The 126895-nt window shown below is 47.3% G+C and overlaps 7 protein-coding genes, 1 long non-coding RNA gene and 1 pseudogene across 11 annotated transcripts in view; 8 read left to right on the plus strand and 1 right to left on the minus strand.

The window, feature by feature from the left end:
- LOC142880987 (glutaminase kidney isoform, mitochondrial-like) overlaps nucleotides 1-1066 on the plus strand; it is a 16206-nt gene extending 15140 nt beyond the window's left edge. For both annotated transcript variants that reach the window (XM_076015008.1, XM_076015017.1), the window contains exon 18: nucleotides 1-1066. This exon is cut by the window's left edge and continues 852 nt beyond it. The gene's annotated coding sequence lies outside the window, so the exon portion shown is untranslated.
- A 421-nt stretch (nucleotides 1067-1487) lies between these two features.
- On the plus strand, nucleotides 1488-3782 carry LOC142880999 (tubulin alpha-1C chain-like). Its single transcript, XM_076015026.1, has 4 exons — nucleotides 1488-1592; nucleotides 2162-2384; nucleotides 2468-2616; nucleotides 2695-3782. The coding sequence occupies exons 1-4, from the start codon at nucleotides 1503-1505 to the stop codon at nucleotides 3670-3672; spliced, it is 1440 nt and encodes a 479-aa protein (XP_075871141.1). The 5' UTR covers nucleotides 1488-1502; the 3' UTR covers nucleotides 3673-3782.
- Nucleotides 3783-10815: 7033 nt separating this feature from the next.
- LOC142881047 (uncharacterized) lies at nucleotides 10816-50342 on the plus strand. The gene is made up of 11 exons (XM_076015084.1): nucleotides 10816-11387; nucleotides 18309-18496; nucleotides 41909-42063; nucleotides 42219-42308; nucleotides 42478-42604; nucleotides 42685-42824; nucleotides 43741-43943; nucleotides 44053-44162; nucleotides 44647-44788; nucleotides 45363-46863; nucleotides 47381-50342. Exons 1-11 carry the CDS (start codon nucleotides 11329-11331, stop codon nucleotides 47465-47467), a joined length of 2802 nt encoding a protein of 933 aa, XP_075871199.1. The 5' UTR covers nucleotides 10816-11328; the 3' UTR covers nucleotides 47468-50342.
- LOC142881068 (uncharacterized) lies at nucleotides 21998-24717 on the plus strand. Its single transcript, XR_012925506.1, has 2 exons — nucleotides 21998-24280; nucleotides 24332-24717. It is a non-coding gene; the product is annotated as an uncharacterized LOC142881068 (long non-coding RNA).
- Nucleotides 50343-51789: 1447 nt separating the features above from the next.
- Nucleotides 51790-71103, plus strand: LOC142881009 (aryl hydrocarbon receptor-like). Its single transcript, XM_076015038.1, has 11 exons — nucleotides 51790-51925; nucleotides 52927-53114; nucleotides 55529-55632; nucleotides 57003-57092; nucleotides 57562-57682; nucleotides 58471-58607; nucleotides 60092-60291; nucleotides 60389-60498; nucleotides 61554-61695; nucleotides 62292-63339; nucleotides 68314-71103. The coding sequence occupies exons 1-11, from the start codon at nucleotides 51885-51887 to the stop codon at nucleotides 68452-68454; spliced, it is 2322 nt and encodes a 773-aa protein (XP_075871153.1). The 5' UTR covers nucleotides 51790-51884; the 3' UTR covers nucleotides 68455-71103.
- A 7989-nt stretch (nucleotides 71104-79092) lies between these two features.
- On the plus strand, nucleotides 79093-82312 carry LOC142878908 (uncharacterized; annotated as a pseudogene).
- Nucleotides 82313-87072: 4760 nt separating this feature from the next.
- Nucleotides 87073-89498, minus strand: s100b (S100 calcium binding protein, beta (neural)). The gene is made up of 3 exons (XM_076015105.1): nucleotides 89367-89498; nucleotides 88861-89057; nucleotides 87073-88217 (listed from the first exon to the last, which is right to left on the minus strand). Exons 2-3 carry the CDS (start codon nucleotides 88996-88998, stop codon nucleotides 88071-88073), a joined length of 285 nt encoding a protein of 94 aa, XP_075871220.1. The 5' UTR covers nucleotides 88999-89057; nucleotides 89367-89498; the 3' UTR covers nucleotides 87073-88070.
- Nucleotides 89499-99400: 9902 nt separating this feature from the next.
- Nucleotides 99401-121649, plus strand: LOC142881017 (SH3 domain-binding protein 4-A-like). 2 transcript variants are annotated; one of them, XM_076015059.1, is made up of 5 exons: nucleotides 99401-100965; nucleotides 107028-107197; nucleotides 109033-111377; nucleotides 119382-119630; nucleotides 119842-119973. In XM_076015059.1, exons 2-4 carry the CDS (start codon nucleotides 107071-107073, stop codon nucleotides 119601-119603), a joined length of 2694 nt encoding a protein of 897 aa, XP_075871174.1. In that variant the 5' UTR covers nucleotides 99401-100965; nucleotides 107028-107070; the 3' UTR covers nucleotides 119604-119630; nucleotides 119842-119973. The 2 variants fall into 2 exon arrangements, with proteins under 2 accessions (XP_075871174.1, XP_075871166.1); XM_076015051.1 differs by having other exon boundaries at nucleotides 99403-100965; nucleotides 119382-119570; nucleotides 119842-121649.
- A 3365-nt stretch (nucleotides 121650-125014) lies between these two features.
- Nucleotides 125015-126895, plus strand: part of LOC142881029 (BCL-6 corepressor-like) — a 34008-nt gene continuing 32127 nt past the window's right edge. The window contains exon 1 of one of the 2 annotated variants that reach the window (XM_076015075.1): nucleotides 125015-125936. The gene's annotated coding sequence lies outside the window, so the exon portion shown is untranslated. The remainder of the gene's footprint in view (nucleotides 125937-126895) is intronic. The other variant, XM_076015071.1, reaches the window with a different exon arrangement.

Below are 126895 nucleotides of genomic sequence, written 5' to 3' on the forward strand. Positions count from 1 at the left end.
TTTTTTTAACCCCAAACAATTCTCTTTCTTAATATTTGTTTTAAATATTACAGCTCACCTTTGAAAAATCAGGCCTTTGCCGCAGACTTGATGTCAGAATGAACCTTTCAAGGCGCACAAAACGCACTCACAATCAACTCCATTGGACTTCCTAGCAGCAGCAGTGCTGTCTGGGAAACATAGTCGCCAACTTGACTCCATGGCTTCAGTCTGGACTCGACAATGATGTAAAAAAAAATCATGGAGTTTTTACCAGCTGATCGCGTCAATAGTTTTCCGTGAACAGTGTCCACTTTTGACACACACATTTGAAACTTGTTTTTTTTTCCTGATCTATTTATTTTTATTTACTTAAATATCAGATATTTAAGCATAGAGTGCGTTGTCACAGGTGTACCACATGATGGTATGTTTGTGTGCGCGTGAGGACACAAAGCAGAGCTGAAACTCTTATAACTGAATGAGCTTTTTGGAACGTGGTGAATTCTGGTTCTGTTTTCTGATTATTGTGCAGATAATCTTTCATACTTGAAAGTTTGTGCAGATTTTCAGTATCACCAGAGGGATTTTGTGTGTGCGTGTGTGTGCTTGTAGCAAAGTTTTCAATGTTGTGTCTGTACAAACTGAAGCAGGTGACCTCCATCTTGAACAAATTACCAAGCCAGAACCCAAAAGTAGTTTCATTGCTCAGGTCAGGGATCATTTCAGCCAGTTTGAGTGATTTGACAGTAACTGGGTGGAACAGCATCATCACTACAAAGCAAGCAGCAGAAGAGTTTCAACAATCATTCAGCAATAACGGGTGATTATTGATTGTCAAGTTTGTGTTTTCCCCGACCTGAAAATGATCCCGGCCTGCAGCTCCACTCGGCTGCGGTGCAGTGATGTCGTCGCTCTCGTCTGCAGCCGCCACACAAGTATTCTGAATGTATCGTGTTTGGTGTTGTTTTCTTCTTCATTTATATTTATGCTGCTTTCTGCTCACAGTGCTTGGTTGCTGAGTGTTGCAGGCAGTTCCAGATATTTATTCACAGATCAAACCTTTAATAAAAGCTCTAAAAGTGGATCTGGTGTCTGTGTTATTTTGTGTTAACAGAGAGAATATGGAAATGTCTAATTCACAAGATATCAGTGTACTTCAAGGAGACGTGTATTTTGGCCCAAATAATGTCGATAATCTCCCTAGTTTCAGTTATGCTGCTTTCAAAGACACCTTCACGACGTTCGGTTTTATCAACCGTTCAACTCGTTTAGTATTTGTTTATTTTTTTCAGTGCTTTAAAAAAAATACCCTCGGTCTCACAAACTGCTTCATGAACTTTCATCCGCACAAGCCGCCGTCAAAATGATAATCAAGCACACCATAAAACACGATTACGTCGGAGATAAGACATTTAAAATAGTTCGTATTGTCCCTAAACGCGTCGGCGGGCTAACGTTCACTCCCGCCTAAAATACGTTCAAATCGTCACCCAAGCCCCGCCTCTTCGGAAAACATATAAATGGGACCCGCCCCACTTCCGTCCCATCACTGTTCCTTCAGAAACCGAGTCGTAAAAGTCGGTGCAGAGGGGATAACTGTCGAAACCATGGTGAGTACGCAAGGGAAAATCTTCTATGTTGACGTTTTCGATTAGCGTCACCGACGTGACGCTTTTCCACCAACTTAGGTTTACCGAAGTGTTTTTTTCAGTTCATTTTTGCACGCTTGTTGGAACAATGACCTCGTGACGCAGTTTCTCATGGCGGTTAGTGAAAATGGCGTCTGAGCAGCGCGACCCGCCCAAGAGAGTTTTTTTTAAGCAGTATATTTCACGATGTAGCTATTACGTTTGTAGGGCGCAGTTACCGTGTGAAATATTTAAAAACATTGTTTAATGAATGAACTATCCGAAGTGTCAGAAAGTTGCATTTTCGAACTTGCGGTTGCCTCGTAGGTCCCCCCCCTCCCCTTCAGTGAACGCCATCATCTTTTAATAAAAATAAGTTATTTTGTTTGTTAAATTATTTGTCTTCATTTTATTTATTTTTAAAAGGGCCCTTTGCAAGCCCCCCCACCCCCACCCCCCCATAATCCCGTTATTTGGGCGGGACCGGAAGTCTGTTTCACGGTGCCCACCCCTCCCCCCGAATATGTGTAATTCCCGTTTCCTCTCCACAGCGTGAGTGCATCTCTATCCACGTTGGCCAAGCTGGCGCCCAGATGGGCAATGCATGCTGGGAGCTGTACTGCCTGGAGCACGGCATCCAGCCTGACGGCCAGATGCCCAGCGACAAGACCATCGGAGGAGGCGACGACTCCTTCAACACCTTCTTCAGTGAGACCGGAGCCGGGAAACACGTTCCCAGGGCCATTTTTGTGGACTTGGAACCAACAGTCATCGGTAAGAAATACATTTTCAGAGCAGGTGGAATGGAATAAATTGATGGCAACAGATGGTTTAATCTCTCCATCTTTGCTGTTCAGATGAGGTGCGTTCAGGAACCTACCGCCAGCTCTTCCATCCTGAGCAGCTGATCTCAGGCAAGGAGGACGCTGCCAACAACTACGCTCGTGGTCACTACACTATTGGCAAGGAGATAATCGATCTTGTGCTTGACAGGACTCGCAAACTGGTGAGTCCGACATCCTTAAGCGTGTAGAACGATTTTAATCTGTGAATGTCCTTGGCTAATTATGTGACTCTTGTGCAGGCTGACCAGTGCACGGGGCTCCAGGGCTTCCTCATCTTCCACTCCTTCGGAGGAGGAACTGGCTCTGGCTTCACCTCTCTGCTGATGGAGCGTCTCTCCGTGGACTACGGCAAGAAGTCCAAGCTGGAGTTTGCCGTCTATCCGGCTCCTCAGGTGTCCACGGCTGTGGTGGAGCCCTACAACTCCATCCTGACCACCCACACCACCCTGGAGCACTCTGACTGCGCCTTCATGGTGGACAACGAGGCCATCTACGACATCTGCCGCAGGAACCTGGACATCGAGCGTCCCACCTACACCAACCTCAACAGGCTGATCGGCCAGATCGTCTCCTCCATCACCGCCTCCCTGCGCTTCGACGGCGCCCTCAACGTGGACCTGACAGAGTTCCAGACCAACCTGGTGCCCTACCCCCGAATCCACTTCCCTCTGGCCACCTACGCCCCCGTCATCTCAGCGGAGAAGGCCTACCACGAGCAGCTGTCGGTGTCCGAGATCACCAACGCCTGCTTCGAGCCGGCCAATCAGATGGTCAAGTGCGACCCCCGTCACGGCAAGTACATGGCCTGCTGCCTCCTGTACCGCGGCGACGTGGTGCCCAAGGACGTCAACTCGGCCATCGCCACCATCAAGACCAAGCGCACCATCCAGTTTGTGGACTGGTGTCCCACAGGCTTCAAGGTGGGCATCAACTACCAGCCTCCCACCGTGGTTCCCGGAGGAGACCTGGCCAAGGTGCAGAGGGCCGTGTGCATGCTGAGCAACACCACAGCCATCGCCGAGGCCTGGGCCCGCCTGGACCACAAGTTCGACCTGATGTACGCCAAGAGGGCCTTCGTCCACTGGTACGTCGGAGAGGGGATGGAAGAAGGAGAGTTCTCTGAGGCCAGAGAAGACATGGCCGCCCTGGAGAAGGATTACGAGGAGGTGGGCACTGACAGCGCCGATAATGAGGATGACGAAGGAGAGGAGTACTGAAGCACCGGGCTTCATCGCCGTTCAGCGGCAGCTGGTTCAAGCTGATGCTCCCTTGTGGTTCACATGCAGTTGGGACAGTCAACATGGCTGAACGTTTTAAAAAAAATAAAAGAAAATGAAAAAAAGAAAAAAGACACACTTTGCACATTCCAGTGTTCTTCCTGGCTCTGAAAGTGGTAATAAATGCATTGAAAAAAAAGAAACGTTGTCACGTGTTTACTGAAATGACTCAAAAAAAAAGCTTTTATAAATAAATAAATAAAAATGTCCATTTAACACAAAACAAATGAGGGTTCAGATTACCAGTTATATAGTGAAATTCTGGTCTTTATTGAATGGACTCATTATGAAGAAATGCACTCTTGTATTTTAAGAGCAGATCCATCATTTATCCATAAAATGAGGTGGTGAATGTGTTCCAGACTGAAATGTGGTCATGGGTTCAAAGTTAAGTCAAAAAACCATAAAGATGTATAATCTTTGTAATGTGACCGCTACATAACGAACCTCCTGCCACAGCCTCGTTTCTAGAGGCAGAGACGTTGCGTCACTTTGAAACCAAACGACACCGATGAGTGGGCTATGTTGTCTCAGAAGAACTTTTATGGTGGCTTTTTTCAAGTTTGGACAGGCGGCAATGCTGGTGAGGTTGCTCTTTGAGAAACTAATGTTACGACGAAGCCGAAGGCGTTCGGAAACCGATTCATGGGCAGAAACGACAGACGGCAGTACCCAAACTTTACCACTGGAGGGCAACATAGTATCGCACCTGAGTGTGTGAAACCTTTGGCGCTCGATCAGGTGGAGGAGATGGAGAGACCTCACAGTCCTGGAAGACGCCCGGCTCTTCAGTCATGTGTTTTCCCAGTATTTAAAGTTGTGTATGATATCCAGATTTAAGTGGACTCACTCTCGATGTGACAATACTTGCTGGCCCCAAAATCAATCAATACAAATCAGCATTATTAGATTATTAGATTTCAACACATAAAAGGAATGGTATAGTTTCACAGAAGGATGCTATTTTCTTATTTTTTTAAATTTTGCAAATAAAACCTATACTGTTCAGCGCTTAACAAGAACCAAAGCGAAACTGGCCGGATACCTGCAGCTATTCACCACCCGGCGGTGATGTGACAGATGTTTTTAACAAAAAAAAAGCCGCAAAACCAACGGCACACACGAGAGAGAGAGAATAAGAAACTAATAATAATAATAATAAATCAGAGTCCTGGAAGAGTGTTGGTAAGGGAGGAGAACAAAGGAGGACCGTGAAGAGAAGAAGGAGGAAGAGGCAGAAGAACATCGTCCCAGTGGATTCTGTCTGCCAGGGGTAGCTGGGTTCATGGGAAGCCACCGTTACATCTAGTGTGTGTGTGTGTGTGTGTGTGTTTGTGTGTGTGTGTGTGTGTGTGTGTGTGTGTGTGTCTGTGTGTGTGTGTGTGTTGTTAATCAAACCCAGATGAACCAAAAGAAGGCCAAGGCGAGCTGAGTCACAGTGTGTGGAACGGCAGAAGGAATCTGAGGCTGGTGTGGTTCGTCCCAAGAGTTGTATAGAACACACACACACACACACACACACACACACATGCACACGCACGTACACACACTGTGAAGTCACCATCCAGAGAATGTGGGGACCTTTGCGTGCGAGTGCAACCTCACCCGGGTCGGGCGACTCTGGAAGGAACCTGAATCGCTGGAGTTTTTTGGTTAGAGTATTTGGACCACCGTCTCACTCTCAGTGTGTGTTTACAGCATTTGGAGGATGTTACACACCACAACACCGCCAGACCACTGGACCTGTTCTTCCGCTTTTGGACGAGAGCTGAATCATTTCTGTGGGCTTTGGGTGCTTGAGTGACCAGAACCTCACATTCTTTCGTTAGTTTCATCACTGTAAAGCAAAAAAAAAAACAAAAAAAAAACAAAAAACAAAATGAATAAACACTGGTTTTATTTTTCCAGACGGTGGTGAGTCATCAAAACTGGAGGGTCTGGACCAGGATCACTTCCCGGCACGCTCACCTAGTCACACTTTGGGTTGATGGATTGAAAAGACTGAGTTTTGAGTTCAACCCACTAATTGTTTTTCATCCATTTCACAAATTTTTATTTATTTTTTAATTTTTTTATTGCCACAAATCAATATTTCTCTTGCGCTCGAATAAGGAGTAAACTGTTATAAGGGCCACGTCCTGTAGGGAGCCACACCGAGTCCAAAATGAAACTTTGGACAATATTGAAACTCAACTCAATTTGAATTAAAAGTACTTCTATGTTTATCACTCCTGAATTGCTGCCATGCTGGTCACCCTTGGTATTGCAGCAGGCCTTAGTTCTGACACCGCTGCACCGTTTGGAGCGCAATTTATTTTTTTTTAAATTTTTTTTCAGCATTCAATCATCCCTTTTCAGGTCAACGCCTTCCAAAACGAGACGCGTCTCAAATTAGCGACGTAGATCAAGGTGGTGATTAAAAGATGGCAGCTGCTCCAAATTACAGCCCTGTCGCCTCTCCCGTCGGCTCCTTGCCACACCAGGCCTCGGACCTTCAGCGGCAAGGAGTCGTGGCAGACATGGCCGGCTGCCGCTCAGCGCCGGCTCATGGTGGCGTCTGGCCACCATGAGCGGGCTGGCCTGGTAAATTGGTGGCAGATGTAGCAGGCAGCTTTTCTCCTCTTTTTTTCTTCTTTTTCTCCTTCTTCTTCTTCAGAAGGGAAGAGTCTTTTCGTTTGGTTCCCGAGTTAAAGAGCGAGGATTAAAAATAGTTTTCCCTGCGGGAATCCGCCGGCTTCAAATGGTTTTGCCGTGCCTTAATCATATTTCTTTTGACCGCACGGGGCGGGAAAAAAATTTATATAACGAAGCTCTGATCAAATTAAAGGTTGCGCGAAAATTCACCAGCCCAATTGTTTCCTAATGTTTCCTCAGCTCGCCCTTTGATTGTGCTGCTTCTCCTTTCCACAAGGCCGGCGTTTGATTGCAGGCTCTCTGTGATGGCACCAAGGGTTCCGCTGAGGCACGCTAAGAAAAACAAATTCTTAAAAAAAGGTGGAATTATAAGAATACCACTCTTGCTGGTTATGGAATGTGCAGCATCTTGCGTGTCCCAGGTTCCGGTGACCCCAGACTGTGGAATTCTGGGAACATCTCTCTCGCTGTAATTGGCCTGTTGTTTTTTCTTCTTTCCCTTCATAGGAAATGATGCAACATTCTGGCACGTTTTTACGAGGCTTCCGTCGCCTTTATCGCCGCTGCCGTGTCTTTTTGCGGCTTCTTCTTCTCTTTTTTTTATAGCATCTTTACGGTTTTTATTTACTGCGGCGTTGTTGTGTTTTTATGGGGGACGGCCCACGCCACGTGTTTATCACTGGGAGCCGGCTCCAGCTGACTCCCACTTGGGATGGAAGCCACTTTAAGGGTGAGGAGCGGCTGACAAAGCGGACATGTGGTACCATGTCAGGGTTGAAAACGGCAAAAGGCAAAGAGCGGCAACATCTTGTTCAGGAGGACGTGCGGCCAGGCGTGGAAGAAGTGCGAGCCAGCAGGATGGTGGGAGTGGGACAGCAAGGAGCATGGACTAAATGGGCAACTGTTCTGCAAAGGAAGATCACCTGGTCAAACATCTGGAAAGCAGACTTCCATCGCATCAGGTTCTTACTCCAGGCTGTCTATGATGTCCTACCAAGTCCAGCCAACCTCCACGTCTGGGGCAAAATTGAAACACCAGCCTGTCCCCAATGTTCAGGACGGGGATCCTTGGAACACCTCCTTAGCAGCTGCTCGAAAGCCCTTGGGGAAGGGCGCTATCGCTGGCGCCACAACCAGGTGCTTAGGGCAGTTGCCAATAGCCTAGCCACTGCTATCAGCACCAACAAATGTCACCACAAGCCAAAGACCATCAAGTTCCTCAGAGCCGGAGAGAAACCCAACACTCCATCACGGGCAAAGTCTGGTCTCCTCACCTTCGCCACTGATTGACAGCTTGAAGTGGACCTTGGCAAACAGCTGAAGTTCCCAACCATGGTAACACCAACACGACTTCATCCAGACTTGATCATCCTGTCAGATTCCACCAAGCAGTTGATCATGCTGGAGCTCACAGTGCCCTGGGAAGAGCGCATAGATTAGGCCAATGAGAGAAAGTGTGCCAAGTACCAGGAGCTGGTGGAAGAGTGCAGGAGGCAGGGTTGGAGAACTCGCTGCAGGCCGCTAGAGCTGGGTTGCGCAGGATTTGCAGGGCGTTCACTCAGCAAAGTGTTCACTCTGCTGGGCCTCACCGGGGAGGCAAGAAGGAAGGCCATTAGATCCGCAACAGAAACCGCAGAGAAATCCACAAGGTGGCTATGGATCAAGAGGGCAGAGTCGTGGGGAAATGCTGCATGGACACAGGCTGTGGTCTGATCAATCCCCATCAGGTCGCCTGGGCGAGGGTGTCTGACGTTGAAAGACCCGAAACACCCAAATACCCCAGGGTACATCACTAATGATGTGTCCCAGCACATCCGCAGGATGTATCTTTCACCCACCTTTTGTCTCTCCAGTCACTTGGAACTGAATCCTCAGTTTTTGCGAGATGTGAACATTGATCCAATAAATCTGGGAAATTCTGCCCTGGATATTTTCTTTCTTTTTCTCTTTTAAATCATCAGGAATGGGAACCAATGGGAAACCTGGAACTCTTACCAAGTGGCTCCACTGGGACTGAAGAAATCTGATTGGCTGCATTGGAAAGCATTGAAAATGTTTTTTTTTGTGTTTTGTTTAATTAATATAATTTCCTTCTTTTGCACTGTATTGTTTCTGTAATTATGCACATTTGGGATTAGTAAAGGTGACCAAACGACACCTTCCTTTAAGGGCCAGCGAGAGTTCACCGAGTCGTGCCCTCCGAGTCGGTTTTTACTGCGGTGTTAAAACACCGCAATAAAAAGCCGCCGCCGCCTGCAGCCTTTGCAGTGACACGGCGGGATGCAGGCACAGCTCTTAGAACCGGCAGCGCTGCAGCGTTGGGCAACCCGCCACAGATTACAACCCACCTGGAGCTCGAAGTCTGACGTGTGGAGCACTCGTAGGAAGTGAGAAACGGCAGGCAATAACAAGGTATGAGCAAAGCGATCATCGTTTTATGGAGTTTTATGAGGTAAAAAAACCAAAAAAAAAACAAAGGGGTGGGGCAAAGTCCTGAAGACGGAGCTCCGCCATTGGGGGATTTTTCTGCACAGATGCTTGTTCCGAATCAGAATATTACTGGGCCAATCAGCAGCCTCGGATTTGAGAAAAAGGCGGGGAGTCCAGCTTCCAAACAGGAAGTAATCCTCACGAGTAGCCTCTGTCCATCCTGATTTACAAGATGTGGTCGTCCAATTGCTTCTCTGTCATAACTTAGTTTATGAAACTTTTCCTCCTATGAGGTGGGTCACCAAAACACTCCATCCATCTGCTCCTGCTTCGGCCCACTCTGGCAAATTTTAGAGCCCAGCTTGAGAAGATCTATCTTCTCAGCCGCAAAAGACTGACACAGTAAAACGCCACCATGCTAGTCATTGTTCCGGTCCAGAAGAATCCCACCGTGTGACGGCTCGTGTTTTACGACCCCGCAGCTGTTTTGGAAGCGAGCTGCGCCTTACGCAAGCTAAGCTGTCATGGTGAGACGTCGCAGGTGATAAACAGCTGGGTAGAAGGGAAAACACAACAATTTATCACGCTGACACCGCATTTATGGAAATATATATAATGCAGCCTGGAAAAATGGAGTGCGGAGGCGCTCCAGAAGAGTGTCGGTGGACCGTCCCGCTGCCAAAATGGCAAAAAATGGGAGAAAATATGTGACGCGCCGGCCATGTGGTGGCGTAACACACATGTTGTTTTCAATGTGGGCAGCGGCATGAGGTAACAAGCCAAAAAACAAAACAAAAACAAAAACCCAACAGATAGGCACAGAGCGTTTTAACTATTATTAAATAAATAAATCCAACAATGACGTCTGAGTTGTTTTGACCAGAATGGCCCTGGGAAAAATCTCTCAATCGACTGTGTTTTCTGTCACAGCGATTTTCGTGCTGCTATCTTAACAAAAGGCCGGTGCAGGCTGTCGTGCCAGCAGCGCAGCATCTGGGGCGTCGAAGTCGGGAGGGGGGGGGCCGTCACAATGCCTGGCATGACCTGTTTAGATGGCAGTTATGAGAGAGGACGGGGGAGGGACACAGAGGTTGTTGCAGGTGCTTTGGCTCAGGAGTTCACCGTGCTCCGTCCTAATTTAACCAGTTTAAAGCAACAATGGTCCTCCTGCCCCTGGTGTTTGTTGTGCATAGATCGATTGGACTTTATATTTTATTGTATATCTTGTAACTACTGTATAGTCTAACCACTGGTTAACCGTAAACTGTAACTGTAACTGACTGCTGCAACAGTGTAGTTTCCCAATTTGGGATCAATAAAGTTCAATCTAATCTAATCTAATCTAATCTAATCTAATCTAATCTAATCTAATACTCAGTGCAAACAGTTTTCCAAAAGTTGAAGTGACAAAAATGAATGACGTATCTGTTTATTTTGATATTTTGATAAATCCATGTTTGTATGTTATTTTCATTCAAAATCATATTCACATTTCAGATTCAGTAGTTCATTATTATTGTGATATAATGAATCAATGATACATTGTCTTTTACAGGAGTTTCAATCACTTTTGTTTCATATTTACTTAGTTACTTCGATTTTTACATAAAATTGCAGCAGAACGCAAAAATATTTACTTCATGTCCTGTCTGTGGAATATTTTCGACTCTATCACTTCAATTCTAGGACTTACAAGTACTCTTGTCTTATCGATCTCCAAAAAACAAACAAAAACAATTTTCCATGTAAATTGTGCAGTTATTAGCCTCTGAAGCGCCGATAGAAAGCTGCGACTGTCCATGTTAAGGTCGTCCGGGATGCGGCGCGTCCCCTCCACTGAGGCTCCCTCTTCAGTCTCCCCGTTGGCCTTCATCCGTTCCACCTTAAAAAAATAAATAAAAATAAAATAAATAAATAAATCCGCTCTTACAAAAAAACAAAAAAACAAAACAAAAAAGAACAACAATGCGCGCCGCCGCCGCCGCACTCACGTTCACACGACTACAGTGAGCGAAAGGGGGCGCTCGAGGCGGCAGCGTCTGCGAGTCTGCTGTCAGAGTCTCGTGGTGACGCGCGGCGCGCGGGACGGCTTACATAAAGTCAATGTCCTCCGACGGACTATTTTTTTTTCTTCGGAGCACCAAAGTCGTCGTAGTCGCGTCGACGTGCTCGCACTTCGCCGTTTTTTTTGTGGGATTTTGTGACGCGTTAGCAGCATTCGGTGGCTATTTGGACTAGCCTCTCAGCGACGAGGAAACTTTTTCTCCCTCCTCCCTCCGTCTTCGTCCCTTCTTCTCCGACAACGACTAAGTTCGACCAAGGACCACCGAAGCAGCAGAGGGGATTTTCTTCCTATTGTTTTATTTCCTTTCCTCCCTCTCCCTCCACGGGCTTTTATACATATAAACAAAAGAAGAAGAAGTCTATTTCCGGGTATGTAAGTCGCCACCAGCCCGTTCACGTGTTTCACACGACGCGGATATAGAAGCTCCGTGGTCGGCCCCCAAAGTCGCCCAGCTGCCCGACTCCGCCATGCTGACCAACCCGGCGCAGTACGCGGCGAAGAAGCGGAAGAAGCCGGTCCAGAAAATGTGAGTTTATAACACAGTAATATAGAAACAACACACAAAAAACACACAGCTTTGGCGAGCGTCCCGGTCCCTTTTCTGCTCTCCTCCCTATACAAGTCTGTGCGCCTGTGTCAGTGTGTTGCGCTGGATAGAGAATTGGCGTAACAATGATTTTTTTTTATTAGTCTCCGTGACCTTCTGATCTCACTGGTATGTCCCATATTCATATGATGTTCCTGAAGTCGATCCGTCTGCTGATCCTTTGTCCCACTGTTATACCACTAACCAACAAATATCCCAGTTATTTCTGCACGGAGCTCGCGCAATGCATCCCCACCACCACCAGCAGCAGCAGCCCACCACCCTCCCAGCTTGCATTGATTTATACCGAGAAACAAGTCATACTACTTTGCACCTCATTTGCAGCGAACTCGCCTGTTTTCATTTTTGCAGCATGCAGCTGTGCAAACACCTTCGTGCCCCCAACCCTCCTGCCGTCAATCAGAATCCTAGAGGCCAGAAAGTTTTAATTTTTTTGGTACAGTAAGGCACGAAAAGGCAAAGTTTAGACCAGAGCGTTGCATCATGGGCGAGCTGTTTCAGTTGTAATGACGGTGCTGTAACACGTTAACGAGTGTCGGTGATAAATCTGCACTATAGTAACCTTATCAACCTTTGACAGAGGATTTTTTTTTTTTTTTTTTTTTTTTTTGAATTTCTCCCGCTCGAGCGGAGCGTTGCGTCGTCTGAGCACCCGGCTGTGAAGTTGATTCAATGGATGTGGTAACAGGATTAGTCGATTCAGGCGTCAGAATGAAAAGGCTCCTCTGAAATGTGCTGTGCCGCCACTTCAAGAGGTTGTTCTACAGTCTCTTAATAGCTGATTACAGCCTTCTTGATGGCGCTGTGAAAAAAACATTGTTTGTGGTTCTTTGAAGCACTATTTTTCAACTCACAGACGAAAGATCCCCCCCCCCCATCGTCCTTCCATTTACGCTGCAAAGAAGGTGTGTGGGCGATGTAGGTAAAGTTGTGTTGAAATGTTTCTTTTCTGCACCTTTTCGCTGCCTTTCAAAGATTTCAAAGCAGCATCTCGACCGCACGCCTCTTTGGTGATTCGGTGATTCTTATTTGTCTTGCAGGCTTTCGAGGTCTCACTCTCAAAGTGTTTCACACTTTGCTGAGTGGGAACAGTTTTTCTGACGCATCAGGCTTTAAAGGATAACTTTCCCATGGTTTCTCTTCCCCCTGCGCTCCGCTGAACTTTTAGCTTTAGTCAGAACCTCAAACGCACCACAGGGGGACACTTTGGATCTGTGCAGAACCAAGAACCCTCTGAGAACGTCGTCGTCCTGGCTTCAACTTTTTTTTGTATCCGTTTTGTGATTTTTAACTTTCACAAGCCCAGACGGGGGACGTGTTAACGGCTCCGTCACAGAACCACAAGCCGGGCGGAGAACCACGAGTAGAACCCTGTCAGAACCGCGGTTTCAGCCCGTGTGTGTACGGCACTACCTGCATTAATCATAATCAGGATGTGGAGGGAGAGCGCTCTCACGCAATGTTTCCACGAGGGAGGAGGGAGGATGGCGTAATCTGAGACTCTGTTTTTTTTTCTCCTCCTCCTCCAACTGCTGCTGCTGCCGCCGCCGCTGCTGCCACAACATACTTTTTTCCCCGTCTTCTGTCTCTCGCTCTTTCTTTTTTGGCTGAAGGTTGTTTCTTTCCTCCCTCTACACAAATTAACATAGTTCCGTGTCACGCAAACGCTTACATAAGTTAGCCATGTTTCCCTCGGCTCAGTTTTTTTCCCCGGGAAAACAGTTTCTCTCGTGGAGTCCTTCTCTTTCTCTTTCTGTCCCTCACTTTTGTTTTCCTCTGATCGGAAACGCTGTCAGAGGGAGCGAGTTACGATGAGCGGACACTGCACCGCTGTGCCTTCTGGGACTGCAGAACATTTAAAATGGGGGCTGACAGACGCACAAAAAAACACAGAGGTTCTTATTTTTTTCTGCAGCTCTGCATGGTTCTGGTTGGTGATCCAAACAGAACCATGTGCATTAATCTTCTCTGCTCTCTGGTCATTTCGGCCCGTCACTGGAGGCCCATGGGTGGGGGTTTACTCCAGCCGAGCAGCAGCAGGACCTCGAGCTCATCGGCCAGCAAATCTGTTATCAGATCACTGAGAGGTGGAGGGGGCGGTGGGGGTGCAGGAGGAAGAGGAGGATGAGGAAGAGCAGCAGCAGCGCTGTGTTTAGTCTCTGTTCCCTTGGAACCAGACAAAAATATTTCTTTGCGTTCCTTTTCATGGTTCTGCATCTACCGTAGTCTGCGGGGGAGGGGGGCTGTCTTCGGCCCTCTGTGATGTCACAAAGTCGCAATGGCCGATGATGCCTCACTCCAGCGTTTGCTAGCACACCTGCAGCCAGCCAGGTGTTGGCTCCGCCCTCTCAGACGGCCTTGTTCTGTTATTTTTGCCCCCTTGTGGAAGGTCCAGCACTGCTTCATTTTTGTTGGGAGACTATAAACAGAGGGCTAAATATGAGATTATGTGAGAAATATGAGAGTTTTGGGAAGGTAAATAGTGGTGTGAGGCTGCTGCACTGGGGGTCCAGCATTGAAGATAAATGAGAGAAATTGCGCAGAAATGGGTCCTTCAAATTTAAACTTTGTATTTAAAATCACTTTAAACTCTCCCTGCAGCCAGCGTTCAGGTCACTTGTGTTGTCTTGTGTCTGGCTTTTTTCCCGCAGGTTAGGGCTGCATGATTAATCAATTCAGACGTACAGTGATCTCATTTCTAAATGGTGACGATTCTGGCACACTTTTTTCATCGGGACATCCGCTGCAAGAAAACAGGCGCTCCTAATTTTCCCTAAACATTTTCTTTCGGGACATCGACTTCACGAAAACAAGCGCTCCTATTTTCTGACTTTGCAAATGACAATGCAACTATGGTCCACGTGCTTTTGAACAGCGAATCCGGTGGCAGGTAGGAAAAACATCTAGAAGAGCTGTCTTACTGACAACGTGAACGCGGGAAATAGACAAGAAGTCTTGTATCGCCAACAAGGTGGATTGCGAAGAAGATGCATCAGCAACAAAGCCTATTGTGCATATACACGCAGTGGAATACTTTGATGCATGTGATGGAGCGTTGTCTTGCATAACATCAAAGTCTTCTTGAAAGATGCAGACGTTTTCCTGTACCACTGCTTGAAGAAAGTGTCTTCTAAAAATTGGCAGTAGGTGTGAGAGTTGATTTTGAGTCCATTTTCAACCCAAAAAGGTCCAACTAGCTCATCTTTAACAATACCTGCCCATACCAGTACCCCACCCCCACCTTGCTGGCATCTGAGTTGAAGTGGAGCTCTGTAGCCATTACTGATCCAAACACAGGCTAATCCATCTGGTCCATCAAGAGTCACTCTCATCTCATCAGTCCACAAAACCTTTGAAGAATCTGTCTTCAGATATTTCTTGGCCCATTCTTGACGTTTCAACTTGTGTGTCTTGTTCAGAGGTGGTTGAGTTTCAGCCTTTCTGACCTTGGCCGTGTCTCTGAGAACTAAATACCTTGTACTTCTTGACACTCCAGGTAGGTTGCATTGTGAAATATTGCAGAACTGGAGGATAATGGGTTCCTGGTGGCATCATGTTTGATTCTTCTCAATTTTTTGCGGTTAATTTGCATCTTTTCTTCTCTACACGTTTCTTGCCACCCTGTTGACTATTTGCAACAAAACGTTTGATTGTTCTGTGATCACGCCACCAATATCTTAGATATTTCAAGTGTGCTGCATCCCTCTGAAAGACCTTTTTACAACTTTTGACTTTTCAGAGTCAGTCAAATCTCTTTTCTGGCCCATTTTTCCTGAGGAGAAGAATCTGCCTAATAATTATGCACACCTTGATATAGGGCGTTGATCTCCTTAGGCCACACCCTCCCTCGTTACACAAATACACATCGTCTGATATGCATTATATCCTCTTAGCATTCAAGTTTATACAGCTTGGAGTTGGAAATTAAGGATAAAATGATGATATGGTCAAAATAGTCACTTGCCTAATAATTGTGCACACAGTGTACGTCGCTGCAGGCAATACCATTGCGCAACCCATTCACAACCTCTGCGTACTGGCTGCGTAGCTTGCATAAAGTAGGCTATAAATCAGGATCGCTTGTTCTTTTCAGCTTTATTTGTTTAATTCCTTTGTGTAAGCCATCCATCCTGCACTTTGATTGTTTCAAGATTTCAATCCAATTTAAACATTCATCTTATTTCTTATGTATGTTGGGAACAAAGCACTTCAAACTATATGAACCATACAGAATACTTTGTTGAAACTCTTTTTTTAAGTTATGATTTCCCACTACTGGCGAGCCACGAGCCTATGAAGGTCATGGTGCCGACCACTGTGGGAGGCCTCCTTTATTTTTCTAAATGAAAGTTGGCAAACACTGTATGGCTCCAGTCAACACTGTTCAAAGCAACGGATTAAGGAAACCGATAAACACACTAGACAAGTGCTACACAGTGCCTGTTGTAGCTTCTGTGCCTCTTTCAGTTTGGACCGACCCGGTCGGCCACAGTTCCACAGCTAGGCAGCGCTGATGAGAAGAAGCCAACCTCCAGCCCCCACTGCGATGCCCCTGCAAACGCTCGGCGTGCGTCTACTTGCGTTGTGATGGGTTTGGGAGCAGCGGCCAGCTTGTGTTGTCGCACTGGGCCTGAAATGATAAAGGAACAGCAGACTCGCCCGCCGTTTCTCAGAGATACTGAAGTTATGGTGCAAAAGACGGCGGATTGTGTGCACTGATAATCATTCACGGAAAACACATCTCAGTGGTTTAATAGGTAAAGATAATCATTGAAAATCACATTGGCTATTTTTTTTTAAGGACGTGTGTGTGTGTGTGTGTGTGTGTGTGTGTGTGTGTGAACACAGTTCTCTAAAAATAGAAAAAAATTTCCTTTAAAAAACTGCCATTAAAAAATGCAGGCAACATTGTTACGACCTGCAAAATCCCCAGGCATAAAAAATACAAAAAGAAAAGCATCCAGGAATCACAAGGGTGCAGCCTCACCGTGTTCTATCACCCTCCCCCCCCCAGTATCACAACTCCAGCAGCAAAGCGACGCCAACAGCTTATTCGGCTCCTTCTTGTTGTTGCTCAGGTGTCGCTGCCCGGCCGGCGCACACACAGCAGCTTTTGTGCGAAACGCAGGGGAGTGTTTCTTTCTTCAAACTCAGAAAAAACCCACTGGCATACACACACACGGGTACACATACACACGCATGCACACCCAGTTTCCAAGGCAGATCTGGTGGATTAGGCAGGAACTATCAGCGCTGGCTGCTGATTGTCATCTCGCCTCCATTCCAGACCAGGTCCTGTTTTTTCTGTGGCCTCATTGGAAGCAGATGTCTTGTTTAGGCTGGTGGGGGGGGGGGGTCGTCCTCACTTTGCATGTGACTCAGCTCACAACCTGGGCAGCTCGTTCCTCTTTAATTCGTCTTCCTTGCATCTGCCGAGTTAACAATCATGAACAATCAAGTTTTTGTGTTGTTTTTTTTTAAACCCCTGCAAGCAAGCAGGCAGTGCCCGACAACTTCCTCCTGGTATTTGGTACTTACAGCCTCGCTGCGAGTTAGCGAACTAGCTACTGTCTCCGTGGGTGGCGGCACGGCCGCGTCTGCTTGGCCCGAAGCTTTGACATACCTGGCACCTTTAAGTGGATGCCGCACAGACTGTTTTGCACGTGTGCAGGTTCACTCCACTGTCTTTTCTATCCCTGCCCTGTCCAGCCTGATGTGTGTGTGTGTGTGTGTGTGTGTGTGTGTGTGTGTGTGTGTGTGTGTGTGTGTGTGTGTGTGTGTGTGTGTGTGTGTGTGTGTGTGTCCAGAAGAGAAGGGCTCAGGTTCATTTCCGCCCAGACGGCAGACCTCAGAGATCAACAGCGGCTGATGTCACCCCCCCCCCCCCCCGACGGCTGCAGCCGCCGTGTGGAATTTGATTTTGATTGCGGCGATTAGAGGCTCTAATTTCAGAGATGCCTTGCACTGAATGTAGCAGGGCGCTGCAGAATCGTCTCCCTTTGCGCAAACAGCGTCGTTATCACTCATCCCGGTAACGACGTCCCACTGCATTGTTGTCATTGGTAAAGACGCAGCGATAAGAAACGATAATAAACATAAAGTTTGTAATTTCCTTTGTAGGAAGCAAAAGTTCAAAAATGTGATTTTAAACATTTTGCTTTCTAAGAAAATTCTCCCACCCGTATTTGCTCGTCCTTTCCTGCCAAATGTGCGTGTGATGTCACAAAGGGCATGATACCTTTCCCACGTCAGTGACCACGAACACCCGCCCCCACCACCACCACCACTAGGTGGCGCTCCTCTCCGAACACATGGAAGGATCCAAAGAAGCTTCATATTTTAGCTGGAAGCGAAAAACTCTGTTAACCACTGCTCCTCCTCCACCGCCCCACTCCCCCAAGGTGTCCCCCAGGGATCGGTGCTTGGTCCCCTACTTTTCACCCTCTACCTCCTCCCCCTGGGCCATATCATCCGACTACATGGACTCAACTTCCACTGTTACGCCGACGACATTAAACTATATATCTCCACCCACTCCATCTCCTCCAAAAAGCCTGTTGTGCAGCACACTTCTCCCTCTGCAAACAGAGGGCTAAGTGTGCTGCTTCCTGATTTGGACTTCATAAAACCTTGCTTATCCCTGCCTCTGCACAGTTTGACTGTCTTTTGCACATCGGCTTTGGTTGTTTGTTGTACATAGATTAATTTGAATGTTCTCGGAACAACTGCTGCAGTATAGTTGTTGTTGTTTTTTTTTTAACTCATTATAGTGCTGTAACAATGTAGTCCGTCTATCTATCTATCTATCTATTGTAACTCCTCCCTCTTGCTCCTCTGCAGCCCCAAGCAGCCACCCCCCGATGGCGCCAAGTCCAACCCGTCCAAGCGCCACCGCGACCGCCTCAACGGCGAGCTGGACAAGCTGACCAGCCTGCTGCCCTTCAGCGAGGAGGTGCGCTCGCGGCTGGACAAACTGTCGGTGCTGCGCCTCAGCGTCGGCTACCTTAAGGCCAAGAACTTCTTCAACGGTGAGTCCACAGGAAGTGACATCACCGGACAGTGGGAAATTTAATAAGAGTCACAGTTGACTCTTTGGGCTGCCGTCTTTATTCCTGATGCAGGAGCGCAAAACGGAAACGCAACAGTCGCAAACACGCACACACACGCACACACACACACACACACGCTGGCCGGGAAATACCAGTCTTTCCAGTCTGTTCAGCCTCCAACTGGAAACAGAAAGTGGTTTAAGGACAAGCGTCTAGACTGCAACCAACCTTGATGGTGCGCTGGCCCCTTCCCTTAAAACCAGTCAAAGGTCGCTAATTTATTGGCTGCCTGCACTGTTTGCACTGTTTAGTTTACTGCCAGATGTGATTGGTAGGCGTTTGTGTGGCCTCCAGTCGTCACAGAGCACGGCCGTAAATATATAATGAAAAAAATAACAATGAGTGAGCCAGGTGGCGGTGGGGGCGGAGTCAGGCCAGGGTGGCTACGCCCCTTCAGCTCCTCCTTCAACCTGCAGCCGCTTCCCCATGCGTGTTGCAACCAGGAGGCGGGCGAGGCCGAGGGCGAGGTGGACAGTGGACCAACAACCCCCCACCCCCGACACACACAACACACACACACACACACACACACACACACGCCCTCCTACTGGCAGCAGGTGTGAGACGCAGCATTGCCAGTTTCAGCTGCTCGTCAGTGACTCACTGCTCACTCACAAACGAGTCACGATCTATTTGTTCGGAATTGCTTTCTTCTTCTTCCTCTTCTTTTTTTGGACGCCATGAAGCTGCACAGCTGCGACTCCTTTTCCAAAGAAAAGCGTCCGTCCGTCTGTCCTTCCGTCCTTCCATCTTCTTATAGAGGCATCAGTTATTTGGCCGCCGCAAACGAACGAGTCCGGGGCCGGTGACTTGTGAGTTTGCTTTCTTTCAAACGACGCTTTGCTCCCAGTGCTCTTATTTTGAAAGGGCTTTGAGGCTTTTTGTTTTGGATGCTCTGCCGTGATGTTGCACAGAGAAGTAGAGTGAAAACACACATTCTCTCAATTAGCAGCTCAGAAACATTTTACATTTTTTCAGATGTCAGTCTGGAACTTTATTTTTCTGGGGTTTTCCGAGTCGAGTGTGTCAAAGTTGGGTGCAACAGCAAATGGCAATCTTGGAGAAAAAAGCAAATGAGTTGCGCTTTTTACTTCTTCTTTAGTTTAGAAAGTCCCTAAAACCCTGTAAGAACGAGCAGCCGGACCCTTATGTGAAGTGACGGCAGCAGCGAGAGAAGCGGCTCTGACAGGACGTGAGATATAATCTCTGTGAGTGTGTGTGTGCCTGTGCGTGTGTGCTGTCAGCCCTTTGTGACATCACGGAGGGCCTGCACGGAGAACAGAGGTGTCTGGATGGGCGACGTCGACGTGTCCTGACCGGGATCCCTGGATCCAATCCGGCAGTTTTGCAATGACGGAATGTTTTTTTTCTTTTTTTGCCTCTGAGCCTCTTGAGTTGCAACATCCTGTGTGCCGACTCTCCCTCCCCTCTCTCCTCCTCCTCTCTCCCCGCTGAGTCCCACCCATTTCCTGTGGCTGCCGCTGCAGCACCCCCGGGTGGTTGTGAGTGGGTGGGTGGATCGTGGGCCTTTTCCTGCTCCAGCCCCCCAGGAGTTCACGGCCCTGCAAGGAGTCAGACAGACAGTGTGTGTGTGTGTGTGTGTGTGTGTGTGTGTGTGTGTGTGTGTGTGTGTGTGTGTGTGTGTGTGTGTGTGTGTGTGTGTGTGCGCGCGCGCGACATGTGACACTCTACCTTCAGGTTCCTGTTCCCTGTTGCTATGAGAGGTTTGTTTATTTGTCTTTTGACGGCCAAAGCGATGTGTGTTTTTCTTTGGGTTGTATTTTCTTTCTCGCTGCACTCGACTCGGAGGCGCGAACTTCCTAAGTGCGAATGTGCTGCGAACTCTGTGGCGGCCGAGACTCGTTTCTGCATTTTGTGCACGTTCTTAAATGCGTTTTCATAAGCGGCTTTATTTATTTATTTATTTTCAAAGAGGGCCATTAACCGGCAGGTTTATTAAGCTCTCAAGCTCTCAAATAAACTCCAGCCTCAACAGGCGGGCGGTGATTGAACGCCCAGGGGGAGAGCCGCTCCAGATTAAAGGTCGGCGACTGGAGAAATTATAAGAGGTGAAACAATAAAAAAAAAAAAAAAAGACAAATACATTGTGTAGCGGCTCCATGAAATTAGATTTTTTACAAGGCGAAGCTCATTGTGAGGAGGAGTGTGAGACCTTTCTCCCATCCAGCCGTAGGTCCAGGAGGTCGTCCAGCTCCGTTCTCACATCAAGGAACGACGATTTTAAAAATGAACTTGAAAATCCCAAGAGAATTCAGAGGGCCTGGATCGCGTCTGGGATGGAAAACTATGCGTCTCGCATTGTTCCTCCCCCCCCCCCAAAAAAAGTTGGACATGAATCCGTCCTTTGTCTTCCTGCCGGGACCGGGCTGTGTGTGGCCCCATCTGTCTGTCCGTCCAGCCGCTGATGTCAGCAGGGGAAGAGCCCTAATTAGATTATTCTTTGTGAGGAATTTAGAAGGATCCACAAGACCTCCGGGGCTGTGCTGAGCCGCCGCCTCCTCCTCCTCCTCCTCCCTTTCTTTCTTCTCCTCCTCCTGCTCTTCTTCTTCCTCCTGCTATCGTTTTTTCCAACTGCTGTCCAACGGCCCCCGAGATTTACTAGACAGTCAGACAAGGGATGGACACCTGCCAGCATGGACTGTTGACAGAGAGTTTTCCTCAAAACTAAAAAAGTTCTGGATTTATTGCTATATAACTGGCGGTGTGGCAGAGTGCGAATAAGAAGCGGATGTAAACAGTAGTCATGCGGAGCTGTGAATGGAGTTATGGATGTGTGAAGTAAACAATGATTTTCCCGAGCTGTTGAGGTGGATGCCATCGCGGCTGTAATGTCCAGGGCTGTTCCAGAAAGGGCCGAAGTTGTCAATGAAGCGGATGTTGTGAGCGCAGCAGTGAGCCTGAGCCCAGCGGCTCAGCGTGAGGAGACGGGTGCGGCGCCCCTTGCGCGGAAGGACAGTGGGCAAAGGGTCCGCTGATGAAAATTGCCTCGCCACAGTCAGTGACGGACATTAAAATTTTTTTTAAATCTTGTTCGGTTTTGTTGGACTGATAGTGTGCGGTGTCGTTTGCGCCGACATGGAGGAGGATGCGGTGGACAGAGGAGGGGAGTGAGCGGAGAAGGGAGGGCATTTTTTTCTGCGATGTCGGCCAATGTGGCGGCCGGAAAAGGGAGAGTGATGGCATTAAAAAAGTGGATACCTCTGATCACGGAGTCACCGATGACGGCTGTGGTCGGCGGGAAGAGCGGTGCGTGCGGTGGGCCAGTTGGTGCGCTATCGGAGGGATGTTGAGTGGAGTCTGCGGTTGGGTTGTCGGGGATGTGTCGCCGGGCGACCTCCGGCTTTCAAGGAATTCAAGAACTAGAAATCAGCATTTTTAGCTAAAAGATCACATGTTCAAATTTGAACTTACTCCTAGACGATCATGATTGGTTTGCTTGATGCATTTTTTATTCATTCATTCATTCATTCATTCATTCATTTATTTATTTATTTATTTATTTATTTATTTATGTAAGTATTTCTTTTTTGCAGCCATTAGTATTGTACTGGCGTGCTGCAGAGGGACACAGCAACATGAATCGGGCTGTAAATCAAAGCCAACAAACTCAAAGTTGAACCTCCGTCCAGATCTCTTTCCTTCCTTCCTCTTTTTCTTTTTTTTCCCTTTCCCTTTTCGCCCCGACCGTATTGTCTTTGCGTAGGAGTGGATGTTTACTTAAGTGATGGCGTATTGTAAAAAAAACAAAACCCTGCGAGTCGTCGCTGATGACAGGTGTGAAGGTGTGGAGGCAGCGGATCAGGTCTGCAGAGCGCCGGCCCTCCTGTGCCTCCTCCCTCCGTTTGAGGTCTTTCATAAAGACTCACAAATCTTCTTGTTTTATGGGTAGCAATTTTGTTGTTCTTCCAAAATCCTATCTTCAGTTCTTTGCTGAGGCCTCGGCAGAGCTGCAGCCTGCTCTCTGGCTGCGCAGGGCCCTAAGTTGTGGTCTTATTATAGCTCCAGTCAACTTCCCTCCTTTGCCGGGGCCTCAGGAAACTCACACACACACACACACACACACACACACACACACACACACACACACACACACACACACACAGCCAGACATAGACTCACAGACATGTATACACACTTAAGACTAATTTTATCCCCCCCCTCCCCTCCCACTCTTTTGTTAGACAGTGTTTCTCTGCTCCTCCCCCTTCATGCGTTTCCCAGATGTGTGTCCAGTTTCGGCTCCGTCTTCCCGGCAGGTTGAAGACACACAAACACACACTGTGCCAGCGTGACCTCTGAATCATGTCCTAGGTCGGAGGTGGGTGGGTGGGGTGGGGGGGTCACAGGACAGTCAGCACAGCACCACACAGTGTAGATGAGATGTTTATACCATCTGAATAACCTCCATCAACATATTTTTAATTAAAAAAAATAAAACGGGAAGTTGTAGAAGAAGACGATGCGGCCACCACCTTATCAATACATCACCACTGCAGCGTGTTTGCTAATCGGAGGATCGACCGCTAACAAAAGTGCAAGTTGATGTTATTGTTGGCAGCTTCTTCTTCTTTTTTTTGGACGTGAGGTATCGACAGACACCTGAACATCGAAAGAAGTGATTGGGACCTGTCGAGCCGGCTGCTGAAACTATGAGCGCAGATGAAAAAAAAAAACACAACGAAAAAAAAACAACAAGCAAGAGCCCGGAACAGCCATCAGGAAACAGCTGGCGCTCGGCGATGACGGTTAGCCATGGCTTGGGCCAGGATTCATGGTGCTATTAGATTTCCTGAAATGTCGGTGGCTTTCACAGCGCCCGGCAGTTGCCAGGCCTCCTCAGGTCAGATCATGTCTTTTCCTTCTGCATTCTAATGAGTGCAAAACGGCAAGAAGTCATGATGAGCGTCACTTAAAGAACTGCGAGTCAACTGTTTCACCACTGGACCAAGTATCTCAACGCTAATTCTAATGCTAATGCTAGTGCTGATGCTAGAGCAAGGGTGGGCAAACATTTTGACTGGTGGGGTCACAATGGGTTCTAAAATTTGATAGAGGTTGCCGGAGCAGGAGCAGATGGATGTAGTGTTTTGGTGACTAGCTTCATAGGAGGAAAAAAATATATTGTGGGATATGTATAAACGTGCTTAAAGGTCAATTGAAAATGAGGAAAAGCAAAATCAGTGTCTTTGAAGCCCCACAGTGTTTAGCTCTTTATTGAAATGACTCTTAAAACGCAGAAAAAATGGATGAAATACAGCTATTTTAAGACTTACTTATTATTAATATAGTTTCTTCAAGTTCGGCATGCCGGATTAAAAAACTTAACAGGCCGCACATGGTTGCCGGGCCATAGTTTGCCCATGCCTAGCTGACCCGCATTCTTGAATGGAGATGAGGAGAGGAGAATGCGTTACGGAAAGTGAGAACTGGCTCACGTCCCTGCAATCTGAACATCAATATTTCTCCTGGCAGCGTTGACGGGAGTCTGACAAGCTGCCAGGACGTTTTTCTTTTTGTTGTTTTTAATGGCTGCAGCAAACCAGTTCTGTCGACCAGAGCAGGGGAGGAGCGAGAGAGTGATGAGGCAATTGGAGGAGGAATGTAGAAGTGTTGGAGGTCCTGGAGGAGAAGGTTATGGTGGTGGAGGTCCTGGAGGAGGAGATCCTATTGGAGGTACTGGAGGTCCTGGAGGAGGACCTGGAGGAGAAAGTTCAAGGGGTGGAGGTGCCGGAGGAGGAGATCCTATTGGAGGTCCTGGAGGAGGTTGTGGAAGAGGAAGTGGAGCAGGTTGTCTTGGAGGACAATGTCCTGGTAGAGGAGGTCCTGGTGGTGGAGGTTTTGGAGGAGGAGGTCTTGAAGGAGGTCGTGGAGGAGGTCCAGGCTCTGGGACGTCTCAGCTGTGTCCACTGTGATATGATCAGACCTCCAGACCCTCCCGCACAAAGGATCGCAGTCAAAACACAGCAGGCAGACACTCGTGTCAGAACCTGCCCAGGCATCTGGGGAACACCAGTGTGTATGTGTGTGTGTGTGTGTGTGTGTGTGTGTGTGTGTGTGTGTGTGTGTGTGTGTGTGTGTGTGTGTGTGTGTGTGTGTGTGTGTGTGTGTGAGAAAGACATGCTTCTCACCGCCATTAGATCTGCCTCTTCTTTCTATGCTCTTTATTTACGTAGTTTTTTTTTACGTAGTTCTACTTCTTCAACTGCTTTTTTGCACAAACGGTAATTGTGTCATCGGTGCACTGTGCCTCTGCAGAGGAGGGAAGAAAGAAAATGTCGAGGGAAGCTGTGCGCAGCTTCCACATGGTCCCCAGGGAAAATCGGAGGGGTTAAAAAAAAACCCTGTAAAACACGTCGACTAATCTCTACTCAGCCGTCTTCCAGGAAGTGGTGTTTGTCAGAGGAAGTCGGTGGGAGAAGATGCTTCAAGGTGATAAAAGGTGTCTGCTCACCTCTGATCCATCACACAGCTGCTGCTGCTGCTGCTTTGCGCTAACGTGCTCCTCTTCTATACATTCACCAGCCTACGGGATTCCACGGCTTCTTCTTCTTTTCTTTTCTTTTCTTCTTCTTCTCTTCTGAGAGAAGCTGATTGGAGGAAAGCAAAGTGATCGTTCAGTCACTCTCTGACTTCATCAAAAATGAATGAACCAAAGCAAACAACTGAGCCCAGTAATTTAGATTCACAAAAATAAAAAGGTCTCGGTTTAAACAGAATGTTTGAAGCAAGACTCTGTGCCTCTTCTGCTGCAGCGGGAGGATGGAAACGGATTAATCAGCCGAGATTGGGAGATGTTTTTCAAGGGCACTGTCACTGAAGTCCTTCCAGGCAGGAAATGACAGAGCTCTCCTACTTGTTTCCAGTTCTTATTATTTTTTTGGCTGCAATGCTGATGCGATGGAAGCGTGACTCAACCGGCATGACCTCTCCAAAGTAAATAGATTAACCTTTTTTCAAATGCTCTTGTATGAGTCAGACAAGGGGTCTGTTGTGGCGACGGTCGCCACTTTGGAAAGAGCCGCGACGCAAAACAAACTGTGGGCGACCCTCTGGTGTGTTCTTGTTTTTGATTCGCTGCTCTCGAAGTGAAATAGGTCAATCTATCAGCGCCATCACCTGTTGTTTCTGTTTAGAAAAAGGGTTAAAAATAGGTTTTGCAAAGAGTGTAAAAAAAGACTCTGTGCGCAGCCAGTCAGGATGCAACCGGACCAATCAGAGTTGCCAGAGGAGAAAGAGGCGGGGCCACAGAAGCCGAGGTGATGACGTGGGATTGGCCCGTTTTAATTTCAGCCTCCTCTTTATCTTTTCCATTAGAGCTCAGATTGAGGCCGAATAGATGCCCGGTGGCTTTTCTGCAGGCAGGCAGGCAGGCAGGCAGGCAGGCAGGCAGGCAGGCAGGCAGATTGGAAGGGAGACAGGGAGACAGACAGACAGACAGACAGACAGACAAGGAAACAGGGAGACAGACAGACAGACAGACAGACAGACAGACAGACAGGCAGACAGGCAGGCAGGCAGGGAGACAGACAGACAGACGGACAGACAGGGAAACAGGGAGACAGACAGTTAGACAGACAGACAGGCAAGCAGGGAGACAGACAGACAGACAGACAGACTGACAGACAAGGAAACAGGGAGACAGACAGACAGACGGACAGACAGGGAAACAGGGAGACAGACAGACAGACAGGTAGGCAGGTAGGCAGGGAGACAGACAGGCAGGCAGGCAGGGAGACAGACAGACAGACAGACAAGGAAACAGAGACAGACAGACAGACAGACAGACAGACAGACAGACAGACAGACAGATGGGGTGAACAGTCAGGATGGAAAATATAGGAAAATAGGTTTTGCAAAGAGTGTAAAAAAAGACTCTGTGCGCAGCCAGTCAGGATGCAACCGGACCAATCAGAGTTGCCAGAGGAGAAAGAGGCGGGGCCACAGCAGCCGAGGTGATGACGTGGGATTGGCCCGTTTTAATTTCAGCCTCCTCTTTATCTTTTCCATTAGAGCTCAGATTGAGGCCGAATAGATGCCCGGTGGCTTTTCTGCAGGCAGGCAGGCAGGCAGGTAGGCAGGTAGGCAGGCAGGCAGACAGGCAGGCAGGCAGGCAGACAGACAGACAGACAGACAGACAGGAAACAGGGAGACAGACAGACAGACAGACAGACAGACAGACGGGGTGCACAGTCAGGATGCAGCTCCAGGTCCGTTATGATCTCATCGTCTACGGAGGAACAAGCTGCTTCCTGACTCCCGCTTCCTCCGTTGCTCACTCGTTGGATCTCCTCCGTCGCCCAGATGATGCGGCGGCCCCTGATTTATGACCACCCCCGCCCCAGCACCCCCATCCTCTTTTTCGACCAATGTAATTCTTCTGTTCAACTTTTTTTCTTCCATCTTGAAGTCGTTCAGATGATCGATGCGACCGCTGCGTGAAGCTTCCGGCTTCGCACAGCGACACCGTCGGAACAGGCGTCGCTTTGAATTACCGGCCTGCTTTCACACACCCTCGCACACGCACGCACACACTCACACGCAGACACACACACTGGCAAAAGCTGTGGCCCATTACGGCTCTGATACTGTTAATGGTTTGAGCTAATTACACGCTGCACGCTGATAGCGTTGCCGTTTATTTGCGGGGCACTTTCCCTTAACGAGGCGATAATGGCTCTTTTTTGTTGCAGTTGTTTTTTCAAGCAGCGGCGCCTCAGTTAATGGCAGGATTTAAAAAAAAATAAGAAGAAAATGCCAGGGAGAACTTTCAAAATATTGTGCTTATTTTTAGATTTTTTTTTTTAAATGCATGGGCCCAGGTGACCTCACGTCTTGAGACCTTGCACAAAAAAAACGCAGCAGATGATTGGCTGACCGAGACGTTGAGGAGCGCTCATTGCATGTCTGGAGATCCAGCAGCTGCAGCAGCAGTAGCAGCAGCACCTGCAGCAGCAGTAGCAGCAGCAGCAGCAGCTGCAGCAACAGCAGCAGCAGCAGCTGCAGCAGCAGCCGCTCTTCCTAATGACAGGGAAAGGAGTTTGGTTGGATCTTTATGGTGGAAAATGATTCCCTCCCCCCGCCCCTCTCTCTCTCTCGCTCAGGTGATGAAGAGTTTACACAGGCGGCGAGGCGACTGTGTGTGGGTTATTAAGGCGTCGATGAGGCCGTGAAAAACTAATTGACTGCACGTCGAAAACCTAAACTAGTGACCAGTGATTGTCGTTTTCCCTCGTTCATCTGTCGAGTTGTGCCGTTGTCGTGATTTGTGGGATAATTCTAAACCGGGGATCCAAACTGAGGACCACGAGTCGCCCGCTGGCCTGTTTTGAACATAGTACAACTCGTTGAGCTGCGTCTAAAATTTTATCCAAGTCATTTGTTTTGTTGATTATTATTGAGAACTCATTCACGTGACCAGTCTTCACATAGATCAGTATCATTAATAATCATATATTATTGAAGGTAACTGAGAAAACGTGTTATTTCAGGACAGTGTAGCCAACTGGTTGCCCCTCATATGACTCAGTATCCATGAAGTGGCTCTCAGGTTCCAAAAGGTTGGTGACCCCTTGTCCTAAACTCTTCATTTTCATGCCATCAGATGGAGTAAAGTCGAAAATAAATAAAATCGAAATTCAGAATTTCATGTAGCTGCTTTCCCACTTGAGGAACCTCATTCTGTAAGTTGACACGGTTCTGCACGTCCTCCGAGCCGCTTTCTAATCCTCCTGCCTGCAGACCCCCACACAGAACAAAACAGCCAATTGTCTTTGTCCTGGAAATCTGCCCGCGGCGATCTAATTAATGTCTGAGCACTGCACGGTGCTCGCAGATGTCTGGAGATCACAGGATCTATGCGATCGCGCTGATGTCATTTTTTTCCGATTTGTTTCCTCGTCTGGAGACGATGGAGCCTGTCGGAGCAGATCGACCCCACAGTCCCTCCTCTTCCTGTCTTTGTCGGTCTCCGGCTGTTTCTGGGAAATATGTCTTCTAATCTCTGGCATCAAGAGTTGTGTAATTGTGTGATCGCGAGCCAGGAGGTTTTCTAATCTGGCAAGGAAAAATCCAAAAGAAAAGAAATGTGAAGAAATGAAGATTCAGCGCTTTTATCTCTGTTGATCTCCTCATCCTGACGTTTCCCGTGTCAGCCTCATTATGACTGAGGCCCTGTTTGCACTTGGTCATTTCATGCGTTTTTCGTATTCTGATCGGCAAAAAACACATGAAGTAACCAAGTGCAAACAGTCCAAATCCGTTTTAGTCGCATTGCATAAAAACGCATTTGTCAGGGACGTGCAAACAGAATGCGAGCTCAGTCCATATTAAGGACCGCCTACTCCACTCCCCTCTCCCGTGTACGTACTTGGTCGGCGCCCCACCTCCCTGCGTCGTCATTATAAAGTTACAAACAAGAAGCCAAAACAAATCATTTTTATTAGACTCGTTTATTAGGATGCTAATAAATTTCATTCCGCATTAGCATATTTTGTCAGCGGAGCAGCGGTCGCAGTTTCCCACATATGAGATTAAATGTGCGACGTTGCATCCGAAAATTTGCCAGCCACTGTTGTCGTCGCCACTCTGTCCCACCAGTCGTTACTCCTCGTTCGGATCCATACGAGCTGCAGTAGAATTAAAACCAGTGACTTGATATAGTCCGCAAACAGGAAGTCATGTAAAACACGCCGTGGTTTCAGTCAACCAACTCAGTCAGCCAATCAAGTCAGTCAGCGTTGGATTACAACTGGTGTGAGGTTAGGTTATGGCTACAATTGGTCGTTATCATCATCAGTATTATCATTGTTTCTGCTTCCTGGTTCCTTCTTTAGTTTGTGGCTAAAGCTAAAGGAAACCAGGCCGTCAGGTCTTGAGATTTGAGAAAAAAAAGCTCAACAAACGATGTTTCATCCTCAGACCAGATCAGGTTGTTCCATCTTCCACTAGAGGGAAAAATGAGCTCACGTCTCGTGCTGCTGCGATCAAATCCTTGCAGCAGTTAGCACCGAGCTCTGCTTGTTTACATATGAGCAGGCGGTGCAGATGAAAGGAGCCACCGCCTCCTTCTGTAGCTTGTTCAAACACGTCGGCGAACTGCCCCCTCCTGTTTTCCTTCTCCTTCTCCTCGTCGTCCTCGCCGCCACCGGGCCCGAACAGCAATAGAAAGGGCCGGGTTGCGTAATCTCTCCACACGGCCAGAGAAAACCGGTCGCAGGGTTTAAAATAAAGGCCGTGCGTTGTGGCGCAGATGTTCTAGAGATCACTCTTGAAGGAATTTGTGTGTGCTTTTGAGTGAGATAAATTTTAATCAAAAAGAAATCGGTTATCACGATCGGCCTTGCTATGCTCCGCGAGTTTATTTTCAGTGGTGCGGTGTGTGTGTGGAAAGTGTGTTTAGGCGGTGTGTGTGTGTGTGTTTGTGTGTGCGTGTGCGTGTATGTATTTAGGAGCCAAATAAAACCTGTCGCCCTGTGCGTCCGCCCTGGAAGGGAAGGTGAGAGATTCCCTTGTCACCAGATCCAGTGTCTTTCTCACCCCCCCACCAGGCTCCACCTGCACGTGAGCCACTGAACTGGTGTATCTCACACACACACACACACACACACACACACACACACACACACACACACACACACACACACTAAGAGGTTCTTCTTCTTATCATCATGATTATTTATGTATTCCGTGAATTAAACAAAAAACATTCAGAAGATAAAATTCCCCAACTGGGCCAATAAAATAAACCCATTCATTTATTCATCCACATCATCTGACTTGTGCAGAAATGAGCTCATGTCCTCGTTGATTCGAAATCCCCTCGGTCATTGGTCAGATTTGAAGGCGTCAATACGGGAGGAGAACTTTGCTCACTTTTCTGTCTTAATGCTCCTTTTTAACTAAACGATCACTGATGACATCAGCCGGAGATGTTCCAGACGACACCAAAGCCCCTCGCTGACACCCTGAGGCCCCTCCTCCCACTCCGGCCCGTCTGGACCAGGAGTTTACATTTGGAGGAGGCCTCACATTCTCCAAACACTGTAAATCTGAAGATGGAGGGGGGGGGGAGAAACTAGGTGTCGCTCAGGAAAACATAAGCCCCTTCTCCACTGGCCAGAAAACATAGTGTAGTCCTGCTATTAATCGCCATTTGGTGGCAGTGGAGCAGGCTCACCCAGAAAGGGACCCGGATTGAAATCGGCTCCGATTGGCACTGCAGCGATCGGCTTGCGGTGGAATTGGGACACCCGTGACATCATCACATTTTTTACCTGCCGCACGGGATGACGCTGAGCGTTACGTGCGCTAAGTCCTAATATCGCGGCAGTCGCGTCATATATCATGTACTGATGCAAAGGTGTTTGATTACGTTCCATCATTGCTCCATAATTGTTCATTGTCCTCTGAAAGCGGAGGGGGAGCAGCTTGCCGGCGGGGGTGAGACCCCGCTGGTTTAGGTCAGTGGAGAAGGGACTAAGTGCAGATCGATTGCCCTTTCAAAAAACACAGTGACAACACCCTAATTACGCAAAACCTAAATATCTCAACGAAAAACTGCCAATGGAAACGGCTAAACTTCGAAAAACCTCTTATTATCGCTAAAAGGTTTAGATGCTCTCATGAGGTGGTTTTTCAGACTTATTGATAAAAGTCTAATGGAAACACTTTTTTCCGCATTTCCACGTCACTGGACGTGAGGTACGAGGTCACATGACCAATTCACTTCAAGTGAAAATGGCGCTTTATGTTTGGACGGAGGAGGAGACGGAACATTTTTTTACAAGTCGTCAAAGAGAAAACTACAACCACTCTTGACAGAAAACAAACACAAGCAAATGTAATTCTCGTAAGTCTCGCGGGATGAGATTTTACGAAAATTATGGCTCATGCGCTTCTCACCATGGAAACCCTTGCAAATCCCAATTGTACTTTATTGAAAGTTTAGAAATATTGCTTTTATTTACCGGGCGACACGGTGACCTAGTGGTCAGCGCTGCCGCCTCACAGCAAGAAGGTCGTGGGTTCGATTCCGGGGCCCGGACCTGAGACCTTCCTATGTGGAGTTTGCATGTTCTCCCTGTGTCTGCGTGGGTTCTCTCCGGGTTCTCTGGCTTCCTCCCACACTCCAGAAACATGCATGTGAGGTCAATTGAACACTCTAAATTGTCCTTGGTGTGCATGTGAGTGTGAATGGTTGTCTGTGTCTATGTGGCCCTGCGATGAACTGGCGACTTGTCCAGGGTGTCACCCTGCCTTCGCCCTAAGACAGCTGGGATAGGCTCCAGCAGACCCCCGTGAGGCGTGAAGCGGGTATGGAAAATGGATGGATGGCTTTTATTTACCAAAAACTGTAATGGAAACGCAGTCAGTGTCTCCTCTGTTTACCTCCGCAAAATAAACGAATAAATGAAAAAAAATCTCAAATGTTTGGCGCCAGGTGATGGCCGAAGCTAAAGAACTGCAGGAAAGACTAAACTTTCCTGTCTTTCTGTTTCTCTTCCATGTCTGCTGACCCACTGACCCGCCGACCGCCTGCTCCCTCTTTGCCCTCCTGCTGCAGGTAAGTCTTTCTTTTCATCGCTCTGCCTCCTTAACCTTCTTGCCGCTGTGCATCGTGTGAACTCTGTGAGGTCAAAAATGGAAAAAAAAAAAAGAAGCTAAACCCACCTGGCCTGTCGGGCTGCATTCACCAGTCTCGGCACGCAAGTGATGCTCATTGTAGCTCGCTTGCAGGTCGCAGCGCGGGACAGGAAGTCGTGATTAGTTTGAGGTGACCGATTTGGCCGAATCCAGCGAAGGCTAATCGCAGTTAGCTCAGCTGTTAGCGGTGAGCGCCGTGGCCGCCTCCTCTCCCCGCAGGCTGTTTATGGTTCAAATTGATATGGAATGGAAGGCAAACGCCGGCGGCAGTGCCTCGTATCAGGTGTCAGTTGTCAGGTGCTGGCGTTGCAGGTGCTGCAGCGAGCGAAAAAGCAGCAGAAACACAATCTGTAATAATAATGATGACAATAACGACAATAATAACGATAAATAGTCGCTCTGTTGTTTCTGCCCCAGAGTGTCTGGATACACTTATCAGCTCACACACACACACACACACACACACGCACACACACACGCACACACACAGCGATTTTGCCGACACGGTGCCTGTACTGCCACCCACTGGTGAGTCCAGGGTAGTTTCCAACTCCATGAAAATGAGCTTATTTTTTGCATTTCTTTGGCTGTGCATATAATGATGAATAGAAATATCAATTGGAACCATGAGCCATTCATACAGCAGTGTGTTACTAGAGTGTGTGTGTGCATGTGTGTATGTGCATGCTGTGGTGACACACAGCGGCAGCCCCACTGCCACTGCCACCGCTTCCGCCCCGCGGCGGCCACAACACGTGGCGCCGTCCGCGAAAGAGAAAAAGTGGCACTTTGTCGTGACTCACGCAGCGAAAATAAATCTGTGAGCGAGAAGCAAGTTTGAATTCTCGAGGACGAGATGCGGCGCTTCCTCCACGGCGCCTTATTCCCATCGTAACAATATCACTTTTGAAGCTGCTGCGTGGCAGGTGGAAGCTCCTCTGTGGGTGGCAGCTCTCACCGGGACAGGAAGTGCTGATTCGGGTTTTCCTGTGAGCGTGTGTCAGGAAATCCTCCCCGTGGTGTCGCCCTCTCTGTGGTGCTCGACGTGGCTGCAACAATTTTGTGTTTGTTTTTTTTATGAACAAGTTGCCTCTGTTGAGGGTCCTTTATTTATTTATTTTTCCTTAATTTCAACAGAAGAGGGCGCTGTTCTTTCTAAGTGGACATCTGGTTGCAGTTCTTGTCATCTATTAAGAACTTCATGCAGTAAAAACAATCCCGGTGACTAAAGGACAACCGCTGGTGGTGGAGTTGCGTCGCGGTTTTCAGTTTTTTTCCTTCCTCCTGGACTGAAAAATTTTTTTTTTAACAAAACGGATGAAGAAAAACACGGCGCACATGACGGCAATGGCCATCTTGGATCTGCAGAGAATCTTTAATCACACACACACACACACACACACACACACTTCCAGGAACTGAGCGTATCAGTAATCTTTCTGGGTGTGTGCGTTTACATTCTTTTCCTCCTCTCCTGAGTGTGTGTGTGCGCGTGCACGCGGCAATCCGTGTGCTTTTGTGCTCCTTTTATATAAGTCGCTGCACAGTGGCGGTGGCCCTTCGTACCTGCGTGCACGTTGGCTTGCAGGACCGCAGCGGCGCGTGTGTATGCACGTGCACATCCGGCGGTGTCTTCTCGCTGCACTCGCCTTCCTCCCGTCATAAGTTTTTTCGTGCACGAGCGTGCACGTATCCCGGTCAGGGTCGGCCAGGTTCTCTCTGTTGGGTTCTCGGGTTTCGACAGCAGTGAGAGCCCCCCCGCAGACCCTCCTCCCCCCACACTGCACATCTCCCCCACCCCCACCTCGCCCCCCCGACACACACACACACACACACACACACACACACACACACACACACACACACACACCTCCTCCCCCGTCCTTCTCTTGTCTAAATAAACTCCATACACACAACTCCTTTGGCTGCTTGCCCGGCCCGCTGCTGAGTGCGCCTGTCAGTCAATGCTCTGGGTTAGAAAAACCAGAGATCCGATCCAATCCGAGCCGACCAATCAACAGCCAGGAGGGAGATGCCTAGCTGACTGGACGGCCAGCTGGGGGGATTCAGAAGTTTGCCAGCTGCCCGATTGAACGGCTCAGTGTGGTCTGGTTGGCAGCAGCTGTTGGGCTAATTAAATGTTGCTAACTGCTAGTTTGCTTTTTTTGAATCCCTGATTGGTCCACTCGTTCACCGTGTTTTACAGACCAGTTTGACGTCTGGTTTCACCTCCAGGTGCTGCGGGGGTTTATCTATGAGATCCTGCATCGACGAATCAGAAAAATATTCTCCAGTCAACCTCTTTTTTTCTTCTTCTTCTCCTCCTACTGAGAGTGGATGAGTCGCACTCATCAGCTGTTTTCATTTTCTTTTACGGGATTAAAAATCACAGCTGCCACCGGTGGCAACAGCAGGTACTGAACGACTTTAATGAACAAGAAATGAACTGAGGTCAGGTGGAATGTGGCCCCCCCTTCTGGGTATTCCTGGCACTCTGCTCACTGTGTGTGTGTGTGTGTGTGTGTGTGTGTGTGTGTGTGTGTGTGTGTGTGTGTGTGTGTGTGTGTGTGTGTGTGTGTGTGCGCGCACGCGCGCGCGTGTGCTTTCCTGTTCTCAATGGGCTCTCGGCACGATACTGATAAGAGCTGCTGCATGCCCCTCCCCCTCTCTCTTTCCTCCTCGGCCCCTCCCCCACCTCCCATTCCGCTCTTCACCTCCCTAAAGCCCCAACTCCACTGGCCAAAAAAACGTGGTGATGTCCCGCTTCTAATCGGCATTTGGTGGCAGTGGAATCTGCTCACCGAGCCGCGCTGTTGCGCGACAAAACGGTCCAAACAACCCGGCAAGCGACCCGGGTAATAATCGGCTCCGATCGGCACCGGGAAGCGGCCGCGGAGGTGCGCGCCGCTTCAAGTCTGGCGGCAACGACGTCGTCGTTCCACTACAGCCAAACGTGGCCAACAACTAAGAACACTGGCCACCGCCTCTTGAATTCTGTAGAACTTCATCATGCGATCTCAGCGCGATGACGTCAGCAGACACGCAGCGGTGAAAGCGGAGGGGGTGCAGCTTGCCAATGGGGGGGTGGGGGTGACACCCCGCTGGGTTTGGTGCGTGGAGACGGTGAGACTCAATGCCGATCGCTTCCGCAACGTCTCGCGTCCTAAAACATGGTGACATCCCGCCAATTTTAGTGGAACAGAGGCTAAAGTCCACTTTTTCACCTCCTCCTCGCATATTTTGAACTTTTCTCCTGTGTGTTTGACCCAGTTTTCCCTCCCTCTCCTCACCTCCCTGGCGCCTCCCCCTGCCTCATGTCTCACTCCTCTCACCGCTTGTCAACTTGCACCTCCTCCTCCCAGTCCAGGAAAATCCACTTTCTCTTCCTTTTTTACCCTCTCCTCTCCCAAGCGCCTCTTCTGTCACAAGCTCCTCCCCCTTTCCAAGGCTCCACCCCCTCCTCTTCCTTGTCATTGTCTACTGTATAATAATAACATTCAGCGTTTCCAAATCAGACAACATGCAATCACCCAGACCACTCAAGAGCAGGCCAAGGAATAATATCAGACTCTCTGACAGTGAGCCGTTGATCTGTGTGTGTGTGTGTGTGTGTGTGTGTGTGTGTGTGTGTGTGTGTGTGTGTGTGTGTGTGTGTGTGTGTGTGTGTGTGTGGTGTGTGTGTGTGTGTGTGTGTGTGTGTGTGTGTGTGTGTGTGAAATGTTTTCCCTCCCTCTTTTCCCGTCTTCTCCCTCTGCCGAACCTCCTTCCTCTCCTTTTTCAGCTCAGGATGCCGGGAATTGAAAGTTCGCACGCGAGGGTGTGTGTGTGTGTGTGTGTGTGTGTGTGTGTGTGTGTGTGTGTGTGTGTGTGTGTGTGTGTGTGTGTGCGCGCGCGCAGTTGAAAATGAGCAGCCACTACAGCAAATTAGCCGTGTTTCCATGGGTTTTGTTGGAGGGAAAATCAAATTTTTCTTTCTTTCTTTCTTTCTTTCTATACATCTTTCTTTCCATCTTTCTCTCACTCTTTTTTTCCCCTTCCTGCCTTTTGCCACGACTCCTCCAAACATCTTGCCTCGCTATTCTTTTGGAAAACATGCCAGTTCTCTTTTTTTGGCTTCTGTGAAAATCAAACGGCTTTCTGTTTAACCACCCAGCCTCTTTTATTTCTTTTTTTAGCAACTTTAAATGCCCCATGTTCCGTTCAATCTTCATTTTACACAACACAGCAGACTTAGCCCTGTGTCTTCAGCCTGAAGCTTTTTTTTTTTATCTTGATGTCACAACTTCACAATAGAAGGCTTTTTTTTTTAACATTCTGACGTCAGTGTTGTTTTAGGAAATGCTCTGCTCTCGCTCATCTCCTTCATTTCGTCCCTCTTGGCACCAAACTAATCTCCCGCTGTTTCCTCCGGAGCAGAAACGTGCAACCGGCCTGGCCGCCCGCTGCTGCCAGCAGCCCTGCGGTTCTCCAGCAGCAGCAGCAGCAGCAGCAGCAGCAGCAGCAGCAGCTCCAGTTGTCCCCATTCAGCCACCAGGTTTAAGTTCCTTTCCGGAGGACTAGGGAACATCTGCGTGTTGACGGAAAGCGGCTTTGTGTGCGGGTTTTGTCCAGTCGGCTGCCGCTTTTAGCCCGTCGCCGAGCTCTGAAATGTGTTTTTTTTTTCTTGAAGACGTGGAGTGATTTCTGCACAGCAAAAAAAACAAGCTTAAAAACAGGGTTTCTGGAGATTAGCTGCTGCGGTCTTTCTGCTCAGGCAGGTATGATATTGTGTGTGTGTGTGTGTGTGTGTGTGTGTGTGTGTGTGTGAGGGCGTGGCGGGTCATGTGCACTATCAGTAGGTGACCTGCTGCTGAGACGCAGGAATGTAAACGCTGAGACGTCTCCACCAGACTCTCAGAGTCAGAGGTCAACAGAGGTTTGCTGCTGGAGCAGAAAGAGAGCAGAAGTCGTCGACACTGGGGGCAATGTCATTGACGAAATCGCAGTGGTTGCCGCAGAGAAACTTCCTTCTCGGAAAACATGAAATTGGAAGAGGAACAGGAAGGTCAATTCTTCTTTTTTTTCAAGAAAAAAATTGTTCGCGTCGCTTTTGCGAAGAAGACAGGATGAGCAACAAGTCCAACAGGGTGACAAATTGAGTGTAGCTCGATTACATCTATTGTTCTTCTGCTTCCGTCAGTGTAATTATCGTGTACATGAGATCGCGACGGTTTGTATACACTGCAAAAAGCTTGAAGGACCTGATTAGCTTTGTGCGGCAGCGCCCTCTAATGGACGGCTGCCAAAGTTTTGTAGGAGCAGGAAGACAGTCGGCGATGATTGGATTTCAAGAAAAAAACACGCTAGTCCTTTTTTTTTATTGTTTGTTTCCCGCGCTTCCTCGACAAAGTCCTCAAGTGTTCGTGCCCGAACCTGCGCCAAGAAGATCAGAGAGGTAAAAGAGAGCTAAATCCAGAGTGGAAAAGAGAAAGAGAGAGAGTGAGTCAGTGAGTGTGTCAGTGATGCCGATCCGTCCCCTCCCCTGCCCTCCACTCCTCCGGCTCCGTAAGTCCAAAGCTGTGAGGAACAATGACTCCATTCAGCGCTTGGGTTTCAAAGTCGAAGCAAAACCACAAAAGTACCTCAGTGTTGGAGTGGGGGGGGAGGCTGAAGGGGGTGGACGGGGCCATGACGAGGCGGAGGTGGAATAGCACCGCAGTGTGTTCGCAAATATGATGAACGACGGGGCCTCCCAACAATTCCTCGGCATTGACAACAAACAGGGTGAGGGTGGTGGGGTGGAGGTCACCGAGTGCAAAGGGTGGGACTCAGGAGTGGAAAAAAGATCCTCTTTGTAAACACAGCAAATCTGCAGCGAACAGTTATTTACATTTTTCCTGCCAATCTGTTTCTCACTCACTCACTCAGTCACTCTGCTGGGCCTGTGGAACGTTAGACCATGTGAAGATACACGAGAGGGTATGATTTGTTCCGTCCAAACAAATGCATTCCATCCGTCGTGCCGCATGGCCTCCTCGCATGCAGCACGACCTCGCATGGCCTCTTCGAATGCGAGGACATTGCGATATGAAGTCCTCTTTGTGGGACTTTGCTTTGGGAGTTTTTCATTTTTAAAAGAATTTACTTTTGTTAATTTTTTTGAGATACAAGAGCCTCAGTCTAAGGCTGCACAATATATTATGAATTTATTGTTATCGTGATATCAACATGTGCGATAGACATATCGTATACACTACGATAAATAGTGTGTTCATCCATGCGCTACATGTAAAGAAATTTGACTTGTTGCGTTAGATGCCCGCCTCCAAGTAACTGCTTTTGGTTTAGGTCGCAAACCATGTGGGGTGAGTGAGTGTACGCATAGACAAACTAGAGCGCGATACAAAACCCGTGTTATGTCCGTACTGGTCTTCAATTTAACGTGTTTCCTCACCGAACAGCAGCAAATGGGCTTCGCCACCGTGGGCGGATTCGTCAGAAATTCACAAACATCCACGGCGAATATATGTGAGCTCTATGTACTAGTGACCTAAAAAAGAATATTGAATACGCAAATTTTCGTCGAGCTAGACTTCATTTCACCCGAATAAAAAACTCAGTAAAATATTTATCAGCTTTCCATCTCTGTGAGCTGCCAAGACTCACAGCAAGCACAGCTTTCTTTGGATATGAGTAAATGAAGCCTGCATCCAGTTAATATTTTGATTTGGGCTGCCTGATCCGAAAGGTTTCCCTCGGTTATCATATTTTCTTTACTTTCATTGAAATCGCCAGACAGGTGTTCTTCAGGGCATGTTCAGAGCATTCCACTTTTACTCACTAGCCATTGTAAAATCTTTGGCATTTAGGTTTTACTCAATCGCAAATGGTTGTTGCGTGTCCTGTTTATCAGATTGCTAGTTTTTAGACAGGAGTTCCTCAGGGTGCCTACTTTGGCCCTTTTCAGCTTCCATTTCCCTCCTTGGTTATAATAAAATTGTTTGCTGTTTTCTTTCGGTCTCATCATATCATATTTCCATTGCTTCAGACACGACTCCCCCTTCATCTTTAACTCCAACTCCGCTCCCCCCCTCACCCCTCAATTTTCTGTTTTTTGTCCAGGTATAAACAGCCGACGCGCTCCTCCACTTTCTTCCCTCCCTCTCCCGTCCTATCGTATCTCCCTCCCCCCATCTCACTCCCAGTTTCTCCCGACACTAAAATAGCTCATTGTTGCCCGCTGAGACTTTAAGCCACTAAATCAGATCGCCTGCAGCCATGAGTGTAAGTGTGTGTGTGTGTGTGTGTGTGTGTGAGTGTGTAGCAGGCGCTAAGTCTGAACATGTCCGGACAGCCCCCACCTACACATGCACACTTACGACCAAAAAGTAAGGCAGTGGTGAAATCAAAGACTCTTTTAGAAATGAAGGGCCTGTGTGTGTGTGTTTTAGTTTTGAGAAGCGCACATCTTTTCTTTTAATATCTGCAAGAAATCCACAACCCTCCCCCCAACACACACACTGTACACACACACACATACACACAACAGATGTAGCCTGTGTTGTGTTTCCTCGGCAGCTGTTCCACGCTGAAACTTTTTAGCCAAATTTAATGCTCCCAGAAGTTATTAGAAGCTTATTATTACGGTAAAAGCCGCCCGGTTAGAGCTGTAAACTGGGGGTTGTTATTTATTTATTTTTACAAGCATAAGACGAGCATTGCCCCATTACCCCGTCACGCTGTGGGACCATCGACGTGGGAGGTCAGGTTACTGACAGGGTTCCAAACTCGGAGATCAAGGGCGTCTCTGTTTTTTTTCCCCTCCTTTTAAGAAATGCGACGCGAGGTGATGTTGTCGAGGTGAGGCCTTTAAAAAAATCCAGCGGCGCTCTTTCGTGCCGCAACAATTCCAAGTTGACTTTGACTTTGTGAAATTGGCGAAATGTGAGAGTTCGTGAAATTGTTTTGGCACCGCCGGTGCCTTTCGCCATAAATCACGTTGAGAAGAGCGTGCGGAGACGAGCAGAGCGTGCAATAGGAGTGGCCTGGCGTTTGGCACGACACCGAGGAGGGGAAGAGTGAGAGAGAGAGAGAGAGAGAAAGCAGAGGAGTGCGTGATTGGAGCTGCATGATGGGAAATCACCGCCGCGTTTGGCAGAACAGCAGGTAGCCGTCGAGAAGAAAAAAACCCTGAAAAAATGTTTTGGAGAGAAATCTGAGCGAACCCAGAATGAACAGAGACCACAAATTAATGTGCAGAAAGTGTGTTGTTTGTTGAAAGTGATTCTGATCCTGATCCTGATCCTGATCCTGATCCTGATCCCGACCCTGAGCCCAAACCTGATCCTGGTCCTGATCCTGGTCCTGATCCTGAATCTGATCCTGATCCTGATTCTGATCCCGATCCTGATCCCGACCCTGATCCTGATCCTGATCCTGATCCTGATCCTGATCCTGATCCTTTTTCTGATCCTGATCCTGATCCTGATCCTGCTGGGTGGCTGTTCAAACAAGATGAAATGCTGCTTTGGGAACACGCTTGGCGCTCGGCACGGCTAATGACATAGCCTGAAACTCAGCGGCGCGGTAAATCCAGAAAGCGCTTTGAGTCATTTTCTTTTTGCTCTTCCAGAAGACGATTTAAGACTCTGACCCAAAAAAAATCAGCTTCTTCCATCCAGTCGATCTGTCTTTGAATGTATTCTTTTTCTTTCTTTCTTTTTTTGTGCTGCCACACACATGAAGTGCTTATTGTTCTGTTTTCACAGCTCAAGCTAACCTCTGCACAGAGGCCAAACATGTCTGGTGTGATCGGCGCGTGAGCATAATTTTTATATCAGCGTAAAAAAAAATCAAAAACTGCAAAAGAAAATTCCCCTAATGTGGAACAAATCGAGCTTGCTTCCGTGGGTGACAACAGAGGGCGAAAATGGGAGAAAATTGGAGTCTCGAGTGTGTTTGGCGATCACAGATCAAATCAGATGAGCAAAGTTCAGAGGAGGTTGAGGTTCTGAACAAACACGTGGAGCTGCAAATCAGCAAAAGCAGCGTTCAAATCTGAATGAACGACGTCGGTCTCCATCACTACCACGCGTGTTTGCTCACACAGTTAGTGTGCGCAAGCCACCCGCAGCACCTGCTTCCTGGTTCTCTTCTGTGTTTTTTCATCAGGACACAATTCCATTTGAAAATGTGTCTTAGTTTAAAAATGTTAAATTAGAAGTTAAAAGCAACTTAGAACTGTCACAGAAGAGCATCTCCAGTCTGTTGAGAGGAGGAAGAAGAGGGAGAAGAAGAAGAGTCTGGGCCGTCTGTGTTGCAAGACGACAGGAAACGTCAAAGCGTCTCCACCCCGATGGGCCATGACCTTCCTCTTTTGTTTCTATCGCTTCTGATCTCCGCTTCCGTCAGATGTTTCTCTCGAGTTGCCCAGTCGTGACCTGGTCAATGCTGTCTGTTTTTTGTTTTTTTTGTTGTTGGGTTTTTTTGGGACTCATGTGACGCAGTGGAGAGATTTCCACACTGGGTGGAGGAGGAAAGTGAAAGTTGCTTTCACTTCCTGTCTCTGGCTGCTTCTTCTTCGTCTTCTTCTTCTGTGTTTTTCCCACAGAACGAACCGAGAGGTGAAAAACAAATCATATCAATCAAAAGTGCTTTCTTCTTCCTCTTCATTGTATAATTTTCCCACAGCCACCTTAAAGAAAGGCCAGAATGGCTCCAGCTGGACCAGCCAGCAGAACTCCATGTCCCAGAATCCTCTGCCCCCCTCTGGCTCCTTGGCCCTTACCTCGCGGGTGACCTCCATCGACGGGGTCAGCTTCTCGGAGGGAGACCTGCTGCTAAAGGTTGGTCATCGCCCGCCAATCCCGAAGTTCTCGTTCATGTTTTTGGGGAGTTCACTGACTCTTCATCGTCGCCATCTTCATCATCTTCATCATCTTCATCATCTTCATCATAATCATCTTATCCCCCGCCCCCATCCCCGCTTTTTCTTTTTTAGGCTCTGAACGGGTTCGTAATGGTGGTGACGGCCGAGGGCTACGTCTTCTACACATCCCCGACCATCCAGGACTTCCTGGGCTTCCACCAGGTAGAACGCCATCAGGGTGGATGGCTAATCAGGGCAGGAAGCAGGTCTTGCCTCCAGACTGCTACAGCCGCTGCTCTGGCCCCCCCAAAGTTGAAGTTGAAGGTCTTGAAACTCTGAAAGATGATTTTCTCTCCTCCTCCTCCTCCTCCTCCTTCTCCTCCTCTCCCAGTCGGATGTCGTACACCAGAGTGTCTTCGAGCTGATCCACACGGATGACCGGGCCCTCTTCAGGCGGCAGCTCCACTTTGCTCTTAATCCAACTCAGGGCTCGCAGGACATCCCCGGGGGCGCCTCAGGTGAGGAGTGCGTTGTGGCAGCAGAAGCAGCAGCATCTGCAAGCAATGCTGAAAAATCCGTCTTCTCCATCATCCCACAGATGATCCGAGCTCGACGGAGATCAGCACCAACGTGATGACCTACGACCCCCAGGCCGTCCCACCGGAGAACTCGTCCTTCCTGGAGAGAAACTTCTGCTGCCGCTTCCGCTGCCTGCTGGACAACTCCTCCGGCTTCCTGGTACGAGATTCCTGGAGCCCCGCCCACCTGGAGACGCCGGCCAGCCTCTCTCTCTTTTCTTTATCTTTCCATTTTGTCCTGTCTGGCCATAATGACAAGCAGAAATGGTTCTGAATGGCTCGATGGTTACGTTTCCATTTCCCCTAGAATTTCACAAACCTAAACATGGCAATGAAAAACTGGTCACGGAAACACCTAAACTTTGAAAAAACCTCTCAAATTTCGCAAAAAGGTTTTTGCGCTCTGGTGAGGTGTTTTTTTAGACGTATTGATATAAAACACTTTTTTCGCATTTCCGCGTCACCAGACGTGAAACGAACGGGTCGCTTGACCAGTTCATTTCAAGTGACAATAGCACGTTACATGACGTAGGAAGAGACGGAATATTTTTTACAAGTCATCAAAGAGAAAAATTGAACAACCATTCTTGACAGCAAACAAACGTGAACAAACAAAAGCAAATGTAATTCTCGTAAATGTTGTGGGACGAGATTTTACGAGAATTATGGCGTATGTGCTTCACACCATTCAATGGAAACACATGCAAATTGCAATTGTACTTTGTCGAAATTTTAGAAATATCGCTTTTATTTATAAAAAAAACTGTAATGGAAATGCAGCTTATGATGGCTGACAGATTTATTCACACTTGTGACCAAAGAGTGTGAATCACTCAGGTCAGTTCTGGAACTACCTGTCGAGCGGTTTTATTATACCAAACAACAAGATACACTACTGTGTCATCACCAAAGCAGACATTAAAGCAGCATCTCATAATGAACAAAACGAATAATGAAGAGAAAGAGGCAGAAAAAACATAAATACACAAATAAATAAATATAACCATAAAAAACAAAATAATGAATTGTGTGTGAGGTGTCATCAAGGTGTTTCTTGCTTCTTCTCCTCCCCGCAGGCGCTGAACTTCCGTGGGCGGCTGAAGCTGGTGCACGGGCAGCATCGCGTGTCAGAGGACGGGACGCTGGTGCCACCGCAGCTGGCGTTCTTCTGCGTGGCCACGCCCATGCAGCCGCCGGCCATCCTGGAGATCCGCACTAAGACGCTCATCTTCCAGACCAAACACCGGCTGGACTTCAGCCCCATGGGCATCGACTCCAGGTATGTTCCCCCCCCTGCCCGCATCTCAGCTCCCAGCTGTCAGCTCTCAACTCTCAACTCCTGGATCTTGCTTCTCATGACTTGGCATGTTTTCTTCCTTTGGCATCAGAGGGAAGTTGGTCCTGGGCTTCTCCGAGGTGGAGCTGCGCATGAAGGGCTCCGGCTACAACTTCATCCACGCCGCAGACATGATGTACTGCGCCGACACGCACATTCGGAGTAAGTCTGACCCCCTCGCTGTCTGTCGAGATGCTGCGACACTTCTTTAAGATTTAAAGATTTTTATTTGTCACACGTTACGTTACGTGGCAGTAAGACATTGTTGTGGCAGAAGCCGATGTGATTGTGCCTCACATGGAAAAACGAAAGTGTAAAAAAGAATTAGAAAAGTAACGTAAGTTTTATAAAAGTAATAAAAAGTTACAATAAAAAGATTAAAAAGTGAAAGAGTACAGATATAAGGTGGTTTGACGTGTTAAGGCAATACAATATAATAGATTATAGAATTAGTTGCAAACAATGGAATGCAAAATATGAAACACTTCCATAGTAATATACAATAATAATAATAATAATAATAATAATAATAATAATAACAGCAGTAATGGTAATAATAATAATAACATTAGTAAATAATACTATTAAAGATACTGATAATAAAAACAACAATAATAATAATAATATATCTTGTCTTTGCCCACAGTGATGAAAACTGGCGAAAGCGGCTTCAGGGTCTTCCGGTTGCTCTCCAAGAGTGGCACCTGGGTCTGGGTGCAGGCCTCCTCCAGGATGGTGTTCAAGGCGGGCCAGCCGGACTTCATCATCGCCCGGCAGAAGGCTCTGACGTAAGTGGCCGAGCTTAAGTAAATATTACAAAGACACGTCCTGGATTGTTCCGGCGTTCGTCACACCACTATAAAAGATTAGAAAAACCAAAAAAACACTTGTGAGGTGTGTAACATTTGAAGATTTTGAAAAAGAAATGGCGACAATCAAGTGGTTACATCTTTGATTGCAGCACTCTTTCGCTCATCCTCCCTCTCCCGAGCTTGCCAGTGAGCTACGGTGGCCTTCACACACAAACTTGGATACCTCGTCCACCTTCTTCTTGGTTGGTTTCTTTGAGGACGCAGGTGTTCACCCTAAATATGAATATGAAACAGGCTGACAGGCAGCTGGATTGTCCACACCGGGCTTACAGTTAGCTGCCATCTTAGTGGTGCAAGATGGCAGCTAACTGTAGTAGTTCAGTTCAGCACGAGTAGTTCAAGTAGGTAATGAAGTAACAAAGCAAATATTTTTTAAATGCCCTTTTCCACTAAAGAACCTCATTTAAATGGTCACATCAGAGAAGCAGGAACCAGAAAGTATCTTGAATCAACCTGAAAACCCTTATTTTTTTCCCCCCTGCACCCGCAGGAACGAAGAGGGCGAGGAACAGCTGCGCGTGCGCCAGCTGGAGGTGCCGTTCGGCTTCGCCACGGGCGAGGGCATGCTCTATGACGTGACGCCCACAGTGGGCGGACCCAACCAGTGCTCCGCCCCTAAGCAGCAGAAGTTGGAGAACTACTCGGTCAGCACCAAGTCGCTGCTGGGCTGCCTGCTCAATCAGGACCAGTCCCTCTATTGCCCCAACAATGGCGGCAGCAGCAGCAGCAGCAGCAGCAGCAGCCTGGGCGTCCTCAACGACGTGGCCTTCAGTGACTCGCACGCCACCCTCAGCGTGCCCAGTAACGTGTGGCTGGACTCCGCCCCTAAGGTTGGCGGTGGCGGCGGCAGCGGCCTGTCGAGCCCCGACGACACGGTGCAGGACATGATGGAGACGCTGCAGCAAATCCTGGGCGAGGACGAGTTGGCCGACGCCCTGGACGTGGCGCCGGACGAGCTGAAGAGCTGGGAGAGCAAGCTGCTGTCCATGAGCTGCGGTGGCGGCGGCGAGCTGGGCGCCAGCGGAAGCGGGAGCAGCGACGATCTCGGCGACCTATTCAGCAGCGACATCTTCGCCTTCGTGGAGGAGCAGCTGCGGCAGGAGGGCGGGCTCAAGCTGGACGACGGCCCGCCCTGCTTCCCCCCGCTGGACCTCCAGGACTCGGCACCGGTAGCGCCAACGAAGGGGACAGTGAAGCTGACGCACATGGAGCTACCTTTGACCTCTGGCGACCTTGGCGGCCCCACGCTGCTGCAGATTGCTTCGGACATACTTCCCTTCGGCACCCCCGCCTCGGACTCCTGCGCTCAGAACCAGAGGAGAACCCTGCAGAGTAACACCAGCAGCAGCAGCAGCAGCCTCGGAGCATTCCCCAATCAGCTTCCAGCCAATCAGCTGCAGCTAGGTCCCGTGGCTCCGCCCCTACAGAGCCACCTCCCCCTGCCGGGTCAGAGCGCCAACCCCGCCTTTGGCTACCAGGGGGGCCAGTGGAACTCCGGCCCAGCTGCCGGAGCGGACTTGTACGGCCTGATGCACGGCCGCTTCGTCCCCCAGGCACAGAACAACGACCTCCAGAGGCCGACCTGGGAAGAGCAGCAGCAGCAGCAGCAACAGCACGTGTCCAGCGGCTGCTTCCAGAGGTCGCTGACCTCCACCGTCCACAACAACGTCCACAACCACAATGGCTTCAGGGCTCCACAGGCGCCCACAGTGGCGTTCCCCCTGCAGCAGGGGCCGCCGCCCACACCCATGGCCACCGCTGCGTGCATGTTTGCCAACTCCGCCCTGCCGAGACAGAAGCCGGTGCAGATTCCCTCCAAGCCCCCCTGCTTCTACCAGAGCCTACCGGGGATGGCAGCGCCGCCCAATCCAGAGGAGGTGCCGCGGCTTTCCTGCAAAGTGTCCACTGGCCTCGATCCGGACCAGCTGCTGGTGGCACAGCAGCAGAACCAGCAGCAGCAGTACCTGGACTTCAGCCAGCTGAATGCACAGGTGAGCACGACCGGCTGTCAGTGAGAGACTTGAACCGGAACCCTCGATATGTTTTTTTTTTTTGCAGCCTTTTTTCCTAAAATATTCTTCCAAAGTTGCTCATCTCTGCACGATTCTGTGCTTCCTGCATGCTGCCCCCTAGTGGTACCAACATGTCACTTCACAACATTTTAATATATAAAAATATCTGTGTGTGTGTGTGTGCGTGTATGTATAGATATATATTTCCAAACAGATTTTTTTTCTTTTTCCTTTTGGTATTTATTACACTGATTTATTTTATTTTAATTACTCTCTTATGCTTTACGCACTATTTTATGAACTGATTTGCTGATGAATGATTGTGCAGCTGAGAAACTGAATCTATCTATCCATCTATCTATCTATCTATCTATCTATCTATCTATCTATCTATCTTATCTACAGTATCCATCCATGCCGCTCAGAATGACACATAAAAAACATTGAATGTGGCTAATTTGCGATATTGATCCTGAAACTTGTTTTTGTCGCCCAGATGAACGGCTGTCCGGTCGACGGGAACGGAGACTTCGGCTTCCCCTCGCTGCCCACCGGGAGCGTCTACTACTCGGAGAAACAGTAGGAGCCGGGTGCCGGCGGTGGCTGTGGCGGTGGCAGCAGCAGAGGATCAACCGCATCGACTGAATAGCCAGTCTAAAGGAAGCTCAAAGACCTGACAAGGGGAACGTGAGGGGCTGACCGGACCCATCCCCCCACCCCCCCTCCTCTCCTTTGTTCTCCAAACGTTTAGTGAAAGTGTTCCAAGGAAGAACAAAGCAAGTCGGATGTGGACTGTTAGGAGGTTGTTTTTCTTTGTGGAGAGGAGAAATCCCCATTGGGGAGCCACTTTGGATTGAGGATTTTTCATGGAAAATCCGGATGATGCTACCAAGTCACAAAGTCCCTCCTCGCCCTCCAGCACCCAGTCCAACTCATCTAGTGTCAAAACAAACAAATAAATCAATAAATAATAGTAATAATGATAATGCTCTGACAGAAGCTGCAGCAACAGCTGCGCTCAATACTGCCCCCCTGTGGTACACAACGCCTACTGCAGCTTCAGGTGTTTATTTCTAGCAGAAAACATATAATTAAAAATAAAAGAAATGAGGGAGTGAAAGTGATGCCTGGTTGGAGCTGCAGTGAAGACAGAAAAGAAACCAGGATGGGTTTTTTTTCTGTTTCATGGAGGACGAAATCGTTTGGTGAAACTTTGGGGGGGAACTTCCTCTGCTGCCACCGCCGCTATCCACCAACCTGCTGCTCATGCCGAGAGCCGCTCAGAAGGATTAACCTGTCGTCTACCTTTTTTTTTGTTTCTGATTGTTTTTTCATTTTTATTTTTATGTTTTTTTACTTTTCTCTTTGGAGAATGTGTCTCGAGTTCATTTCAGCTCCTTTCACTGTTTCCCGCCGAGGGATGTCGGCTCTCGCCAGACAGGGTATGCAACTAATCACGCACAACAGTGGGGGGGGGGATCCCTCCTCGGCTCATCCCTCAGCTGATCCCTTCACACCCGCTGCTTCCTCGATGCCTCTGCTCCACAGCGCCAGAGCTTTTTCTTCCTGTCGCACAGCCGCTAGCTCAGATTGACTAATTGAGGATTTTAAAGGGGCCATCGATGGACTCTTTTGCGCGTTTCAAGAAAAGAAAAAAAAAATCTCTGACCCGTCAACCAAAGTGGAACCTGGCCTCTCCTTAGAAAGAGGTTTTTGCACTTGCCCATTTCCCAAAGTTGTTCGTCAAGAGAAAACCTCTCTGAGAAAACAAGCTGTTTCGGAAAAAAATACCAAATTTGCATCAGCCAAAGTGTTTTTTGTTTTGTTTGCCCTTTTTGATCAAACCCACTAATTCTTTTAAACATTTTACTGTTTTAACCGGCACTATTTTAGTTAGGGGTTTGTTGTTTTTTTTTTGTTTGTTTGTTTAAAAAAAGATTGAGTCGCAGCTGCTTCCTGAAGATTGAGGTTTTTTTGCACCTTGGCTAAGGTAAAAGTAAAACTGGTTCCTAAATGCTGGGATGTCAATCAGTCTCCCTGCAAGACGATTCCGTCTTCGTCCTCTTTTCTGTCTGTGTGCTCCATTTATGGGCAGTCTCGCTCGACAAACGTCTGGCAGCCAAACACAGAAGTCTAAAAAAAAAAGATTGTCTTTAAGGCAGCTATTGTGTACTTTAAATTAAGAGGTTTTTTTTTTCTTTTTACAAAAAGGACAACAGAAAACTTTCAGCTTGTTTTTAAAAAATAAATATGAATAGGAAACGACACCATTTAGCTTCTTAGGTTAAAGAGAAACATGCTTTATCCAGTACTGAGCCACTTTTCTAATGCTGCTTCTTAACAGCACTTCTGTATGTCTGCATTTAGGGAGAGAGAGAAAAAAACACCTTCAGAATAATAATCAATTCATGTTTGACTAAAAATACCAAATATCATGACGCCACCTGTGATGTTGGATACCAAAGGGACAAGGCTCATTGAAACAATCATGGTAAAGCAGGAAGTAGACGTGTTTCACAGACTGTGTGTTTATTAAATATCGCAAACAGGGTGGGGGGCGGAGGGGTCTCGTTTAAAGCCAAACATCAACACCCATGAAACTAACCATCCGTTTCTTATGCGAATCAGTTGCGTGGTCAGATTTCCTCGCACTTCCTGTCGGCAGATGGATTCCCGATTGTTTTGTTTTGTTCATCAAATGCAGCTTTGATTTTATGCACACGATTGTTGAGCCGAACACACGCGGAAATGTTTTTGGCGAAACAAAAACATTTTTTCTGTCCGTGCAGAACTGCCTTGTTAACACTTTTTCCTTTCCGACCTTGTGACGTTTGGGACAATCCGCGTTTGCCTTCAAGTACTTCGTAAAAAAAAAAAAATAATAATAATAATAATAATTATAGTTATAAATCACCACATGTGCCTTAACGGTCGTCACCAAAAAAAAAACTTAATTCTGCCCCCACACACAAAAATAAGGATTCATTGGGCTCAATACAAAGTCAAGCACCCCTTCTCTGAGGTGTGCTATATTTTTCATTTCTTTTTGTTTCACTGCACCTAACACCTTTTTGTTTTTAAAGCCAGTTGGCTGCTTGCTTCTTGATTAAAAACAAAGCTTTTGTACTTATTATAAATATATATTTCTGAAACCGCTGGAGGCCAGGTCTCCTAATTGCAGTATCTTTTTGTACTAGTGTATAAATATATACATTTGTGTTTGTTTGTTTGTTTGTTTTTTCCCCAAAATGAATATTGTCCAATATTGTGTATATTAATGCCGTATGCCACCAACAGAATAAGCATATTTAACCTCGCGTAATCATGTCTTCTACTTGTAACTCCTTAGCCTTTATTACATGGATTTGGCTCCTATGTTTTTTTTTGCCTCTCAGTTCATGAGTGTTTCTGTGAATCTTTTCATGCTGATCCTATTAAAAGTGATCTGATCACGCTAAGTTCCGACGTTTTCGTCTCATTCGGTAGACCAGAAGGGGTTGAACGGATGGGAACAGTTACTTGCAACTGCAATTCGCATCCACTGGATGGCACCGTTTCTTTGTTTTGGCTACTTTGGGAGGGGGCGTCGCTGCGGTACTTGGCTGGTGCATCTGCTCCGTTCGGTCGTCAATCTGGTCTACCAGTAAATCCTAATGGTTTTTCAAAAGGCATCGCTAAATTGGGCCAGACGAGATGAAACCATCTGTCTGACTCTGCAGATAATGTGAGCAGATAAAAGTGGCGGACAACTAACCCAGTTTAGAACAAAAGGCACCTACCTCCACACCAGCTGATTGTTGGTTGAGTCCTCACATTACGGGGTTGAACTAACCAGTACCATTTAATTAAAAAAAAAAAAAAAAAAAAAAAAAAAAAAAGATTTTTGAAGGAAATGGGTTTAAATAGTTGAAGCTAAGATATTAGCCACATGTTGTTTGCTGTTTTGCTCTCACCCACAAATACAAAGCAGAGCTACAAGCTAATTAAGGAGTTTCACAACTGGCCACTGTGTGTTTCAAACCAATTTGTACACTACTAGGCAGGTGTTTTTTTGTTATTATAATTATTGTTATTAGTAGTAGTGGTCGTAGTAGTGATAGTAGTCAATGTTCAGAAAGAAGCAGGTATTGACAATTTTTGTATGGATTTATTATTATTATTATTATTATTATTATTATTATTATTATTATTATTATTATTATTATTATTAGTAGTAGTAGTAGTAGTAGTATCGAAACGTCGATACATGTCTTTCACCTTTTAACTTTGACCCACCGCGCGCGCACACCCGGCGGCAAATCAGTGCCTCGAGGGGGGTACGCGCGCGTACTTGCGCCAGACTGTCAGTCTGAGCGCGAGGGTAGCAGGAGTGTGGAGGAGTCGGCGAGAAGCAGGAGGAAGGAGGGAGGGAGGGAAGGAAGGAAGGAAGGAAGCAGGACCTTGTGAACTGACGACGGGTTAATTTAAGGAAACAAAGAAAGAAAGAAGATAAAGAAAGGGGGAGTGGTGTATTTTTATTTTGTTGCCGGAATGTGAGGAGCCCACCGAGTTGTGTGTTATTTTTCTCCCCCCCCCCTGTGACGGAGCAGCAGGATGCAGCGACGGACTCGATGTTCACACTGTTACCGTCCCATATTTTGTTGCGTTTACTTGAGTTGTGTCGCCTGGTCTTGAAAGCCACTTTTTTCCAAACGACTTCGGTTCCCTTGCCTCTTTTGTTTTGGCCATGACGTCTGTTTCAGTGGCGGAAAACTAGAGCAAAAAAAAAAACAAAACTAGGCTGAGACCGTCGAGTGCCGCCTTGTTTTGCCGGTTTCTTGGGAGCTGCTTCCGGCGGGCGAATGAATGGAAGCGCTGCCGGTGTCTGTTTCCCCCCACCCCCCCACTCCGACTTGTGTCATCCCGCGGGACCAGTAACCGCAGAGAGTGAAGGTTGCGGGCTGACTTGCATGGGTCCCCCCCGGCTGCCGTGAATCCACGAGTTGTCCCGCCGCAGCGCCATGTACGCCGGACGCAAGCGCAGAAAACCGGTGCAGAAGGGGTGAGTGATTGACGCGAGTCTACGGCACGACAGCGCCGCAAAGTTTGCTGCTTTTACGACTGTTGACACTCGGTCCAGAATGTCTCAACACTCCACACTACTGACGCTAGCTTGTTTTGGGCCAGTCTATACAGCAGTTTTGGGAAAAATCTAAATTTAAATGAGGGAAGATGTGTTCATGTAAATGTGACTTTTGGTTAACGTGTATTTATATTTATTTATTTATTTACTTACTTATTTGTTTAGGACAATGCACATCAATTGACATGTCAGCTAATTTGGCAGATTTTTTTTTTTTTTTTTTTTTAGAATCATAGAAACAATAAATTATATATGCGCAATACAAATCTGACAAATAGATAAAACTTGCAAAGATCTGTCAAACAGAATTATTTCCCATTCACACAGAAAAGATGAGGAGACTCATGAGAGCAGGTCGGATTTGTTATGAACCGCTGCTTCAGGGTCTTTTTAAAGGTGGTGTGGTTGGGACAGCTTCTGACATGAGCTGGCAGTCAGTTCCAGGACTGTGTTGCTCTGATGATATTGATGGTATCTGATGATATTGGCCAAGATACTAGAAGCCCACAATTGCGTCACTCAAACTAAGTGATTTTTCCACACATTATTGATTCAAATCGAATTTCAGTCAGAAGAGAAATTAGCTTTTGCAACATTGGTTGTTGTAGCTGTTAAAAAGTGCCATTATTAAGGCGAAATGCTTGCAAGTTTTGTGCGTCTTTTGTAGAATGTGGAAAGTTGAATTCAGCCTCACAAGTCAGAGATAATAAAGATTTTTAGAAAAAAATTGAATTCATTTTGTGCTGAAATCGTATTACTTTTAAACAATTGCATAAAGGTTTCTAGTTCCTGAATACAAGAATTTAACAAGATGAATGCACGTGACTCAGTTGCAACTGTGTCTCTTTTTTGTACCTGCTGGAAGTGATATTGTAATTTTTGTTACATTCCATCATTATGTCTGCCGTCTTTGCGTGAAGGGTAAAACCGACCCCGACCGAGGGTGCCAAGTCCAACCCGTCCAAACGGCACCGTGACCGCCTGAACTCGGAGCTGGACCGCCTGGCCGGCCTGCTGCCCTTCCCCGAGGACGTGGTCTCCAGCCTGGACAAGCTTTCCATCCTGCGGCTCAGCGTCAGCTACCTCCGCACCAAGCACTTCTTCTCTGGTAGGGCCCTCAACCCCTAACACCCCCCCCCCCCCACACACACACACACACACACACACACACACACACACACACCCACCCCCCAGTGTAGCAAATCACGTCGAGATTCAAAACCCGAATGAAGAGCCGTCATCACGCTGGGCCTGAGTGACTTTGGCAGCGTCAGCGGTCGGTAAAAGAGGCGCTAATGAAATCACGGACGCGCGGCAGTGAAGCTGGAACCTGTCGCTGGTCCGTCTGGAAGCAGCTGCTCGCCGCCTGAAATAGCTTTTCGCACTTCACATGCTGGGTCCGCAGGGTACAGGGGCAGACAGACAGACAGACAGGCGGAAGGAAGGAAGGAAGGAGGGAAGGCTGATGAAACGCTCAGGGACAGACGGTTGTGAAAAGAGAGGCGTGCAAATGCGTGCAGGGACCGACGGAAAAGTGTAAAGTGAGACACAAATGCTGCGCATGTGGACGTCAGCGAGTGCAGGGACGGCGAGGACGGACCTGCAGGGGGACCAGACCAGGCTGCAGGTACAGGATCGGGCGGACGGACCAGAGACGGTTGGGTTCCAAACAGTGCCAAGCTGTCAGGTGACTCAGGTGTGAACCCACCTGTTGAGAAGTGCAGGTGTGCGGAGAGAGGAGAACCAATCTGACACCTGATCTGTCTAGCGCAGGCATGGGCAAGCTATGGCCCGGGCACCATATGCGGCCCGTTAAGCTTTTTAATCCAGCCTACTGGTCAATTATATTAGTACTATTAGTAAGTCATAAGATAGCTGTATTTCATCTACCTTTTTAGTGCTTTAAACAGACAAAGACAGATATTTTGTTTTAACACTTTTGCTCATTTTCAATTGACATTAAAGCACATGGTTTCTACATAGCCCATGATATATTTTTTCCTTCTATGAGGAGAGTCACCAAAGCACTCCATCCATCTGCTCCTGCTCCAGGCCCCGTCTGTCAGAATTTAGAAGCCGCAGTGCTCCTGTTCTGGCCCATAGAACCCATTGTGGCCCACAAGTGTGTGTGTGTGTGTGTGTGGGGGGGGGGGGGGGGGGGGGGTAACCGTTTGAGTGAACCTCAGGCAATAAATAGTCAAAGTGGAGAGTGTCAGTATGTATCAAAGTGTGTGTGTGTGTGTGTGTGTGTGTGTGTGTGTGTGTGTGTGTGTGTGTGTGTCTGGGCTGTCTGACAGAGAGGATCGGCTTTGTTGAGGGGTTAGCAGGCTTACAGGCACAGCAGATGGATTTTGGGGATGTAGGTGTGTTAGCTTGTGTGTGCGCGCGAGTGAGTGCGTGTGTGTGTTTGTGTTTGCCAGCTTTGCACGTGCTCTCCTATCAGCTGTTAACATCTGGAATGTGTGTGTTCTCCCGTAGCAGGCGGCTGGAGGCTGCACTCTGCCCTCTGTTTGCGATTGGAACAAAGTTCAAAACTGCTTCAGTGCCAGAACATCAACAGAATTTGTCGTGTTCCCAATGGGCGCCTGTTGTTATCAGATCATCTCACTTCACGTCTCCCGTGAAAAGTCCTGGCTTTCCCTTCTGAGCGTCGTCTTTCTTCTCTCTGTCAGTCCAGTTGGGGAGAAGCTCAAAACCGGACTGAACAGCCCGAGAGACGTCTCGCCGCTCGAACCGGCGACTTTAACCTCGGATTAAAAACACTTCTGACCTCGCCGTCACATCAACCCCTCCATCCCCCCGGCTGCCTTCGTCCCAGAGTGCTTGAACTGCCGGTGACCCCCCCCCCCACTTCATTGTTTGTCCCGACGACGGGGGCGAGCGTTGTAGGTCAGCCCCTCTGGCCCGTGGCCACGAGACGACCCTCGTCCCAACGTCTCAGCCCCCCCCCCCCCCCCAATCCGCTAATGTAGGTCTGTGGAGACGGCTGCTGCTGGCCGGCCCGACAGAGACGAGATGAAAGCCTCTCGGAATGAAAACACGGCAGGATAATCCACCCGGTGGCACTTTGCAGACCTTTAGCGGCAGGGCGGGGGAGGGGCCTGGTTGGGGCAGGTGCCCAATGTTCAACTTTTGACTCCGGCGCTCCTGTTATTTTTCCCTCAACTTCTCAGATTTTTCTTCTTTTTTTTCCCAACCTGCAGCTTCCTTTTCGGCCACAGTTGGACACATTTTTTTTGGAGCTGACGGGCAGATTTGGGATCAGTAGGAAACAAGGTCACGCACAGCATTGCTGTTCGTCCAACATCTGTCTGGGCCTTCACGTTTTCTTGCTGTTGTTGTCGCTGTTCAGCAGACGGTCTTCTTCGACTGGCAGGAGCATCATGACTGCTGCCAGCGAGGGAGGAGCCCCAGGGATCCGCGCTTAACTTGCACTGCAGTGTGTTTTGGAGGTTGCGTACGATACAATACGATATGATGATGATGACAACCCCCCCTCTCTCCTCTTCCGTCTGTCTGCAGTGGCGCTGAAGAACCAGCAGGGCGGCGTTGAGAAGGCGAACGGTGACGATGGAAAACCGTCGGGAGCGTCGGATCGGATACCAGAGGGGGAGCTGCTGCTGCAGGTCAGTCCCCCCCCCACACTGAAAACAAGAACAGATTTCTCGAAACTGGGCACAAGTTTGGGAATGCAGAGCGCCGGAATTTGGGTGGAGTCGCTAACGACCTCGGCTCCGCGTTGCACCGACAGACGGGTGATCGGAGGGAATTTATTGACCCCGGAGGATGAAGTGGGTCAGTGCAGTGGTGGAGAACATGTGGACGGAGCAGCGGCAGCAGCAGCAGCTTCCTGCCTTCAGCTGCTCTGTTCCATTACAGGCGACGAGCCATGAATTATACAGAGCCGGTGAAGGCATCAATTATTGAAGGGAGGGGCCGCTTGGACCGACCAGGGGTGTGTGTGTGTATGTGTGTGTGTGTGTGTTGGGGGGCATTGGCTGAAAACAGCTGAAGAATTCCTCCTTGTTTGATCGAATGTCACCACATCGCACCGTCAGCAGTCATTTGTAAAAATCAAAAAATTCTTCTTCTTCTTCTTCTTCTTCTTCTTCTTCTTCTTCCTCTTCTTCTGTGGTAATCGATTTAACTTGCTGACTGGATCGCACCTACTTTCTGCGAGTGTTTGTAGCGGCTGCATCATTTTCACAGAGGCAACAAACAAAACCACTGCGTCTCTCTCTCACTCTCTCTGTCTCTCTCTCTTTCTCTCTCTCTCACTTTCTCTTTGTCTCTCTCTCTCTCTCTGTCTCTCTCTTTCTCTCTCTCACTTTCTCTTTGTCTCTCTCTGTCTCTCTGTCTCTCTCTCTTTCTCTTTTTCTCTCTTTCTCTCTTTCTGTCTCTCTCTCACTTTCTCTTTCTCTCTCTCTCTTTCTCTCTCTCACTTTCTGTCTCTCTCTCACTTTCTCTTTCTCTTTCTCTTTTTCTCTCTCTCTCTTTCTGTCTCTCTCTCTCTGTCTCGCTCTCACTTTCTCTTTTTCTCTCTTTCTATCTCTCTCTCTCTCTCTCTCTCTCTCTCTCTCTATCTCTCTCTTTCTCTTTGCGCCTCATGTATGCACACACACACACACACACACACACACACACACACACACACATGCTCTGAGGAGACTGAGAGGTTGACCAAACATGAGAAGAGAGGGGAGATGTGTTTTCTGCAGACAGATGAAGCTACAGTAAATATTTATACGCAGCGCCTTTATGCCACTCTGCTCACTGTGTGTGTGTGTGTGTGTGTGTGTGTGTGTGTGTGTGTGTGTGTGTGTGTGTGTGTGTGTGTGGTCTGACATCATAACCATTTTATTTCACATTTTTTAAAGCAGCTGATTAAAATCCAATCTATCTAATGTCTAATTTTAAAGGTCCCCTTCTCTTTTTCTCGAGCAAGAATCCACAGCACCCTAACAAAATAACGCAGGTGTGTTTGTTTTGCTGGCAGGCTCTCAATGGCTTCGTGCTGGTGGTGACGGCCGAGGGGGCCATCTTCTTCTGCTCCCACACCATCCAGGACTACCTGGGCTTCCATCAGGTCAGACCCCTACACCTTGGACCGCTGTCTCCACTCATCTCGCACACACACTCACACACACACACACACACGGCGTCTGGCACCGCCAGAGGGGAGGGAGGGGGGTGTAAACGCCACCTCTCACCCTGTCACTTCCTCGTCCACCTGAGGCTCGTCTCCGTCCACCGGTGCTGAAGCCGCTTCCTCCTCCTCGACTCACGAGACGACAGTGTTTGGTAACAGCGGCTTGGCACCCGGCGCCGGGTGTCAACAGCTGCGCTGGCACCCATAAAGCCGGGGGGTGGGGGAGGGGCGGGGGGCTAATCAAGCGCACATCGACAAACACCTGCACCCGTCGGATTGGTGAAGTTCGAGCCGTTTGATTTCTCTCTCTCACTCTCTCTTTCGGGAAGGCAATGGGAAATCAAACGCACCTCGCCCGGAAAATCCTGGTGTAACTGTGTAACGATTCTGGCCGCTGTCTCCTCAGACCGACGTCATGCACCAGAGCGTGTTTGAGCTGATCCACACGGAGGACCAGCAGGAGTTCAGGAGCAACCTGCACTGGGCCCTCGACCCCCCTAACCCCACCGACCAGCCACCCACTGCAGGTTTGTCCCAGCCAATCGCAGCAGGGGTGGGCCGACTTTTTGACTGGTAGTCCACAGTGGGTTGTAAAATTTGACAGAGGGGGCCCGAGCAGCGGCAGATAGATGGAGTGTTTTGGTGACCCACCTCATAGGAAAATAAAAATATTTCATGGGATGTGTAGAAAACTCTGAATGAAAATGAACAGAGGCGTTGAAACAAACTGTCTTCGCTCTTCATCGAAATGAACGCTGAAAAAAGTGATGAAATACAGCTATTTTACGAATGACCTACTATGAATATAATTTCTTCAAGTTTTAGCGGGCCAGATTAAAAAGCTTAACTGGCCGCATATGGCCCCCGGGCCGTAGTTTGCCCACGCCTGGTCTGGTATCTCCTGGTATCTTGATGAGGTGAGTGTGGGTGGCGCTCAGGGTGCAGGAAGGTGCTATATGAGAGGCGTCGCTGTCAAAGTGATGCTTCACTCTGAGCTGAGGTCGGAGGTCAGAGGAGAGGTGAGAAAAGGTGACCTTTTCAGGGGGAGCCTCCTGAGAGGCGACCTAAATGTTGCAGTGTGCGCTCACGCACGTGCACAAACAGGACATAGCAACGTCTCAAAGTCACACGGAACAAAAACACACGCACACACACACACGCTTGTCATGTCACATTATGTCTGCTCATCAGTCAGTGTACACACACCTTCTCTGAACACACACACTCAGCTCAAGGGCAACTTACTCGCAGCGATCGTGATTAAACAGGTGTTTCTCATTCATTTGGTTCATGTATTTATTGGTCCCGCCCGCAGACGGCGAGGCCTCCACAGCGCCCTCTGACCTCGTGACCTTGGACCCCGAGCAGCTCCCCCCAGAGAACTCCTCCTTCCTGGAGAGGGGCTTCATCTGCCGCTTCCGCTGCCTGCTGGACAACTCCTCCGGCTTCCTGGTGAGTCTCATCGAGCTGCCGCTGCGAGACGTGGTTGCGTTCCTGTCTTTTCTTATTGCGCCGGTGAAATAACGAGAGCCGAGCTGGCGCTGGTGGTGTCGGCCGTGTTGTCGGCGCCGCGGGCAGCATGGCGTGCCACCTTTGGAGTCCCTCAGGGATCAGAAGCCACCGTTCGCTCCCGTAATCCGCCTTAGGAGAGCCCTCCGGGGTCGTGGGGAAAAAAACGGGCCGTAATCCCCAGTGGTCCCAGTCGGCCCCCAGAGTCAGACCCTCCGCCGCTGCTCCCACTAAGACAATTAGCCGCAGGTGGGGGAGGAGGAGGAGGCGGTGGGGAAACACACACACACAGGAGCTTAGTGGGCGGCGCAAATCCCCGCTGGGAAAAAAAAACAGCGGGCCGAGGGTCGCCCTTGAGCAAGGCACCTGAGGGGCCTCGAAAAAAAACAGGGGCGGGCGGCTTGCAGCACTGTAACGCTCTTACCGATACTAGATGTGCAATTGTCTGCCTGGTGTGTGTATTACTGCCTTTGATTGTATTTTACACGTTATTGTATTTAAAAAAGAAAATATATATGTATTTTAATTTTTTAATTTTCTATATTGTACTCTTTATAACTGATTGCACTTTATACTTCATACCTCTTCTTGAATTGAATTGAATCGAGTTGAATTGAATTGAATTGAATTGAATTGAATTCAATTCAATTTTACTGTAAGTCAAGTTTGACTCTAAATCAAAAGGCCGCTCTGGTTGGATTTCCAACAAAGCAACTTTGCTGTGAAGACCCAACTTGAAAATGTCGCTAAACGCTAAATGCTGAATGGCACCATGTGTCGCAGAATAAGCTCCGCCCACTTTAAACCAGCTAGTGACAGTGACGAGTGAGTTAGTCAGCCATGGAGAAACTGCTCCCGTGTTTGCAGCCTCCCCCGCTATAACCCAAACCTCGCCGGGCCCTCCGTGCGTTCGGAGGAGGGGAGGGAAGGGGAGGGCATCTGGGTGCCCCCCGCCAAACCCCTCCTCCACCACTTCTCCTCTATTCCTCCCCTTCCCAGCGCGTTTGCGTGAGCAGTAAGCCAGGTCTCTGCCCCCGTCCGCCGCTGTGGCTGTGGCTTTGTTTTTTTCCTAATCCCTCCTGCTATTCGGGGGCCAGATTCCTGACGTCCAACAACACCTTCCCTCCCCTGCCCTCCCTTCCCACCCTCCACCACCTCCACCGCCTCCCACAGGTCTGCTGTAGAGAACTGAGGACGGTGGAGGTGGGGGTCCTCCTCCCGCCTGCAGGGGAGAGGAGGGTGAGGCTTCAGGCTGGGAGATGATAAAACCTCCGTCTGTGAAGGTGGAGGAACATGTCGGGGAGTCATTGGTTAAAAACCATAAAAAAAAACAAAAACTTAAAAATCAATCTGAACTGTCATCGCACGGACAGAACATCTCCTTCATGTCTGAAGAAACATCTTTGTGTGTTCCTCCCCTCCCCCAGGCGCTGAACATCCAGGGCCGCCTCAAGTTCCTCCACGGTCAGAGCCACCAGCAGGGCGGCGACGGTGGCCCCTCGCAGCTCGCGCTGTTTGCCATCGCCATGCCCCTGCAGCCGCCAGCCATCCTGGAGATCAGGACGAGGAACATGATCTTCAGGACCAAACACAAGCTGGACTTCACCCCCATGGCCTGCGACGCCAAGTAGGCCTCAGCCGATAAAACCGCACCTCCACCTTGAGTTCACTGTTAGTCAGGTTTGTTCACCCCTGCGTGTGTGTTGTGTTTTTTTCCCCCCCAGGGGTAAAATCGTCCTGGGCTACACCGAGGCTGAGCTCAGGGTCCGAGGGTCGGGCTACCAGTTCATCCACGCCGCCGACATGCTGTACTGCGCCGAGAACCACGTTCGAAGTGAGTCCGCCGTCGTAATGGTGTGGCTGATAGGACACTTCACAACATCGTAAAAAAAACAAAACGTGACTGTGCACGTGCACGTGCTTCCCCACCCCCCCTCCTGCAGGGTGTGTCCACTGACCTCCCCGACCCCTGTATCATGATTTACCCAACGTTGCACTTGCGACACATGTGGACAACAAACAATGACACACATGCTGTCTATGCATGTGTGTGTGTGTGTGTGTGTGTGTGTACGTGTACGTGTACGTGTACGTGTGTTTGTTGAGCGCGCTGGGGCTGTTGATGCACTAAATCTCCGAGGCAGAGTCAAGTGTCCTACTTAGCTCGCGCACCGAATGACCCGGTTAGCTGCGGCTGCTGCGGTGGCGCACTGTACGCATTGCCGCCACCCCCCCCCCCCCCCCCCCCCCCCACACACACACACACACGGTGATACTGTACGCGTGCGCTGGTGCGTGCAGAAACACAAACGCGTGCGTACGCATTGGAAAAACACAAAGACGTACGCGCTCACAGACACAGAAACCGAAGCGCTAACACGAGAAGAGTTGTCGCTATTAGAGTGAGTTGTTGTCACCCACGGTGACACCCACACACTGTGCGTTGTGGTGGGGCTGGGGGGAGGGGTTGTTTGCACGGTCAGCAGAGATGATTGGCCCAGTTGGAGCGCACCGACATCAACTCCTGTAATCCCCCTCAGATTATGAGCAGAGTTAAAACAACCTCAAAAGCCCGTTTGGCTGCTACACACACTGCCTGCGCAGCCAAAGGCAAAGTCTGCGTGTGTGCTTGTGTGCGTGCGTGCGTACTTGCGTGTGTGTCATCTCTCTGGCAGACATGAACGCCCCGATTCCCCCCCAAAACTCAGGTGCTCAAATGTGCAGAAGTGACTTTGAAAAACACTTGTCAGGTTTTTCCAAAGCAATTTATTAAAGTCACCGAGTAAAAAATAATGCATAGTGTATCAATAAGCACACACACAGACACACACACACACTTGCATGCGGTGATGATGTTGCGTGTTGCGTGTCTTCGCCCACGACTTGCAGTGATGAAGACGGGCGAGAGCGGCCTGACCGTCTTCAGGCTCCTCACCAAGGACAACCGCTGGAAGTGGGTGCAGGCCAACGCCAGGCTGGTCTACAAGAACGGCAAGCCCGACTACATCATCGCCACCCAGAGGCCACTGGTGTAGGTGCAGCGTGTTTTTTTTTTGTTTTTTTTTCTGAAATTGTATCTTTATTTGGAACAGACAGGCAAATTGCACAGCACATTAAGGGTAATGGAGACAAAAATCCTTCCATTTTTTGGGGAAGCAGCAAACATCCTCCTCAAGCATGCACCAGTTAGATGTACTGGATACTCAGTTGTAGGGAACTTTGATACAACTTAAATTGTGAGTGGGTCAAACAGTTCTCAAGAACAGTGAACAAATGAATAGGAACCTGAGGGTCACCAGCTGTCACTACTGCAAAAAACATTCATTTTTACTTGCCACCAGAAGCCATTGCATTAAAAAAAAAAAAGTAACATGACTTAAATACAAGGCCTCAAAAGTCGGAGGAATTTAGGCATTAAAAACTGAGCTCCATGAAGCCTGAATACCCCTCCAGAATGCCTTCAGTTTGGGCAGTCCCAAAAGCTGTGGTCGTGGTTGGCCACCGTCGATCCACACTGCCTCCAGCATGGAATATTTGTGCCTTTGTATTTCTCTTGATGTGGAGTCTTGAAGGGATTTTTTAGTGTTTTTTTCTTTCCTTTTTAACATTTTGTGGCGTTCCGCGCAGGGACGAGGAAGGCGGCGAGCACCTGATGAAGAGGTCGATGCACCTGCCCTTCACCTTCGCCACCGGCGAGGCCCTGCTCTACCAGACCGGCTTCCCCCTGCACGGCTTCCCCGACGCCCTGCAGGCCAACGGCGGCAGAGGCGGCAGCAAGGCCAAGAAGGGCAAGGCGGACGACGGGACCGCGCCTCCTCCGAAGTCACTACTGGAGGCGCTGATGAGTCAGGACACGTCAGTGTACGTGTGCCAGCCGGACCCGGAGCCCCGGGCGCCGCCGACCTACGACCCCCTGCTGGCCACCCTGGACTCTCTGACGCTGGACGGCGAGGAGCCGTGCTCCAACAGCGAGCTGTTCAGCGCCCTGGAGAACCTGGGCCTCAACGCCGAGGACCTGGAGCTGCTGCTGCTGGACGAGAGGATGATCCAGGTGGAGCTGGACGACAACCGCGTGCCCTCGCTGGGCGACCTGCTCACCAACAATGAGATCCTCTCCTACCTGCACGGCGCCCTGGAGCACGAGCATGGGCCCGACGGCGGAGGTGGAGCACACCCCCAAGCTCCGCCCATCGTGCAGCTGTCGCAGCAGATGCAGCAGCACGCCGGCGCCGGAGGAGAGCCGCCGAGGGCCCAGCCCGGGATTCCCAATGGGCTCTGGGCCGCGACGGAGAGCCAGCGTCTGCTCGGCCGCCATCAGCACCACACCGTCCTCAAAGCCTCACCGCTGAACGATGAGCTGCTGCAGCCTGGTCCGCAGTGGCAGCTGCAGCTGCAGCAGCACCAGCCGCTCGGCGGCCATGGCTTCCACGGTCACCTGAACGGCGCCGCCAACGGATCGTACGTCCCCAATGGACACTCGGCCTTCCCTCTCAACGACGAGGCGGACTTCAGCGGCGCCCACCAGGGCTACCAGCAGCAGCAGCTGCAGCAGGTCCAGGGCTCGGAGCTGGAGCAGCTGCTGGGTCTGTCCCATCATCATCAGCAACAGCAGCAGCACGGTCTGCTGCCACTGGAGGCATACAGCGTTTTCCATGTAGACTCCGCCCACAGCAAGGTAAGGGAATCGTGGGTCAATCGGTGGTGTCAAACAATTATGCTAATTTATCATTTATTTGTTTATTTATATCGGTAATAAAAGTGTATACTCACAGTACAATAAAAGTAATTTTGTTTTCCTACCCATCGAACGGTTCTTATATTATAAAATACACATTGACTAGGACCCTGCGATGAACTGGCGACTTGTCCAGGGTGTCCCCTGCCTTCGCCCTAAGACGGCTGGGATAGGCTCCAGCAGACCCCCGTGACCCTGACCTCGGGACTAAGTGGGTATGGAAAATGGATGGATGGATGGACATTGACTAGGGTCTTGCTCCCAGTTAGCTGCCATTTTGCACCGCCATGTTTCTATGGAAGCCCTGTGTGGACAATCCAGCTGCTTCATAGCCCGTTTCATATTTAGAGTGCACGTTTGCGTCTTCAAATAAACCAACGAAGAAGAAGGTGGACGAGTTATCCAGGTTTGGGCTCGTAGACCACCGTAGTTCACTGGCAAGCTGGGGAGAGTCCCTCAGTGAAAGTGAAACCAAAAATGTTGATGTCGCTGTTTCTTTTTAAAAAATATTGCACACTTAACCACTAAAGGACTGGACTGCAGCAAAGGAGGACCCCATTCTATAGTTTAGCATCGGCATGCTTGTTCGTGTCCCTTGGCTGACAATGAGTCACAGCCCACTGACCTAATTAAGTGATGTCCTTGACTTAACATGGCGTCAGTCCCATGAGCGCTCCTGTGCAGGAGGAGGCGAGCAGCGCCTACAGAAGATGAATCCGAAGACGAAGCCGAGTCTCGGACCTCAAACCCTTCAGATCTCTTTGCTCTCCTCTTGAAGTGAGGGGTTGGCTTGGCCGCAGGCATTCACTGAGCGCAGCGTGCGCCATGTAAATAAGACGAGGGGGGGGGGGAGGCGACCTGAGGAGAGGGTCGACTGCGGAGTCTCTGCTGGGTTGGGCGGGGTTTGCTGTCTGTGTTTGTGGATTCACACTGGGAAGCTTCAAACGTTACACACAGCAGCCCTCACCCTCTCCTTCCAGTTTTTTGCAAGTCTTATTTTCGCCGAGCACCATGTAGGTCAATGCACAGCGATTCCACCATATTTCGCATAAACGCTGCAAGCTGCATGTTGTCTGCACGAGTTTACGTTGAACTGGATTTCTTTGCTTTTCTTTTGGGATGCTTTAGCGCGCCCGTCCATTTCGATTTAAAGGTAACGTCGCTTCCTGATAAAAATGAGTGCGGAAATGTTTTCCAAATCAATCGCCGCCGGCTCGTCTGTGTGAAACCTGCAGGGGGTCTGGAAGCTCCGCTGCTGCCCAGCCTGAACTCGCATCCCGCTCACATGGTCCAGGAAGCCTCATGAATGATGAACGACGCTCCGTTCAAAACACCGCTCCCGCTGCGCACACAATTAGCCCTGTGTATGTAGCCTCCTGCTGAAACTGAAGCTCTTTTGAGTTGGGCCTTGGGCGGGGACAGAAACAAGGTGGCTGGAGGTGTGGTCAGTCCCCTCTGTGACGTCACAGAGGGTGAAGTTAGGATCTGGGATTATTAGTAAAGTTTGCCTCTCATGGAGACCTTTTTAATTGCTGTTACAGCTGTAGAAGGATGTGTTTCATTCAATCAATCAACTTTCTTTTGAGCCTAAACGCTTTGCGCATTTGACTTATCATGTCACGTGACATCAACACATGAACAACATGTCACGTCGACGTCTATAGCGCGCAAACCCACAAACTGTAAGGCTATATAAAGATGCATCAGGCCGCTTGATTGAGTTTTTCCTCCAGCGCTGATCAAACTGCCGCTCCCTCTTCCACCCCTCCCCTCCCTGCATCTATTTTTCATTGTTGTTTGCGCGGCTGTTGCTGTTCCGTCAGGCGTGAAGAGCATCGCTGGCGTTCAGGGTGAGCAAACAAAAAACAGCAAACATAACGAAACACGAGAGGGACGGGGGACCCGGGCGAGAGAGAGAGAGAGAGAGAGAGAGCGAGAACGGAGGAGAAAACGCGGTCATTACGACGGGAATAAGGTCGGGGACGGGGGATGCAGGGGAGATGGGTCGACCCCCGGTAGGCATCAATTCATTGGCTCCACCCCCCCACAGCTCGGTCCCCGCTGTTATTCTTCAGGGTCAGTGGGCGTCGCTGAAAGAAAAATACTGGCAGGGAGCCGTCCAGTCGAGCATGAATCGCCCGCTGACCTACAATTTGACTGTCATCATTACCTAATATTGTGAGCGGGGCGGGGGGGTGGGGGGGTGGGGGGGGGGTCGGGGTGAGGAGGCCGTGGAGGGTTGGGGGAGGTGAGGCTATTCTCAGCGTCTCATTTCGCCGTCGTCCCACGCCGTGAGCCAATCAGGACGAGCCGCGGTGCAGCACGAGGACAAGTTGTCGTCTCGCAGGCCCGGAAACACAGCCAGTGCGTCTTCAGAGGAGACGTTCGAGGCGTTCGTCCGATCAGCTCGCGTTTACTATCCAGACAGAGAGAATGGGTTGGGAAACGAGAGAGAGGGCAGCTTGCCAAAAACTCCCGGAAATGTTTAAGAGAGGCAGTTAAATTAGCATGACGTTGTCGGCTGGAATGTTAGGTTTCTTCCACACGTCGATCCCTGTGAGAGTCATATTGTCATGATTTTATTTCTTATTGCGTTTGCATCGGTTTGTTTTCGTAGGGGTCTGTTCTGTTTGTATCCCATCCACCACTTGGGGGAGCAGTGTTGCCAGCTGGCTACAGGTTCTCAGGTCAAAAGGTTATTTGAATCAACGACGGTGGGATAGGAAGAAAACCACATCTTAAATTGTAAGAGGATTTTTTTCGTTGGTATAGCAGTAAATAGTAAGTTGGGAGAGTGGATGTAAATGAAAATAAATTGTTTTGGAACTGAGCCCTTGGATACGTCAGTTTTGACCTGTCAAAAAATGCCCAACGATATATATTGCCCCAGAAATGATTTTGATAAACAATATTATTGCCCCAGAAATGATTTTGATAAACAATATTATTGTTGGTGACCGGACAGACTAAGCTCAGTTCTAAAACTCCTATTAACAGCCACACAAGGGCCGTGACGTTGCCCGGTTTGGCGCAGCCGGGCCCCAACCCTGGAGCCAGGCCCAGGCTTGGGGCTGGTATGCAAGCGCCTGGTGGCCGGGCCTTTGCCCACGGGGCCCGGCCGGGCCCAGCCCGAAGGAAAGACGTGGGTCCTACCTCCTGTGGGCTCACCACCCGCAGAGGAAGCCGTAGGGGTCCGGCACAGTGTGGTTCGGGCGGCGGTCAAGGTCAAGGGCCTCGACAACCCGGGCCTCGGAGAACGCCTCTGGCTGTAGGGACATAGAATTTCACCTGGCGCTGGAAGAAGAAGCTCAAGCTGCTGCAAGAGGTTGAGAGGTACCGGCTGGATAGAGTTGGGCTCCCCTCCACGCACAGCATGGGCTCTGGAACCCAGCTCCTTGAGAGGGGCTGGACTCTCCATTTTTCTGATGTTGCCTGCGGTGAGTGGCAGCGGGCTGGTGTGAGCGTGCTTATTGCCCCACAGCTTAGCCGCCACGTGTTGGAGCTCACCCCTTTGAATGAGAGGGTCGCGACCCTGGGCCTTCGAGTTGGGGACTGGTCTCTCACTGTGATTTTGGCCTACGGCCCGAATAGCAGTGCACAGTACCGGGCCTTCGTGGAGTCGCTGGGGGCGGTGCTGGATGGTGCTACGACCGGGTACTCCGTCGTTCTGCTACAACTTCAACGCACATGTGGGCAGCGACAGTGAGACCTGAAGAGGCGTGATTGGGAGGAACGGCCTCCCTGATCTGAACCCGGGCGGTGTTCAGTTGCTGGACTTCTGTGCTAGTCACAGTTTGTCCATAACAATCCATCCAGAGTACCGCAAGTCTCTGGATGTGCAGGGACTGTCGTGGCTGACACGTCTCTGTAACATCGCTTGGTGGTCGGGGACAGTGCCTCTGGACTGGCAGACCAGGGTGGTGGTTCCTCTTTTTCAGAAGGGGGACCGGAGGGCGTGTTCTAATTATAGAGGGATCACACTCCTCATCCTCCCCGATAAAGTCTGCTCCAGGGTGCTGGAGAGGTCCATAAGGCCAATAGTCGAACCTCGGATGCAGGAGGAACAGTGAGGGTTCCGCCTTGTCGTGGAACAATGTACCAGCTCCATTCTCTCCATCGGGTGCTTGAGGGTTCACCCAGTCTATATTTGCTTTGTGGATTTGGAGAAGGTGATGCGGTCGCTGTACCCGTCTGTCGTGGTGAAGAAGGAGCTGAGCCGAAAGGCGAGGCTCTCGACTTACCAGTCGATCTACGTTCCCACCCTCACCTATGGTCACGAGCGTTGGGTAGTGACCGAAAGAACAAGATCGCGAATAGAAGCGGCTGAAATGAGTTTCCTCCGCAGGGTGGCTGGGCGCACCCTGAGGGACAGGGTGAGAAGCTCAGTCACCCGGGAGGAGCTCAGAGTCGAGCCGCTGCTCCTCCACATCGAGAGGGGCCAGCTGAGGTGGCTCGGGCATCTGTTTGGGACGCCTCCTGGACCCCTCCCTGGGGTGGTGTTCCCGGCCATGTCCCACCGGGAGGAGGCCTCGAGGAAGACTCAGGACACGCTGGAAGGACTGTGTCTCTCGGCTGGCCTGGGAACGCCTTGGGGTCCCTCCGTATGAGCTGGAGGAGGTGACTGGGACCAGGGAAGTCTTGGTGTCTCTGCTGAGGCTGCTGCCCCTGCTCCCCCAGAAGAAGAAGACAATATTATTGTCCCAGAAATTATCGTTTTAAACTATATTATTGTCAGCCTCGTTTCAAGGCCCTTTTCCACGAATATGATAATATAGCATAATAATGCAAGTACACCCATAAAACCAAAAAAACTAAATTGATAATGAAAATGGTCCTAATTAATTTCCCCTCTCTCTCTCTCTCTCGCCCTCTCTCTCTCTCTCTCTCTCTCTCCCCCTCTCTCTCTCTCTCCAGCTGGAGAACGGCCGGCTCCTGAGCGCCGCCGACGCCGCCTACCTGCGAACATGTCTGATGCCCAGCGGGACCGCCGTGTTGCCTGCCAGCGAGCCACTGACGGCGCTGCAGGAGCCGCACAAGTCTGGATTCCTGCTGTGACAAAGGCTAGAGCAGAGAGAGAGACAGACAGGCACACAGATAGAGATGCAGGCAGACAGGTAACACAACCTTTCAAAGTAAAATCCTAAGATTAGTGCAGGGATAATCTCAGTTTTTTTTTCTTCCTTTTTTTCTACCCTGAGCCAAAACTCTTGCTGTTTACTGTGACTCTCAGCTCTACTTTATGCCAACTGCTTACTGTGACAGCAAAGCAGCACTGTGGACTTGGAAAACTCCGACAATCAAACTTTTTCTGGGGAAGAAGAAAAAAAAAGGTTTTTGAGTCTTTATGACATTGGTCGTCTTAGCAGGAAGTAGTAACCAAACCAGCCACCAGCCGGAGCAGCACCACGTCTTAGCCACTCCGCAAAAGGAAATCTCTTAAAGCATCGACAAGTGTTTATTTATTGCTGCGGACGCAGAAAAAAAAAAAAAGGAACAGTACGTCTTGTTTTTATCGTGGCAGCTGCATCACTGTGTTGATCCCGATGCTGCTTTTCTTTTCCGTTTTTATATGAGGTTTACAATGATGTTGTGCACTTACAGTAACAAAGCGGAGCTGCTCTGACCAGTCTGTCTGTCAGCGGCGCTCCGATCGAACTTAAAAAGAAGCATTTTTATTTCTTTTTTTTTTTTTTTTTTTAAATTGCCGTCTCCCCTCGCAGAGGCGCCGTTACACTGCTCCCATTAAATGCCTTTGCCCGAGCTCTGCCGCTCTGGAACTTCCTGCCAGCCGTGTTGTGTTGGGAACACAGAGTGCTCTTACATGCATACTGGAGTCCATTAGGGACCCCACGATATAAATAATAGATTGCAAGTGAAGGCCAAGCAGAAGACGGCGAAGAAGAAAAAGAAAGAAGTGCACGTGAGCGTGAGCGTCTCTCAGGTTTGCTCCTGTGATTTTTTTATTGTGCAAAAAATTTATTTCGCTCTTTTCATATCAGGCTGTTGGCTTCACGTGCAGAGAAGAAGAAGAAGAAGAAGAAGAAGAGCTTAGAGAATCCGTCTCACAAAACCAAGCTAGCTCCGACTAGCCCGCAGCGCTAACGTGAAGCTATCTCAACACTTTTGCTTTCACGATTATTTTCGCTCCTACGTCCTCTACACTGAAGTTTGTCCGTCTTTGAACTCCCCCAGTAATAAGAAATGTCCATCCTTCACTACCTGGCCCTTTATGATGTCATGTCGGGCCTCAGTACATTCCTCGCCAAGGCTAGCGCCATCTGCAGCAAAGGTGTTGGCCCTCCCCTTCCCAGACTGCCCTGTTCCTGTCTCCCAATCATTCTCTGGAGCCAGCGAAGTCTCAGTTAAGTCTCTGTCAACAGAGGGCTCAATGTCAACACCCTGAATCGTTAGGAAGTCCTACATGAAAATATGCAGAATATAGGACCTTTGAGCTCCGTCTTTAAATGCAGAAGTATTTCTGAATGCGTCGACAGACTCAACATCCTGTGATTTGACATTTAATATCACAAACCTGTGTGTTTTTGTTTTGTTTTTGTTTTGTTTTTTTATGGAAAATTGAAGTCGGACTTCCTTCGTCCATCTGAGCGTTTAATGCTGCGTTTATGTCACAGCAGGTCAACTGCAACGTTTAATCCCAGACGTTCATCTATTGGAATTAGTCCCCGACCCCAGTTACGTAAAGTTGCTTTTAATGCACCGAAATCTGCAACATTGTGAAAAAGACGCAGTGCAGAGAGTTTTTGTGCACGATTAAAACGAGTAGTACGACCACCGATGTGCCATAAACGCATCATCGCTCTCATTTCAAAGTGAAGCCGACCGACTGATAGCATTTAGCACCCAAAAACCAAATGAGAAAGTTCTTGCGTGCGTGTGTGTGTGTAGTTGCTTCATTGCTGAATGTCTCTTGTGAACAACAACAACAACAAAAAAACCATAAAGCTTTTACTCCGAGGTGCTTCGAGGTGATTGGCCGTTCGGTAAATGAGACCCTAGCGGCCAAAAGTCCCGACAGTGAAATGCATTTAAAGTTTTTGATCTTTTTTTGTTATATGAACACAGAATATCTAAGTGACTTTGTGTGATCAAACACTTTGAAAGATGGAAAAATGGTGATTTTGAGATAAAGAAAAAAAAAAAAAAAGTGTACGTGTGTATATCTGTTTTTTTTTTCCTGAAAAAGTGTTGTGTGCATCCACAACTTTACGTTCACAAACTCTTCCTCCAGCACTGAAAGTAGCCTAGTCTTGTAGATAAAGAAGGAAAAAAAAAAGCATTTTACGAGTTTGACTTCATGTTGTTTGGATATCGTCGTGTTTTTACGTCTAACGTCATGTTTTGTCACTTTAGCTCCAAACTAAACCGTGCCATAATGGTAATCTAGGACAATTTATTATACATAAATATATAAATATATATTTTAAATCTCTTTAACTAAAAAAATCTTTTGTTGATTCCTTCTCTCTTTTTGTATCTTAAATTCCACAATTTTTAAATGACTTTTTTCACTTTCTTTTTTGCTTTTTCATCTTTCTGACAGATTTTGCAACTAAACTTGTTGTTGTTTTCTTTTCTGTGTTCTTTTTTTTTTTTTTTTTTTACAAAAAAAGTGCACAGTGAACAGAATTGTTTTTGTTTTTTTTCCTTAAAGATGCAGTCTTGTCTCCAAGCCGTGTTTTTATTTTTATTTTATTTTTTTATGTGCTCTCAGAATCCTGAAAAAAATTAAAATGACTTTGTGCAATCACAGCCGGCATTGGCTCCCATGTGTCTCTCTGTGTTCCACTGAGTCTGCAAGACGTCTTGTGTCTTTCCAGTTGGGACCTGAGGGGCCTCCGGCGCGGCCCTCAGCTGGAGTTGCAACAAACCTGCTGGCCAGCTCCCCCCAGTGGAGCCCTCTGCGTTGAGAGTAGCCAGATAAAAGTGATAGCCAGGAAATGTTAGGTAAGAAACTCCGATTGAAATTTGTTAAAGATGCACTGGTGTAAATCTTTGGGGAAATGGCGGCCTCTGTGGTGGAAATAGGTAATTGCACATCATAGGTGGAGGAGCACGTGTGGAGGGGAATGAATGACGCTTCAGGAAAAAAAAAAGATGGAAATCCCACATGTGAGAATTGTGTCGCCTAGTGAGACAGCGCTATGAAAGTGCACAAACGCTGAAATAAAAAACACAGCCTGGGCTGTGATGCATCGTGGGACAGAGGAGGCTTTTAGCTGCTTTCACGCAGCTGTTTAGCCGCACGCGCGCACACACACACACACACACACACATTCAGTTCCACACCTTGGCTCTCTGGCTTTTTGCACTGACACATGCGAATCGACAATCAGGCGGAAAGCAAACAAACACGCCGACACCAGAGGGGAGCTGCCGGAGCTGCTATATATAAGAGCTGAAGAAGAATTAAAAATGTCGCATATAATAATATAACATATAATATAAAAATGGGGCGACACGGTGGCGCAGTGGTCAGCGCTGCCGCCTCGCAGCAAGAAGGTCGTGGGTTGGATTCCGGGGGCCCGGACCTGGGACCTTTCTGTGTGGAGTTTGCATGTTCTCCCTGTGTCTGCGTGGGTTCTCTCCGGGTTCTCCAGCTTCCTCCCACAGTCCAAAAACATGCATGTGAGATCAATTGAAGACTCTAAATTGTCCATAGGTGTGCATGTGAGTGTGAATGGTTGTTTGGGTCTATGTGGTCTTGCGATGAACTGGCGACTTGTCCAGGGTGTCACCCTGCCTTCGCCCTAAGACAGCTGGGAGAGGCTCCAGCAGACCCCCGTGACCCTGAATAGGAATAAGCGGGTATTGAAGATGAATGAATAAATGAATTAATAATATAAAAATGTTCTAATGGCTCCCATCAGGAGGTAGTCCCTGTGTCACGAAACAAACCTCCCCTCTCAGAATATTCCCAGAGAAAATCACTGTTCTCTCCGCCTTTTGTGTTGTTTTTCAGCAAAAAATATCTAGAAAAACAAGGAGAGTGTGACCTCTACGAGTGGGAAAAAGGCCATAGTGGGCGTGGCCTGGTGCCTCCCTCCCCCGACCACCGCAGTCTGCCGCCGCCGTCTGCCGCCGCCGTTGCATCATTCATGACGCCGGTGGCCTCCCGAATCATTTATGAGAGTTTTTCTTCTCCCGCAGTCCTCGGCCGGTTCGCTCTGACCGCTTGTGACGTGATCGATCATCCGAGCGAGATGTTGTGTGTCCCACTTTAACTTCATCCCCCTCCCATCGCCGCACAGCTGCATGCCCGCCACCGGGGGGCTGCGATGGCAGCGGTGGCGTTTTGTGGCGACGTTTTGCCACAGAGATAATTCACAGCCGCAAAAACCCCCCACAGAAACCACTGAGGATGCGACGAGAGCTTCTCCTCCGCTGCGTTTTGCCCCGCAGCCCAGGCTCTGCTGACCCCTACCCGGGCCCGTTGGACCTTGCTTCGTCAAGTAAAGCAAAGGGACAAAAAAAAAGAAAGGAAGAAAAAAATTCAACTCTCTTTGGAGAAACTGTGACCCCATTACTGCAGATGAAGCGCTCACCTCACTGCTGTCCGTGGAGGGCGAGTGGGTGGGTGAGGGAGGAGGGGGGCCAGGGGGGGCGGCGTTCGGCCCTCCCCTCTCCCCCTGGGTCACATGACCGTCTGCTAAGGCAGCAGAGAATTTAACGCCTTCCAATAAAATAAAGGAGATTTTCTTTTTTTTTTTTTTAATAATTCACCAGCCGTCTCCGGGTAGAAGACAGAGAGCCGCTGACCTGCTTTCCCTGACAAGCTGGAAGCAACGGTTAGCCCTCTGTTTGCAGCCTGCTGCAAACACAGGAAAAAACAAAACAAAAACAAAAACAAGACAAGGCGTCGGTGCCGCTTGTAACATTGCAAAGGGTTCTGATTTCCAGGGAAAAAAGGATGGGCTGAGTCTCGCGTCCTTGCTGACAAGAAACAGCAGCGGCGCATTTTACAGACTTTCTGGACCTTTAAAGGTGAGGAATCAATATGAAATTGTCCTGAATTATTATTATTATTTTTCAATCTCCCTTCGACAGGAAAAGGCAACATTTTCCTTCCACTGCAATATTTTTTTTTTTTTATCTCCCTCCCTCCCTCCCTCCCTTCCTCCCCCTCTGTTGTCCCTCACCCCCTCTCTGCTGCAGCGCACACGCCCCGTCTCCACCCGCCGGGCTGTCGCTGCACATTAGCTGCAGCCTGCTGCACACGCACCTCCTCTGCTCATCTGGAAAGGTAAAACACACACACACACCCACACACACCCACTGACTAAAGTCAAATGTTAAAAACAGACACACAAAACAAACAAACACGCACTTTGTCGCCACCCTGCAGACAACACAATATGAATAAATGAGAGGGGGAAAAGAAAACAAAAGGGAATGCAACTCATCCGAGGAGACCCGGTGGAGAGAACAGGAAGGAGGAAAGTCCATCCGCTGTTGGGCGCTGACCTTATTATGGGTTAATTTATTAGCGCCGGGTGACACAGAGAGGCCCAGACGGCCGAACGGTGCGGCTGTCATAAAGGTTTAAACAGGGAGATAATGGGGCGCAGTTAACAGGGAGAGGGAGGCTTTTAGGGAGGGAACAAGCCACATGTGAGCTACGGCTCCCTGCAGGCACCGTGCACACACACACACACTCACACACACACACACACACACACACACACACACACACACACACACACACACACACACACACTTAAACTGCCCTATTTCACTTTAAAAACACACATATAGCTTCCTGTCACTGTTTTATGTCTGTGCTTTTTTTCATATATGATCCTGCAAAGGTTACAGCCAGACGGGATTGTGTCTTTAGGTAAAGGCCTTTTCCCAGCATGCAACTCTGACATATGCAGGAAGTTTGCATGAAAAAAATTGCTTAAAAAAAAAAAAGAAAAACTATATGAATATGGAGATTACCTGAGGAGGATTTCACTGCAGCATCCAGCATTGTTTGTGAGCAAGCAGCAACTTCCTGAAAAAGGCAATTTGCAAAAATTCAACTTCATATTCAATCATCAATCATCGGCTGAATGTTGGTTGATGGTGGCGCCGCAGGGCGGAGTTAGCGGAGGTAGGAGGGCTCAGAAGCCAGAGAGTGTGTCTGTGTGTGTTTGTGTGTGTGTGTGGGTTTGTGTGTGCCTGCAGGGCGCTGCCCGACCTTTAGCAGGTGTCAGTGTCGGCCCTCAGCGTGGCACTGAGCCTGGACACACTCTGGAACTCCCTGACAGTGCGTCAACCTGCAGACAAAGTTTGTGCGTCTCCCTCAGACGACTTTATGAGTCTGTGTTACCCAGCAGCTCAGCGGGTCTCCGCTCTGATTGTGTTTGACAGGAAGACGCTCCCCGTCTCCTGTTTCCTTTCATCCTGTTTGAGTGCGGCTTAACCGAGCATCTCTTTCTGTGCGGCGTGCGACCTCACTGTTGGCCAACAGCACGGTGGTCCAGCTGACCCCTGGCTGATGGGAAGGGTCTTCTTCTTCTTCTTCTTCTTCTTCTTCTTCTTCTTCTTCTTCTTCTTCTTCTTGACACTGAGCTGCCAGAAATACTGCAGGTGTGTCTGTGTGTGTAGAAACACAATCTTGACCTACATTTTGAAGTAGAGGACAAGGTAAAAAAGTGGGGACGGCATAGAGGTTTGAGATGAAGTATGGACGGATGGATGGAAAATTGATGCAGGGAGAAACAGGAAGTAGAGGAAGAAAATCAAGTGGGGGAGGATGGAGGGGAGGGAGTGGTGTTGGTTTAGAGGTCACAGCCTCCCCGCTGCTGCGCTGATGGATCCACACTGACAAGCAGACCACTGGAGACCTGTGTGTGTGTGTGTGTGTGTGTGTGTGTGTGTGTGTGTGTGTGTGTGTGTGTGTGTGTGTGTGTGTGTGTGTGTGTGTGTGTCGGAGCCCAGACTCGAAAATACACAGCAACACTTTCCAGTTTCCCCTGGAGGTGTTTACTTTATCGACCGTGGTCTCATCCAGAAAAAACACACACACACACACACACACACACACACACACATACACACGGTACATATATACATACATACGCAAAGGTCAAAGGTCAGACAGGAAGCGCTGCCCGTACGCCTGGTAGGTTTCACTTCCGCAACACCAGAAGCTGCGTTTGATGAGTTTCGCAGGATGTTGATAAAGAGTGATGGCGGTGATGAGGATGATGCCGAGGATGAAGGTGAGGAGTTTGGTGATGATGATGCTGAGTTTGCCGATGAAGATGATGCTGAGGATGATGATGATGATGATGATGATGTTGATGATGATGATGATGATGATGATGAAGACGAGGGTGAGGTCGGCTGTCAGGATGGCGGTGCTGACAGTGGCCGCGGTGGTGATGACGATCATTCGGAGGAATTGCCTCTTCCTCACTCAGAACTCTTCATCCACAAGTGGCAGTGATGGAACATCACTGTTTGACACCCCTCTCCCCGCTGCCCCCTACTGACGAGGTGGCGGCGGTGACCGTCTGTTCCGGCCCGGACCTTCCTTCTCACCCACACAGAGCTGCCACGTTGGATCTGGGGGCCGGTGTGAATGGGGTGGTCGTCTTTATTAGCACCTCACACACACACACACACACACACACACACACACACACACACACACCCTGATAGTGTCAAAGGCATTGCTGTTGAGAAGTTTAAATGAATTCATTGATCAGAGGTGATGGAGCAGGATGATTGACAGCTGATAATTGGGACCATCTATCATGTTATATTATTATTACTTTTATTATTATTATGGGATGGATTTAAATATATAACAGCCGCACTGGACGTGACTGTGTGTGTGTGTGTGTGTGTGTGTGTGTGTGTGTGTGTGCGAGTGAGAGAGAGAGAGAGAGAGAGAGACTTCAGATCGTCACTTGCCCCCTCCGCTTTCCTCTCTTCTCCTCACACAAGCCTTTTTCGCCCCCTGCTGGCTGCTCTCCATACTGCACCCATGTCACCCTTGCTGACCTATTGACCACCAACAGGTGAGACGCAACGCTGAACCTCAGTTGATCTTTGATGAACACGGTGACAAATTAGCATGTAGAAAGTGAAGTGGAAAAGAAGAGACCATTAAATAGCTGTAAAATTAAGGAATATCAGGCAATTAGGTTATAAGGCAAAGAAGGAGATTCCTAAACAGTGGCACTATGTTATAATGTTCGAACATTATAATAAGTAAATTATTATTTTTTTAACTGCATTAAAAATGTGTGGTTTTATAATGTGATATAATATGAAATAAGGGGATCAAAAACGTTATTAGAATTCTCTGGTGAAAATAAGTGAATACAAAGAAATACTTTTTGCTGCTATTTTGATTTTGATGTGCAACACAATTACACGGCAGTGGACATACAAAAACGAGATGCTGACGAGGAGATGAAAGTGAGCCAGATGAAGACGGAGTGCAAGTTTAATGTTCCAACGGCAGAAGGCGGAGCTAATCCTCTTCCCCGCGGATTAAGCGGGCCGCATCTTCATCGAGACCCAAGCAGCTTTCACGCGCTCCGTGGTAATCCCCCCCGACCTGCGCCCACCCCGCCCGCTGCCTCGCTATACTTCATATACCGCGTTTGTCCTGCGTTACTGTGTGCAACCACACCTGAGTGCCGAGCAAACAGTCGCCGTGTGTCGATTGTGTGCAAGTATATGTTTTTTCATTCAGTCACAATGCAACCAATCAGGTTCCTCTGAGAGGGGAAGGGGAGGAGCTACAGCCAGGGTTCAGTTCTCGTGCAAATAAAGCAAGACTATTACTGTGAGGGGCTATTCTCTGCTCCTAAGAGGGCCACTGGACACAGTTTTCCCCTCCACCTCTCAGTGCTGGGATCAGTCGAGTTCCTGGCACTGTTGCCGGCACCACTGATCAGTTGTTCTGTAACCAGAGGAGTTTCCTGCGGCAATTATTGTTCAGAGTAAACAGAGCATCATCCGGGTCAGAGTGGAACTGGATCCCCGGCCGACATCTGAGACCTGTGAGAGGAAACACAAAGTGTGCGGTCATCCGAGCCTGCAGGCAGCCAATCACACGAGAGCTCAGTCTTTGTTTTTTTTTTAATTTGCTGCTTTTGTAGGAGATTTATTCTCTGTCTGTCTGTTGTCTATCGGCCAATTGAAATCTTTGCTTCTTGCTTTTTGAGGTTGAAATGCAGGCTAGCAGTTCCCACCCACTCCCAGTTGCTGTGCTAAGCTAGGCTAACATCTGATGGCGCGAACAGTTCAACTTCTTTCTTATTTTAACACCTTGTTTGGGTGCAGAATGTTTTCTTTTCATTCTTAAAAACATTTAAGCATAGGTGGGAAAGTTGCAGTGCTGTTTCAGGTCAGACGATGACAACACAAGTCAGTTTCAGCTGCTCTGGTATCTCTCTCTCTCGGTCTCTCTCGCTCACTCACACACACACACACACACACACACACACACACACACACACACACACACACACACACACTGCGGCTCTCTTTAACATTCTGCATCCAGGCCGTTAGCCGAGCTGCTTGTCGTTAGGTAATGAAACATCTGTCAGGTCACATATGTTGCAACCTCTGTGACATTATATAAAACTTGTCATTTTTACAAAAGCTAAAGCTTACAGTTGTTAGAATTTCAAACTCAGCAGCATTCGAGCAGCAGAGTTTGAATGTATTCTTCAAGATTATTTTCGTCTCAAAAAGTTTCTGCTTGTGTTTCTGGTCTTTTGCTACATTGATATGTTTTTCAATTTAATATTTTCCGATTAATCCCCTGGTGGCTCCGACAGTCGCTCAGCACTTGGGGTCAGTGGAGCAGAACCTGCAAAGTGTGATCGCAGCCGTCACAACACGACTGCATCTCATATCTTGAACACTTTCCAGGGTTTTTTTTTTTTTTTTTTTTTGAGGGGATTACCGTGAGCCAGACATCAGCGTTCAAATCAGAATCCAGGTTAACTGAGCGGCCCTGACGCCTCCCTCATGCTGCGGATTGACGCTGCGTTATTTTTAATCTCCTGCTCCGCTGTCCGACAGGTCGGCTCGCTCATCCAGAGATGATGGCAGCAGCGGCAGCAGCAGCAGCAGCAACAGGCTGCTGGTTTCGGTCAAACATTAAACCACACACACAAGACATCAGTGGGGAAACAACACAGCGGGGTGTTGACAAATATGAAAACATGTCACGGTTTGAGGATAAATGAGTCCATTTAAATGTGTTTTTCTATTTCAAGACAGAATTGTAATCAAACAGAAAGAACCTCTTTCACCACCTGCAACTAAGGGAAAACTATTTCTTTCTTCTTTCTTTCTTTTAGCATTTTTCTTCTAGAACAGTCACATCATTATTTTACATCTGTGTTTGTATATATTTAGTGAAGACACAATGACTCCCATTTCATTTCATAGTTGTCTCATCAGTTGGATTCTTAATTTTAAAAACACCAAGGAGCATACAAATCAAAAAAAGGAAAGGAAATCATAAAAATACCACTAAGGCAACGCAAGCCTCATCAAATTAGACTTAAAAAACCCTGAAGCCGCAGAAAGTGCTGAAAGGTTTATTATCTACCAGACAGACAGCTAGGTGTCACAGCTGCAATAAAATAAAGTTGCTTCCTATTTTTTTTTTTTTTTTAATGCAACCTGTGAGATGAACCTGATGATGATAAAACGCTGCCGAAGCCTCACAAATCAATCAGAGCCGTCCGGACCTTTTAATTCTCGGCTGTGGCCTAGTTAGCCGTCAGTCTCTAAGCCCCGCCCACCAACACCACCACCACCACCACCGCCTCCTCGCTGCTGCTGCCTGGTGAATAATTGACCAGCAGCCCTCCTCCTCCTGCTCTCCCTCCCTCTCTTTTCCATCTCTGTGAGGCTGTATCCTCCGTCCATCCCCTCCTCCTTTCGCTCACCTCCGCCATGTCGTTCCACCACCTGCGGCCGGACGCCTGTTGACGCCTGTCAGCGTGGACAAAAAAAAAAAACCCACACACACACACGAGACGGGAAGGGAAGGAAGGTTGCAGCAGCTGCCGGTAAGAGCAGGATTTATCTTCCAGTTGTGGCTTTTTATCCGTCCCGTTTGCAGCAGGAAAAAACAAGTTGAAAACAGTTGTCTCCTTTAGGGGGGAAGCTGGAGTTGTGTTCTTCTTCTTTTTTTTTTTTTACTTTAATGGGCCCAACATTTTTTAAAATCTGTATCTGCAGTTCTATGTTTAACAAAAAATAACAACAAAATGGAATTAGATGAAAAAAATAATTTAAGAAGATGCTGAGGATGACCTGTTTTCTTTATTTTCTAAAGAGGTTTTATTGTCCAGGCAACTTGTCAAAATATCAAATTAAGAGCTGAATTTGTGCAGAGAAAAATATAAGTTATATGTTGAATGTCCAGTTTAATGAAGATTTGATTATTTTTGGGAGACATTTTATTTCTCCTTCGCATTTTTTTTTTTTTAATAGGGTCTGAATTCAGGAAATGTAATAATTGTAGTGATTAATCTCCCCATGCTCTGTGCCGTAATCCTTTAGTCTAACGGTTGACTGAACTGATTTGTATTGATCGGCATGTCTTTTATAAAACACAGAAATACAGAACTTCTAATGATAAAGATCTTCCTCTCTGATAAATTAAAGCATTTCTTGATTATCAATGGTAACTGGAGTCTTGTTGTTCTTGTTGCCGTCGTCCTGTGGAGGTTTGATTGGATTGAAAAGCATCTCTGTGTTCTTGCAGAGCGTTGAGGAGCCATGAAGGCGCTGCTCTTCCTCCTCCTGGTGGTGGCGCTGTCCCCCAGGTGCAGCAGCAGCAGCAGCGGCAGTAGGTGCACCCCGGGTTGCGACTGCCGAGGCGACCTGAAGTTCACCATCTGCTCCCAGGCGCTCTTCACCCAGCTGCCCAGCAGGGTGCCGCCCACCAGCGAGCTCCTGGACCTGTCCGACAACCGCATCTCGACCCTGGCGGCGCGCTCCTTTGCCAAGAATCGCAAGCTGCGTGTGCTGCTGCTGCAGAACAACAACATCAGTGCTGTGGCGGACGGCGCCTTCGCCCAGCTGGAGTTCTTGCAGAAGCTGGACCTGAGCTGGAACCGCATCTCGGTATTGGGCGAGGGCTTCTCGGCGGGCCTGGCCCTGCTGCGTGAGCTGCAGCTCTCACACAACCGGCTGACGGCGCTGGACAGCCGCTGCTTCCTGCACCTGGACGGCCTGCAGAGGCTCAACCTGAGTGACAACACCATCCACACCATCCAGGTGAGGATTCAGTGGACATTTGTTCGCAAACTCTTTCATGTTTTGGGCAAACGTGAAGTGAACGCACTGTTTCAGCTTGATGAACCTTCTTGTGGACGCGTTCATTCTGGTGTTTGTGAACGTTGCTCTCTCCCAGTTTTAACTTCTCTATTTAACTTGCTCCTCAATGGTCCAATATGCAATATTTGGCTTGACTAAAAATCATAAATCTGCCAAATATTACTCACTGGACCTTTAAGGACTGCTCTGGTTTTTGTTTTCATAATTCCTCATTAAAAAGAGTATTCAAGTTTTTCCTCCTGTTTTTGACAGTGAACAAGGGATGAAAGCTGAAGCTGGCTATTAGTGAATGGGCAGCAACAAAGTGTCAAGCTAACAATGGGGAAGTGCCAGTTTTCTGAGGGCTGTCCACTCAATGCTAATATAAACCCTGGTGGTGATGAGAAATTGATGAGGATTCAAAATTGGATATGAAGATGAAATCTGATTCATAGTTTGTTAACAGTGAACATAGTTAACGGTGTTTAACAGGTTTTTTTTTTAAACAGTGTTAAAACTGATAAAAGTGGGTTTTGGCAGTAATTAAAAAAAAAAAAAATGACAGCTCGTAACAACATATTGGAAAAAAATAAAGACACTGAACTAGTTCGTTTTTTGAACCATGCACTTAGTTCAAAAGGTTGAATTATGAGCTATGAACTGAATGAGTTCATTTTACATTTTGTGAACTGAACCATGAAGCAGGAGATGTAGAAAGTGAACTTTCTCCGAACGCTGCAGGTAAGGGCCTTCTCCTCCATGAGCACGCTGCGGCAGCTCCACCTGGAGGGCAACCGGCTGACAGTGCTGCGGAGCGGCATCTTCTCCATGTTGCGCTCGCTGGAGGTGCTCAACCTGGCCGGCAACCGCATCAGCGAGACGGACGCGGGCCTCTACAAGCCGCTCACCAGCGTGACCCTCCTCAACCTGGCCGGCAACCGGCTGACCTCCGTCTACTTCAAGACCTTCCTCAACATCCACACGTACAGCACGCACATCCTGCTCCAGGGCAACCCGTGGAACTGCGACTGCGACCTGCAGCGCGTCTTCCGGAAGCTGCGCAGCGTGCAGCGCCTCTTCCTGGACGACTACTACAACCTGACGTGCGCGGAGCCGCCCGTGCTGCGCGACTACCGCTTGATGGACGTGGACACGGAGCTGTGCATCGCTGAGACGGTCACCGTGCTCATCATCACCGTCACCGTGCTCATCACCGTGCTGGCCGCCATGCTCATGGGCGAAAGGAAGAGGAAGAAGAAGAAGAGGGGCAAGCACTGGACGCAGCAGGGCGAGCTGTCAGACGAGTCGGACTACTGAAGCTCGTCTTTTCAGTCCGCACATTAAAATGTGTTTTCAAGCTATATTCTGATCGGCCTCCACAACCCTACGCCCCCTACAGGCAGATCTGCACTCCTGGAAACTTTTGTTTTAGCAGGTTGTCCATCTGTTATGGTGCACACAAGAAAAGGCTTCCGGAGACCAACCTGACAAATATGTATTTTATTTAAAACAAACAAACAAACAAACAAATAATAATAATAATTATTATGTCTTGCTCTCAAAATCTGAAATAACTTTTTATGTGTGCGAATGTGGAATGTCCCTGATGTTTGAAAAATAAACAATAATTAAAAACAAAAGATGTTTAAATGTGGACTATCAATCCGCCTGCTACAGAGTGAAAAATTAGGAAAGTGCGCCCTCTGTGGGCAGAATGTGTATTTTGCAGCAGCTTGGATTTGACGTTCCCGAAGCATGAGTGAGGAGCTGTTTTCTCCTTTGGAATGACTGCAATGAACAAACCCGATGATGTTAACGTTTAAAAGACAGTATATTTGTGAGTGCGAGAGTGCAGTCAGAGTTGTTTTCTCGAAATTCAAGTATTTCCGGTGGGAGGGCGTGGCCGCGGCTGTGGTTAGCTAAACATTTTTTTTTTTTTTTTTTAATTGTGCTATTTAACAGTTACCACGGGTTCAACGGAAGCCTAAATAATAATAATAATAAGAATAAGAATAAGAATAAGAATAAGAATAAGAATAAACAATAATAATAATAATAATAAAAGATGTTTGTACAACACCTAGCGACCATTTGCCGTAGCAGGAAGCGAGGCAGGAAAGTAGAGCTGAAGCGGTGAATCAGCGCCATTGTTTTCAGGTGCCCGATTCGGTTCTGCCTCTGTCGCTAGCTAGCTTGGCGCCTATCCCACATATCTGGATTCTTTTATGCTTCATTCCCAGTAAGATTTCCCCTTATACTGTGTAATTCTACACGGTGTCTTGGCAAATCGTGTCGTTACATTTTTCTTTTTAAGCATGTATACTATTCCTGGCTTCGCGAGATGACGAAATTTACGGTGTTTTCTTTTTTTTCTTTTGTCGATATTTGGCTAATATTAAGTGTAATCGCAACATTTCAATGACGTATTAACACTAACTTATATTCTTCCCTTCGTTTTTTTTTTTTGTTTTTTTTTTAATTGTTGTTATTGTTATTACGGTGATCGGCCGGTCGGCTGTCAATAACTGTGGACGCGCCCCTGCTTGCGACCCTACACCATTTTCGTCGCTGCCAAGTGTCGGACCGCTACCGTGGAAACTTTTTGACCACCACGTCTGAGTCGTCTTCCATCACTGTCTGATGTTGGCAGCACAGAGCAGATGCCAGGAGAAGGACACTGGCTTCTCTAGGGTACTGCCAAAAATGTGCTGGGCTGGTGTTATAACGCGAAAAACTGCTAATGCATTGCATAAGTTAAATGTCAAATGACTCTTGAAAGGTTAAAGAGTTTTAAATGCCCGGCAAACCCCACAGTTCCTTTCCTAAAGAATTTGTGATTGCGTTCCAGGAAGTTCCCACTTGGTGAATTAAAGTACCATCCACACCCTGGGAGCCTGGGTGCAATCTTTTAAGGTAAACGAGCCATCAAATGTCTCTTAAACACCAACAACACCAACCAGGATAAACCATTTACCTAATGAGGAGAATAACAAAGCACGGAAGTGCTTAGAAAAATTAGAATTTGTTTAATATATATATATTTGGAAGTGCAGTATGTGTTTTCGTAAGCATGATGACTGCTTTCCACAGTGGCGTCCTTGAAACAAACCCAGAGAATTTGTGTCATCTTTATTATTCCTGTACATCGTGCAAGAGTAAAATACCAAAGGATTCTAAATTAATTCAGGCATCATTTTTGTTAAGTAAAAAAATGTATAAAAAAACAACAACAATACATGAAAACGATGAAATTATTTGAATCATCTACTGTGTATATTTTAATTTCTGGCAACTACTCCTTTTCTGCTTTTTACAAAATTTGAAAATGTATGATTTGATTGTTCTTTGCTGATGAAAAAAATGATAAGAAAAAAAAAAAAAATAGTGTTTTAAAAAAAGTACTGTATATTGATCAAAACATAACAAAGACAGAAAGATTTTTCTGACTTTGGTCAACAAATAAATGATCTATAAAAAAAATCCTTCCTTTTCATCTGAAGCCTTTTTTTTGGTCCGTGTCTTTTTTCCCCCACCCCCTCCCTCCTACTCCTCCTCTTTGACTTTCAGAGGCTCACTGCTTTGCAGCGCCGTGTCTGAAGTGACCGAAATCCCGTCTTCGACGTCAAAGTCGTCCTCATCGTCCATCTCGTTGGTGACGTAGGAGCCTTTCTGTCGGGACAGACACCACAGCAGCAAAAACACCAGGATGCAGATCAGCACCAGCAGGACCAAGCCCACAATTCCTGCAAGGTGGGAGACAAAAAAACAACTGTAACACGTTACAACAGCGAAATAACTAAAAAAAAAATTTAGTTCAATATACAGAGAAAAACAAAAGCTATCTTTCATTCAAGGCTTTGAGTCGTGTTAACTTGCATTCTGACATTTCACTTAAAATAACGGAAATCAAATGACGTATTTATTCTGCTATTACAATTTCTGAATAAAAATCGATCTTCTTTTTAATTTACCTCATGTTACAAACTTTGCCTACCTCCAATCAAAGCTGCCAAATCCCCATTGTCCATGCCGCCATCTGCAAAATAGAAAACTACATTAGCATAAAATGTTTTTTTGTTTTGTTTTGCTTGTGGGTAAAATCTAACAGTCTTCTTAGTGAGTTAGCCGCCATTAGCTTCATCTAGCGACAACATCAACTTGAGCTTGTTCAGCTTGAGCCGCAGTTGGTCACTCTAGCTTCAGTTAACTGGCATCACTTGCTGCTACACTGTAAATGTTACGGACTGGTCCTTTAAGTTTCCTGGCCCTGTGTGTGTGTGTGTATATGTGTGAGGTGGGAATTTGAATTTGACCCCAGAGTTGCACAAACACTGGTCGTTAAAAGGTTTTGTTTTATATATATATATTTTCAGGGTGTAACTCCCTGAGCTCCGCCTTCCGTTTTTTGGCTCTCTGAGTGCCCTCCGTTACCTCTGCTCCTTTCTTCCACCTCCCCCCAACCCGACGTGGCGACGAGGTGTGTCTGCCCTTATCTCCACGGCGACAGACCCTGGAGGCGTCACACGCGCTCCTTCCCATTCTCCTCTCTGACAGCGGGCTGATAAGACACTCAGCCGGCGGCAAAAGCACCGGTGTCACGATAAACTGTCCCCCCCCCGACAAAAAAAAAAAATTGAACGCGGAATGAATGTGACCCAGCAAACGCTTAAATCCCTTTTTCTTCTTTTTCTTTTTCTTCACCTTGGTTTCATGATGGTTGCAAAGTTGTTTGTGGGAGGAGAGCCCAGCATCGGAGTACGTGTTTGGTTTAGCAAATAAATTCCCAGAGGAGTGAGCAATGAAAGTGGAGACACTGTTTATCAGAACATATCCTTATTCATTTACTTATTACTTCACCCAAAATTCCAAGTTGGTTTAGAAATTTTTTTTTTTTTTTTTGCTAAATTTGTTGCCAAAGGTTGTTCAAACCAGCTGAGTTTGCAGGTGGTTTGGTGCAGATACATCAATATTTGCACACTCGTACCTTTTATTGCCGTTTCCGTCACTAGGACAGGAAGAGGAGGCGGGGTTTTGATTAGCGGGGCCAATCGCAAAGGAGTCCTGGCTTCCATGACAGCGTCAACCTAAGAGAGGGAAAAAAAAAAAGTAGATCCAGGCTGAACTTACTTCAAGAGATGACAAATTCTGCTCAGTCACTTCACCTTCCAGTCTGTGCAAATGTCATGAAGTCTTTGACATGTTGAACTTTCGTTTCTGTAAAAATTCTCCCCTCAAAACACTTCAACCTGCACACCTCTCTTATAAAACCTGCTGCAAATCATCCGGACAGATTGTCTTAAGGCCACAGTCTCATCTGGATTGTCATTATTCTTGCAGGAAAACTGCAGAGCACACAGAGAAATGCAACTTTTCCGAAAAGATGCATTCATTATTGGCTCCATCTGTGGGATTTATGACCGTTTACAGAGTTTAAAAGAACAGCGGCACTGAAGTTTCAACTTCTTTGGCCAAAAAATAAAACTAAGCAACAAAGCCTCTAAAATGCCAGCAGTAAGAAAAAAACAAAAAAAACAAAACTCACCAGTTGCAGGAATCCGATTGCAGCTCCTCATTCAAGATGAAGGAGATGTAATTCAACAGAACAAACAGTGGACAACAACACGTACATTCACATAAAACACATGCTCAGATGGGTGTGGTGTCCAATCCCCAGGGTCGCGTCTGTTCCCTCTCTGGCCAATGGTGAGCTAGGCTCCGCCCCCTCCCATGCTAAACGGCCTGCAGATGTCGAAGTGTTTGTGTGTGCGCGCAGCTGACGACGCCTCACTCTCTCTCACACACTCACAGAGCAGGGCGTGTAAGTTTTCTGTCATCTTGAGCCTCTTCAGAGACTTTCAGCTGTGTGATTTCCCAACATGCACCAGCACCCTTCTCTTCTGCTATGTGTTGGCAAGAATAATTATGGACTGTCTATAAAGTATAACATTCTTATTATTTTTAAAAGGTTTTTAAGATTCTGTTAGAAGCAAGTGGAAGAACTGCAGCATATGGTTGATGATCTGTGTCTGCGTGGGTTCTCTGCGTGGGTTCTCTCCGGGTTCTCCGTCTTCCTCCCACACTCCAAAAACATGCATGTGAGGTCAATTGAACATTCTAAATTGTCCGTAGGTGTGCATGTGAGTGTGAATGGTTGTCTGTGTTTATGTGGTCTTGCGATGATCTGGCGACTTGTCCAGGGTGTCACCCTGCCTTCGCCCTAAGACAGCTGGGAGGGGCTCCAGCAGACCCCCGTGACCCTGAATAGGAATAAGAGGGTATAGAGGATGAATGAATGAATGAATGAATGAATGATTGATCACCGTGGTTAATTAGCATCAGGCTAAGAAGAGCAACGATGGCAAGAGTTGTACAGTTTATTGAGTCCATGAAACACCACTGAACAAAAACCATTGAATCATGCTAGTTTGTTGCGTTAGACAAAGGTTATTGTTATCCCCTACAGACATTGTGCATTAGGCGTTAACTAAATCGTGCCAACGATTGCTAATAGATGCTAACATTTTCTTGATTATCTCTGGACATTTCAGGCAGCTGACACAGGACAAACACACATTCTTATGCGTTCCAATTTCCTGTATTGCGTGGTGATTCCAACTCTGCCTGTGGTTTCCTCCCAAACCAGCAACACATAGGAGCTATAACACCACAGTCCTGTTAATTGACAAACACGTATTCCACTAGTTGGCTTGCCCAAAGTGACCGCTGACAAGGTGAGTGCTGTTAGCCCCCTCTGTAGTCTGATGGTCTCACAAAGTTTGGACTAATGTGCAATCTAAACAAGCTGGCTACTAACTCGGACAAAAGTTGATTTGAAAGTCTGATAGAAAATGCTCAGTTTCTTTTTAACGTTGAAGACTATGATTTTAGAAAGTCCTCAAATAATACATTTTTAAAACGTTGCTAGAATCATTGTGTTGCTTCGCACTTTCCCCCAAATTTCTCCAAAAGAACGTACAAAATCATTGAATGTAATTTTCATAATAACTTGCATATTGTTTTTTCAAATTTTATTTTGAATAGGACTATTTTTATGTATTCAACGAAAGGCCAGATTTTGGCCTTTTAATCAGAGTTGCTAAAGAGAAATTTGCGTTTGATTGGAGCCAAATTAATTAAAGTGCTTTTCAGCCAGCAGCCTCAGTAATTCTCCTGGCTGGAGTCTGGGATTTTTTTCCCCCATAATGCTTTGCCTCGAAGGCACCAGCCGGTTGCGCGTTGCTAAGCGTCTTCTTTCTTCTTCCTCCTCCTCCTCTTCTTCTTTTATAATTTACTCCCTCCTCTGTCTCCAGGCCTCCCCCTCTTCCTCCGCTCGCCCCTCCTCTTCCTTCTCCTTCTCCTCACTCGTCCTCGTGCTGGAAGAACTCGTGGCAACAGACGGTTACCGCGGAGACCAACGTCATGAACTCTTGGAAGTCGCACTCGGAGTCGCCGTCGGCGTCCAGGCTCTCCATCACGCCGTCCAGTGTCGCCTGGTCTTTGACGTGCTGCAGCCGGGGGACAGAGGCGGAGGTCACGGGGGGTCACGTTCGGGAAAAGGTACGACATTTGGAAGCACGCGGAAAAGAGCCAATCGACGCAGCTTCCTGCTAAAGCTGATGCTTTGTTTGATTGGCAGTCTCAGTGGGTGGAGCCAACACTTACAGCCTGTCGTGCATTATTATTCGGGACTGAGCCTCAGCGAAGGCCTGCTCTCATTATTATTATTATTATTTATAATAATAATATACATTTTTTTTACAAGTTGCTTCTGATTGGGTTAGGAATAATGAGCAAGAAGTAATGGCCAATCAGAATCATCAACCTGATAATCTGTTGATTAATCTGTTAATCTGATTCATATGTTTTGCATTTGGTTTGATTAAATTAAAGCGATTCCTATCAGAAAATCTGAAATAAAACAAACTTATCTTTATAAATGTTTATGTATTTTATATATATGTGTGTGTCATGATTAAAACAGTATCTATTCTATAAAATCTTCCTACAAAATCCACAGCTGCTCTTTTCTGGCTCCTTCCAGCTCGCTGAATGAACAAAGTGTTTTGTTGCGATTGCAGCAGGGACGATATTTCCCCTCCTCCCCCAAAGCCGACCGGGCCCCGGTTCAGAAGCCCCTCGGCGTCTCACCCCCAGCAGGTCGGGCAGCTCGTCGTTCAGCAGGTCCCTCAGCTCACTCTTCTTCAGTTTGTGGGCGTCGCCCTCCCTCTTGGAGTACTTCTGGAACACGGCGATGATGGTCGCCATCGACGTCTCCAGGTCAGTCATTGTCGACGGTGTCAAGGTTGTTTATTTCGAACAAAGACGTGCCTGGAAATGTTGACTGGCTAAAAAAGTTAGTTCAGGTTAAAGTTTGAATCTTGCGTTATTCAAATAGATGATGAAAAACTATTCTTTTGACATTCAAATAAGCATTACGTACACAAACGACACTGAAAACCAACAATAATAAAAAAATAAGATCTCCGCCATTCAACGTTAAACCCATTTTTTTTCAGTGTCTAAACTGAGAGAACACAGTAAGAAAACCTTCCTTTAATTGTTCAGTGCGACGACGCGCTTAACAATTGGAAACTACCCAGCATGCACTCTGTTCTGGAGCAGAAGCCGAGTGGATTGATGCGTGATGAGCTCACCTCGGGTCGCCTCAGGCCACAGTCGCTGTCAGACGAGTCCCAGAGTTGTGAGCCTGCGGACGGGCGGCGGGGTTTTATTTTGCGGGTGGGTGTTTGTCGTGCCAGTGCGTGTGCACGTGTGCGTGCGCGTGCGTGCGAGTCAAATGTCCGACCAATCGCGGCCGCCGGCCCTCCCCCTCACTCCACGGCGCTGAGGGGCTGGACCGACTCTCCCTGACCGGCTGTTAACTGTTTCCAGCAGCCCCAGTAGAGGAGGTGAAAACATTCATGCCTGCTGTGAGAAACAAGTAACAAGCAACCAAAGTTCACGGATGCGGCCGGTAGATGGCGCAAGTGTTATGGCAAAGGAGCTGTTTTACATTTTCCAAAGCCAAAAAAGCTCCTATAGAAAACATTTGGAGAGCTGAAATAATACCTGGAGGACTCGTTGTTACTTGGAGTTCAGTAAGATGAAACTTTTTGTCGTCCAGTTGATGGAAAAACTGCTGCAGCCACGCTGACAAGTTGTTCTCAAACTAGCAGTAGCTAGTCCCGCCCCCACTTCCTCGCCAAGGGTGCTGATTGGTCCCCCAACCAAAAAGGTTTCTTCGTTTAAAACCTAGCAAGTCCCGCCCCTGCCTCAAGGGGGCGGAATTTGAGAACTTGACCATTTCACTCAGTTAGGAGCTTTTTAAAGTTAGGGCAAAAATTGCATTGGTTGGCTAACACATTCTGATAATAATCATAGTAATAATAATAAATAATAATAATGTTTACAACACAATGTGCTTTTGGCACGTTGCTCTGTTTTTTCACACTCTTTTTCACTCATCTAGACGTAAAGACGAGCGAACACGCCCCTCGTTCACGGCTCGGATCGTCTGCCCAACCGTCCGGCTTTCGGCCTCCGCTCCAGATTTTGGTCCTCCAGCCCTCGACAAAGCCCCCGTTTGAGAGGGAAAGCGTCTGGTCGCGAATCTTAATGAAGATTCTCTTTTCACGGGCCGGAGTTGGCCAGACGTGCGCCCTCCACGGCTCCGAAGGGAACAACTCACCCACTGGGTCGAGTGTGCTGGAGTGGTGGTGGTGGGTTGGGGTTGGCGGTGAGACCACCCGCAGGGAGAAAATACACCAATCGGGATGGATTATTAATCGAAATAGTGGAAATATTTTTTTACCTGTTGTTTTTCTCCAGCTGATTGGCCTGCTGTAACCTGTGACCCTGCCGTGTGTGTGTGTGTGTGTGTGTGTGTGTGTGTGTGTGTGTGTGTGTGTGTGTGTGTGTGTGTGTGTGTGTGTGTGCGCACCCGTCCAGAAGGAGAACAGAGCCGTTCATGCCTCCATCAGCTGCGTCTTTGTCCGACAATGAAGCGACTCCTCACGCGGGCGGCGGCTGACAGGACGCCTCATTGTTGCCGCTCAAACACTGAAACTTTGTGCACGGCAACGCCTCAAAAGCCCTCCCTTTTTTTCCCCTTCCTCTGGCAGTCAGCGCTGAAATATCTGGGAATAAAATCAGAAGTGAATAATCGCAATTATACATCAGTATGGCTTCAGTTTATCCTGATTCAAGGGTAATTGATTTAAATTTCAAGGCCCAGTGTGTGAGCTTGAAGTGGTGTGAAATAAAAATGTTTTTTAGTTTGATAAAGTCTAAAATGAAAGATTCTGATAACATAATTCAGCAGGTTGACATTGTTTGCAATCTGATTTCTGCCCCCTAGGTGTTGCTGAATCTCACAAGGCTGCCCTTTATTTTTCAACCCACGTTTTTCACAACCTATTGCAAACTTTGTCGTCGAAGCCTGTTGTTGTTGTTGGGGTTTTTTTTTGTGTTTTTTTTTTTTCTTTGCCCCCCGCAGTGCGACCTCTCTTCTCTCCAGGATGAATGCAAAATGTTTGGAAACGCCTGTCAGGATCTGGGCCTTTCAGCGTCGGCGACTCTTTTCTTCTCCGCTTGTTGTGTCTCTTTCAGGATTTGGTCTCGCGGGGAGACGGCGTCCTCGGAGCCAGCGAGGAGGAGGAGGAGGAGGAGGAGAAGGGGGCAGCTGAGTCACTGCCTGGCAGTGAGTGTTGGAGATTAACACACACACACACACACACACACACACACACACACACATGAACTCAAGTCTCTGTGGTCTTTATTTCTCCAGTTTTGTTTGCGTCTGCCTTGACGAGAGAGAACTCGCTCAGCTTCTCCATAATTCCAGACTCTCCTTCTCGTGACCTCTGATCTCTGCCCAAACCAGCACACTTGATCAACAAACGGCCTTTTCGTCCGAGGTCGAATTGCTTCTTGGTCAATCTCAATGCTGTAATTCACGTATTTCGCCACTTGGTGGCAGCAAATCGCTAATAACAAACCGCTGACACAATAACCTGAGGTTTCCAGTTGAATTTCCTCAACACTGTTTGAAAGGTATGACAACAATAATTCACGGTTGTCTTTTGTGCGGCCCTGTGATAGACTGGCGACTCTCCCAGGGTGTAGCCACACCTTCACCCCAGGACTGCTGGGGCTGGTTGCAGCGGGCCCAGTGACCCCGAGTGCAGGCGAAGGTGGATGGACGGATGTTTAGCAGCTGAGTGACAGACTTTGAAATGGAAATGACTTTATTTTATTATTATCATTATTATTATTATTATTATTATTAGAAATAATATAATCTAAATTAATCAAGTTAATTAACATTATTAGATTGAATAGCAATTCTGATATCGCTAAAATGTAATTAATAAAACATCTTTGGCTGATGCTCCTGCACTCCAGGTCAGCAGCCACAAGCCGTCAGCCACCTGTTGTCAGGGGTGAAAGTTCAAGCTCACCTGAGGGTGGCGCCACTGGACAGATTAAAGCTCATCATGTGGGCAGTACAAGCGAGCGTTTGCATGATTATTCCGAGGCATGGAACCAAATTCATCATTTTTTATTATTATTTGTCTGTTGCTCTGTCAAAGTGAGCTGAGTGTCATCACTTCCTGCCCAGCTGCAGGCAGGAAGTGATGAATGGCTCCTTGCCGGCATGTCTCCGGCGTCTTGGCTCCCAATCGCACCCTAATCTCGACATATCCTTAATCTGACACTTGTAAATTCCCATCCCATCTGGCTCACTGGGTCGTCGGCGCCCGAACCGCAGTGTCACCAGAAGAAAGGTGGATCAGCGGTGGTGACCTTTGAAGACCGCCCAGTCATCCACAGCCTGCCTCCTAAATAGGCAATTCAATTATAAACCAACCTGAAAAATTTAGAACCATTTTAACAAATCTGTGAGATTTATCCAACAAATCCAACTTTGGAAGGGGCTCACTGAAGGTGATCGGACCACTGACTGGGTGCTGAATTGGTCCCATACTCGCACGAGGCGAGGACGTTAGGAATCCCCGCAAGGCGTCGGCGCCCCCGGTGGCAATGCAGCTGCAGAGTGGCCATCTCATGTCGTATCTTCCCTCTCTCTAATCCCCGTAATCCTCTTCTGCTTCCACTCTCACCCCCCCGATGGGATTAGAGAGCCTCTTGGATCAGAGCGCCAGTTCGCCAACTCACACCGCCTACCCGTTGGCCTACATATCTTTCTTCCTGCTTCCAGTTCGGGCTAATTGGACTGACGGGAAGAAGGAACGACGAGGCAATGAGCAGGTGTAACATCTGAGCGGGACAGACGGGCGACGGAATAAGAAGCTGCTACAGCATCAGCGGTAGCAAACTCACAACTCTTAACGACATCAACAACAACACCAGCCTAATCTCACCGCCAGGCTCCAAATCTGACTCTTTTTTTTTCTCCCTTCCCCCGACTAAATCGGCTCATTTCGGTTGGATTTTCCTCGAGAGCTTGTTTTGATAGAACGCTTGTTTTTGCTCTTTAGACAAAGCGATTTGCAAGGAAGCAAAAACGACACGATACAACAACCAAATACACATACAACAAAATCAACCGAGGGGGGAAAAAAAGAGTCAAATTCCCCACAGTGTGTAGTTTTCCTCACAAAACCTTCTTTTTGTATGACCTGTTTCCCTCTGAAAGAGTCAGAGACAGATCGAGCTAAAGGACGGTTGACCACACACACACACACACACACACACACACACACACATACACACGCACATGCACACCTGTCCACGGCCTCTGAAGCGAGGCCAGTCGTCGCTCAGAGCTTCAAGACGGTTCGAGCTCGTTAGCCACCTAATGAGTGACTTGCGCGACGGATCACACGCTGTTGTGGTTGGAGGGAAAGAAAGGACCCCCACCCCCACTCAAAAAAAAGAAAAGAAAAAAACCCAGATGCTGTTTGCTCCACACAAGATCCCTGGTTCCCACACGATTCCTTGCAGCTCATGTGTTTGTGACCCACATGAAATACTTAAGTAGCCTAAAGTGCATCTTTTTTTGAATTGCACTTGCGCGGTTAGACATCAGAGTTCCCTTGTAAACCTCTTTCTCAGCAATTGCTGTTTGTGAATTGTAAAGCCGATGTGATCATGATCAGCCATTAGACAACCAATCATTGGTCAAGATGTGAACCATTAAAAACGTCATCAATCGGTCAGTAACAGTTTCTTTTTATTCTCCTCCTAATTCTTTGTTTTGGCATAAAGCAGTTACAAATATGTTAATTTAGTTGTTTTTTTTCAATGCACCCTATTTCCGGCGAATTGCTCGCTCAATTTTTTTTGGGATTCTTCACCTCTTAATTAGCTTTTGTCGTCGGGCAGTTTTGTCCTGACGTCTCCTTCCTCTTTCAGTCGTAGCTAATCTCACCTCCTCCCCACAGACGCAGAAAAAGAAAAACTCCCCGGCAAACCACAACAGCAACATATGGTCAAGGCTAAGCTGCCGCCAGGTCATGACAGCCGGCCTTCAAACTGGCCGGCAGCAGCGCCAACACATCGCCCTCCCCTCTGACCCGACGCCGCAGAAGGATTAGTGATGTGAAAGAAACCAGAAAAGGTCGGTGGCCAGTAATAGCTCTCCAGGTGATATGGTACCAGGCCATGACTGAAATGTTTGTTTCAAACACATTTTTGTAAAATTACAAAAACATCAGAAAGAAAGACAAGATTACCACCAATATACCACCAATATCACCAACAAAACCAGAAAGGAAAGCTGGCATTGTAATCAATCCATTCAAATACAAATACATTATTCATAAAAAAAAATTACAAATGCATCATGGGATAACTTGCCATGTGTATCAGTAATTTTTTAATGTAGCAGACGAATCACTGATAAACAGTAGGAAATGATGGTGTCACCTTAAGAAAGCCACATAACGCAGCCCGTTAATCTTTATAAATTAGGTATTAATCTTTTTGAAATATAAAAATGTGAATTTATTCTGACTGTGAGGTGAAAACAATTTTAACAATCCCCATTATTGCGCAAACCCTTCAATTCTTCTTTTATTGAAATTGAACTCCTGAGGCTTCACAAATGTCGCCCGCTAATCTTTGCACAGGGATCGGAGCTTGGCGATAATCGTATAAATACATTTTTATTTTAAACGCTGAAATGAAATTTTCGTGAATCAAATAAAAGCTTCAGAAAGACACATTTCGAGAATCCACGTCTCACTCAAGGTTGTGTTTCGCGTTGATGGATCCATTGTGCAACAGGAAGTGCCCTCTGTGTAAGTGTGACCAAGACGTGCAAACAGCGGTAGTAGTGAGGACTCGGAATGCAAAGGAGAGAGAGAGAGAGAGAGAGAGAGAGAGAGAGAGAGAGAGAGAGAGAGAGAGAGGCTCATTCTGATAATAGGACTCAGGCCAGGGAGCTTTTCAACGAGATTAAAAACCACTTGATTAACCTGACTGTCACTCACGCTGCGCCGCCACCACCACCCTGGAATGCTGGGGGTGAAGAGGAAAAAAGACTTTGGGACCGCGCAGAACTACTTTGCTTAGGTCGCACTTCTGTCGGCTAGTTTTTGTCAGTTTTAGTCGGATTGATGAACAAATTTTTTGTTGGAGTGATTAAAAATTGTCAGTTTAGTCAGTTAAATCCCACTCCTTCCTCCATAAAGTGTCCAACTTAAGTTCGCTTAACTTGAATTACAAGTATTTCAGCACTTTGTACCTCCCACTCATCAATTGTTTTTACGTGAAGTCTTTCCTCCTTAAATCAGTTAGAAAAGCAGCTTCTCCATTCTGAGAGACGGAAGGCAGCGGCTCATCTTTCCACCACAGAGAATATTTCACACGTCTCGCACTCATCTTTAATGTGCCGATAATTTAGTGGTGCTCAAAGCGACGCGGCGCTCCTTTTGCCCTCGCATGGCTCGCGCCCATCGCCGTTAATCTCGCCACCTGCTCTGCAAAGCGCCGGCTAAATGTTTTTCGGCCTTCATTTGCCCGGGCTCCTCCCCCATCGATCATAATTACTGCATGTGATTGATGAGGCCGGCGGTGAGACGGAGCACCCACTTCCAGAGGGCAGTTGCTCAATGTTACCGCCAGTCAATGAACTCCTCCTCTTCCGTTTTTTTTTTTCTTTTTTTAATTTTGGAGAGCAAATCATGGCTACATCCAGCGAAGGGGTTCAGAGTGTCCCCCTGGTGTCGTATAAATCTCATGGCTCCGGAGGATCGTCGGAACCTATTGGTTAAATCTCCATTAGAAGGTCGAAAGGCTGGTTCACCTTAGAACCAAACACTTGGGGCACCGTCATATACCGCTAGCTTCCAAGCAAGCAGGCTAATGACGATAGTAAGTCGAACTAGAAGTGAACAAAAATTGCATCGCTTTCTCGGAAAATGTGAAAATTTATGCTGATTGGTGTAAAGCCCTAATTAAATGGAACGCAATTATCGAAATAAAAGTCGTCGGAATTAGTCGCGCAACTCCGCCGTAGCCGGCCCTTTAGGTTATCTCCTCATTTTCCAGTTGAAAGTGATGGAACTCCGCCCCTCTATCCCCCATCCCTCCACCCCTGGCAGCCATAGACGTCCCCTCATTTTCATCCTCGGGACTTGGATTTGCAGCTCTCCCTTTTGAAGCTGCTGCCAGTGCGTCTCCTTTTGTGAAGGGAAGACATCATTACCCTCCGCTGATCAGCCCGTATCTCGTCTCGGTGTCCTTGAGCAAAAAAAAAGAAAAACGCTAACTCCCCCTCTGCCCCACTTACCCCTCCCTCCTCCTCTTGCAGCATGGACAGAGACGAGCGCCGTAGTTCTGCGGTCAGAGCGGAGAATCAGTGAAACCGTAATCGTTTCGGAAAGTAGCATCATTTGGGTTGTTGTCCAGGTTTGGAGGGGGTCTCTTTTTATTGCAAGCTGCGCAAAAATGCTAAAACTATGAGGAAATGACAGATTAAAAGCTGCAGATTTGCTGCTCTGACTCGTTTTGGTTTGCGCATGCAGAAATCCCTCAAATTAATGAGAAGAATAAGCGGCAAATCCTTAAAAAAAAGTGCCTCCTCAGGACAGAGGACGGCGGCAAACCTCAGGTGTTTCCCTCAAGATACGGCCGTTTAATCCGCCACTGCCACTGCAGGAAATGATGAATAAGTAATTTCCTGCAAACAGGTTGCATGGCCTCCAGAGGGGGCCGTCGTGGCAAAGCGGACAGATGGAGGCGAGAGAGGGAGGAAATGACGGGAGCAAAGGAAAAGCCAGATAATGCTGGTGAAGATGGAGAAGAAGAAAATGGCCTGAAACATTCCAGCCTTTTGCTGCAGAACCACAGTGCTACACTCTTTAAAATGTTTTGTTTTTTAAATATTCAATATTTTTCCCGTTTATAGAGGATGATTCTGCACCTCGTCCCACAAACTCAGCGCTCTATCGTCTGTGTAGTTAACAAAAAAAAACTTTTCTCAGGTTTACAATTCCCATCGCTCCTTTGCCAGGTTAACTGCCCCTTATCCCTCTGCTTTTATCTGCAGAGGAGGTGCAAGGCTTTTGCTTCGGCTTTTTTTTCTTTCCATCTTGGCTCAAATTCCCAGGAATTCCTGCATTTGCATTTAGGCCGTGTCTGAAAAAAAGAAGGAAAAAAACAGCAGAATTCCTGCTTGCTCAGCCCAGAACCGACCTGACTGACAAGTGAAGGCTGGCGTTATTCTGATGCAAAGCGAGGCGTGGTGATAGCGAAGACCCTCCCCGTCCGCTCACCCTCCTGATTAAAGGGCTGTGAATAGAAGCCTCCTTTTCAGATCCCACCACTTCCATTCATTCCCAGTTGAATAGACGAAGTCGATCCGGAATGAGCCACCGAAGGAGCGCTAAACTTCTGGGGGCAGCAACGGCCGTCGCACTCAACGGAAAACTTTTACCTAATCACTCTTCACGCAGATCCCCCAGCCCACCACCACCCACCCCTTAATGTCTTTTGTGCCAAGTTTCACACCAGACGTCTCGAACCGGGGAGGAGGGGTTTTTAAGAGTTTGTTTCACGTCATGTGACCGATGGGAAGGAGTTGGACGAATTTGCGTGGAAGTGATGTCGACACTTTACAACAATGATTTTTCTTTCTTTTTTTTTTAATTTTCTTTTGATGCTGCTGCTTATTCATACGGAGACATATTCGTTCTTCAATTTTTCGACCTTTAATAAGTATAGCATGCTTTCTATTGTCGAAGCACCCTGGAGTAACAGGAGTACAGAGCTTTACAAGAAGCTTTCAGGGTTCTTGACAGTGTGTGTGTGTGTGTGTGAGAGAAGGAAATCCAGTTTTTGGACAATTCAGACCCTGCTGCTACTGTACGGTTTCAACTCGGTCGGTTCCGGTACATCATTCCATTCATAAAGAGAAGGTGAAGGTGTTCCGTAAGTGCAAAGACGTGAAGGCTGGCGCCATGAACTTGCGCCACTCCTTAAAGGTCCCCAACGATACAGAAAATGAGGTGGTGAAAAAAAAAAGTAACTCTTTAAATTGCTGCTTCAACATCTCACGCCCCTTACCCGCCATCCCCTGTCTCTCACAGAGAGCAGTGCAGAATCCTGCAGTCTTCTAGGGGGGCCCGTGTGAGGCGTTGGAGCTCTACGCCAGTGCCTGGGCTAAATGGGATAAAGTCCTGTGAGTTAATGGCAATAAAGCTCGGCACGTTTGTTTGATGTCAATATTTTGCACGGAGACGCCGCCAGAGCCGCTGCTGTCACCTGATCCTCACCTGATTAAAGTAGGACAAGGCAGTTTAATTACGAGGACTTCCTGCGTTCTCCTCGTCATCTCTCTCTTTCTCTCTCTCTCTCTCTCTCTCTTACTCTCTCTCCAGATGTCGGTCTAATTACCGCCTTTGCTGGAAGTCTCTGCTGCTCCCTCCGGTTCGTCTGAGGGTGTGGGGGGGGAGAGAGAGCGGGAGGCGAGCAAACACGCACCAAGACGCCGCCGAGGTCTGGATCTTACGGAGCACATCAAAGCGGGCTCTGCCGGCTTTGGTCGCCGTTTGTCTGGGTTTTTTTTTTTCTTCTTCTTCACAGAGATGCAACGTTCTCATTTATTTATTTATTTCTCATAAAGGCTCTAATGAGTGGCAGAGCCATCGACAAGTGAAACTTGACCATTGCCGTTGCAGCAAGCGATGCAAATAGACCAGTGAGGTCACGGCGTCACGGCTGACAGCTGATCTTGAAAACGACAACAACTGCTCGGCCCACGCCGAGCCTCCGTCTTTAAGATAATGCTTATTTCAGAGTGCGTGCTGCGGCTTAGACAGATTTACAGAGGCGGGCGTGCAGAGGGAGAACCTGCCGCGGTGAAATTTAATTCCATCGACATCAGCATTTGTGTAATTCTTGGCAGCACTGACTGGCAAGGCGCTTGGAGTCCAGTGAGAAAGAAACACTGTTGTACAAAAGGGACAAGGATCAGTTGCGGACTGGCAGTGGGTGGTGCTTGTGTGTGCGTAAATTGGGTCACCCACTGACTCTAGTGACTCAAATCACCTCTCCACTCATCTCTTTGGTAAGGGCTAAACTCACCTCACTCACATTTTTTAATTCTTCTGTTTCATTTTGGAGGTCGTAATTTATTTTATCCTCTTTTAATTAGATTCTGGACAATCACGTAAACAACAATAGTCTTTTAAATTTGTATGGGCCTTTGTATTTTTGTGGTTTTAATGCATATTGATCTGTTGACCAGCATTCTTTCTAATTCAGGAGTATTTAGACTACACCTTGTATGTGCTGTTCATTAATACACACAGTCCCATCAAAATCAATCAAGCAAGCAATCAATCAATTTCTTTCTCCAAGATAAAAAAAAAGAAAAACAAACACAAAGTAATAAATGAAAAGTAAAAGCAAATGAACCACCTCACAGTGAAGGAAAGAAAAATAATAATTCCAAAACCAAATGAATTGAACAAAACTCAGGGGGGAAAGGGATACATCTCGGTGCTCTGGCTCGTTAATAAGTCCACACGCAGGGTGTAGACTCTGTTTCCAGGCGTTTTGTCTTCCCCGTCGTCGTCTTGTTCCTCCCCTCGGCGGCTGTGCCGCGGCGGTTTGAGTGGGTTTTTGTCAATGAGATGAAAGAGGAAAGGCCTCTCCACCAGATGAAAGCTGTTTTCTCCGCCGCACTGTCGCTGCCGGTGTAAATGATCCCAGTGTACTCCCACACATGCACCTCTTTGTGCGCTTTTCTCAAGTGCCTCCGCCGCCATTTATATCTGCACCAGGTACTGCACATCGACACAGGAGATGTTCCGCGACAGCGCCTCCCACTTTGTGTCGGAGCGCAGCGTTGCTAATGGTCCACGTCGGTCGCAGAGGGATTTTAGCTTGACAAAACCATTTATTTACCGACCAATGGTCCATGGCTCATTAGCCAAGAATATACTAGCAAACTACCCTTGAAGTTTCACTGCCTGCCTCATTTGAGAACAAAAAAAATTCAATCGATTTCAGTCATCTTGGCTGTGGAAACTGAAGCAGCAAGGTAAGAGAACATTTTAGACTTTTCCTTTCAAATGTATACGTTTTTAATCAATCCCAACTTTTGTGACATGAACTCGCTGAAGTCTTAAAAATATTATTAAAGTGTTTTACATAGGAAAGAGTAGATAATGAATCCACCTGCAGTATATAATTATGCTAGCAATTGTAGCTAGCTTGAAAATTGTATTACAGATTTCTGTAAACGTGAATAGATGATGACTACATTTACAATATTTAATTTTGCTGGCAATTGTTGCTCGCTTTAAAACTGTTACAAATTTCTACCGAGGTGAGTAGATAGACTCTGCCTGCAATGTTTAGTTAAATGTACCTTTAATTGCCTAAAAATAACGGCTTTGCATTTAAGATATATTAATTACGTGACTGAACACTGGATTTTAAGGCAGTCCCAATTAAAAATTCGCACTCAATGCCCCACCTCCTTCTGACGTCAGCGCTCCTCCTCCCGCTCAGCGGCTCCTCTCCAGTACTCCGGCAGACCGGAGCAACGACGGACAGCGATCCGCTGCGTTTGGGAACCGTGTCGCGGCTCAAACTTCTCTATCACGGGGGACAACATTACATTTCACCGCCGTCGCGTCGGCTCGTTCTTGCGCCGTCATTTCCCCTCTTCCTTGCAACCTGCAAGTCAAACGTGCCGCAGACGAGGCGAGGAGCAGGAGGGAGAAAAGACGGAGAGAATCTCCATCAGCTCCGCGCGGGGCTTCCGGCCGGCAGGTCAGTTCACTTTATCATCGCGTTTTAAATCGGATTTGCTCTCGCTTTTCGCGTGGACACGTTCTGTGCTTATACTTTATTTATTTATTTATTTCATTTATTTATTGCACTCATTCCCATGTGTGTGCACGCGGGGAGGGATTCGGCTTCCATCCGCATAAAGCGTCTCCACAGTGATGTCGGGTTCTAGACCCCTCTCGGGTTTTCCCACTGCTGGCGTGCGGTGGCCGGCGTGCCTGGCAAAACAGACCATTCGCTTCTCCTGTAGCTTTGTTGACCAGTCATATCTCTGTATTATAACGGTCACCTAATCATTCTGTAATGATCTTTTTTGGTGTTGTGTTGGTGATCTATCTATCTATCTATCTATCTATCTATCTATCTATCTATCTCAGGCTCTTATTATTTTATTGTTGTGTGTTGTTGTGATGTGACTCTGTGGGCCCAGTACAGTCAGCCTTGTTGCTATTTTTAGTCGGATCGGGATGCACTCAGGAATCTCCCCTTGAATGATTGAAATATGCTTGTCTGTGTTATATAGTTCAAATACCGCCCCCATCTCCCTCAAAAAAAAAAAAAAATCTACACACAGGCAGTATTTGTTGTCACGTGATGTTGGCCTTGAGTAACCCCCCACCCTCCTCCACCTCATCCTCTACCCCTCCGGCCAATAAGGTCATCTGATAAGCTGAAAATCCTTCCCTTAGTACCTCTATCAGGCTGGAGAACACACACACACGCGGCATGCCATACCCAGGAGTCATCAGACTATTTAATTAAATGGAGCCAGCTTTTGTGTGTGTGTGTTTTGGGGTTTTTCCGACCTCTTCCTTGTCGCTACCCTCTCATCACTTTCATTTCTCTCCTCCTCATTCTTTTCATCTCTCTCATCTTCATCTTTTTCTCTCCTCCTCCTCTTGGGGAGGAAGGGCAGCGTGAGTGGAAAGCCCCCCCCGCTCACACTGCCCTTCCTCCCAAGTTTTTGTTCTTTTTTTCCGCTCCCCCCTCCACACCAGAACTCCGTCCTCTCCGGTTTCCATTCTTTCTTGCCATCTTGCCATCTTTACATCTTCTTGTCTTCCTGCCCATATTTCCTCCCCTCTTTTTATTTCTCCTGTTTAAACTCTTAACCTCTTGTCTTCTTTTCTTGCTCACACACACACACACACACACACACACACACAGTCCACCTGTCAGCCTAACCTCACGGCTAAGCCTGCATCGCTTCTTCACACTGCAAAGGCATGCCCCATTTTGTAATTAATGACCCGTCAACGCGACACGTACACACACACACACACACGCGTGCACACACACTCACACACCTACACACACACACACACACACACACACACACACACACACACAAGTAATTGTTGCTGTATCACCAAAAAAAAGTACTGCAAGTTATTTTACAAAGTTCTAGTGTTGTATTTTTCGCTTTTTGCCTTAACCTTCCAATTCTCCACCAAAACGCTCATTTAGGACATTTATTCATCATAGTTAGCACTCATCACTTCTTAACTGGTGACACTAATGAATATGTAATAATAATTACGTAAAATTCCACCCCAACTGTCTGCAACTAGCGTCAGACTTTGACAGGCGAGGCAGCGCAATGATGTAAAACCCTCCCTGTCGACTCATTAGAACCCTGAAAATCTCGGAAAACCAAGTTGCATCAGTCGTAACGATGTAGAGATGCGCTGCCGTGTGGCCCTACATTAATCAGCGTTATTGCCTCATCGCTTTTAAAACCCTCTGTCGCAATTAGAAAACAGCAGATAATGTGCCGGTGAGTCGTAGAATTTATAGCGTTAATATGTTTTTTCCCGCAGCTCCAGAGGACGGCAGCCTCCATCTGTTGATTCCTCACAGCAGTCGGAGATGTCAGTGGGAAACGATGGTGCCCAAATGCGGCTAATGCCAGTTAGCCTGAGGTTGAACCCACTCGCCCCGTCCCCGGTGGCCTCATTCACCTGGACAATCCTACCATACGCAGTGAGGAGTGTGCGGCTTTTACAGCTGCCCTGTTATGCTCTTGACTTCGCTGCCAAGTTCCAGAAATTCTCCCTCAGATTCACTCTGCAGGTCTGCAGAGTACAAGATAAAAACTCCAAATGTGTACTAAAGCTGCAGCAGGACGTTAAGAATCCCCTCGCAGGGGTGAATTAACCTCTGTGCCTGCAGAAACATGACAGTCATCAGCTCCTCTCCCTCTACCTCCCAGCCCAGTGCTTTATGTCGGTGTGAGGCTTCAGGCCTTTTGTGCGCTTTGTGGCTTTAGTTTTTAGTTGTTGTTTTTTTTTTTTTTTTAGTTGACGGTAAAACACAATCCTGGAGGGTTGCGCAGTACTTAATTATTTTAAAGCACGTTTCCCTCCCTTTGGCAGCGTTTTAATGAGTCTTACTACTGGGAATTGATTTTCTTTCAGAGCACAAATAAAAGTGAAATTGATTTCGAAAACAACTTTTTTTAATAGCCAAACGCTGCATGTCTGTCATGACTGCAGGACTGGTAGAGCTGAAAGCACTCTAGCATTTATATCGGACCTGTGTATGATGTCTAACTTGTATGACTTAATCGAAACAAATGTTGCTCTGTACTGAGCTCGAGACCTTCACGCCCCAAATTCAATAAAATGCCAAAGCTAATTACTGAAATTAGGACAAACGTGAACATTTTCGTCTTTTCAGACAATCAATTGGACAATTCCGGTTGCAGAGAATTCCATAGAAACTTCTGTTCTAAAGATAACAGTAAACATTTCAATATTTCAGTCACGTCAACAGTGCTGAGGCTGCCTCACCATATTAGCACGTGTGGAACTGTCACACTAGTGATGTTTTAAACAAACTGTAAAGCAGCTCAACCTGTGCTGATTAAGCAGATCTCTCCACTTCATTTAATCCTGAGTTAAGAGATCTTTAGTCTCCCTTTAGCTTCCTTCTGGGGGATTAAGCCCTGTTTGGATTCCTTTGCAGGAAACTCAACAGCGGCTTGAATTTGAATATTGCATTCCTCGGGCTTTAAGGTCCGACAGTGTGTGTTTTGTCCGGACGGCCCATGCCACCATTGCCGCTGCCTCATTCGGACTAATCGGTTCATTTCCAGCAGCTGCGATGGAGAGAAACAATAGAAATCCCTCCACTAGCGCAGGGCCTCGGCACGCTGGTTATTACGGCAGCGTCCACGCGGGGATTTGAGGCGGTTGACTTTCTCTTGCTAATTAAACTCCCGATCTCCCCGGTGAGCTCACCACTCCTCGCCTCTGTCAGCCCCTGACTGGAATGACTTCATAACGCCCGGTTCACACTGGCCGCAGAAGCGCCGCACGCTTCCATTCGGCACCCATGTTAATCAATGTGGTGGTTCACACCAGACGCGAACAGGCGCGCGGCTCGCGCCATGCATTTGTCGTTTCGGCGTCTGCCCTGTTTTGTGCGCGAGCCGCGAGCGATCCTCGTCAATAGTACAGGAAGTCGCAAAAAAAAAACAAACGAATTTTCAAAATAAACTAATTTCAAAATAAAAACCGAATGACAAATTCGATCATATTTGTATGTTATATTTGTCAGTACATTGTATCAGAGTGTGAGAGAGATTAAACAAAAACACACGCACACACACGCACACACACACACACACATGATGAAGCCCTAAGCCCTGCAGCAGTTTCCTACCTGAAACTTTCTTTCTTAGCTTTTCCTACTATTTGTGCACTACACGACTTTCTCTGCTGAACCAGATGTAAAACTAGAGTTCAGTTCCCCAGATGCTGCTCTCTTTAAAATATCATGCACTCAGTCGAAAAAGAAATAGGGTGTCCTGCAGTTCAACGTGGACTTGTTTGACTTTTCCATTTTTTCAAAAATATTTTTCATGCTCGGTCTTGACCCTGCTGCAGCAAGGGTGCATCCTTTGGCCACTTTTATCCCCATCAGTACTGTCTGAGCGCCTCCTCCCATTGCATTTAGCCGACGACACCGTCTTTGTCTGTCAGTCAGTTATTGATCGCCACCCTCCAGCACTCGCACTGGAGCTGGAGGTTTTTTTTTTATCGACAGGGACATTAAGGGAGAGGGTGCAGGCAGGGGAGTGAGGGGGATGGATTGCCACCTCGAGGGAGCTGGACTGACTTTCAGCGTCGGCTCCCAGGTGAACAGATGCAGCTGTTAAACAAGCATCCGCTCCTCTATCCAACGCTCCATGCTTTGCATCCCAAAGTGCACCTCTGCTGCACAGCGGAAGTTCTCAGAGGAAACCAAAGACTATGCAAATCATTTATCTACATGCTTGTGTTCGATGGTTTCCTTCTTACTCGGCGTGGTGCAGCTGCAATATATCTATATACATTTAAAGCAACCAAGCTTTGCATTACTGTCAACAACACTGCCCAAACCTGTTTAAAAAGACAACTTTCACATTTCCCGGGTGGAGAATCTCCAGCAGGTTATGGCTGTTGCTTTTGTCAAGAGCTCCACATTTTATGAAGTAGATTGAATAAAAAGCATTGCAGCAGTTAGGCACGGAGCGCCCGTTGATGTTTCACTTTCCCAGGTTTCTGTATTTAACGCGCCCACGTCCTCGGGGGCGATGAGCGCTCCTCTTTATTTCCACGACTTTGTTTTCCCCTTTATTTCCTCGTACAGCTGGCGCCCTAACCCAATTTCTTCCTCTTCAGAACACTTTTTTTTACACGACGCACTTGATAAAAATAAAGTTGCAAGCCAGAGACAAACTCGTCAAGACTCTCTTTCCACCTCGGTTGGTTTCCAGAGATTTCTTGTCCCGCTTTGCACTCTTTAACAACCAGTCATTGTACCTTCTCGGCTTTATTGTCCACAATGAACATATCTGCTGTGTTTGACCTTAAGCTTGACTGTGTAAACGAAAAAAATGAAGTGCACGGAATTAAATGAAAACCGTCTGATAGGAAAAGGTACCAGCCTGTGGACATTGTCCATGTCAGAGTTCGGAAGGAATATAAGCCTAACTCAACCGCTGTTGCCCTGCAGTGGTTCTCTGTGATTTGGTGGTAATAGTCGTATGTCAAGAGTTGCACAAGGCAGCTTTCTTTCTGGGTTTAGTGATTTTGAGGTCACTTTCATGAAAAATAGAAAATGTTGGTCAGTAGAAATCAGTGTCTGTTACGGATTGTTAGCCTTCTTTTAGGAGGAAGTAACTCAGGAAGAAATGTTCACAGCCCACTGAAGCATTTGAATGTCTTTGCTGTTTTAGCACTGAGAATTTGTTTAGTGCAAGACCTGACTATAACTTTAACCTTAAAGATGTGGAGTGGATTGATGCTGCAGTGCAGTATTTATTTTATTTTATTTTAGGGAAAAACACCTGCGTTGGAACCAAACTCGTCAGTGTTGGTTCCGCAATCATTAAAACTCTAATGAAGATAATCAGAGAGAAGGCTTTAGCACGGCCGCTGTTACAGCTTGCGTTGCTTTAATCTGATTAGAATGGCGACACCAGTGTGTGAATGCAAAAGCTGCCGCCGGCTCGCCACATGTATCTGGTGACTACTGAATGGAAGGGCGGGGTAACTTGTGGCAAAATAATTTCTGGGTCCGTCCTTAATCAGATTGCCCCTGTCTGACGGCTGCATGTTTTGCACACAAATTGAGCTGTAGCTCAGATCCAACGTGGAAATATTTACATCTGTGCTGTAGATCAAGTGCTATGCAGTATTACTGCAGTAGTGTAACTTGTTTCAGATGATCTTTGCTTCCTGGTTGTTCTCTCTCCTCAAATGTAAATCTCTGGCTGGCCTTCTCTTGCAATTCAGTCCTCGTGGTCTTTGCATTGATTAGGAAAACTCCTACCTGGCCTAGTCATTTTTATCCACCAGCACATCCATTATCAATGCAGTGATATTTGTCCAACCTTATTTTCTGCTGCGGCGATGGCATTGAACTTTGCAACCCTGAAATAACTGGTGATCTAGAAAATTAAGCGTCAACTTCCATTTCCAGCACGCACAAGCTCGAGCGAAACAACTGCTGATGCTGGCTCCCAGGCTGAAATCTCTTCTTTCTTTCTCATCCAGATGGGAAGCTGCCAATGAGTGAATGCAAAGATAAGAACCGGCCATGGCTGCCCACCGAATCATACGAGTGACCAACAACAACCACATCCTGCCTCGCTGCAAGTCTGAGGGAACGCTCATTGACTTGAGCGAAGGAACGCTGCCTGGGGCCGGTCTGAGCGATGTCAAAGGTCAGGCCTCACCTTGTTTACATCGATTGAACAAAATTTGTTTTACGGAATTGACAAGACTCTGTTAAAGTGATCAAGTTCCCAAGTTGAAACAAAATCTCCACAGATCTGAGGTATTAGCTGTTTTTTATGTTGTGCTTTTTATCTTTTTGCACTTTAAATTATTCAGTCATGTTTAGGGTTGGGCATCGAGCATCGAGCATCGACTGGAACCGGTTCTATGGTTCTGATGCTCCCGGAATCGTTCAAATGTTTAAGTTTCGATTCCTGGGGGAGGGGCAAACGCAGAGCAGTGTGCAAGTAGGGAGCGATGGAAAGTGTGCGCCGGCGCTCCAAGGTTTGTCTTCACTTTACAAAAGAAAATGATAAAGCAGCTAAATGCACGACCTGCAAAATGGTTATTTCGTGCAAAGGAGAGTGCACGACTAACATGATCAAGCCCAGCGGGGTGTCACCCCCGTTCACCGCTGCGTGTCTGCTGACGTCATCGCACTGAGATCGCATGATGAAGTGCTACAGAATTCAAGAGTCCGGCGCTTTACTGCGTTGACTCCGCCCACGGTCTCGTGAACCAGGGGCCAATGAGGACACAATCGAACCGTGGCGAGGCGAGGCTATGAGAACACGCCCTTAGTTGTTGGCTACTTTTGGCTGTAGTGGAACGATGACGTCGTTCACGCCAGACTTGAAGCGGCGCGCACCTCCGCGGCCGTTTCCCGCCGAGCGATTGTTTCGGCGTCTGGTCCATTTTGTGCGCGAGCAGCGGGTGAAACAGCCAGAGGACAATGAACAATTATCGAGCGCTCATGGAACGTGATCGAAAACTTTTGCATCAGTGCTTGATATACGCCGCGACTGGCGCGATATTATGATTTAGCGCACGTGACGCGCAACGTCACCCCGTGCGGCAGGTAAAAAAGGTGGTGTTGTCCCGGGTGTCCCAATTCCATCGCAAGCCGATCGGTGCGGAGCCGATTATCACCCGGGTCGCTTGCCGGGTTGTTTGACCCGTTATGTCGCGCAACAGCGCGGCTCGGTGAGCAGATTCCACTGCCACCAAATGCTGATTAGTAACTGCGGTCAAGCCAGCCAACAGTTCGGCAAAAGAGTTAGCGGGACATCACCACGTTTTTTGGCCAGTGGAATTAGGGCGAGAAGAAGCTGTATAAGATTTAAATTAAAGTTCATAGACTTGATAAATCTAATGTGAGAAATTCAAAGTAAAGTTCATAAAAGTTTATAAATTTAAAATTAATCAAGAAAGAACTTTTTGACCCTGCCTCTTAAAAAGAATCGAATCGAGAATCGCTCAGAATCAGAATCAAAGAAGGAATCGAAACTGGAATCGGAATCGTTCAAATTCAAACGATGCCCAACCCTAGTCATGTTGCTTCAAAAAAAAAAAAAAAAAAAAAAAATCACCATTACTCTTTTGTGGCTTTTTCACTTGACTTGTTGCGCTTGATCTTAGCCATGTTTGCATGCTCCATATATTCTAATGAGGGGACCTAAAAATAGTAAATTATCTTGTAAATTATGCATTGCGTCTTCTCATACATTTACATACTTATTCATTCATTAATTTTCCATACCCGCTTTTTCCTGTTACATACTTATTGTTTTTCCCAGTCTGTTTAGCATCCATGACCGTTTTCAGGCAGTTTAAAAAAAAAGAAAACCCTATTGTCCCTCCAGTAGTGCCTTCATCTTATTAGTGGGACTCATCCTAAATAACTTGTTTGATTAGCCACAAGGCACCAGACGTTGCAGACTGCTGTAATGTTTTTCAGTCAAGCCAAAATGGCGATTTTGTCTAATATTTGTGTCCTTGGCAGTGCCTTCTCCGAGTGCCTTACGGTTGGACACTTCAGCCTCCTATGGAGCTGCCCAGGAAGTTGTTGCCATCAAGGATTATTGCCCCAGCAGCTTCACCACACTGAAGTTCTCCAAAGGCGATCGCCTCTATGTGCTGGACACGTCTGGTGGAGAATGGTGGTACGCCCACAACAACACAGAGATGGGCTACATTCCGGCTGCCTACGTCCAGCCTGTGAACTTTAGGAACTCTTCGCTCAGTGACAGTGGTATGATTGACAGTCTTGGAGATGCGTACGAGGAAGGGTCCAAGGAGTTTGGAGGCTTGGGAGAGTGGACAGGGGTGACCCTCAAGCCTGCCCCAATTGGCAACAGCAGCCCCATTTCTGCGAACCCTTTTACCGGTCAAAACTGCAATGACACAGGCGCAAAAACCTCAGCAGACCTTATTTTCTTTGATGCACTTGAATCTCCTTCATCTTACTCTGACTTTAACACTAGTACAGTCATGATGAATGGTTTCAGCAGCTGCCATGTTAACAGCATCAACCCCACCAGCCCAAGCCAAGAGGTTTTACCTAACCTTCATAGGGATAACCCATTTTTTAGGAGTAAGCGTTCCCACAGTCTTTCTGAACTGTCAGTCCTGCAGGCACAGTCAAATCCAACCCTGCCTTCTTCAGGATTCTTCACAGGTTTGAAAGCTCCACTGCCTGAGCACTTCCAGAGTAGGGAGGACTTCAGGACTGCCTGGTTGAACCACAGAAAGCTAGCAAGGTCCTGCCATGACCTTGACTCACTGGGCCAGAGTCCAGGATGGGGTCAGACGCAGCCGGTGGAGACAAACATTGTATGCCGATTGGACAGTAACGGTGGTGTTGTTCAGCTACCTGACACCAACATTAGCGCCCACATCCCTGACGGCCACATCAGTCATGGGGACCACCAGCAGATCTCAATGAAGGCTTTACTTGATCCTCCCCTGGAGCTCAACAACGACCGCTGCACTGCTGTCAGCCCTGTTGTGGAGATCAAGCTCAGCAACATGGAGACCAAGTCCTTCATCACATTGGAGATGAAGGTATCAGTATCCGTCAAGAAAGAGAGTCGTCACTGTGCAGAGGTGCTTTGCGTTCGAAGTGACTGCAAGGAAGGACCATACACGCCCATCCCCAATGCTTACATCTACAAGGACACAGTACAGGTGCAGTTGGATTGTCTAGAACCTTGCATGTATGTGGCTGTTGTTGTGCAGTCGCAGTACATTAACCACAACACAACTGTTTGGGACTGTGTGCACAGAAAAGTAACTTTGGGGGTCTATGGTCCAAAGCACATTCACCCCTCATTCAAGACAGTCGTGGCAATGTTTGGCCATGAGTGTGCACCCAAGACCTTGTTGGTGAGCGAGGTGGGCCGGCAAACCAGTTCCAATCCGCCTGTGGCCCTCCAGCTGTGGGGGAAGCACCAGTTCTTGTTGGGGTTCCCCCAGGACCTCCAGGTGGGCTTGTACTCTAACATGTCCAACTACCAGGTGAAGGCCAATGAGGGTGCCGGGGTCATTCGGGGCTTCCAGGTCAAGCTGGGTAAAGTCAGCAGGTTACTGTACATGATCACCTCGCACAACCCCAACAGCATCTCAGACTTCACTTTGAGGGTCCAGGTCAAAGACGCCCTGGACTGTATCCTCACCCAATTCTGTGTCCAGACCCCGCAGCCTCCGCCAAAAGCCGGAGCGAGGATAACGGGCCAGCGGAGGTTCCTAAAAAAGAAGGAAGTGGATAAGATTGTCCTCTCACCATTGGCTGTTACTTCCAAATACCCAAAGTTTCAGGACCGTTGCATTACCAACCTTAAATTTGGCAAGTTGATCAAAACAGTGATCAGGCAGCACAAGAGCACTTACCTGTTGGAGTACAAAAAGGGTGATGTCATAGCATTGCTCAGTGAGGAGAAGATCAAACTCCGAGGGCAACTGCGGACCAAGGAGTGGTACATTGGATACTATCAAGGGAAGATTGGACTCGTACATGCCAAGAATGTTTTAGTGCTAGGGAAGGTCAAGCCCATTTATTGGTGTGGGCCAGACTTAACAACAGTAATCCTACTGGAGCAGATCCTCAAGCCTTGCAAATTCCTAACATACATTTATGCCACAGTGAGGACAGTTTTGATGGAGAACGTTGGCAACTGGAGAGCGTTTGCCGACGCGCTGGGTTATGGGAACTTGCCGCTGACTTACTTTTGTCGGACTGAGCTGGACAACGAGCCAGAAAAGGTTGCATCTGTACTGGAGAAGCTGAAAGAAGAGTGTATCAACCTGGACAGCAAAGAGAGGAAGTCCTTTCAGAGGGAACTGATGATGGTAAGATCAAGACTTTAAAATATTTTATTCTGCTGCCTTAAAGGTAAAAAAAAAAAAAACTGCCTGTTTTTATTTCCATGGAACTCTGTGTATTGTTTTTTTTTTTTTTAAACCTAATTCTCACCCTGTGTCTCCTGAAATTTGAATGTCAGGAGAGATAAATAAGCTGCAGTAATTTTTCCTATGCAAAATTGCATTTGTGACCTTTGTAGAACACAAAGGCAGATGGGAATCTGGCTTCATTTCCTCATTATGGATTGACGGGCCCAAAAAAAGCAAATATAATGAATAAAATAAATAAATAGAATAGAATTTATCCCCCCCCCCCACCCCACCCCCACCCAAGCCCTTTGCCAGTCCTGCTTCACTTTTTAATATACTGACTGAGCATTTATTTTTATCAGCGTTCTCCAGGTTATTTTTCTGACACTGAAGCCAAAAGCAAAATAAATGAAATTACGTCCTAAACATTTGACCACCAACATAAATTCCATCACTGTGTGGGTCCATAAGCTTGGCCTGAATGTACCGTAAACAATCCGTCCCAAAGTCCAGAGGTGGGAACATTCATCACATAAAAAAGAGAAACAGTGGGTTAGGGGGAAAAAATATCAGCGTGGAAACAGCGTATTAATATTTGCGGCTCAAGCAAAAACAATTCTGTCGACTGGGGGAGCGTGCGGCGTCCTCGCCGTCTCCTTCATCTTTACGCCGGCTGCACCTGGGGGACTACAAAACTGTCCCAAGACGTTTCCCCTTCGCCATATGCCATTATTCAGAAAGTGCTTTAGCAAAGTACATTTTCCAGCCATTACGTGTCCCGGCAGAGTTGATGAAGCGTGCATGCGCTTTTTGTCACAGCTCAGAGCGGCTGGCGGCCCACCGGGGCAGCTGGGAGTTAAAAGCCCTCGCCAAATGGGACCAAGGGAAACTGTGGCTTCAGGTGAAGCCGTTACATTCACCTGAGAATACCTTCCCCTGCCACGTGACCCCACTTTCCGCTCTTATCATTGCCATGGCTAAAGCTGCGAAGGCATGCTTTTATGTTTAATAAAAAATAGGCTTTTATTCTGGCAGGCTACCTTTTAGAGGTATTAAAGTCACCGCGCAGGAAATAGCACCTTGGGTTCTTATCTTGGGACCGGGCTCCATTCGTGACTTTTTCAATGTTTACCCAGAATCAAAGGAGGACGCACTCGGATGTCCTCATTTTGAAGTTTTGAAGCAATTTTATTCCAGAGTTGGAAATGCTTTCATCACCCGGCACGACAGAAAAATACAGTCCAGTTGATCTCTGCGGGTAGATTGGTCTGCATGGATTTGTCGGAGCCTCCGAGAGGGGGAGGATAAAAAAAAAAGAAGGAAAAAAAACGGTTTGACAGCCAATCATAACGTTTCACCCCGAGTTAAAGGGGCCAGATGCCAAAACCTGATGTCTTTTCTGCCGCCTTCTAGCAAGACAGCCGGCCTCGGATTGCATGCCAGATCAAATTTATAGTTGGCTGTCGACACCTGCATCCGACAGCAGCTGTGTTTCTGAGGTAACCTTGTTTCTGTCATCTTCCAATCATGTTTACGGTCCAACAAGACATCAGTTTTAGTAGAGGTGTGTAAACAAAGGGTTAAAATGCTTCCTGGAAATTTACAGAGGGTTTTTCTTTTCTTTTTTTCTTTTCCATGAATCTTTAAGTTCTCGTTCCTCCTGCAGAGAAAGTCAGTTTCCTTTTCTGCTGTTCTTAATGAAATAGGCTCCAGACAGAAGCCCCCAGTCACTCAACCCTGGCCTCGGAGTGTTTTAATTCAATTGTTGCTTAATAAATCTTTGCCATTTTAAGAACCTCAATCCTTGATTAGCAAACCAGTCGTTTTTTTGCAACGTCATGGTAATTGTGAGACTTTTGTCCAGAACGCGGCGAAAACACCCTAATCCGTGCTAATCCTCCGCACGTTCCAAAAAGAGAAAGCCTATGTGGTTTCACAGTGTCAGGTTTGAGACGGTTGTGTTGTTGTGTAGCTTTCCTCGGGGGGACATGTTGAGGGTTAAACGCTGGGTCAGATTGTCCGAATGGGATCAGGCACAGGTGGCATTTATATGAAGAACGTTAGAGCAACATTTGACATTGTGAAGAGGATGTTGTTCACCATCCTCTCTCTGAGGTCCCCAGACTGGGAACAGGAAATTGGGTTTGTGGGAACCAATGGGTAGAATAGGATCTGGGTGCCATAATTTGCCTCAATTTCTTAAGATTAGTGGAATATTTTAATTGAATAATTCAGTCGAAATATCTCCATCCATAAATCTGACCCTCGTGACATTCATCAGTTCAGTATAAAAGATGCAAAAGCATAGATGGAGCAACAGCAGATCATATGTCTTTGAAATATTAAAAGCAGAAGGTAGACGCCGATGCCAGCCTTGCTTTCATGCTAAGCTAGGATAACTATCATCCTGCCTGGACAACCATCGAGCTTAACTGAAGAGGCCCCAAAAAACATTTTTAAATACACATATTTAAAAACATATTAAAATGGTTTCTTACTCAATAAGTCTATTTTGAGTATAAGCTTATTGAAAAGTGCACAAAGTGTAGTAGAAGTCTGGAAAATTGCAGCATAAAAGTCCAATCGGACAATTTTTGCAGATATTTTGCGTTTGGAAATCCACATTTTAAATGCATCTAAATCTGCACTGCTGCTTCAGGTTCGGCTCTCTGTTCCACATCAGCCAACAGGTGTTCTCATGTGTAATGTGAGCAGCCATTGGCAAGAAGGAGCCCACACCCTCTCCCCACCAGCAGCCCACCCCACCACACCACCCCGGGAGGCATCCGACACCGCCCCGGAGGATCTTTTAACTCCATGGCTCAAGTTTCGTGGGGACAAATGAGAGTGAGAGAGCCCGTTGTGTCCTTCGGGGAGGTTGCTCAATAATGGATCGGTGCGGTGAGGGTGGGGCCAACGACTCCTGTAATCGATCGCCATCTAGCAGATTCCCATCGGACGCCACATTAAAAGTGTATCCGAGATGGAAAATTAGAGCAATGGAGCAACGCAAGCTCCTCGGTGGGTGTTTGGATGAACTGCTTTCTGGAAAAAGTGATGTTTTTTTTTTCCTCAGGTTTGCAGAGGCAGAATTAAATTCCTGCCTCCTGCTGTGAAACCTGCGGCACAAAGGAAGCGACTGATCTGTTCCAAGAAAACAACAAAACAAAACAAAAAACGCTGGTATCAACAGCAAAGGCTGCAGTGAGAAATGCTGCGATCTTTTGTAGCAAGCAAATGTTTCTCGACACGGCGCATTTGTTCCCCCATGGCGTCTTAAGGGAAAACTTTTTTTTTTTTTTTTTTTTTCGCTGGCAGGGTTAAGAAAAGTGGCAGTCAAAATTAGGCAATTAGATGTGAAAAACCGAGGTCAAAGATTATAAAGAAATATGGAATTGTCAATTTGTTACCCTTTTTTTTTTTAATTAGCCAACTGGTACTTGCCATCATCCGTGAACTTTGTTAAAGGAAAGATCTGACAGCCCATTAGCATTTTATCCTTAGCTTTCAATGTTTGTCCTTGATAAAATAAAATAAAAATGGACACAAACCCCTTTGTTTGGTTTGCACCTTGTTGTGCCACTATTCAACACAAGGCAAAGCAACAACCAACAAGGACCTCCTGGATGACTGCTGTGGTGACCGCAGGTTAGCTTGTAAGTGTCGCTTCCTGCTTTCATCCCAGCTGAGAACCTGCCTATTGGTTCATGAAATGCTTTAGATGAGATCTTTTCAATCTTTCAGGCCTGAGAACTGGAACGCTTTCAGTTCCTAAGCTCGACTTTGTCTGTGTCTTGTTGCATTATTCATCAAGGTATGTCCGGGAAGGGTCAGTTTCTTGGACTTTCAGATTGTTGGACTTTGTGTTTTAGAAGTTATCTCTCATCTTTGCGGTAGAGGGCTGCAGCTTTTTCTCCGTCCTTTCACTTTTCTCTCTACCTGACAGCTGCTATTCCTCCTCCCTCCCTCCTTTCCTGTCACGGCTGACGGCCGCCACATCCAGCTGTCAGCGCCGTCTGTGCGCCCCGGCGCCAGGGGGCCTCCCCTTCCCCTTACTGCGGGACGCCCTCGTCTCTTGTCGTTTCCTCAACCAGATTTGGTCAGATTCCGAATTTTTGGAGTCATCCAGTTATTTAATTAGGCGGGAGAGGCGGATTAATATAGAAAACTGTGTCTGTGCAGCAACAAAAGCAGGAGAGACGTATGACTCGGAGCTGCTCCCTCCCATCCATATATTAGAAGCCAGGGACTCTATTGTGCATGTTAAAGAAGCGCTCCAGCTGGATGGTCAAACGCACGGCTGACATGGTGTCCTTGAGCAAGTCTGGGTCCCTCTGGCGTCCGCAGGTGTTCACAACCAGCCAGTTATTCCCTCCTGGACTCCCAGTGGAGCCGCCTTGCATTGTTATTAACGTATAACAAAACCTAGCCCAATATTTAGCCCTCTGTTTGAAGCCTACTGGTACAGCATGCCAAAGAATGACAAGCCTTGCTTTAGCTTCCTGCTAAACACTGATGCTTTGTTGGACCTTCAATGAAATGTGTTTTTGGAAGGTGACAAAAACAAAGCAGGTCAGCGGGGCGTAGCTATCAATGAAGCCTTCTCATCCTTACTTTAAAACTCAGACTGCTTCCTGTAGGGTCTACGTGCTGCGGTACATTAACCCCCCAGCCGTGGCAGTGATCACACAAGTTCCTGATTTGCATTTGAACACCTTCGATCCAGACAACAGGCTCCAGTGTTTGTGCGTGTGGGTGTTGTGTTGCGTTGAGTGTGTGTGGGTCTATATTTAGAGCGTTGCGAGGCCTGACTCAGCAGTCAGAGGACAATGCAGGAGGCCAAAGTGCCCGTCAGCCAGGTGGCCCTCGGAGCAGCAGGCGGCTGTTTGTTTTGGGAGAATTCACACCGTGAGACCCGCAGTCTACAGCCTGATTCCACCCTCAAGTCATGGCAGATTTGAAATGTGTTGCAATTTATCCTCCACCCCATCCCCTCAGTAATTAATCTCCAAGTAGAGATAAGTGCCCCCCCCTTTGCTGCCACGTTGTCAATAACTAATAAATGACCATTAAAGGCATTAAAGTTCTTCTGTCACATTGCACTTGATGTAAACTGATTTCGTTGATATATATATATATATATATACATATATGTATATATATATATATATATATATATATATATATATATATATATATATATATATATATACATATATATATATATATATATATATATATATACATATGTGTGTGTATATGTGTATATATGTATATGTGTGTATGTATGTATGTGTACTATATTGCCAAAAAGTATTCCCTCACCTGCCTTGACTCGCATATGAACTTAAGTGACATCCCATTCCTGATCCATAGGGTTCAATATGACGTTGGTCCACCCTTTGCAGCTATAACAGCTTCACCTCTTCTGGGAAGGCTGTCCACAAGGTTGAGGAATGTGTTTATGGGATTTTTTTTACCATTCTTCCAGAAGTGCTTTTGTGAGGTCACACACTGATGTTGGACGAGAAGGCCTGGCTCTCAGTCTCCGCTCTAATTCATCCCAAAGGTGTTCTGTTGGGTTCAGGTCAGGACTCTGTGCAGGCCAGTCAAGTTCATCCACACCAGATGCTGTCATCCATGTCTTTATGGACCTTGCTTTGTTGGAAGAGGAAGGGGCCCGCTCCAAACTGTGCCCACAAAGTCGGGAGCATGGAATTATGCAAAATGTCTTGGTATCCTGAAGCATTCAGAGTTCCTTTCACTGGAACGAAGGAGCCAAGCCCAGCACCTGAAAAACAACCCCACACCATAATCCCCCCTCCACCAAACTTTACACTCGGTACAATGCAGTACAATGTACCGTTCTCCTGGCAACCTCCAAACCCAGACTCGTCCATCAGATTGCCAGATGGAGAAGCGTGATTCGTCACTCCAGAGAACGCGTCTCCACTGCTCTAGAGTCCAGTGGCGGCGTACTTTACACCACTGCATCCGGCGCTTTGCATTGCACTTGGTGATGTATGGCTTGGATGCAGCTGCTCTGCCATGGAAACCCATTCCATGAAGCTCTCTGCGTACTATACTTGGGCTAATCTGAAGGCCACATGAAGTCTGGAGCTCTGCAGCGATCGACTGTGCAGAAAGTGGGCGACCTCTTCGCACTATGCGTCTGAACATCTGCTGACCCCTCTCTGTCAGTTTACGTGGCCTACCACTTCGTGGCTGAGTTGCTGTCGTTCCCAAACACTTCCATGTTCTTATAATACAGCTGACAGTTGACTGTGGAATATTTAGAAGCAAGGAAATTTCATGACTGGATTTGTTGCACGAGTGGCATCCTATGACAGTTCCATGCAGGAAGTCACTGAGCTCCTGAGAGCGACCCATTCTTTCACAAATGTTTGTAAAAGCATTCTGCATGCCTAGGTGCTTGATTTTATACACCTGTGGCCATTTAAGTGATTGGAACGCCTGATTCTGATTATTTGGATGGGTGAGCGAATACTTTTGGCGATACAAATATATACATATATATACACATATATATATATATATATATATATATATACATATATATATATATATATATATATATATATGTATATATAGTTGCTTATCATGCATTCACACGATTGTGACTGAGGGAGTGGATTTGTATGTGTGTGTGTGTGTGTGTGCGCGCGTGCCGTGCCTGTTTCTGCCTGTACGTGTTGCTTTGAATGCTTTGAAGTGGCAGTGACTGACAGGCTTGCGGACCCAAACCACTCCAGCTCCTCCAAATGAAGTCAGCTCTCTTCAGTCGAGAGATTTTTGCCTTTGCTTTAATTTATTCTTTACGCCAGAGAGTCGCTGAGATCTGTGATGTGGTTTTAATAAAAACCTCTCGACCCCTAAAAACGCACTTTTCCTGGGGCTTTGCTCTGGTGGGCGTGGCCTAAAGCCTCGCTCTTGCTTCCGCTGTTTGTCTTCAGCTGTGTTCCCGTGCAGCGCACGAGCGCTATTGGGATTAACTTGGTGCACATTGAAAAGGGTTTGGAATAATTTAAATAAAAACATTATTTAGAAAAGCATTATTTTCAAATACACAAACATTCAAAATACAATTTATTGCAAACATATTATAGAAATTCTGCAGAAATCAAAGTACAGAATTTAAGGAACATCTTGAAATGATAATCCAAGAGTAATTTTCTGCATTGATGTTCTGTTGCTGCTTTGAACGGCACATTTCAGTGACATCTCTGGCAGCTGACTGTGGGAACCAGTGTGTCCCGGCCCAGCTGCCATCTGTTTGATTGGCATCTGCTCTTATTTTGACGGACCTTTGAAACATCTTCCTGTCGGAACTTGCTAACTTTGCCCTCCGGTGTGGATTCCTGTCTGACCGCAGGACGGGACGGCACCTCCCTTTGATGTGGGTGTTTGTGTGGCGTTTGTTCCCATGCACATGCACACACACGTGCACACGCGTCACATTTTTGACAGGACTGGAAAAGGAAAAGAAAAGTACAATATGCTTTTTTTGTGAAGGAAAACACCATCTGGCCTGCTGTGTGTTTGTGTGCATGCCATTGGCTGCTGCTGCTGTTGAACCTCACAATTTTTTCTGCCTCATTTATCAACATCAGCAGCGGTCTGACAGTTTACAGTGTTCTATTAAGATCCTCATACTTAAAGATGCTGTTTTTCCCCACAGAAACAATTAAGAACCAGCGGCTGGAATAGTCGCACATATCTTTTTTTTTGTTTTGTTTTTTCTCAGTTTATTATAAGACTTTCAAACCTCAAAATGGTTTCAATTTTATTTTTTGGTTTTGTATTTATCAATAAATACCGTTTATCAAAATATTTTCTGAGGCAACGTATCGTATCAACAATCTGCTTCCAAAACATCAAAAACGTTTTAAGGTGTTAACAATTCCAGTCTAAATCTCCGATGTATGGTTCGTCCTTGTCCAGGCGCTGTTGAAGATGGACTGCCAGGGTCTGGTGGCCAGACTGGTGCTGGACTTTGTCCTGTTGACCACGGCGGTGGAGGTGGCGTCCCGCTGGAGGGAGCTGGCCGAGAAGCTGGCGCGGGTGTCCCGGCAGCAGATGGAGGCCTACGAAGCTCCGCACCGCGACAAGAACGGCCTCCTGGACAACGAGGTGACCAGAACGATGCCACCAGGGAGTTTTTGAATGGGTGACCCATCAGTGGTGTAGTTTGTGTGAGAAAATCCAGTTTTCATATACTATTCTGACAAGTTCAATTTAAATCAATTTTAATACTAATTCCATGACTTGGTATATGCACCCCACATGTTTACGACTAAAGGAGAGCAAATTTTGGGGGTCCTACCTTTGATTGACTTTGATGTCTTTCTATCTGTAAGTATCCTTCGTAACATCTTCCTTCCTGTCATACCGAACCCTCCAGTGCATGTGGAAGCCGGCCTATGACTTCCTCCTGACCTGGGCCGCCCACGTTGGTGACAGCTACCGTGATGTGATCCAGGAGCTCCACGTGGGCCTGGACAGGATGAGGAACCCCATCACCAAGAGGTGGAAGCACCTGACTGGCACACTCATCCTGGTCAACTGCTTGGACACCCTCCGCGGTGCTGCCTTCTGTCCCGTCGGCTATGGGGATTTTGCAGTATGAACACAATCGCACTCCTCCTGGAAGTGCAAGCACTGGTGTAACAATTATTGCTTTGGGTTTATTCCTTCGCCTTTGGGTCTTTCAAGTTTGACGCTACCGGATTGGTTCTCACGGGGTTTTTACTTTTTTGGGAAAGTCGATGTGAACCTGAAGGATCTGCCTCTTTACATTTTGTCTTTTTGTCTTGAGATTCTCCTGCTTTCCTCCTAATCTCCTCTACCTCATTCTGTCTATATCACTCCGGTCTCAATTTTACGTTGGTCTCCTTTGTGTTTTGTTCTCTACTACTGTGTTTTCTTTCAATCAAGCAGTTTGCGATATGTACACAATCTTTTTAAGGCTAATTTGACCCCAATTCTAATTCACCAACCAACATATCAAATGGTATGTGTTACACTCTTAACAATCCCTGACCAGTCTTATGTGTCTGGCTTACAACATGCCTCCTGGAAGCCAAAGCTTCTATATTGCCCTCTGGTGGCAGGTTACAGTATGGGTTGGACGTATAACTTCAACGTTAGCAGGAGTAAATTTTCCAGTCTTTCGGCTACATTTTTGTGCATTACTAAGATGTCGACACATCCTAGTAACACGTGTTTAATTTCCCTCAAACGTAATAGCCCACAATTATAAAGAATTATGAAGCGCGTTTGTCAGTAGCTTGGCAATAGCTAGCGCTATATACATGGCTGCGTTCAGTCTTTGGCGCATTAAAGGCTCATTGCGGCTCTGTCTTACAAGATGTACTTTATTTTTTTATACATGCAGAACAGCACAGATGCCGTGTTACAAACAGTGTTTTGTTGGATGCTTACCTTGTTTGCCGCTCCTTTCAATAATGGACCCCAATAGAGCTTCATGTTGTCAAGCTAAAACCAAACAAAACTAGCAGAGTACCCTTATCCAAAAGCTAATGCTGTCTAAAATACATATGTATATTTTTTTGGACTTGGATTAACTATCTCATATTTCTGCACATTACCAGATAACCATTAAAATAAAATAATAAAGAAGTATTTGCCATTAATTTCTGCCCAATCTTCCAAAAATCATTGTTGTCCCAACGTTCCAAAAACTTAGGTAATTGTTAGTTTGCGAGGATAAATCTTTATCTTAGTCCTCCCCATGCAAGAAGTTGCAGAAATTCAAACATCTGACTTGAATCTGCAGCCCGTCTTGTCATTTCCAGTTGCATTTCTCGTCAAGAAGCCCTTTTAGATCTCGGCGAGTACGAGCTTCGTGGTGTTACTCGGTTTTCCACATCTGCTGCTCAAGTCTTTGATATTTGTTTCTTTTCTTCTTTTTCTTCTTTTTCTTTTTCTTCTTCTTCTTCTTCTTCTTCTTCTTCTTCTTCTTCTTCTTCTTCTTCTTCTTCCTTTGCGACCTCTTCCGTGTTCTTGTATCCGTTTGGAACCCAGAAGGAAAACATGTGAGCGACTTTATACATTTGTACCGAAACGCCAGTTGAGTGTTGGACAACTTTTTTGTTGGGTTGGGAGCGGCGATGTCACATCACCTGGCGCTGAGTGCTGTTCAGTGTTTCCTGCTCGGTAGGTTTCAATAAAAACTGGACACTGAAAAGAGTAAGAGGTTATCTTCTTCCTTTCTCTTCAGTTTCACTGCAGCTCTATTTACGGCCAACCAGTGCATCTTCTGCCCCCCCTTGACTGCGGAGGATTTCTTCCTCCAGCGCCATGATTCCGCAGCTCAGCGCGACTCTTTCCGCACGAGCGGCTTCATTAAAACTCTGTCGCTGCTCCTGCTCCTGCTGCTGCTGCTGCTGCGGCTGCGGCATATTCCTATATTATGTAAACACGTTTAAATGTCACGCATGGGTGCACGGAAAGATCCCACGGTGGCCACGCATGAATGCACGCACATCACAACCTCGTGTGTTCTTGCCAACACGTGCACGCACTCACACAAACGTGCACGCACACACTGTTTTAATTAAAGTGGATCGTTTTTCACCCTGGGAGGAGATGCGGGCCGCCGTGATGGACTCGACCTTCGCCCGCCGATGACGTCCCCGCTGTTCTAACGGACGCGAGGCGCGACCGTCGGGAAGGAGGCGATAAAACGCTGGGAGGTTTTAACAAGCCGCATAAATCACCTGCGGGCCCCTCTGTGCCGAGGAATGTTCGCACGTTCGTCTCCACCCAATTCCCCCTCCCTCTCTGGGGATGCCGAATCGCAGCGCAATACCCCAACTCTCACGTTTCATGTTGTGCGCCATGAAATAATGACTCATTGATTTGTAATGTTCATACAGCCACAGTGTTTATTTTAAAATGAATGTTCATCTGGACGGAATGGAACTAATCAGTGTCCAAAGCCTGTCAGGACCTGAACCTTACACCCCCGACCCCCAATTAAAAAAAATAAAATAAAAAATAAAATAAAATAAATGCACCTTTAAGTGCTTTGTAACTGAATTCACATTGTTCAAAATCTTAAAACATCCTGCAATCAAACATCGGCGGTCGCTCCGCCTCCTTATCCCAGAGATGAAGCCTATTTGTCTGGCCAACACTCAGACCAGCTCCTAACGATTCAGAATGTTTAGAACCTTGTTTTCTGTTGAATCCAAGAGAACTGAGTCTTGGAAATTCCTCAGCTCTGATTTTTTTTTAATTACTAAAAGGCCAGCCTGTAGTAAGAGCACCACGTGTATCAATCCGCCAATCTTCCCATTTTCTGTCTCTCCGACCTTCAAGTCGGGAGAGAAAAACTGCAGTTTTCCACGCCGCGTTCTGCTTTGTTGATTTGGGACAAATTGGCTCAGAGACGCTTTTTTAAAATGCAAAACAGGTGTTGAGATGAAAAGCTTTCAGGCTGTTTCATCTGTTGTTGGGAGTCTGGCTCGTTTTTTCTTCCTTCTTTTTTTTTCCTTCCTGGAGATGTGTGGAAAGAGGCAAGCCTGCTTCCACCTTGGAGCTCTCCAAAGATAGAGAGCCCCCACCCCACTCCCAGAATAACATGCTTTGAACTGCTCTTTGGAGCGATAAACCACGTTTATTTAACATAGTGTGGACTCTTGAAAAAAATCTGAACTGAAACTTGTACCAGATGAATATTTAGGGGCGTTAACAATTATTATTTTTGGAAAACAAAATCACTAAATGTTGCATTCAATTGAATATCTAATAGAAATGCTTAATTGCTGATTTTGGACGTGCAAAACGACTCACTGTTACTGCGTCATCTTACGCTGTTGTATGAACATTACTGTCACCACTACACCTAATAATAATAATAATAATAATAATAATAATAATAATAATAATAATAATAATAATAATAATACATATTGCATAAATTACAGGCTCGATGTTCTGCAGACATACAGTCTCAGAATGTTCTGCTGCCATCTTCTGGTGGTATGGTTGCAGAACAATTTCTTTCATTGTGGCCGAACAAAAAACAACAAAATCTTTTTCATTTTGTTTCATTATGTTACATATGTTGACGTCAATTGTGCATCTCAATACGTTTTTTTGAACATTGAAATTCTGTTACCCCACAATGAAAAGATGATGGCAAATTGTGAGCATTTTATGCATTAATACAGTAGATGTTTTGATTATAATGCTGAAAATCTGTAATATGTGCGTGAAATATGACTTCACAGTCCCACTTGCTGCCAGAAACAGGTGGAGGATATGCTGTCAACGATAAGAATCTCTCAAAACTCTTCCATATGATATGTGAAAGGGTGAGTATGCCAATTATTTTTTCCCAGTAGAGAATGTATTTTTGCAAAGTATTTAAGTTAGAATTCGTATGTTTTCTTGTATTAGTTTTTACAGTAGTAATAGTAGATCTTATTTTATAGAACAATTTTAAGTGAAAGCAGAGTATTTGGTTGCGTTGCAATCAGCATCCTTTTGGAGGCGCTGTGGTACCATGGCCTGAAGACTGATCGGAGGCGTGTGGTGCCTGTTGTACCGAGGTTACGGATCAGCAGAGTCGTTGGCAATAATTAGAGCAAAAATTAAAATCTAATGGATCATATCGGCCTTCAGCACAGTCAGACTATTTGGTTAATTGTTGTTTGGTCCATGTTTACAAATTAGATTGTTTAAAAAAAAAACACACAAATAAAACAACTTTAAATAAAAAAAAAAACTATCCTTCATAAATCACAATTACGGTAAAAGCAAACAACTGGAAACTTGTGAGAAAATACGTAACAAAATGTAAAGAGTCGTTTAATAGTAAGTGATCAATGTCAGGTTGGCATCATTTCACCAAAGAAGAAACAGCATAACTAGCAAGAGCTTGTCAAAATAAAAGCATGTGTAATTACGGAATATGTATTACTATACTGTTTTATTGGAAACAGACGAGCCACATGTAACACACCTGAGCGATTCAATAATAATAAATACATACATTAATTCATTCAATATTAAATTGTGCTTGATACCTTAGTGATATATACAGATTTCTCAATGTATGGTTTTCAACCTCAAATTTGTTCTGTTAACCTTTACAATGACAAAAACAACAACAACAACAACAACAACAACAATTCAACCAAGTTGAGTTGTGGCTCCTCACGTGAAAACGAAGTAAACATGGGGCGTGTGCGAACCCAAGGTGACGTCACTCCGGATGAAAAAAATATGTCTGCACAAATACTCAACAGTCAAGAGGTCGAGAGATTTTTCTTCTTCTACTTCAAAAAAAAAAAAAAGTTTTTTGTAAACGCAGCCGTATTGTCGTTGGTCTTGTGCGGGTGGGCGTGGCCGGCGTGCCTCTCTCGTGGCCGGTTGAGGCGTGAAAAAAACCACACACACACACACACACACACACACACACACACACACACACAGACGTTTTATGCCGTGACGTCCTTATTGTGAAGGCGCTCGCCGGAAACGCGTGGTCTCGTCACTCGAAAATTGACGCGCCTGGGTGCGGGGAAGCGGCAGAAGGACGTGGAGGGGGGGGGGAGTGGTAGTGGTGGTGGTGGAGGAGGAGGAGAAGGGGAGGCAGAGACGGGAAAGAGACGGAGAGAGGAGCCCGCAGACAGACGGACGACGGGACCGGAAGAAAAGCGCACTAATGTGGAATAATCCGCCAGTATGTCGCGCGACAGCCCTAGGACTACTTCCGCCGGCGGGGGAATAATTTTTTAAAATTTGTTTTTGGACATTTTCGGACTGTTCTCTTCTTCTGGATGTGCTCCCACTGCCTCTGCTGCTGCTGCTGCTGCTGCCGCCGCCGCCGCCGCCGCTTCCTGCCGGGACCTCGCGCAGGGGAGGGGGAAAAAAACCCCACGCGCACTCACTCGCCAGAGCGTGCGCACACACACTAACATACAACCCGAAGGAGTTGAGGGCTGGACCAGACGACGTGTTTACCAACAGCTTTTAAAATCTCCCTCAATATTTTTGGATGTTTTGGCGGAGTTGCGCTCCGGTCCGAACGACCTCCTCTCCCTTCATCCTGCGCGCCCCTCACCCCCCCCCCCCCCCACACACACACACACACACACACACTTCTCTTTGGGGTCGTTACCTGCAGTGCGCGCGCGCGTGTGGCCAGCATGTCGCCGCGTGGCTCCCCACACCTGAAATCAATCAGGAACACCTTTATCCCATTTCACAGTATGTGCGCGCGTGCCCAGGCGTGTGTGTTTGTGAGTGTGAGTGTGCGTGTGTTTTGAGCGAGCGCCTCCACGCACCCGTCCCGCATCCACACGCGGCAGATCAGCGACGATGGGTTTGTTTACTTTGGCACGAGAGGAGGTTTAAACCATTTTTCTTTTGTTCGCATTTTTTATATATTTTTTTAAACCGATGGATTTTAAATGCGAAACGTCAAGAAAAACGGGAAGTTGAGGTGCTGGAGAAGAAGTAAAGGTAAGTTTTTAAGGTGGTAGGGGGATTAATTCTATCCCAGAATGTAAATGCATGTGAAAGTGTGCAAGTGAAAATGTAAGTGTGCCAAATTAAAAATGCGTCCATTTATTCTGTCACTGGATGTACCTGAAAAAACAACAACAACAAAAAACAAAGAAACTTCTGTTTTGTTTTTTGTTTAGTGTTTTCTCCCACCCTGGGGAAAATTTCGTGAAGATCCCCTTTGGGTCAGACTAACACTCCCCCCTCCTCTCCCCCGCCCGCCCCCTTTGCGCTTCAGCACCTGCAGTATTTTTCTTTTGACTTTTAGAGCCGCTTTTATGATGATCCAAGAGCAGGCTATGGATGCCTCCGTCACAATATATATATAAATTTATACCACCATTATTGACTTTTATCATTATTATATTGGAGAGCAGTGATCCTAGCCCTAGCCTGGGTGGAGTCAACAGGTGTGTCTGTCAGGTGACATCTGAGTCTCTTATCTCAGATTTTCTTCTTCTTCTTTTCTTCTCACTTCATTCATTTCATTTGACATTTTGCAAAGGCTGTGTTTGTTTCACATGTCCGTTTGGAAACAGACTTTGGGACATTCGTGCTTGGATGCTTGCGCAGTATATTGTAGCCATACAAACTCAGAACTTTCTTTTTGGTGCGACTCAACGCGTATGTATCCGCAGACCCTCAGTTGTGATGCAGCTTTTGGTTAAATTTCCGTCTTTCAACCGTGAGTTCGACCAGGATTATTCCACTGAATTTTTGGAAGTTCTCTTGTCAATGTGCCAAAAATCTGTTTAAAAGTAGCAACCGCATAATAAAGCTCATCTTCCGATGATTTTTACCGTGTTGTTCACGGATCTAACGTTGTGTATGAGAAGGGGATTGGTTTAAGGTTGCATGTCGTTCATAATGTTTTCCCTTTCTAGTTTTTTGAGATCTGGATTATTGTGGCTACCAGT

This window comes from Nelusetta ayraudi, unplaced genomic scaffold, assembly GCF_046127955.1.
Source record: "Nelusetta ayraudi isolate G7.1 ecotype Tasmania unplaced genomic scaffold, CSIRO-AGI_Nayr_v1 ptg000006l, whole genome shotgun sequence".
Lineage (NCBI taxonomy): Eukaryota > Metazoa > Chordata > Actinopteri > Tetraodontiformes > Monacanthidae > Nelusetta > Nelusetta ayraudi.

What these genes read in the sequence shown, in the direction of transcription:
- LOC142880999 (XM_076015026.1), top strand. Translation starts at nt 1,503, where the DNA reads ATGGGACCCGCCCCACTTCCGTCCCATCACTGTTCCTTCAGAAACCGA. An exon ending in GGATAACTGTCGAAACCATG is followed by an intron (nt 1,593 to 2,161) that starts GTGAGTACGCAA and finishes TCCTCTCCACAG; the next exon opens with CGTGAGTGCATCTCTATCCA. An exon ending in CTTGGAACCAACAGTCATCG is followed by an intron (nt 2,385 to 2,467) that starts GTAAGAAATACA and finishes TTTGCTGTTCAG; the next exon opens with ATGAGGTGCGTTCAGGAACC.
- LOC142881047 (XM_076015084.1), top strand. Translation starts at nt 11,329, where the DNA reads ATGCTGACCAACCCGGCGCAGTACGCGGCGAAGAAGCGGAAGAAGCCG. An exon ending in AAGAAGCCGGTCCAGAAAAT is followed by an intron (nt 11,388 to 18,308) that starts GTGAGTTTATAA and finishes GCTCCTCTGCAG; the next exon opens with CCCCAAGCAGCCACCCCCCG. An exon ending in CCCATGGGCATCGACTCCAG is followed by an intron (nt 43,944 to 44,052) that starts GTATGTTCCCCC and finishes CTTTGGCATCAG; the next exon opens with AGGGAAGTTGGTCCTGGGCT.
- LOC142881009 (XM_076015038.1), top strand. Translation starts at nt 51,885, where the DNA reads ATGTACGCCGGACGCAAGCGCAGAAAACCGGTGCAGAAGGG. An exon ending in CGACCAGCCACCCACTGCAG is followed by an intron (nt 57,683 to 58,470) that starts GTTTGTCCCAGC and finishes TCCCGCCCGCAG; the next exon opens with ACGGCGAGGCCTCCACAGCG. An exon ending in CGCCGAGAACCACGTTCGAA is followed by an intron (nt 60,499 to 61,553) that starts GTGAGTCCGCCG and finishes CACGACTTGCAG; the next exon opens with TGATGAAGACGGGCGAGAGC.
- s100b (XM_076015105.1), bottom strand. Translation starts at nt 88,998, where the DNA reads ATGACTGACCTGGAGACGTCGATGGCGACCATCATCGCCGTGTTCCAG. An exon ending in AGCTGCCCGACCTGCTGGGG is followed by an intron (nt 88,218 to 88,860) that starts GTGAGACGCCGA and finishes CCCCGGCTGCAG; the next exon opens with CACGTCAAAGACCAGGCGAC.
- LOC142881017 (XM_076015051.1), top strand. Translation starts at nt 107,071, where the DNA reads ATGGCTGCCCACCGAATCATACGAGTGACCAACAACAACCACATCCTG. An exon ending in CGGTCTGAGCGATGTCAAAG is followed by an intron (nt 107,198 to 109,032) that starts GTCAGGCCTCAC and finishes TGTCCTTGGCAG; the next exon opens with TGCCTTCTCCGAGTGCCTTA. An exon ending in ACGGCCTCCTGGACAACGAG is followed by an intron (nt 119,571 to 119,841) that starts GTGACCAGAACG and finishes CGAACCCTCCAG; the next exon opens with TGCATGTGGAAGCCGGCCTA.